This window comes from Dendrobates tinctorius, unplaced genomic scaffold (genome assembly GCF_039654945.1).
Source record: "Dendrobates tinctorius isolate UK_male_01 unplaced genomic scaffold, ASM3965494v1 ptg000083l, whole genome shotgun sequence".
Classification (NCBI taxonomy): domain Eukaryota; kingdom Metazoa; phylum Chordata; class Amphibia; order Anura; family Dendrobatidae; genus Dendrobates; species Dendrobates tinctorius.
The window spans coordinates 29,494,966-29,639,144 of NW_027361751.1; the positions used below are offsets into that span (position 1 = coordinate 29,494,966).

The window sequence follows — 144,179 nt, forward strand, 5'->3', positions numbered from 1 at the left end:
TTCCTGGAAGCCCAGAAGGCACAGCAGAAAGCTGAGATTCTGCAACTTGAACTACCTTGTGTTCTTGCTGAGAATGTATGTTTTTTGCAGTGGTGTAACTGGAGTCCGATGGGCCCCAGTGCGAAATTTGGACCTGCCCCCCCCCCCACACACACACACGTTGGTCAGATGTATGGGCCACTGTAGTGTTCTAAATTCTATAAAGACTTATGAATTGCCCCCTTCATTATGTAGTAAAATGTCCCCCATCCTGGTATATATGCCCATCATCCTGGTGAATATGTCCGCATTCTGGTATATATGGTCCCCATCCTGGTATGTATGGTCCACATGGTCTCCATCCTGGTATATATGCCCCCTTCCTGGTTTACATGGTCCCCAATCCTAGTGTATATGTCCCCGTTCTGCCCCTAAAGATAATTAAAAACAAAAACATTCTTCTCACCTTTCCTCTGCTCCCACGTCGCCCAGGGTCTTTTGTAGCTACTGTACAGCCCGGCAGCTGACATCGGAGTGTGCGCCATTGCCATGCGCCGCTCCCTGTGGCTTCTCCGACGTCAGCAACACGATGCATGTAATCTGGATCTGCATCTTCAGTGAGGACGGAGAACCAGCAGAAGCAGGCACCTGTACCCCTGTGCCTGGTCGTAGCCTTGTTTCCTGCGACCACAGTCGTTGCACCTCTGTGCTTTTTTCTGTTGGTGAACCAATAGTCTTACCAATGTGTGTTACCCGCACCCTGTGTTGTCTGAGTGGTGTTCTACCCATGGGGATCGAGTGTGGGCATTAAGTGGGATGAGCTCTGGTTCTTGCAGGCTCTCGAAAGACAGCCAGGCCAGCAGACAAAAGCCTCCACTGACCGGTGTGTCTCCTTAGTGATGTCACTGACCAACAGAGGACCCGGAAGCGCCGCTCTCCTATTCATTGGCAGTGAATCTGGCGCCTGCACTTCCTTCCCTGTCCACTTATGGCTACCAAGAGTAAGAGTGAACAGATCCTACGTAGTTATGTATCATACACTTATACTGCAGGTGTGGGCAGGCATAGGATGAAGGAAAATGCAGAATGGATTGGAATCAGGGTCTCTAGGCTCATACACACCACACTGAGCGTGGAATGACAACTCGTAAGAACAGAATCTGTCCTCTGGGACTAGGTATGAGTGACCCGAACCTGTAGAGCCCGGAGCAGTCAGCTGGGCCCAGAGACCTGTGGTGAAATCCAGTCTGCATCTTCTTTGCTGCCTGTGTTGTGCTGTATTGTATTTTAATGGAGCCCATTGAAGTCACCGGACTTTCCTTGTTGACATTATTTCACATGTTCCTTCCAGCACTCCCCCACCCCCCCAATTGTTTTAAATTGGCAATCCTGTGATTCCTTTTGGTACAACCCCAGTGAACAACGGCTTTCCTGTTGTGCCAGCCAATTGTATTTTGGTTAAAACATGTACCTTAATAGCTCTATCCCTATATTTTTTTTCAATAAAAGTGTATTTTGAGTTCATCTCAAGTATTCTATTTCTTCATGTAGTGCAAACAATGGAGTTTTCAAGACGCCAGAGGAACAACAAAGTTGTGATTTACTTGGGAGTTTGAAGATCTTGCGTTTCATACTATCAGCGCAGCGGTGACTTGGAAATGACGACTGCATCGCTCTTCAAAGGGCCATTCAGTTCTCAAAACAAAAGATGACAACGTAGTTCAAGAACCAACAGAACATTATCATGACTCCTGCCCTCAAAAAGCCTAAGCAAATGTGCTGCAGAGCATCTCTCCTAGAATTCTATACTATTCTCCTGTCCTGCAGAGCATCTCACCTATACCTGTATACTATCCCCCTGTCCTGCAGAGCATCTCACCTATACCTGCATACTATCCCCCTGTCCTGCAGAGCATCTCTCCTAGAATTCTATATTATTCTCCTGCCCTTCAGAGCATCTAACTTATAATTCTATATTTTTCTCCTGTCCTGCAGAGCATCTCACCTATACCTGTATGCTATCTCCCTGTCCTGCAGAGCATTTAACCTATAATTCTATACTATTCTCTGTCCTGCAGAGCATCTCATCTATAATTCTATACTATTCTCTGTCCTGCAGAGCATCTCACCTATAATTCTATACTATTCTCTGCCCTGCAGGGCATCTCACCTATAATTCTATACTATTCTCTGTCCTGCAGAGCATCTCACCTATACCTGCATACTATCCCCCTGTCCTGCAGAGCATCTCTCCTAGAATTCTATATTATTCTCCTGCCCTTCAGAGCATCTAACTTATAATTCTATATTTTTCTCCTGTCCTGCAGAGCATCTCACCTATACCTGTATGCTATCTCCCTGTCCTGCAGAGCATTTAACCTATAATTCTATACTATTCTCTGTCCTGCAGAGCATCTCATCTATAATTCTATACTATTCTCTGTCCTGCAGAGCATCTCACCTATAATTCTATACTATTCTCTGCCCTGCAGGGCATCTCACCTATAATTCTATACTATTCTCTGTCCTGCAGGGCATCTCACCTATAATTCTATACTATTCTCTGCCCTGCAGGGCATCTCACCTATAATTCTATACTATTCTCTGTCCTGCAGAGCATCTCACCTATAATTCTATACTATTCTCTGTCCTGCAGAGCATCTCACCTATAATTCTCTACTATTCTCTGTTCTGCAGAGCATCTCACCTATAATTCTATATTATTGTTCTGCCCTGGAGAGCATCCACGTATACTTGCATATTATCCCCCTGCCTGTCCTGCAGAGTATTTAACCTATAGATCTATGCTATTCTCTGTCCTGCAGAGCATTTAACCTATAATTGGATCACCCCCAGGGCTGTGGGATACTCGGTACCGGGCCGGTGTCTTAAAGGGATAGGTCGCGGTGGCAGTGACCAGGTCCGTGGCCCTTGGTGTCCATGTAAAATGGGTGAAATGTAGCTGAATAAAGTTTATAGGTAGATGATTCGTGACGCCACCTGTGGTGCTCGGTAAGGAAGATGTTAAGCCGACGCTGTGGTGCAGACCCTCTGGGACAGATGATGTGGCGCAGCAAAGATGTAATAGCTCCCCACAGGCAGAGCTGTAGTCCCAGGGCAGTAGTAATAGGTGTTGAGGTAGATGGTGTAGTGTTAGGCACAGAGATGTAGCAGTGCTGAGTGGGTTGCAGGAAGAATTCAAAGAACACAATAGAGTGTAGTTTCTTTTACCTTTACTGAAGGTACAGTCCAGGATTCAGATTACAGGTGGTACAGGAATTGGTCAGCCTGGAAGCAACTTGGGAATCTCTCTATGCAGATAGGTTGTGTAGTCTCCTTCCTAGTGCTAATCTGAAGTACTTGCAGTTCTGAATTACACTCAAGTTCCTCTTGCTTGCTGTTACTTGAACTCCACTCGCATGGCAGGCAGCTGTAGCCTTCTCTCTCTGGCTCACACACGTTGCTGCTGTGACTCCGAGTCTTAGGTGGGAACAGAGCATTTACAGCCTCTTGTTCCTCCGGTTTCTGCTGCAGGATCATTAGTATCCATACAGCCTCGGACACCGGGGTCCGGTCAATGCGCTTCAGCTGGGAGTGAGCTTAAAGGGGTTGTCTGGGCTTTTCACATAATCTCAGTACATATTTGGGCTGCAGAATTATGACAATAAGTAATTTACTTTCTGTCACTAGTTTGCACGGTTTTCTAGATATTCTGAACAGAACGTCCAAGGGGGGGGTGTTATGGCATTGAAATGAGAACTAGTCGTAACCTCCTACTCTACTCCAAACATGCCCTCTATAGCAACAACCCCACCCTCCATAGCTACAGGCCCTCCCCGTCCACATGAAGAAGCCCTCATCACACAGTAAGGAATAGTGATGGGAAGTTCAGCTCTTTTTAGTGATCCGGCTCATTCGGCTCCGCTCACCATAAAGAGCCGGCTCTTTTGGCTCTTTAAACGGCTCTTTTTTAAATAGAAATCCGTTTTCCACAGTCTTCGTTCTAGGTCTTTGCCTGTAAAGTGAGGGCCTCATTATACACCTGTATAAGGATCTAGTGACGCAGTGTAGACTGTTATTCAGCATTGCTGCTTCCTCAGATTGTCAGCTCTTGTGATCAGCCCCCGGCTGAGTGGGTTGCAGGAAGAATTCAAAGAACACAATAGAGTGTAGTTTTTTGTTAATGTCCTTTGTGAATTAGTAAGTGCTGTGATATGTGTTGGTGCACCTGATGCATCCTGATCCTGATGCAAACGCAGGTCCGTGCGTCCCTATGTTAAGTATAGGGATGTAATCTGGCTCAGGATGCATCAGGATTGCTACACATCACAGCGCACCGTACCACAACGCTAGTGTGAACGCAGACCCACTCGTACAGCCCCTAACCAGGTGCCCCCATGTCATATACATGCTCCCAATACATTATCATTACCACACTGTAACACAGGGCATAAGCCCTTCTAGTGAAACATCACTATATGACAGAGCAGCGTGCGGACATAGTCTATATTATGTCTGCATACTGGTCCCATACAGCACTTCCCTCGCTTCCGAGCATGCTCAGTGCCGCAAAACGGATCCCTGCACACGGAAGCACATGGATCCATGTTGTCCTGGATCCGTGCCCCATAGAGCTCCATGTTAATTCCAGACGTGTAGCCGCGGATCCGTGCGTCTCCCTGCGCCTGCGTGTTTTTCAGATGACACAAAACTGCAACAAGTTGTGTTTTTGTGCATCTTATAAAACATGCCGACACAGCGATCCGTGGGAAAACGGTGACATCTGGATGCACAGTCCCATCCTTCACCACTACAAGTCAATGGAGACAAAAACGGATCCGTGTGCATCCAAAATATGCAAGTGTGACACCAGCGTCACCCTATATAATGATTGGGGCTGGACCTGATCTCTCCACAGGTTTTGCCTAAAATCACTTTATATTCCTTCCCCTACCCTTAGGGCTCATACTCACTTGCGAGAGAGTCGCGTGATTCTCGTGCGAGTCTCTCGCATGGAAACCTGGCACTGCTGCCGGCACTGGGACTGGAGCGTGCGTCTGCATAGAAATACATGTAACCACACGCTCCGGTCCGAGTGCTGGTGGCAGTGCCAGGTTTCCATGCGAGAGACTCGCACGAGAATCACGTGTGTCTCTCACAAGTGAGTATAAGCCATTAGCAGAAACAACTGCCGCCGTCTATCCTCCTCCCTGTAGTGTTGTCCTGAATCCTCCTGGCCCTGCGTTCAACGGGATCCGTTACATAGCGGCACTAACGCTATGTAGCAGATGCGTTAACGCACCCTTTGGCCGCAATGATACTAACGCATCCAAAATCAGCATGATGTGTTACTTCATGACGCACCCTTGAACGCGGTCTGCAGCATTTGTGAGTGCGTCATGAAGTAACGCATCATGCTGATTTTGGCATCCGTTTGGATGCGTCAGTAGCAATATGGCCAATGGGGGCGTTAGCACATCCGTTATATAGCGTTAGTGCCGCTATGTAACGATCCCGTTGAACGCAGGGCCATTAACGCAATGTGAACCTGGCCTAATACTATGAGAAAATGATATACCAAACAATGTGCGGAGTCCCTCCTCCTACACATACCATGTACTGTATGTATAATGAAGTGTATATTTGGGACTAAAGGTAACACACAGGTCATTGCAGATGATAATGACAAACAATGTGCTGCGTCCCTCCTCTTACATATAGTCACATACCATATATGCCATGGAGAAACTGGCAGGATATATTTGGGACTGAAGGGTAAACTCACGTGCATTTATTCACATCTCCTCCTCTCCTGACTGCTCCTCCCCCCCAGATGAGTCACAGTCAGGCTTCACTAAGCTACCAGGCGCCAAAAAAAAAATATCGGCTCGTTCACCCTGCAGAGCCGACTCATTTCGTTCACAGCAGGGAGCCGGCTCTTTGTATCGGATCGTTCACGAACGACATATCACTAGAAATGAATTCTTCCCCTCCAGCAGCCTCAGTGCAGAGAGCAGAGAGCTGCTCCTCCCCCAGACACACACTGAACAGTTATCTATGGAAAGTGAAACTAGTGAGGAGGTAAAATCGTCCTGTATTCTGGGCCACTCCATGATTACCATACATAACTCATCAGTGATTCCTTCCCTCACTGTCCTAGGCTGCTGGCAGCAGTGAGAACAGACTATGTGATGGCCAGTGATGGGGGTCTGAAGCTTCTAATCTGCACAGGGGATGGCAGTCACTGATGTAATCTGTTGTGTGACAAAGCCTCTGCTGTGTGAATGAGACAGCTCTGTGTCACTGATGTCTTCACACAGCAGCAGATTTGGTGCAGTGTATGTGCGAAGCTCCACCAAACTCCCAAACTCCCAGCAAGCTCCAGTGACCAGCACCACCCACTGCCCACTCATTGGCTGGCAGTAAACTGCACCAGCACTCATCTTTATCATCATTCCAGCAATGGAAAGAACACAGCAGTGATCCTGTATTTGTGAAAGCAGCACAATACATACAGTGGGGCAAAAAAGTATTTAGTCAGTCAGCAATAGTGCAAGTTCCACCACTTAAAAAGATGAGAGGCGTCTGTAATTTACATCATAGGTAGACCTCAACTATGGGAGACAAACTGAGAAAAAAAAATCTAGAAAATCACATTGTCTGTTTTTTTTTTCATTTTATTTGCATATTATGGTGGAAAATAAGTATTTGGTCAGAAACAAAATTTCATCTCAATACTTTGTGATATATCCTTTGTTGGCAATGACAGAGGTCAAACGTTTTCTGTAAGTCTTCACAAGGTTGCCACACACTGTTGTTGGTATGTTGGCCCATTCCTCCATGCAGATCTCCTCTAGAGCAGTGATGTTTTTGGCTTTTCGCTTGGCAACACGGACTTTCAACTCCCTCCAAAGGTTTTCTATAGGGTTGAGATCTGGAGACTGGCTAGGCCACTCCAGGACCTTGAAATGCTTCTTACGAAGCCACTCCTTCGTTGCCCTGGCGGTGTGCTTTGGATCATTGTCATGTTGAAAGACCCAGCCACGTTTCATATTCAATGCCCTTGCTGATGGAAGGAGGATTGCACTCAAAATCTCACGATACATGGCCCCATTCATTCTTTCATGTACCCGGATCAGTCGTCCTGGCCCCTTTGCAGAGAAACAGCCCCAAAGCATGATGTTTCCACCACCATGCTTTACAGTAGGTATGGTGTTTGATGGATGCAACTCAGTATTCTTTTTCCTCCAAACACGACAAGTTGTGTTTCTACCAAACAGTTCCAGTTTGGTTTCATCAGACCATAGGACATTCTCCCAAAACTCCTCTGGATCATCCAAATGCTCTCTAGCAAACTTCAGACGGGCCCGGACATGTACAGGCTTAAGCAGTGGGACACGTCTGGCACTGCAGGATCTGAGTCCATGGTGGCGTAGTGTGTTACTTATGGTAGGCCTTGTTACATTGCTCCCAGCTCTCTGCAGTTCATTCACTAGGTCCCCCCGCGTGGTTCTGGGATTTTTGCTCACCGTTCTTGTGATCATTCTGACCCCACGGGGTGGGATTTTGCGTGGAGCACCAGATCGAGGGAGATTATCAGTGGTCTTGTATGTCTTCCATTTTCTAAATATTGCTCACACAGTTGATTTCTTCACTCCAAGCTGGTTGGCTATTGCAGATTCAGTCTTCCCAGCCTGGTGCAGGGCTACAATTTTGTTTCTGGTGTCCGTTGACAGCTCTTTGGTCTTCACCATACTGGAGTTTGGAGTCAGACTGTTTGAGGGTGTGCACAGGTGTCTTTTTATACTGATAACAAGTTTAAACAGGTGCCATTACTACAGGTAATGAGTGGAGGAAAGAGGAGACTCTTAAAGAAGAAGTTACAGGTCTGTGAGAGCCAGAAATCTTGATTGCTTGTTTCTGACCAAATACTTATTTTCCACCATAATATGCAAATAAAATGAAAAAAAAACAGACAATGTGATTTTCTGGATTTTTTTTTCTCAGTTTGTCTCCCATAGTTGAGGTCTACCTATGATGTAAATTACAGACGCCTCTCATCTTTTTAAGTGGTGGAACTTGCACTATTGCTGACTGACTAAATACTTTTTTGCCCCACTGTACATACACCCCCCAACACTTCACACTGTTACAGCTGCTGACTGGACAGGCTGCTCCCATCAGTATTTGTGTCATTAGAGACACAGTGCTCACACGTACACTGCACCAAATCTGCTGCTGTGTGAAGACATCAGTGACACAGAGCTGTCTCATTCACACAGCAGAGGCTTTGTCACAGAACAGATTACATCAGTGACTGCCATCCCCTGTGCAGATTAGAAGCTGCAGACCCCCATCACTGGCCATCTCACAGTCTGTTCTCACAGCTGCCAGCAGCCTGGGACAGTGAGGGAAGGAATTACTGATAATGAGTTATGTATTGTAATCATGGAGTGGCCCAGAATACAGGACGATTTTCCCTCCTCCTCACTAGTTTCACTTTCCATAGATCACTGTTCAGCTTGTATCTGGGGGAGGAGCAGCTGGGTGGTCTGCTCTCTGCACTGAGGCTGCTAGAGGGGGAGGATTTGTTACTGTGTGATGAGGGCTGCTTCATGTGGACGGGGAGGGCCTGTAGCTATGGAGGGTGGGGTTGTTGCTATAGAGGGCATGTTTGGAGTAGAGTAGGAGGTTACGACTAGTTCTCATTTCAATGCCAGAACACCCCCCCTTGGACGCTCTGTTCAGAATATCTAGAAAACCGTGCAAACTAGTGACAGAAAGTAAATTACTTATTGTCATAATTCTGCAGCCCAGATATGTACTGAGATTATGTGAAAAGCCCGGACAACCCCTTTAACTTCAGCTCAATCCTTCCTAGTTCGTCTCTCCACGTCCACACTCTTCCCCCTCGCTGCACAATCTTCTGACTAACTTCCCTTTCCGGGCCACAGAGAGCAGCTCCTCAACAGTTTGTTTGAGCTCCCCCTGCTGGCCTGGAGTGGAAACTGTGCTGTGTGCTGGAATTACCTGATAGAGATCCTTCATTGCTTCGAAGCATGACATCACACTCCCTAGGAGAGAGGTAATGCCACTGTGGCAACCGTACTCCTGAGGGCGCCACATAATTCTATACTATTCTCTGTCCTGCAGAGCATCTCACCAATAACTCGCTACTGTTTTCCTGTGGGTATTCATGTCTGTGGGCAATTTTCTGTGGGTATTTTTCACATATCATGTGAATATCCTCACTTTGCACCTCAAATATCATAGATCTGAAACTTTGTGATGCAGCAATTGGAAATTTTCTATGTGGGCAATTTTCTGGTCACCACGGTTTGGCAGTGGGTAATTGTGTGGGGAGGCATTTCTTTGGAGGGTCACACAGCCCTCCATGTGCTCGCCAGAGGTAGCCTGAATGCCATTAGGTACTGGGATGAGATCCTCAGACCCCTTGTGAGACCATATGCTGGTGCGGTTGGTCCTGGGTTCCTCCTAATGCAGAACACTGCCAGACCTCATGTTGCTGGAGTGTGTCAGCAGTTCCTGCAAGATGAAGGCATTGAAGCTTTGGACCGACCTGCCTGTTCCCCAGACCTGAATCCGATTGAGCACATCTGGGACACATTATTCCATCCACCAATGCCACATTGCACCACAGACTGTACAGGAGTTGACTGATGCTTTAATCCAGGTCTGGAAGGAGATTCCTCAGGAGCCCATCTGCCGCCTCATCATGACTATACTCAGACATTGTAGGGAGGTCATTCTGGCACGTGGAGGCCACTGTTACACGTAGTATATGGCTTCAGGGGTGTGGTTTGCAGAGCAAGAGGAACGGAGCTCTTAAATTTTAAATATTTAATCCGGAAAGGTAGGCAGTCTTTATAGGAAAAAAATACACAAAACTGATAAAAAAAAATGGGAACAAAACAATACTGTATATAGAATCACATAAAATAAAAGGGATAACAAAAGAAAAGTACTAAATTTGTGTCACGGAAATGGCTCAGTGCTTACCGGAGGCAGGTACTCCTTAGGAAACGGGCAGAACCCACAGCAAGCTGTACCTTCCAGAACTGACAAGACCAAAACCCAAACTCTGATTTTTATTAGATGAAGGGTATGCTCTCATACCTCCCCTTCGTAGGCTCATATAGGGGCTGGTTGTAGAATGTGCTAGGTCTTTTAGAATTTTACGAGATCCCCAAATTTCAGGATATCTTCATCCCAGGAGATACTGTCACATTTCCCATCACGATTTTACCTTTCTATAGAGATGAATCATCGCATGGATGGCACCATCTATCTGACCATTATTAAGTTGGATCTGTTCAGCCAGCCTTATGGTGATGTGAGTGAATGTGGTAGGTTTGTCCCTTCACTACGACACCAAAAATAGATCTCCCATAAATTTTGGATCAATGAAAACCCAATATTCATTACTGATCACTGGATCCAGGATGTCTAAATCCTTTGAATAGAGGCAGCTCTTATCTCAGAAATGTACTTCTGTGCCTCTGAAGTACACAAATCCAAGCCTCGGTGGCTGGTTCTCAAAGCAGATCACTGCTCTAATTACCTGCTCATGACAGCGAGCCCTACTCCAAAGGAGGTTGCAGCATTAGCTCTTTTTCATTTCCTCAGTCATAATTAATCCCATATGGGCAATATGAGGGTGATATGTCCCTTCTCCGGAGAGGGCTGTATTTTTTTTTTTCTCTGTGACAAACCCTGCATAATGTGCAGGATTTCTTCAAGACTATTTGAGGATCCTACAGAAAATGCTGCAGACTAACAAAACATCTGGCTTAGGCTACTTTCACATCAGCATTTTTTAGCGCAGCGCTTCATGCGGAATAGAAATGCATGCAAAAACCGCATCATGCGTTTTGCATGCGTTTGCGTTTTTTAGGCGCATTTTAACCAGTTTCAAGCAATGTTAACTCTTAAAACGCATGCGTTTTTTAATGCAGGCGTGCGCATGTCTATGGGAACGCAGGCGTGCGCATGGACTGTAACGCATTATTTTGTCGCAAGTGTGCGCATGCTTTTTTTTACGCCGTTGGACGGACTCAAAAATGCAACAGGTTGCGTATGGCGCGCCTAGGCGCACACCTTAAAAAACGCATGCGCACAAAAACGCATATGAACGCGTGCAAACGCTAGACCATGCGCACGCCATGTTAAACATAGGTGACGCATGGACGTGCACGATGCACTGCGCAAAAAACCGCTAATGTGAAACCAGCCTTAGTGTTGCTAGTGTATTTCTGAAATGGTGTTTGGGCAGACTTTAATCAACATGTAATGCGCAAACAGACTTTCATGCTAAAAGCTACCGTCGTAATTTTGAGCCGTACGTGTAATTAGTTCACTCATTTTGCGTCTAGTCCTCCATATGGCGCCGAGTCTGAAAGATGCACTGCCACACTTTGCTTCCATCCCTATCTGCCACCGACATAACTACGTGTAGCGCTGGCAAATCTTGCACATGCGAGGAGGCTACGTAGCGAGGCGCATGCGCTAGGTTTTTCTCATGGAAATGCCCACACTAGGTTACAGCACACACGCTGTCCTTCGACACTGTACACCCTGAAGTGATCGGTTGTACATCAATGAGCGACGTAGGTGCTGCACTGCTGAAGCGTGTCCTCACACCAGACACCTTATGGCGCAAAGTGAGCAAGTGTAAGATTTTCTGCCCAGCACCTAACGTAAGAAAGACAGCAGCTATCAATCAATAGAGAGGCTGTACCAAGCATGTACAAACTTAGAGAACACGCTCCTTGAAACACGCTTACTAACATATGGACTGCTCCGGGCAAACCGCGCCCCATCACATAATCGTGATATATGTTACCGTATGTGTCCTGTGGAATTGCTGGTACTTAGCAGTGTCAGTGAGAAACATTTTTGCGGTCTAGGACCCAAGTATGTAAATGACTTGGGACGAAGCACCTAATGCTTCATTTGCATATGCAATATAATTTATTTTTCAGGAATAAAGTCACAGAGAGCAAATAGAAAGATGTCAATGCATTAACCTTTAAGTTACTTATATGAGCATATAAACAGTTCAGAGGGGTTAAACTTGCTAAGATTCCCTTTAGAGACTGTCATCACAAAATGACTGTTCAAACTAAATTCATGAGCTTGGTGCACCCATGGTGCGGACAAACCTTTACGTGCACCTTCCGACCTACTTGTTTCCATCTATCTCTTCTTCTACAGAACCAGAGCCATCAAAGAAAAGAGCGTGGGTGGAGATAGAAGGAATATAAGTAGCTTGGGAGGAGTATTAATGGTTTGGCCACATCAAGGGTGCACCTAGATCCTGAGCTTGGTTTGAGCAGTCATTGCATGCTGACAGATTCCCTTTAACAACTCTGCGTAAATCCCACATATTTCATGAGATACGTTTTATCAGCATGATAAGAAAAAACCATTATCTTCTTCATATGCAGCCGAGACAGTAAGAAGACAGAGGACGCGCCATTCTTGCCAACATTGTTCTGTTTATTGTTAACTCGTGTGCGAAAGGCAGAAGTTAACAGAATGAACATAAGGCAGTGACTGTATACTTTATATGGTTCAATGGTCATCGGTAAGGACCTTCTGTATGATGCAATGTACAGATGAACAGCATGGACTAACCGCAGACATTGGTTTTGTTTCTTTCGGAATTTAGACAGTAAAACGTGGTGCAAAAGAGGGAATAGCGCCATCACTCTGTCAGTGAAGCAAATGCCGCACCTAAACTTCATTAATGGCCGTACTCCTTTCTAATATAAAAGTAAAAAAATGAAACTCTTAATTATACAGTAATTATCCATATGCACTGTACAAGCGGAAGATGGAGTCATGGGTGAGTATTTCACAGTAGATGCAGGCACCTTGGACGGCAGTAAGCAGCCAAGTCCGGTCTAGAGTGTACCTAAGAAACTATGGAAGGAGCAGCTGTATCACAGGAGGCGGGAATTCCTCTATATCTATGTGCAAACCGACAAACACCAAGGGCAGCTCCATATGTACAGCGCCCACATGGTGGCGAACTACAGGACCACAAGCGCTCTGTGCCAATGTGGAGGCTACATCTATCCGCACCGTATGATGGAGGCGCAATGCTCCTAGCGCACGTCTCTGGAATACGGCATCTGATGGAAAACGCCACAATTGCACTCAGAACTATGGCAGAAAATTTAATAAAAATCATTATAAAGTCAGAGGTGTACAGGAAAGGCACGGCCATGTTACACCGGCTGGCACGGAGGTGTGATACGGTCACGGGCATGACCCCCAAAAGTTTTGTGCTTCGTATTCATCTACACCAATTACGCGATCTGCTCTCATTATTGCACTTTTGCGGCATTTTTAATACATTTTCCCCTAGTTTTCTACGTTTTGATGCAGTATTTAATGCATTTGTTATTGCAAGGACACCGGGATTCTGCAGATAAGAATACAACTGCGCTATTTACATTCATTTTATTCAGGCTCCACGTAGAAAGGGAAAAATGTTTAAAAAAAAAAAAAAAAGCTCAGTGGGTACGAGTCTTCCTGAAATCACATCCGCTTTGCTTTAACTGTTACATGTTCAGCATTTGCTGCAGAAAGATCTGCTGAAAATAATGCAGTGTTAGCATTAGAAACACTGCGTAAAATAAGCCCGTTCCTTTTCTTTGGCTACAGTTTTGCATGTGCTTTCATTCCCTTCCCCATTCATTTTAATGGGTAAAAACCGCTGCGAGAATTTACATGAAACAGATATAACACTGCTTCAAATATGCATAGAAAAAAAAAAAAAAAATAGGCAACGGGTGCAGGAAATCTCATGCACTTTGCTGGTACGGGAAAATGCTGCATGAGAACATTGCTCCTGAACGCTGCAGATTTTCTGCTACCAAGAAATGTGTTTATGAAGCGGATAAAAACTGTTCCATATACAATCTATTCAATGCCCATATTCGAGAACGGCATTATTTATTGCATGACTACGAGTGATGAGTGAACGTGCTCCTATAATGTGTTATCTGAGCATGCTCTGCTGCTGACCAAGTGTCTTTGGCGTGCTCGAATAATATGCTCGAATCCCCGCGCCTGCATGCCTCGCCGCTGTTCGACACCCGCACCACATTCAGGGATTTCCTGTTTGTTTGACATCCACAACACAAGCAGGGATTGTCTAACAGCCGTGAGACATGGAGGCACCGGGGATTCGAGCACAAGGAAGACACTCGGTCAGCAACCGAGCACGTTCACTCATCACTAGAGTACATACAGCCATGTATACGGATAGAATGGAAAGGTGGATTGTCCTATTAGGCCTCAAATGCTCCACATTTGTGAACTGTATGGAAGTTTGCGCAACCACATATACCTCTGAAATTACAGAGAAGGCGGGGGAGGGGAAAAGGCTTTCCATCAGTTTGCCATATGACAGATAAATTGTTCCCTAAATGTACGCAGCCCCCTACACCGGTATCCGGCGGGTAGTGCGGCCATCTTTTGAGCGCATGAGAACCACACGCTTATGGGCATCTGATCATACAAGGATTCGGGTTTGACGGGCTTAATAATAGCTGGCAGCTGTACAATTTACATTATGTCAACTCAACGGAGAGTAGAGACTGAAGTTTAAAAAAAAATAAAATAAAACATTTGTAACTTCTTGGAGAAAAATTGGGAAATACCAAAAAGGAGAAAATTAAATAAAAGTATTTATATAATTTTTGTAAGTTTCCCCACTGACAAAGACATGAACAGCCTATAAATTTAAGGGTAGGTTAATTTTAACAGAGAGATAGAATATTAAAAATAAAATCCAGAAAATCACATTGTATAAATTATATAAATTTATTTGCATTTTGCGGTGAGAAATAAGTGTTTGATCCCCTACCAACCATTAAGAGTTCTGGCTCCTACAGACCAATTAGACGCTCCTAATCAACCCGTTACCTGCATTAAAGACAGCTGTCTTTGCATAGTCACCTTTATAAAAGATTCCTGTCCACACATTCAGTCAGACTCTAACCTATACAACATGGGCAAGACCAAAGAGCTTTCTAAGGATGTCAGGGACAAGATCATAGACCTGCATAAAGCTGGAATGGGCTACAAAACCATAAATAAGACAATAGTAAGAAAATGGAAGAAATACAAAATGTCTGTCAATCAACATCGATCTGGGGCACAGGTTCAAAATCTCACCTCGTGGGGTCTCCTTGATCATGACAAAGGTGAGAGATCAGCCTAAAACTACACGGGGGGGGAACTTGTTAATGATCTCAAGGCAGCTGGGACCACAGTCACAGAGAAAACCATTGGTAACACATTACGCAGTAAAGGTTTTAAGTCCTGCAGTGCCCACAAGGTCCCCCTGCTCAAGAAGGCACATGAACAGGCCCATCTTAAGTTTGCCAATGAACACCTGGATGATTCTATGAATGATTGGGAGAAGGTGCTGTGGTCAGATGAGACAAAAATTGAGCTCTTTGGCATTAACTCAACTCGCCGTGTTTGGAGGAAGAGAAATGCTGCCTATGATCCAAAGAACACCATCCCCACTGTCAAGCATGGAGGTGGAAACATTATGTTTTCGGGGTATTTCTCTGCTAAGGACACAGGACTACTTCACCGCATCAATGGGAGAATGGATGGAGCCATGTACCATAAAATCCTGAGTGACAACCTCCTTCCCTCCGCCAGGACATTAAAAATGGGTCGTGGCTAGGTCTTCCAGCAAGACAATGAACCAAAACATACAGCCAAGGCAACAAGGGAGTGGCTCAAAAAGACGTACATTAAGATAATGGAGTAGCCTAGCCAGTCGCCAGACCTTTATCCTATAGAAAACTTATGGAGGGAGTTGAAGCTCCGAGTTGCCAAGCGACAGCCTCAAAATCTTTATTATTTTGAGATGATCTGCAAAGAGTGGGCCAAAATTCCTCCTGACATGTGCACAAATCTCCATCAACTACAAAAAAAGTTTGACTGCTGTGCTTGCCAACAAGGGTTTTGCCACCCAGTATTAAGTCTTGTTAGTCAGAGGGATCAAATACTTATTTCTCACTGCAAAATGCAAATAAATTTATATAATTTATACAGTGTCATTTTCTGGATTCTATTTTCGATATTCTATTTCTCAATGTTAAAATTAACCTACCCTTAAAATTATAGACTGTTCATGTCTTTGTCAGTGGGCAAACTTACAAAATCAGCAAGGGATCAAATACTTATTTCCCTCACTGTGTGTGTGTGTGTGTGTGTGTGTGTGTGTGTGTGTGTGTGTGTGTGTGTGTGTGTGTGTGTATATATATATATATATATATATATATATATATATATATATTTTTTTTTTTTTTTTCTTTTCTTTTTCTTTAATAACGATCAGTCTCAAACCAACAGCGAAGAGTTGACTGATATGATTCTGCCCCTGGCCACCTGCTCTGTTCTGTATAACCTCTGTTCTTCCGTATGGCACATCCTGCAACAAATATAGATATATGATAAACTGTAGCTTTACACTGACAAAACGCTGGGGTTTTATTAAGGCTGTGCGTAACGAAAACATGTCGGGTCAGTAGCCTTCAGGAAGGCACATAGGAGCTGTGCACAGCGAGTCCATAATATCTGTACCTGTACAATCACCGATGAATTAGGCAAGCATGCAAGGAGCTTCCAACAGCAATATGAAATTTTGGATGACAAAAGAAAAAAAATAAAAAAAATTGGAGGATTACCTCCGGTACAAAGTTTTAAAGTTATTTATTAAAATAAAAAAAAAATGACAAAAAGAAAAAAAAAAAAAGACAAACGAGTGGAAAATGAGACACTGAATAAAGTATTTTGGACAAAGTGCCTTGTAGTCCCTACCGATAAGTTTGTGCCGTTCAGATCTGAAGGCGTCAGTGTAGTGGTTAGCCCAAAACAGTTATCCGTTCAAGAGAAAGAGAAAGGACATTTCCACTGACGTTATAAAAAGTTGACTTAACGGTTCAAGTAATGGGGTTTTACGGCCACAGTTTAATAATAATAATGCTATGTTACAGGAGAAAGTTCTTTATACTGTCGTCCTTCATTCAAGCCTTCCCTTAAAGGGCTCGTGGTCGCTTGGGGTTTATTTGCTTGCTGGCTTGTTCCTCCTCCTGTAAAGCAGCTCGGAACGATTTCACTTTATCTGAAAGAACAAATATTCCATTACTTGCCCCATCTCAGACATCGCATGTGCCATAAATATCGGACAGATCTATCTTAGGGCCCCTCCATGGATGGAGAGGTATTCAATAGCCCCGCACGTTATGCCGTAAATGTCTCAGGATATCCCTTTAACCACTTTAGGACCTGGCCATTTTTCCTTTGTGCGCTTTAGTTTTTACCCTGTCCTTTCTCCGAGAGCCAGAACTTCTTTTTTTATTTTTCCTTACTGACGCAGCCATATCAGGGCATGTTTATTTGGGGACGAGTTGAAGTTCTGAATGACTATCATATAAAGTACTCGACAAACGGGGGGGAAAAGATTCCAAGTAGCATGAAATCGAGAGAAGAAATGCAATTCCACCATTATATTTTGGGTGATCAATGGTAAAATGACCTGGTGTTCCAATTCTACAGGTCAGTACGATTGCACTGAGGTCAAACTTGCTCCAGAGAACATGCCCCCATATGCTGCTCCATAGATTATGCCCCCCATATGCTGCCCCATAGAATATGCCCCCATATGCTGCTCCACAGATTATGCTTCCATATGCTGCTCCATAGAATATGCCCCCATATTCTGCTCCATAGATTATGCCCCCATATGCTGCTCCATAGAATATGCCCCCATATGCTGCCCCACAGAATATGCCCCCATATGCTGCTCCATAGAACATGCCCCCATATGCTGCCCCACAGATTATGCCCCCATATGCTGCCCCACAGAATATGCCCCCATATGCTGCCCCATAGAATATGCCCCCATATGCTGCCCCATAGAATATGCCCCCATATGCTGCCCCATAGAATATGCCCCCATATGCTGCCCCATAGAATATGCCCCCATATGCTGCCCCATAGAATATGCCCCCATATGCTGCCCCATAGAATATGCCCCCATATGCTGCCCCATAGAATATGCCTTATAGAATATGCCCCCATATGCTGCCCCATAGAATATGCCCCCATATGCTGCTCCATAGATTATGCCCCCATAGAATATGCCCCCATATGCTGCCCCATAGATTATGCCCCCACATGCTGCTCCATAGATTATGCCCCCACATGCTGCTCCATAGATTATGCCCCCATATGCTGCTCCATAGATTATGCCCCCATATGCTGCTCCATAGATTATGCCCCCATATGCTGCTCCATAGATTATGCCCCCATATGCGGCTCCATAGATTATGCCCCCATATGCTGCCCCATAGATTATGCCCCCATATGCTGCCCCATAGATTATGCCCCCATATGCTGCCCCATAGATTATGCCCCCATATGCTGCCCCATAGATTATGCCCCCATATGCTGCCCCATAGAATATGCCCCCATATGCTGCCCCATAGAATATGCCCCCATATGCTGCCCCATAGATTATGCCCCCATATACTGCCCCATAGATTATGCCCCCATATGCTGCTCCACAGATTATGCCCCCATATGCTGCTCCATAGATTATGCCCCCATATGCTGCTCCATAGATTATGCCCCCATATGCTGCTCCATAGATTATGCCCCCATATGCTGCTCCATAGAATATGCCCCCATATGCTGCTCCATAGAATATGCCCCCATATGCTGCTCCATAGATTATGCCCCCATATAATATGCCCCCATGTGCTGCTCCATAGAATATGCCCCATAAAAAAAAACAAAAAAAACATGCCATACTCACCTCTCCTGGGTCCATCGCCGCTGTCTGCCGCTTCTTGTGTCAGTGACTGTTCAGCCAGCAGAGGGGCGGCGTGCACTAACCACGTCACCGCGCCCCCTGCGGCCTAAACGTCACTGACACAGGATGCAGCAGAGACAGCAGTGAGCAGCGATGGACCGGGGGACAGGTGGATATCGCTGTACTCACCCATCCAGCCGCGGTCTCTGCAGCCTCGCTTCTCCACTGTCTCTTTTCCTGTCTTCAGCGGTCACGTGGTACCGCTCATTACACTCATGAATATGCGCATATTCATGAGTGTAATGAGCAGTACCACGTGACCGCTGAAGACAGGAAGGGAGACAGTGGAGAAGCGAGGCTGCAGAGACCACAGCAGGACAGGTAAGTATGACCTGACACCTCCGCTCCCCCGCAGACCCCCAGGTATATGACCCGTGTATAAGCCGAGAGGGGGACTTTCAGCCCCAAAAAATGGGCTGAAAATCTCGGCTTATACACTAGTATATACGGTACTACATTTTTTTTTTTAGTTCCTTAAAAGACAAACCTGCGATCGTTTGTAAAAGTAGTATAAATTGTGGTCTATAAAGCTCAGCGTATGGTTGCTCTATACAGAAATTCCAAGTTGCACACATGGAGGCCTCCAGCAGGACCCTGGCTGCCATGATCACCAATCGGAGCTTTAACCCCTTCACAAATGGGCGATTTTCCGTTTTTCCCTGTACTTCTTCCAAGAACAATAACTTTTTTATTTTTCCAGCTACATAGCCGTATGATTGCTTGTTTTTTTGCAGGATGAGTTGTATTTCTGAATGACACCATTCATTCTGACAATTAATGTAGTGGAAAACAAAACAAAAATTCCAAGTCAGCTGGAATTGCAAAAAAAAAAAGTGAAAAAAAAAAAAAAAAGCTTTTTTTTATTTACCAAGTTGACTATATGATAAAACTGACCTAGCAAAATGATTCCCTAAGTCAGTACAAGTATGCAGTATAGAGACCACAGGTAACCCTGAAGGAGCTGCAGAATTCCCAAGCAGAGACTGGAGAATCTGTCCGTACGATCACAATAAGGCTAGTTTCACACTAGCATTACCAAGCGCAGCGCAGGGCCGCTGCTAAGCTCCGCCCTCGGCCGCACCCCCTCCGGTCAGCTCCTCCTATGATCGCATGACGCTGCATGCGATCAGCGTACCCTATATTTAACATTGGGTACGCTGGTCGTGCGCTGGTAAGATTTTGCTGGTGCGTGCGCCCTTTTGACGCTGCGCCCAGCACACAAAAATAGTGCGCTAGTGTGAAACTAGCCTAAGTCGTACACTCCAAAGAGGTGGCCTTTAATTACACACAAACATTGTAAGGCTCATTTTAAGTTTGCCAAAAGACAAGTGGCACACTCCCCAAATGTATGGAGAAATGTGCTGTTGTCAGAAAAGACCAAAATTGAACTTTTTGGCCACAGAAGTAAACGCTATGTCTGGCGCCAAACCGACACAGCTCATCACCGCAAAAGCACCATCCACACAGAGAAACATAGTGGTAGTGGCAGCTTCACGTTGTGGGGATGTTTTTCAGCAGCAGGGACAGGTAAAATAGTCCGACTCGAGGGGAAGATGGATAATGCAAAATACTTGAGCAAACAATTGACTGATTGAGGACCTTAAGACTCCATATATGAGAGTCTACTAATTAAACATATCACTGATATAGGTGGACTAACTTAATTAAATTTTAACTTTTATTATAAACTCTATAACATTATATTTCCGCCATACTAATTTAGCAGTGTTATCCGGTCTTACCAATTTGAATCAGATATGGATACTGAAAGTAATTTTGCATGAAGGGGTTGCAGAGGTTCTCTAGGACCCTAAAATCCAAATGTTAACCAAACCCCACATATTAGATAGCTGCCTGCTGAACGATGCTTCGGCCGATCATTCGCCTGACAAGCCATCTCGGCCGTCTCTTCTATACACCGAAGCTCATTCAGCCGAGGGATCCTGCAATCTTTAGGAGAAAACTGCCGACAGCATCTCTGCCGGTGGCCTATCTATGGGAGAATAAAGACAGCGTCCCCATACATATTAGACTGTTGGACAAACATACCGATATAGATATAAGTCCAATGTGTACACGGAGCGTTAGATCATTGATACCAAATGGTCCAATTATTGGCACCCCAATCGATCAACTGATTAAAAAAAAGTTGTAGCACTGAAATAAGCATCAAGTGCTAATTACTGTGTAACGGGAACAGCTCTAATTTTAAGAGTGGATCTGATTCAAAGGAAATAAGACTACACTGTAATACCAGGCGTAGACACTGCCAAAAGTATGCAGCAATACTAGCAAACTAGCAGTTCCTCCAATCAGTTGGGGGTATCCATAGCCCAATCCCACTAACTTGAGGGTGATGGCCTACACTAAGGATCCTGTGCTGGTAGTAGTCAACAGAACTGACGATTAGCCACGTACGTACCCCGTAATTCAGTGAGGATGTCAATCTTCTGCTCTAGGATTGCTTCTAGTTGTGTAGCATAGGAATCCACGTCATAGTCCACCTCCTCAGTCATTTCTAGCAGAGCCTTCTCATCTTCCAGCCATCGTATAGATTCCTACGCATGAAACAAAACCGCAACTCCTGAGATTATGCCGGGAAGTCACAAGTGTAAAAGCTGGGAAGGAGCAGCAGCAGTCATCAGACATGGGTTGGGAAGTGTAAGGGGCTATGAACTATGGTACAGGGTTCTCCTGAGTGTGCCAGGGACAAAAAGGGGCAATAGGGTAACATCGTCCTACAGGTTGTGACCAGAAATAAGCAGCTAATGTGGAGGCTGCAGACAGCAGCGAGAGATCTAAACCCAATCACCCACTGACTGGGTGACATCTAAACCCAATCAACCACTGACTGGGTGACATCTAAACCCAATCACCCACTGACTGGGTGACATCTAAACCCAAACACCCACTGACTGGGTGACATCTAAACCCAATCACCCACTGACTGGGTGACATCTAAACCCAATCACCCACTGACTGGGTGACATCTAAACCCAATCAACCAGTGACTGGGTGACATCTAAACCCAATCACCCACTGACTGGGTGACATCTAAACCCAATCACCCACTGACTGGGTGACATCTAAACCCAATCAACCACTGACTGGGTGACATCTAAACCCAATCAACCACTGACTAGGTGACATCTAAACCCAATCACCCACTGACTGGGTGAAAGGCTTCTTTTTCCATTGCAAGAACAATCCAGAAACATGATGCATCTGTCACACGACATTGGATCCGGATGAAGTATATGGAGGTTTCACGGTATATAGCCCAGCTAGTAAGCGTTGTGCTGACACCCACTTATAAAACTACAGGAGGTAGTGCATTTATAGACATCACTCATGCTCCACACAAGTAGTATGTATACGAAATGTGGGTCCCACCTGGAACACAGCTCTGTGATCTTCTACTACCTGTTCCTCCATCTCCACCATCTGAGACACTGCTTCGTGGAAGGTGAAGAGCTGCGGCGAAACCTCTTCCTCCTGAATATTATAGAAAAACGACAATACGCATTAAATAGTGAGAATTGATCTGGGCGACAAGATTAAAAAAAAGATAAAATTCTATGGCCCGTATTTACGGTATTAGGCCATTTACACAAGTTGTCGAAGTAAACTGAGCCCCAAAAGCTGTAAAAGAGGGCCGAGGTTTAGTGCGAGGAGGAGCGCAATTCCAATGCCAGAACATGACATGGCATGAAATATAAAATTCCTTTTCAAAATTTAGGACAGGCAAGAATACAATTTTTAATTGTTTATGATTTACTCTCAACAATAAGTTTCTTTTTTTTTTTTTTTTGGGGTGGGGGGGAGCCACTGACCCCCAAAGTACATCAATACCAAACCATTTAGATGTAGTGTGTCTCATTATTTCATTACAGACCTTAAATTAACACCCGGCTACAAAACAATCCATTACTAACAAAAAACATTTGGTGACAAGTAACGGAGCCGCCAGTGTGACGCGCGCAGACACCCACATTTTGTTCACATAAGAGCTTGAGGTCGTCCCTCTGGGGAGAACTGCCCACTCCCCACAGCGACTCCAGGTCATCCAGCTGATTCTGGGCATGATGTAACATGGGGCGGAGGTCTCCTGCAGTGCTCGGGTCCACAGTCAGTTCTTTCACCCTGTAACGAGCAGCAGATCATTAGTCCTGGCACAGGCTTTTTTTCTTTCTTGCCAGATGTTCAGTCATCAGAAAAAAAAAAATAATAGAATAAGCAATCACGAGGAGAACGATCAGAATGTATAATGTCAGCCGTGAGATCTCCTTGTTACAGAGCTAGGTCTTGTGAAGTACCAGCACTCTCATCATCTCCCCATAGAGGAACACGATCTAATGGCTGAGTACAACACTGCTCTGGGGAGGGAAATATACCGGATGCAATGAAAGAGCTCATTTTTTCCGGGCTGGAGATATCAAGCAAGGCTGAAACCCACAAGCCCTGCTAAGCATCAGAGGGCTCTGGCAAGTTTCAGTTTTCTCTGCAATTTTGCAAAATGTAATCCCATTCCCCTCCCCCCCCCCCAAAAAAAAAAAAAAACCATGACCGTACACCCTTAAAGAAAGTCTTTCACCCCCCAAATATCCTTGAGAAGCCTTTTTACCAATTACAAAAGGTCACAGAAGTGATAATCGGTGGTGGTATAAAAAAGTAATACCTATATACTAGATATTTCATGCTCTTCTCAGCTTCAGGAACCCCTCTTTAGTCACTTACAAGGGTTAATAGTTCTCGTGGGGATGTCCCATACTATTCTGTGGCTACAGGCGCCACAAGGATCCTAAAAACCCAGGCAATCCCTGCATGCGTTGCGGATGTTGAACAGCGACGAGACATGCAGCCACGGGGATTTAAACATTTTTCAACAATGCCAAAGACACTCGGTTAGCACACAAGCATGCTTCCATCAGCATGTGCGCTCATCACTAATCCTAGATTATTGGGGAGGTCTTTTAAAGAATTGTCCAAACAACCCCTGCCCATAATCACTATGGAGGCATATGTTCCTCACTGTGGCCCTTACGATATTCGTCAGAAACAAAAGCAGCCGTAAAGAACGGCTCCTGCTCTGTAGGACCCGATTGTCATAGGTGCCAGAGTCACCAAGCCTCAGGACTGGGGAAGAATCAGCAGCAGTAATCGGTGGCTACGAAAAGATGTCAGAAACTCACATGATCTATGCTGGAACAAGGAAATCTCTTCACGCTAACAGCAACAAAATACAAAAAACTCAATACAAAAAAATGACCAAAAGGAAAGGTGTGCTACCAACTTATGATGAAAAGAAACATGCAACACGACAGTGAACTGAAAAGGTGAGCGAAACAAAGGGACAGTGTCAACGGCTCAGGCCACAAGTATACAAGAGTGCACAGGAGAAGATCTGGAGACCTGGTGAGCGTAGGAGAGAAGTCGTCATACTCATAGGAAGGAGAGAGATCAGAGCGACTTCCGCTACCCTGAGAGAAGGGAATATCCGATGGACTAATCCCAAATTCCTTTACCCTGGAGCCCGAGACCCAGCAGGAACATGAAGCAAAGATTGATAAGCAGAGAAGACATTTTAGCATTGTCCATACAGAAGACAGGAGGAGCAGAAGAAACAGAAATATCCACAATATGCAGGATCTAGATATCATCTGTAATATGCAGCAATCTGAGCACCGACTCGGGAATATCATTCACTGGTCATCACCGATCTATCCATGAGCGTCAACTAGCACGATGGGCGAGAGCTGGGAATCACCCCGAGGAGGTCAGACTCTCCGGTAACCTGCAGCTCATGGACAGACTGGCACGTCGGACCAAAGCGCCAACAGTGATTATTACATACACGTTTGTGCACCCATAGTCAAAATTACTGTTATTGTCAACAATTAAGTTAAAAATTAAATGATCTCTAAAAGGCTTAAAGTTAAAAATGACACATTTCCTTTGTCTTTTAGGCAACAATATATTTATTTTATTTTTTTTACATTTTAGAAATTAAAAAAAAATGAAAATGGGCAGATACAAAAGTTTGGGCACCCTGCATGGTTAATACGCAGTAGCACCCCCTTTTGAAAGCATCACAGCTAGTAGCCGCTCTTTGTAGCCAGACAAGAATCTTTCAGTTCTTGTTTGAGGGATTTTCATTCATTCTTCCTTGGAAAATTCTTCCAGTTCTGTGAGATTCCTGGGTCGTCTTGCATGCACTGCTATTTTAAGGTCTAACCGCAGATTTTCAATGATGTTTAGATCAGGGGACTGTGAGGGCTATTGCAGCTGCTTAGAAGAACCCATGGCTGCTGTTTTTTGGCACAAGGTTAGGGTGTGTGCACACGCTGCGGATTCTGCTGCGGTGTACAGTACCATTAAAAGCAATGCAAAATGAAAACCGCTGTGCACATGATGCAGAATTTTCCGCATGGATTTGCTGCGGTTTTAGATCCGCAGCATGTCAATTCTTTGTGCGGATTCCGCTGCGGTTTGGCACCTGCTCCATGATCAGGTGTCAAAACGCAGGGGAAAACCACAGATAAACCGCAGGTCTTTTGACCTGCGGATTTAGAAAAATCCGAGCGGAAAATTCCGCAGCAGAATCCGCAACGTGTGCACACACCCTCAGAGGTGGCTGGGCTTTTATAAAGCTGGGAAATTTGCATCACCTGGCCTTTCCTAACAATGATAGTGAACAAGTCATAACCTTAACAGCCTAATTACGGTCTAAAATCTTAACTCAGCACAGAAATCTCCAAGGGTGCCCAAACTTTAGCATCGGCCTATTTTCTTTTTTGTAATTTCTGAAATGTAAAAAAAAAAAAATTACAATATATTTTTTGGGGCCTAAAATACAAAGGAAATGTGTCATCTTTAGGCCTTTTAGAGATCATTCCATCTTCAACTTGCTTAACTGTTCACAATAACAGTAATTTTAACCAGGGGTGCCCAAACTTTTATATGCCATGATAATTCGGAGCGATACAGATTAACGTATAAATCGGTGACTAATCGAGATAAAATATATTAATACTATGGTCAGATCGGATATTTAAGCAAAAAACACTGACGGTCAGCAATTCCTGCTTTCTACTGGCAGTGCCAACCAAATTGATGATCTGAGAACTTTGACGCCAACTATGTGCCATGTATTCAGCAAATAATCCCAGGATATTGTCCTACATAACCCCAATCCCTGTATACATGCAAGTATACAAAGTTACCAGTGGGAAGCCATCTCTATACATAGCAGACAAAAAGCCATAGTTCCCCAGAATAGGCCATGGCTCTGATGCTGTCCACCAGACCAGAAGTGGCGATGTCATGGCCACAACTGATCTGATCAATGAGGTCACCGATTGATGGTCAGGATGTTGTCACTTCAGCACCATCGGAGACCAACATGGCAGCGGAGCTAAAGTGGGGGAACAGATCCTGAAGGCAAGAATGGCTTTTTTCTAGGAATTGTTTTCCATAAGTCCGTATATCTGCTGAAGAATTACCTGTTTGCATATCTTAAGGTGTTTAAGGTGTTTTCACAAGATGCCATTCCAGGAGATATGGTAGCGATCTACAAGTAAATTCACAATTATTCATCGTCAAACCTGGAAATTGGTTTCCGATTCTATTAAAATAGAGCCTAGTTATTTGTCTAATGGGCAACTTTCCAATACACTTTGTTTCATCTTCAAAAGATATTTATTGGATTTTATAAGCAAAAGAAGCTAACAGCTGGCCAAAAAAGCCTTCGCAAGGGTAATACAAAAACTTAAAATCAGTGTATACAGATTTTTCCATATCAGATGTGTTCTGTACATTAATAGGATCAGATACGGACGTACACTAAGGTTTTTTCTATAGTACTCTTCAGGGATTTAAAAGGTTATTGGCGCAGGTACATCTATATGGAGTAATGTAGATTGGGTAGGTTTATGAAAAAAAGCCACATTCACTCAAAGTAACAGTTTTGTCTACGTTTAAATCCATCAACTAAGTGAACATTCAAGGAGCATTTACACTGCACGACTACAGTGAAAGAGCGCTACTAGGAACGCAGAGCGAAAAATAGATTGCTGATCACCTGCCGAATGAGCAAAACACTCCTTCATCGGGTGAAATAATTTTTTGTGTTACATTTAAAAAAACAATGTAAGGCTATGGGCCCACGTAGCGTTTTAAAACGCTCACTAAAAACCGGACTCCTTCCCAGAAATCGCGCGTTTTTTTCGGCGCGATTTCACCGCGATTTTGTCGCGATTTTCGCGGGCGATATTCAAGCACTTTCCAAGCGATTTGAAGCATCGCTTGGAAAGTGATTGACAGGTTGGTCACACTCGTCAAACATAGTGTTTGACAAGTGTGACCAGGTTTTTACTATTGAGGCTGCCTAAGCGGCATCAATAGTAAAAGATAGAATGTTAAAATGCTAAAAAAAATTAAAAAAAAAAAAATCGGGGTATATTTACCTTCCGGCATCCCGCGCTGCATTCCCGGGCCTCAGCGTTCCCAGTAATGCCTTGCGAGACCTGTGATGACGTAGTCTCGCGTTGCTATAGCGATCTCGCGAGACCGCTAGAGTCACGCGAGACTACGTCATTACAGGGCCTTGCCGCAAGGCATTACTGGGAACGCTTAGGCCGGGAATGCAGCACCGGACGGTAAATATACCCCGATTTTTTATTTTTTATTCTTTTTTTTACAGGGGTATAGTACCCAGGGCCTGGAGGACAGTTTCCTCTCCTCCACACCGTGGGTACCAACCGCACATGAGACGCTTAACTTCCCGCATGGTGGGCATAGCCACATGCGGGAAGTAAGCGATTCTCATGCATTCCTATGGGTGCGGAATCGCGGCAATTGTTTGCGATTCCGCACAAAAGAATGAGCATGCTGCGATTTTTTCCGCGATGCGATTCCGCCGCGGAAAAAAGCGCAGCATTAGCACAGCATGTGCGGAGTGCCATAGGAATGAATGGGGGGGGCGTTCTGTACACGATTTTTAAAAGTTTTTGCGCCGAAAATCGCGGCAAAAACGCTTAAAAATCGCTACGTGGGCAACACAGCCTTACAATGTGTAAACAATGGTAGTCTATGTGCACAGAATAAGTGCAGTCTAGCTGTACAAACAGGCTATTACATGACTGCCAATTTTTATTTCTGCTCTCTGATGCAGAGATATTATCTTGTAAAGTTTAGATTATAATTTATGATATAATTCAAAAGGAAGTTACCAGAGATTTGTCTCTGAGGGCGTGTACTTCTTCCCCTGCATCAGTTGACCATTCTTAGGCAGCAACATAAAGAGGGATTTTTGGTTCTTACCGTAAAATCTCTTTCTTGGAGCCTTCATTGGGGGACACAGATTACCATGGGTGTATGCTGCTGCTGCTAGGAGGCTGACACTATGCAAAATAAGAAAACTTAGCTCCTCCCCAGCAGTATACACCCACCGACAGGCAGGAAGTACCTCAGCTGGTGAAAAAGCAGGAGAATAATAACTCTTAACATGTACCAACCCAACAAGGGGCTCGTAGGCCCAACACGGTACCATTTAAACAGGGAGGGTGCTGTGTCCCCCAATGAAGGCTCCAAGAAAGTAATTTTACGGTAAGAACCAAAAATCCCTCTTTCTTTATCGCTTTATTGGGGGACACAGATTACTATGTGACGTCCCGAAGCAGTCCCAAGGGTGGGAAAAGCACTTAGGGAACGAGAAGGAAGGACTTAGGTCGGTCGGTGTGCTACTGCCGCCTGCAGAACCTTCCTACCCAAGCCCGCATCAGACGAGGCCTGGGTATGAACTTTGTAGAACCTCGCAAAAGTGTGCAAGGACGACCAGGTCGCGGCCTTGCTAAGTTGTAAAGCCGAAGCCTGGTGTCGGACAGCCCAAGAAGCCCCTACAGCTCCGGTGGAGTGAGCTCTTACTCCCGGATGGGGCAGTTTTTTCTGAACGCGGGAAACTTCCAGTATAGAACGAATCCAGCGAGCTATTGTGGATTTGGATGCCGGGAGCCCTTTCCGGCGACCTTCAAAGATGACAAGCAGGGAATCGGATTGACGAAAGGAAGAGGTCCTGGTAAGGTAGACACGCAAGGCTCTCACTACATCCAATTTGTGGAGCGACTTTTCCAGCGGGTGGACAGACGAAAGAGGGGAGGACGATGTCCTCATGGATGTGAAAGGAAGATACCACCGTGGGAAGGAAGGAGGGAACGGGCCTGAGAACGACCTCATCCTGATGAAGGATTAGGTATGGGGAACGACAGGATAAAGCCGCCAGCTCAGAAACTCTCCTAATGGATGTAATGGCAATCAGAAAAGTCACCTTCCATGAGAGAAGGGAAAGAGAAATGTCCTGGACAGGCTCGAAAAGCGCACTTTGGAGTGCGCCGAGAACGAGATTAAGATCCCACGGATCTATCGGAGAATGGTGAGGAGGGACAACGTGGGCAACTCCCTGGATAAAGGTCTTGACTTGAGGCAAGGGGGCCAGATCCTTCTGGAAAAGAATTGCCAGAGCTGAAACCTGGCCTTTGAGAGTACTGACGGACAGGCCTGCATCTAGGCCGGATTGAAGGAAACCAAGTATGGATGGAATAGAGAACGACATTGGAAAAACATTGTTGTCGTCGCACCAATGGAAAAAGGTCTTCCAGTACCTATGGTAAATGCGGGAGGATGCTGGTTTTCTAGCTCTAATCATGGTCTAAATGACCTGGTTGGAAAAACCTGATTGTCTAGAATCGTGGCCTCAAAAGCCATGCCGTTAAACTCAGAGACTGAGACCTCTGGTGATAAAGGGGGCCTTGTGAGAGAAGATCCGGACGGTCTGGAAGTCTCCAGGGGACGTCCGAAAACATGTTCACCAGCTCCGCATACCAAGGACGTCTTGGCCAGTCTGGGACTACCAGAATTACTGGGATGCCTTCTGAATTTATTTTCTTGACCACCCTTGGAATGAAGGCCAGTGGAGGAAACAAGTAACGGAGTCGGAACTGAGACCACGGGATTACCAGAGCATCGCAACCGACGGCCAGAGGGTCCCTGGACCTGGCTATGAAGCAGGGAACTTTGTGGTTCATTCGAGACTCCATGAGGTCGACGTCTGGAGTGCCCCAACGCTGGCATATCTGATTGAAGACCGTGGGGTGGAGAGACCATTCGCCTGATGCTAGGCCCTGGCGACTTAGAAAGACGGCTGCCCAATTTTCCACCCCTGGAATGTGAACGGCGGAGATAGCCGGAACGCAACGCTCTGCTCAATGTAGAGTCTTTGCTACTTCTGCCATTACTTGTTTGCTGTGAGTACCGCCCTGGTGGTTTATGTACGCCACAGGCGTGGCGTTGTCTGATTGGATTCGGACTGGTTTGTCCGCGAGAACAGGCTGCCAGCTGAGGAGAGCAAGGAAGATCGCTCTGATTTCCAGCAGGTTGATGGGGAGCAGAGACTCTTGGGCGTTCCAACGCCCTTGGGCGGTCTTCCGCTGGAAAACCGCTCCCCACCCGAGAAGACTGGCATCGGTGGTGATGACTTGCCACTGAAGAGGAAGAAAGGACCTCCCTTGCAGGACTGACGAAGGCATTGTCCACCAAGTTAGGGATTGCCTCACTCTGGGAGGCAGGAGTATGGGGGGGTATGTGGAGGTAGGCATATTGTATTTCTACAGTGCAGAGAAACTCCCCGGGCTCCATTGAGGCGATTACCGGGTGAAGGGACTCCATCTTGAAGTGGAGGATCCTCACGTGGCGATTGAGTAGTTTGAGGTCGAAGATTGTACGAAGCGAGCCGTCTTTTTTCGGGACTACGAAGAGATTTGAGCAGAACCCCGAAAACCATTTGTTTGGAGGAACAGGAACAATTACTCCGGTGGATAGGAGGGAAGAGACAGCCTGGAGGAACCCTGGGGTGAGGGACGGTTGTTTGGGAGGATGAGACAGAAAGAAGCGTCTCTTTGGGAGGGAAGAAAATTCGATTTTGTAGCCGGATGTGATGATTTCCCTGACCCATGCGTCGTTGACAACAGACAGCCACGCGTCTTTGACAGTAGAAAGCCTGCCTCCCACCCTGGAACAACTTCCAGGTGGGGGTGACCCGTCACTTGGAGGAAAACCTCCCGGAGCGGGATCCTGAGGGCTTGGAGGGTCGGCTCTTTGGTCTCCAGCAGGGTGCGGGTTTGTACGATGGTTTTCTCCGTTCCCCGGAGGTAGAGGGCCGGTCCTGCTGGGAGGAATTTTCCGAGGAAGGAAAGGGGCAAAAGGACCTAAACTGACGAGGAGCTTTTCTGTTGAAAAAACATCTAGGCCGAGACTGAGGAAGGGAGGTACTTTTACCTTGGGTGGCATCAGAAATTATCTGATCCAGCCTGGCGCCAAAGAGCCTAGAACCCTGAAAGGCTAGGTTAGTGAGTGACTTCTTAGAGGTGGAGTCCGCACTCCATGTCTTCAACCAAAGGATACGGCGTATGGCAACTATGTTGCTGCTAGCTCTTGCTGAACACCCGGCTGCATCCAAAGAGGTGGTCAAGAGGTATTTACCAGCATGATTAATTTGGTCAGCCAAGTCCGCTAGCTCGTCCTGAGGAGCTGACGCTAAAATGCCCTTGCGAAGAATTTTTGCCCAGGCCGAAATGGCTTTCGCTACCCATGCGGAGGCGAAACTGGGACAGAGAGAGGCGCCAGTTGCCTCAAAAATCGATTTGGCCAGCGATTCAATCTGCCTGTCTGTTGAATCCTTAAGTGATGCGCCGTCCGGAAGGGATAGAACCGTTTTTGAGGAAAGACAGGAGACTGGTGGGTCCACCTCGGGAGCTTTGGCCCATTTCGTGAGAAGGTTCACATTAAAGGGATATAGCACGTCTAGGTGCCTGCGTCCAGGGAACCACTTATCAGGATGCTCCCAGTGTTTGATCAACATGGTCTCGAACTCCTTGTGATTAGGAAGGGTTCGGGAGGGAGGTTTCGCTCGTTTGAAGGGGACAGAGCATTCTTGTGGGGGCGTCTTGTCCTCCTTTATTTTGAGCATTTGGGTAATCGCCGATATGAGACTATCTACCATGTCCTGTGTTTTGGACATGTGGTCTGAATCTGAGTCAGACCCCGATTGGGAGTCTCCGTTTGACCCAATGTCGTCCTCTGAAGAAGGGGACGGAGGCGAGGAGAGCAGCCTGGATGATGGAGGGGCCTTGTGAGCTGGAAGAAAAGCCAGACAGGGCCCGCTTCCTGGAACTCCTACCCAGTCTGTCCCTCTGTAGGTCGCGGTCAGGTGCGGATGACTCACCGTGAGAGGTGGTCGGAGCACAGGTGGCTGTAGATAGCTGAGGTAATCGTTCTAAGACCTAGACCAGGGACTGAGACACTTTAGTCAGGTCCGCGGCCGACTGAGATATTGCAACAGCCCACTCTGGGGGCGGGGGGGAGCTCTCATCCTGGGGTTCGGTGTGCTCCGGGGAGGCAGACATAGTAGAAGGACTGCAGGACGGGCAGAAAGTTGACGACTGACCAGATGTCCACTTCTTTTTACAGCACGCGCAGGCATAGTGAGTAGCGGTGGGCCTAGAATAGGGAGCCCTTGCAGGATCGGGCATATGTGGAGTCTGCGGCAGTATAGCAGAACGTATCTGGTGAAAGTACTGCAGGGAAGGGAGTGAGAACTGCCGAGGGGAGCCAATTAGAGCCCCAGGAAAAGCAGAGCCTACCGTAGCCTTATGCGCAGGAGAGCCGAGTAGATGTGTCCCCCAGCAGAGCTCCTTGTAAAGAGGAACATGAGATTCCAGCATAAGTGGGCAGAGCTTAGCAGGCGTGCAAGTGGGCGGAGCTTAGCGGCAAAGTGAAAGCAGTTCTGATAGGCTAGAAAGAAGCGCGAAAAGAGCGCGCGCAGAGCGGGGGGGCATGAGCCGATGACGCTGCCCGCCCGCAAACGAAAGTGAAAGTGCCAAACTGCCCGGAAACTGGCTTTCTGCCCCCGATGCCCGTGACGCCGCCGATAACAATAGGTACTGGCAGTAGCTGCGGGGGACCCTTGCTGAGCTCCCAGCTGCAGCCGGTGAACAAAGAACCTGGCGAGGAGCGGGCCTGGGAGAAGAAAGGGCACAAATTTTTTATTTATTTAGTTTTTTAAAAAAACGAGTGCGGGCATTGAGGGGTTAACAGCGGCGCCGATGGCTACTATGCGAAGGAGCAAGGGGCCGGTGGGGGCAGTCAGACCACTTACCTGACGCCCACTTCTTGAATGCGAAGAGGATGACGACAGGGGCCCCACGAATAGGGGAAAGGCCGCTGGGAAGGAAGATCCTCTATACCCACACTGCGTCCGAGCAGTGCAGAAGACGGCGTCAACCCCTTGCTAGAAGGGGGAAGGCCACCGCCGGTGACCACCGTCTTCCTCTCAGCCCTCTCCCGGGAGACGGGTGAGGAGGGGAATTGGCTAGGACCAGCCACCTGACATCAGCCATAGCACCCGAATGGTGATAGGGAAAGGGTCCTGCCTGCGGTACTGAGAGGTGCGATGTGGGCGACACCACATTGCTCGCTCAGCCGCCTGATATGGGAAGGCAGGGTGTGAAATTACATCCCGTTTCCCGACGCTGTATCTGGAAAACAAATGGAAAAGATTAATAACACAACTAAAACCTGTAAGGAAAAAAGGATAGTTAACTGCAGATCTGGGGAGATCCCGGTCCGCCTCCTAGAGACACTAAGCTCAAGCTGAGGTACTTCCTGCCTGTTGGTGGGTGTATACTGCCGGGGAGGAGCTAAGTTTTCTTATTTTGCATAGTGTCAGCCTCCTAGCAGCAGCAGCATACACCCATGGTAATCTGTGTCCCCCAATGAAGCGATAAAGAAAAAGAACACGCCCCCAGAATAGCTTAGAACTGGCTTTCTCCTATGTGAGACATGTAATGGCAGACAGTTTGATCCATGTGCTGAGCCGTACGTGATTACAACATGTTGGGAGCAGAGCAGAAATTACCAAAGCCTTCATCTTTCATCTCACAGCAGACACTGAGGGGGAAGAGGGGTACATGAGGGATGATAGCACTGTGAAAGGAGAACTGAAGCTGCAGAGGTATTTGTAATCAAAGCTCAGCTCTGGTGTACTGCCCCGTCCCCCACACTGGCTGCCATGACATGAAAGCTGAAATGTGTATGCTCAAGGAAGTTTGCAGTCACACATAGCTCTGAAGTTATATCAGTGAAAAGAAAAGACTGTTGATACATGTCTCACACAGGAGAAAGCCTGTTCAAAGCTATTGTGGAGGTGTGTTCTTTTTTTCCACTCTATATTACTGCCAACTTATGATTGGTCAACCTCATACAGGGAAAGTAGTAGACACCCATTGAGAAAAATCTTTGGTAATGCACAGCTTTGGCTTAACATAGATTATAGCCTAAACCAGGGGTGGGGATCCTTTTTTCTGCCAAGGGCCATTTGGAATTTCATAATAGCATTGGGGGCCGTTCAGGGGCCTGCAGTTGTGCCCGGTACAGCAGAGCTGTGTCTGTCCCCCTTACACTGTGACTACATGTAGGCCTGCCAGGTAGCCCGCCTGCTTTCTGCATGTTGTGATTACACTGCAGCCGCAAAGGAGGACGCAACACGCTCCGCTACCTCTGTGTGTGTACATGGGTGGTCTCCCCATCGCCGGGTGCTCAGCAGTGACAGGTACACCCCCATGTGGATGGAGTGGGGGCAGCTGTTCCGGTCATGGGTGGTTCCTGTGCAAGGAGTCCGGCGTCTCCCTGGTCCAGGCCCATCATCAGCACTACCTCCGCACCGCTCGTGTATAATACCCCCTTGTCTGTGACCCACTACCCACCCGGATTACAACTTGTCCCTCACCTGGAGCCACTCCGCAGGATTCTCCCCACTGAGCAGTGATGGAAAGAGCACGTCGGACATAATCCCCTGCTCATCGCTAAAGAATTAAAGGGCCGCGGTCAAAAAACGGGCAAAGAAACACTTTTCTCCATGAAAAAGATTAAGAACAGGTTGGTATAATGCAGGAAAGTAAAGTGATTGGACTGCAGATTTTTTCTGTTGAATCCCCCCTTCAGATTGTTCGGGAGATATGTAAGAAGGAATGTCAGGAAAAGAAAAGGTGAACACTACTGTGTCATGCTAACAGTAAGGCATCCAGAGACCATTCATGTGTGGGGCCATGTATCATCAAAAGGGAGTGAATTTAGCAATAAATAAGTTGTCCCAGATTAGAAAGCGATGAATAACAGCGCCACACCCTGTGCACAGGCCGTGTGTGGCATTACAGCTCAGCAACAGTCATGTCACTAGACCGGAGCTGTAGTAACAGACCCAACCTGTGGACAGGACTGGCGCTATGTGTTCCTTTATCTCCTAGAGACAGAGACAAACCCTTGACATGATCCAGAATAATACAGAACACAGGGACAGGCAGAAATAGCCAATATCTAAGTGTATAATGGCCACAGACCCAGGCTCAATGCCCTGTTTTGCTGTCAGTGAATGGAAACCTTGTTTCTATGCCAACTGCTGACAGGTGAGAGACGGGTACGTGTGCGGCTCCCTTTAATCCCCGGCGCCTGACCCGTCACTGACCATCGCTGCTATACAGGAGTCTGAGTCTCTATAGCGCACTAAACACATCCACTGTAAGCCAGTCTGTCCCCCGGGACTAGCACTGCCTGGCATTGAGGCTGCCCCCACAGGACTGGAATTTCCCTGACACAGTCACTGTCATGTCTCCCCAGTAATCAGCAGCCTCACCAGCCAACTTGCTCTGAGTCTGCAAACTTCTCCCTTCGCCGCAGCGCCAGCAGCCACTAGGACCTTGATGACATCACAGCCATATGACTAGTCACATGCGAGGGAGGAGTCAAGCTAGGGACTGTTGTTGTAGTAGGACCTGAATTAAAGGAGCCACGGCCAAAAAAACGAGCAAAGTGGCTGCGGGCCGCACCAGATGATATCCCGGCCCGAATTTTATTCAATTCTACAGCTACTATTCCCTGATTGGGGCTTGTTAATCTGGCCACAACTGGGGAAAAGTCCTGGTTAATAGTCTGTCAGATCGGTAAACCACAATTCTATACTCACAGAATAATTGCTAATACAGTAGTTCTGTGAGCATAGACTCCAAAAGACATACTGATAAGAAATCTAGGATTGCGAGTCCCAATGGGAACAGTGATTAAGTCAGCCAGTAAAATAGACTATCTTGCGCAAATAAACTTCCATGTTATCGGCAGCACATCCTTTGCTTACACAAGACAACGTGCTACTGAAAGTGATGATTTTTTTAGCCTACATTTTAATTATTTGCTAGAAGTGTTCTGGCCTGTTCAAAAAGGCAGATAGCCGTTTGTCAGAAAAAGGGAATTTCTAGGAAAGCTCATTCCACAATTAGAGGCCCGTCTAAATACGGCATAATATACTTTGTTTTAATTTATCAAATTCAGGATCTCAGTTTAAAGTCAGTGAAGGGGGGGTGACGTAGCGAAAGGGGGGTGTGACGTAGCGAAGGGGGGGGGGTGACGTAGCGAAGGGGGGGGTGACGTAGCGAAGGGGGAGTGTGACGTAGCGAAGGGGGAGTGTGACGTAGCGAAGGGGGAGTGTGACGTAGCGAAGGGGGAGTGTGACGTAGCGAAGGGGGGGTGTGACGTAGCGAAGGGGGGGTGTGACGTAGCGAAGGGGGGGTGTGACGTAGCGAAGGGGGGGTGTGACGTAGCGAAGGGGGGGTGTGACGTAGCGAAGGGGGGGTGTGACGTAGCGAAGGGGGGGGCGACGTAGCGAAGGGGGGGCGACGTAGCGAAGGGGGGGCGACGTAGCGAAGGGGGGGCGACGTAGCGAAGGGGGGGCGACGTAGCGAAGGGGGGGCGACGTAGCGAAGGGGGGGCGACGTAGCGAAGGGGGGCGACGTAGTGAAGGCATAGTCAAGGTATAATGTTATTCTGCAGATGTATGCTGCCTAGGAAAGGGTTAACTCAATCAGTACATACAGGCATCCTCTGCGGGCCACTCTGTAAAGAATGGTAGCAAACTCTCCTGTAAAAAGTATTAGGGTAATTGCACAGTTTCACAAGGCTGTTTCTTCAGTATAGATTTGTGTGCAGAAAATCCGCAACATAATACAAGCCCAGGAACATAAATGAGACATTTCATTTTCCGCATGTAAATTAACCTGTGATGTGAATTTTAATAATGCAGATTTTCATTGCAGATATCACCCTTTACAATGTTTTACCACGCAGCCTTAGCATGTAACGTGGATTTTAGTGGAGTTTTTGGTGCGAAAAATCCACAGCAAATAGTTTACATGCATATCTTTAGATGTGTATGGGGTGCAGGTAATTAAGTATATTCTCATTCACTGATAGCGAGCAGATCTTTATAATGGGAAGAAAATTAAAACAAAAAAAAATAAAAAATCTTGGAAAAATATGATTCATCCAGTGTTTTATTCCATTATAAAAAAAAGAACACAACTCCTGCCTCTGTTAGAGGTTCCTGCAATCAGAGCTGAGGCTTACCATGCAGGTACGAGAGTTTTCACCAATGAAGGAGTCCCGCAGAACTTGGGTCAGTTTACTAGCCCTGAATGGCGTATGAGGCTTGTTCCGACCCAAGGCTCGAATGCATTCCTGAAGACAAAGAAGAAGCAGATCATCTATGGAGAAACAAATCCAGCATTTTGGGGATAATTGATTACAAACACTTTTCAAGATGAAACAGTAATGCATCACTGTAATGTTAGACTTAATATATTAATTGCTAACTCCGTGGAGACACGGACATTTTTTGCTTCCTTGCTCTGTTTCTTTTCCTCCTCTTTTTTAAAAGCCACAAATAATAAAGTATCTTAACTACAACTTAAACCACACAAAACAACAAAAAAAAAATAAAAATAAGAGAGAAAAAAAAAGAAGGGAAATTTTGACATTTCACACAAAACCCCAAAGGTGGGCCGGACAAAATTGTTGGCACCTTTACAAAATTGTGGGTAAACAACTTTGTTTAAAGCAAGTGAAGCTTGTTCAAACTCACCTGTGGCAAGTAACTGGTGTGGGTAGTTTGAAAATCACACCTGAAACCAGATAAAATGGGGTTGACCTTGCGTGCCTGTGTGTGCCACACTAAGCATGGAAAACAAAAAGAGGAGATGAGAACTGTCTAGGGACTTGAAAGCCAAAATTGTTAAACAATAGCTACTATTTCAAGGTATAAGTCCACCTCCAGAGATCTTGATGCTCCTTTGTGCACGGTGCCAAACATAATCAAGAAATTTACAACCCATGGCACTATAGCTTATCTACCTGGAAAGCCGAGACAAATTAATGAAAGGTTTGCAACGCAGTATAGTCCGGATGGTGGATAAGCAGCCCCAATCAAGTTTCAAAGAAATTCAAGCTGTCCTGCAGGCTCAGGGTGCATCAGTGTCAATGCAAACTATGCAGGGACATCTGAATGAAATAAAACTCTATGGCAGGAGACCAAAGAGTACCCCACTGCTGACACAGACATAAAAACCTAGACTGCAGTTTGCCAAAATGTATATAAGCCAAAATCCTTCTGGGAAAGCGTCTTGTGGACAGATGAGACAAATATAGAGCTTTGTAGTAAAGCACATAATTCTACTGTTTATAAAAATGGAATGAGGCCTACAAAGAAAACAACAGTACCTACAGTCAAATATGGTGGAGGTTGAAAGATGTTTTAGGGCAGTTTTGCTGCTTCTGGCACTGGTTGTCTTGACTGTGTGCAAGGCATCATGAAATCTGAAGATTACCACTGGATTTTGGGTTGCAACGTAGTCCCTAGTGTAAGAAAGCTGGGTTTGCGTCCTAGGTCATGGGTCTTCCATCAGGACAATGAATCCAAACATACTTCAAGAACCATCCAGAAATGGATGGAAACAAAGCACTGGAGAGTTTTGACGTGGCCAGCAATGAGTCTGGAACTTAAATACCATTGAACACTTGTGGAGAGATCTTAATATTTCAGTTGAGAGAAGGCACCCTTCAAATATAAGAGACCTGAAGCAGTTTGCAAAAAAAGAGTGGTCCAAAATTCCAGTTGGCTTTTTGACGGCCAGAGGAAGAGGATCATTGTTCGGCTCATCTTTGGGGTTTTGTGTGAAATGATTTCAAGGGTGTCACTTTTGTCCATTTGCCCCATTTTTTTTTTATGGTGTCCACTGAAGGGATTAACTAGTTTGACAGGTTTTTTTTTTAGATCAGGTCGTTAAGGACGCGGCAATACCAAGTGTAAAAAGGTATTTACTATATAATCGTCTAATTCTGTCTGTCTGTAACGGAAATCCGGCGTCGCTGATTTGTCGCGGTTGGCCAGGCGCGACCAATCAGTGACAAGTGCTGTCCGGCCGCGAATTGGCTCGGAATTCGAACGACGCACGCCACTGCTACTGTCGGGAGATCTGCAGCGTCATCTCCTGCCGCACGGAGGTCAGCGGCGACGCAGCCGGGAGATGACCGGCACTAGCCGGTTACCCAGGGTCTGGAGAGGAGACTGTCCTCCAGGCCCTGGGTACCATAAACCTGTAAAAAATAAAATTAAAATAAAAAATAGTGATATACTCACCTTCCGACGGTCCCCGGACTCTTTCCCTCCTCTCACCAAACGCCCAGCATCTTCCGGTCCCAGTAATACTTTGCGCAAAAGACCGCTGATGACGTCGCGCTCTCGCGAGAGTGACATCATCTACGGTCCTTCGCGCTAAGCATTACTGGGACCGGAAGATGCCGGGAGCATGGAGAGGAGATCGGTGGCCGTCGGAAGGTGAGAATAACCTTTAATTTTTTTTCTAGAATACCCGGATGCGTTAGAATCGGGCCACCATCTAGTGTATAATGCGGGTATAATATATATATTATATACACACACATACACATTATATATATATATATATATATATATATATATATATATATATATATATATATATATTATTTATTTTATTTATTTTATTTTTTTAATATTTTTCAATTTTTACTCTCTTACTTAGTCCCTCTATGGGACTTTAACTTTTATTACTCTGACTTCTGGTATAATGCATTGCAATGCATTATACATGTCAGTATTACACTAACAGAAGCCTCTTAGACCATGCTTCTGGCATGGTCTAAGCAAGTCACCATCGCTGGCAGACCTGGAGGTCGACATGACAACCTCAGATTGCTATGATGTCCATTGGGCTCTCACGATTACGTTGCAGGGGCGCTGATGGGATGGGAGAGTGAGCATGCACTGCTCCTGGACAACCTTACCTGACCATGATAAAGGCACTTTATGGGTCAATTATTTTTTTTTATACATTTTCATAGATCAGACTTTTACAGACACTGATACTTTGTTTTTATCAGCTATTTATTTTTAAAAGGGGAGTAAAAGGGGCAATTCTAATTTTTTTTTTAAATGCTAAAAGATTATTTTCCTTTACTTTACACAGTATTTTCTTTAGTCCAAATATGGGACTTTATCCTAGCTGGCCGGGCTTCAAAAGAGAACCAAGATGGCAGAAGCTAGTTCCAATCATAGTAGGTTTTTTTGACACTACAATCTGCCTTTCAGCGCAAAAAACCCACCTTTAGTGCTAATAAACTCTTGTTAATCTCGGCCCCTTCGAGTCGTGTCTGTCTGTCTGCGCTCGACGTGTCGGCGCCTCTTTCATTTCCAGCCAAATCAATCAGAGAAAATTTACCATGGAGTTTCCCTTTCCGTCGCAGAATTATCTGGAACACAGCATGACTTCTAGAAGAGTGAGCGTTAGCCGAGGTCTGACCGGACGTCCTAAAGTAGGTGGAAAAAAACACAAAAAACTAGTCACTTCTGTTGTATGAGAATATGTCCGTCCTTATAATAGTAGGAAGTATGCCGCATCAAAAAACCAAATCTACATAGTAGTAAGGACTAATAAATGCATAAAGCAGTCTCATCGCGAATCATACCTGCAGCTGTTGCCGATCTCGATGAGTTTCAGAACATCTTCTACACATTTCACTTCTCTTTCTTGTAGGCCGACCACCTGAACTTGCTGCTTGCCATCTTCTAAGACCCTCAATTTGGTTTTCCGGTTGAGTAAGTCAAAAACCTTAAAACAAAGAACACATCCTCGATAATGTATCTCCTATTCCTGGGTCAGAGGACTGACCATAGATAGCCTCAAGTGATTGCGAGACACAAGAAAATGGGAAACATGGAACCAGCCAATTGAGGAAGTCTACTCCGCCATCTCTACGAGGAGAACTGGAGTCGCTGTGTCCTGGTGATCAGTGGCATCTTGGACCTACAATTTATTAATAGTGGGAAAGTGGCCTTTGCCTGCTACCCAAGGTCATGGATTCATCGCTTACCCCACTGCCAGTGAAATTATACTAAAAGGTCCATGTCGCCTCTCTTCTCTACCATCAGTAGTCAGGCTCCTCTGTCTTAGGTCGGAATTCAGACGTCCGTGTAACACAGTCATGAACATGAGGGGCTCATATATCCCTATGAGGCTGTCAGAGTTGGGGTCAGGAGAGGCGCGATGAGTCCGTGCATATCGGTCCATGCACAGGTTGTGTTACACAGATGTGCGGGTGAAGCTTTCATGTTTACATACATGGAAGATTATTTGTGTTGAAAAATGTGCCAAAGCGGAGAAGATAATCTATGCAGATATGGCAGGTGAACCCTCAGATTTATGCTGCAGGGTGGCAGGTTTCTGTGTCATGAATCGACAAGCAAAGTAAACCATGTATGGCTAGCTGACCCGCTTTGTGTGTATAATCCACATCAATAAGGGACAGGTCATTACATTTTTACTGCAGTGTATAATTTAGATCCCATGATGGCTGAATAGGAACCGTTCAGATCAATGGAAGGTGTCGAATAGCTGGACATTTCTGTGTGGGAACTATATAAACGTACTCTTAGAGGCCAATTCATCTTTTACTTTGTGCTTGTTTTCTGTAATAAAATGTGCATGATTTTTGGTTACATGGATTATTTTCTACCTTTTTTTTTTTTAAACATTTTTGTGCAGTTAAAAACTAACACAATATTTTAACCCCTTTCCGACATCAGGCGTATATTTACGCCTATGTCGGACTCCCTCCCTTTGATGTGGGCTCCGGTGCTGAGCCCACAGCTTTACCAGGACATACCAACTGTTTCGAGAAGCTGACATGTGCTTGCAACAGCTGGGAGTGGAATCGCGATTCACCCATGGCTATTACCTAGTTAAATGCCGCTGTCAAAACGCTGACAGTGACAATTAAATGGCGCTTCCGGCCATCGGGCCAGAAATACATACACCGGTGACCCGTGTCACGTGATCACGGGTCACCGGTGTGTCGGCATGACAACCCGAGGTCTCCTGGAGACCTCTATGGTTGTCAGTGCCGGATTGCCATGAGCGCTACCCAGTGGTCAGCGCTCATAGCAAGTCAGTAATTCTGCTACATAGAAGCTACATAGTGGCGATTTGACAATCGTCTCTATGTAGCAGAGCCGATCGGGTTATGGCAGCTTCTAGTCTCCTATGGAGCCTATTGCAGCTTGAAGCATGCCAAAAGTAAATAAAAAAAAAAAGTTTAAAAATATAAAAAAAATATGAAAGTTCAAATCACCCCCTTTTCGCCCCATTCAAAATAAAATAAAAATAAAAATCACACATATTAGGTATCGCAGTGTTCAGTATTACCCGATCAATAAAAAAAAAAGTATTAACCCGATCGCTAAACAGCGTGGCGAGAAAAAAGTCAAAACGCCAGAATTACTACTTTTGGTCGCCGCAACATTGCACTAAAATGCAATAACGGGCGAATAAAAGATCGTATCTGCACCAAAATTGTATCATTAAAATTGTCAGCTCGGCAAAAAATGAGCCCTCACCCAGCCCCTGAGCCAGAAAAATGGAGACGCTACGGGTATCGGAAAATGGCGCAATTTTTTTTTTTTTTTTTTTTTTTTTTTTTATAGCAAAGTTTGGAATTTTGTTTTCACCACTTAGATAAAAAAAGAACCTAGACATGTTTGGAGTCTATGAAATTGTAATGACCTGAAGAATCATAATGGCAGATCAGTTTTAGCATTTAGTGAACCTAGTAAAAAAAAAAAAAAAAAAAAAAAAAAAAAAAAAGCCTAAAATAAAACAAGTGTGGGATTGCACTTTTCTTGCAAGTTCACAGCAGCACTTGGAATTTTTTTTCCATTTTGTAGTACACAACATGGTAAAACCAATGGAGTCGTTCAAAAGTACAACTCGTCCAAAAAAAAATAAGCCTTCGCATGGCCATATTGACGGAAAAATAGGGATTTCTGTGTACTCACCGTAAAATCCTTTTCTCCGAACCATTCATTGGGGGACACAGACAGTGGGGTGTTATGCTGCTTTACACTAGGACGACACTAAGTAAATCAGAAAAAAAGTTAACTCCTCCCATGCACTATACACCCTCTCGCTGGATGAGATATCTCCAGTTCGGTGAAAAAAGCAGTAGGCACTTAAACAGTCAACAATAACCATAACTATGGGAAAACCTAAGAATGCTACAAATGTGCCAGTAGGCTAAACAGGGCGGGTGCTGTGTCCCCCAATGAATGGCTCGGAGAAAAGGATTACGGTAACACCACTACTCCCCGAGAGTGGAGAATGGCCATGACAGCCGCCATGACCTTGGTAAAGACCTTGGGGGTGGTGGCGAGTCCGAAGGGCAAGGCAACGAACTGGAAGTGTTCCTCGTGAATTGCAAGACGCAGGAACTGCTGGTGGGACAGACAGATCGGAATGTGAAGGTAAGCGTCCTTGATGTCAATGGATGCTAGGAACTCTCCTTTCTCCATGGAAGCGGCAACTGATCGGAGAGATTCCATTCGGAATCGCCGTACCCTGACAAACTGATTTAACAGTTTGAGATTCAGAATGGGTCGCATCGTCCCGCCCTTCTTTGGAACCACAAAAAGGTCTGAATAAAATCCTCTGAATCTTTCGTGATAAGGGACCGGAATGATGACTCCGTCCCTTAGGAGAGCCTGAACAGCCCGAAGGAAGGCTCTTGTCTCTTTCTTGGGGGGAGAAGAGGGGAAAAACCGAGTTGGAAGGGGAGAATAAAATTTTATCTTGTATCTGGAGGACACCAGCTCCCTGACCCACTTGTCCTGGACCACCGCGAGCCAGGTGTGGCTGAAGGAAAGTAGGCAACCGCCTACTTTGTCGGTGTCCACTGGATACCGTAACAAGTCATTGGGTAGATCTATGAGATCTGGCTCCCCTAGATCCAGAAGCCCTAGGCATGGGTTTCCAAGAACGGTTAGGTCCGTATGAGACCTGGGAGCCTCTGTCTCCCCGTGGGGACCGAACTGATCCGGAAGAGAAGGTAGAGGAGGACCAACCGGAGTTGTTGCGAAAAGATCGAAAACACGCCGGCTGTTGGTTGCGAAACGGCCGAACAGCCTTTTGTTGACAAAGGAATTTACTTTTTTCCCTCGGTAGCATCAGAAATGAGCTAGTCCAGTTTCTCTCCAAAAAGACGACCCGTTTGAAAGGGGAGAGAAGTCAACGATCTTTTAGATGTGGCATCCGCCCGCCAGTCGCGGAGCCATATGGATCTTCTAATGGAGATCGCATTAGCGGCAGTTTGAGCAGCGCAATTGGCATCAAAAGAGGCATCCACTACAAAGTCCGCTGCGTGAATTATCTGCCTGGCGACAGTGGTTGCCTCCGGAGGAAGATTGGTGCCCTGGAAGGAAGTAATCAAGACTTCTGCCCAAGCGGCCATTGCCTTAGTGACCCAAACTGCCGCGAAAGATGGAAAAAGCGCTGCTCCTTAAGCGTCAAAAACTGAACGGGCAAGGTAGTCAATCTGACGATCGGAGGGGTTTCTGATTGAGGAACCCTCAGAAACGGATAGGAGAGTTTTTGAAGCAAGACGCGATACAGGAGGGTCCACCGGAGGGGACTAACCAATCCTTCATTAGGTTTGGATCAAAAGGGTATTTAGCCTGAGTAGACTTTTGCCCTGTGAATTGCTTATGTGGACGATCCCTATGTTTCTGGACAATTTCCTTAAAGTCCGGATGGCTGGTAAATAACCTGCGCACACGCTTGGTTTTCTTAAGTGAGATAGGATGTGCTGGAGCGGGAACATTATCCTCATCCAACTTCAGAATCCTGTTGACTGATTCTATAAGAGAATCAAGCGACTCTTGATCAGTTGGGGGATTCTGAGGGGCTGACGTGTCAGATGTGAACCTCAGGAGAGGGAGAGCAAGAGACAGGAGTCGCCGATGCTGAGGCGCGACCGAGACTAGGGGACGTGTCATAGGTCCGTTTTCTAGAGACCTGACCATCGCTTGAACGAGTACGGCCCCTGCTGGTGGACGGTTCCCGGCCGACACCAGAGCCCTCCTCGGGAGGTAAGGACGCTTTCTGACTTCTAGAGTCCTCCCGGAGAATATAGCCTGTGTCAGGGACTCCACCGACCGTGACAGGGACACAGCCCACTCAGGGGTACTAAACGCAGAAGGCCTGACACCAGCGGCGGCGAGGGGCGTTTGAGCGCAGGTCGGGGCGCAGGCCGTGAATAACGGATTAGTCTGTGCACTGGGTAAAGCAGACTTGCAAGTGCTACACACGGTAAAAAACGCAGTGGGCTTCTTAGCAGCCCGTTTAGCCTCCTTAGATTGAGACATAGCGCTCCTGAAAGGGTTAACGGCAGAGTCTGTCTGCAGCTGCAGGGAATGTGCCGGGAAGGGGTTAAGCTTTAATCTGAGGGCAGATGCAGCTTACCCATGGTCCTGTGCTGTGTCCCCCGGGAGGAATAACAGTGGCTCTGTGCTGACACCCGGTATCCGGCAGCGTGCAGGCCTCACAGCTCGTATCCAGAGCAGGCTGAGGTGAAAGACATGGTCCCCGAGATTAGGATTGCGCGTCTCGTAAGTAATGAGAGGCGCCAAGAGGAGGGGGCGGCGACGTTAGCGTGGGCGGCGCTATTTAAATTGCGGCCTAGTAGGCCGGAAAAAGCTGGGGACTAAATTTTCGGCCTAGTGCTCGGCAGGCCATGCTGTCCAGGGCCATCCATGCAAGTCTTCTCATCCTCCTGGCTGATGAAGCAGAGCTGGAGGAGTTCGTAAAGGGGTATGCTTAATCGAACCTCCCTATGGCAGGGGGATGGAGAGCTATAGAGCTATGGTGCTGATTCAGAGCATTCATAAGCGCTGTTCCAGTCTTCTCCATTGCACTCCATGCGCTTGCCCTCGTATCCGTGGAATACCGGGCCCGTAAAGATCATCGCCATCATTGCCAGAGGAATCAGCCCCGTACGTTGCAGGAACGTGTACGGGGAGGTATACTCCGCGTGCTTGCCTGTTGTTGGTTCGGGGGAGAGCGGGCCATAGAAAGGAACCATCGCCCCCCTTCACTACATTAATTAAAAAATAAAAATTTACAGAAAATTCAAAAATAAAATAAAAACAGTGGGGTCTGAAACCAGACCCAAGTGCCTCCCTCCTACCTACACTAAGCAAAGAACTGGAGATAGCTCATCTAGCGAGAGGGTGTCCTCCTAGTGGCACTGTCTCTGTGTCCCCCAATGAGGCGTAGGAGAAATAAAAAAGAGTTATGGCTCTGGGAAGGAGGGGAGCGAAAAACGAAAATGCAAAACTGAAAAAAGCTTTGGGGGTTAAGGAGTTAAAGCTTATCAAAATGTTTGCATGTCTTTCATCACAATAACCACCCCACACACACAAACTAAAAAAAACACGCTCCCTAGTCTCTAAAAAGAAACATCCTAAAATTAAAGAACAAAAAAATAAAATAATAAAGTGTTCAAAACCATATAAATAATGAATTGGGGCCTTGATCTGTCAGTAGGTTTTTTCATGTAATCCAAGGGCAGCTTGATGTAGGGGCAGAGACCCCTATTCCAGCAATGTGTCACTTAGTTTACTGGGTGCAGCAGTAGTGATAAAATCTGTTTTCTCTGCTGCAAATCTAGCAGTGCTCTGAAAGCTGAGCTCTGTATAACCCCGCCCACACCACTGAGAGGCAGCTTTCAGTGCACACTGTGCAAAAATATTTCCTATCAGAACATATAAAAAGCAAATTAAAGGGTCGTTACATCCAAAGTGCTTTGCAATCATTAAACACTTACTTTACCACTGTAGATTTCAAAAAACGTAGCGTATACTTGAAGTTCCAGCTTCTTATAATTTGGTTTCTTTAGCATTTGAAATACATCTCTTGCTGCATGAGAAAAAAAAAAAAAAATCAGATTAAAAACCTCAGAAAATCCATTAACGATAAAGATATGGACTGGGATGAAAGATGGAAGGAGCATCACATAATGACACAGCTACACATACTAACGGTGACACCTGCTAATGCCGGCATACAGGGAAAAGTGAGCAGCAGAATGGAGATGTCCTTAAAGTCCTGCCCGAACCTCGATCACTATCAATCACATCCTGGATGCACAATGGCAGCAGAACACTGGGATGTTTCAGAGACCATAGGGATGGATGTGACTAGTCCGCTGCGGCAGGATTCTCCCTGCACTACAATTTTCAAACAATGTTTTCTCTGAAAAGCTTAAAAATTTTGGCCGAAAAAAAAAAAAACATGGCTGCAATCGTGCTGGCAGGCTCTGACTAGTGCTGCCCGTGATTTGGGCAACATGATTCACAGTGACAGATTCTCTTTAACGTGCATAATCCTGCATATATTATGAACCAATGGCTCTTTATACCAGGGAATCTTGTAGGAGAATTTACTATGAGGCCAATTCCATAAGTGACAGAAGTCTCCCCTTACTGCTTGTGAAGTCAGGGACTATTTTCACTAATGATGTTCACATGCAAGTGCAGTCAGATAGTAGATCTGTCTTTCCCCGGGACTCAACACTAACCCATTAAAGTCAAAAGGCTCATTCACTATTTTCTATATGGAATGTCAATGTGTTCGGAGAAAAATTGCAGATGGCACTAGTCTAATTCTTGGACAATATAACCCAAGGAAGGAGGGAAATATCCGCAAATAGGAGTTCAAAAACGAATGAGGAAATCGACAAGACGAGAACTCCTCCAAAAACGAAGTATAAACAACAAATCGCTCACATAAAACACAGAGATGCAATGCTGAGAATGAACAGGTGGTAACTTTACATGTAAAATCATTGGCACATTTATGTAGAATAATCATTCTCTAGCTGTAAATCTCTCCCTTTAGCTAATTATAAATGCAAATAAATACAAAATAAATTTAATATTTTCCACTGCTTGGATGCAGGAATCAGAAAATCCATATATGTTTAGAAAGGAAGCATTTCGGAGGAAGCCAAAAGGCGAAACGCGCGTCGGGGGACTGGTGGGAAATATTTTCTTAGTTTGATATGTTATCTTTACCCATTCTTGTTAGCCACATTAATTCTTTAACGCATGCAATTCATTTTTTGCAACAAGTGCAGCGATACATGAGCCTCCTCAATAGTACTTCCATTAGGTATTGTAAACCGTATATATGTTTTTGCATCTTCCACACTGGGCTATTTATTTATTTTCGCATGTTATATATCTAAGGCCTCTAGCATTTTATCTTACAATTAGTGCCTTATATATCATTGTCCAGCAGGTGGCGCTGCTGATTCATATAGCGATACCATCTTTGCTTGGTTTATACAATCACAATTACTTAATAAAGCCTTTCTGAACATACGGAATCTCTGTTTCTACATCCAAACAGTGGAAAATATTTATTAATTTTATTTTGTATATATTTGCATGTATAATTAGATGGAAATGTCTCCACTGAGCTAGAGGCTGATTATTCAATAATAAATGTGCCAATGATTTTCGCATGTAACCAAGATCCCACCTTATTCATTCTCGGCATTGCATCTCCTCCTTTAAATACTGTTGTGAGCATTCAATAAAGATCTGTTGTTTATACTTCGGTTTTGGAGGAGCGCTCTTCTTGTCGTTTTTCTAATTCTTGGACAAGTCTCCGCCATTCAGCCACAATGGGCTCAAATCGAAATGAAAATTGTCCATTGTGCACTAGTGAAATTAAAGGGTTTTACATGGTCCATCTATATACAGGGTGGGCCACGTATATGGATACACCTAAGTAAAATGGGAATGGTTGGTGATATCAACTTCCTGTTTGTGGCACATTAGTATATGGGAGGGGGAAACTTTTCAAGATGGGTGGTGACCATTTTGAAGTCGGCCATTTTGGATCCAACTTTATTTTTTCCAATGGGAAGAGGGTCATGCGACACATCAAACTTATTGAGATTTTTAACAAGAAAAACAATGGTGTGCTTGGTTTTAACGTAACTAAATTATTTCATGCGTTATTTGCAAGTTTATGACCACTTATAAAACGTGTTCAAAATGCTGCCCATTGTGTTGGATTGTCAATGCTACCCTCTTCACCCACTCTTGACACACTGATAGCAACACCGCAGAAGAAATACTAGTCTAAGGGGGTCAGATTCCTGGTAGGAATGCTCGGACCTGACACCCATAATGTGGTGGTGCACCATCTTGCTGGAAAAACTCAGGGAACGTGTCATCTTCAGTGTATAAAGAGGGAAACACATCATCATGTAGCAATTTCAGATATCCAGTGGCATTGAGGCTTCCATTGATGAAGAATGGCCCCACTATCTTTGTACCCCATATACCACACCATACCATCACTTACGGGTGTCAGGTCCGAGCATTCCTACATGAACAGTTTCCTCGCAAGTGGAATGGTCATTGTGGGCCAGTTGAATGGCCACCAAGGTCTCCCGATCTGACCCCTTAGACTTTTATCTTTGGGGTCATCTGAAGGCAATTGTCTATGCTGTGAAGATAATAGATGTGCAGCATCTGAAACAACACACTGGAAGCCTGTGCTAGTATTTCTTCTGCGGTGATGCTATCAGTGTGTCAAGACTGGGAGAAGAGGGTAGCATTGACAATCCAACACAATGGGCAGCACTTGGTGCGCATTTTATAAGTGGTCATAAACTTCTAAATAACTCATGAAAGAATAAAGTTACGTTAAAACCAAGCACACCATTGTTTTTCTTGTGAAATTCTCAATAAGTTTGATTTGTCACATGACCCTCTTCCCATTGAAAAAATAAAGCTGGATCCAAAATGGCCGCCTTCAGAATGGCCGCCATGGTCACCACCCATCTTGAAAAGTTCCCCCCCCCTCCCATATACTGATGTGCCACAAACAGGAAGTTGATATCACCAACCATTCCCATTTTATTTAGGTGTATCCATATAAATGGTTTAAGTGCTCCAGGATTACAACAGAAGACACTGAAGGAAACCATTACACAATGCTGCTGCCTATCTATATCCAAAGCAGAGAAAACGGGGATTTTTCTCAAAATTGCCCCAAGCAGTCCAGTAAGTACAGGCTCTCTGTCCCTACATCAGGCTGCTCGGAGATTCCATAGCGCATACCTGCTGACGGATTCCTTTAAGAACGCGCGCTTGTCATCTTTTGTGAAAATGAACTGTTCCATGATACCATAGCTCAGTAAGCATGGACAGATGAAAGATTTACCTGCAAGAGCATATATTCCTTTTGAACAGTCTTGGTTCTTTCCAGAAAAATCACCACCCATGGTCTGTAATGCAGATCAAAGAATAATATAATTTTCCATTCCAGCACACACAAAAATCCTGTATCTTTATCAAGAGCCAAGGAATGAAAACCCAATAAGATCCAATAACTTGTGTATGGCTGAAGATCACACTATGACAAAACGTAGATGCTCGGCAGGAAGACATTTCCCAATGGATCCGTCAGACAGATTCTCGGTTTTATCTCACGTTGTCCAATCTATAATAATAAATGCCCTAAGCAGCTTCCGGTTGTAACAACTTCCGTCCAGTTGTAACCGGTGACGTCACCACACACACGCACATGTTAACCCTCAACACACCACACCGCCTCAACACACACTCTCACCTTTCACCTCCACTCACGTCCACTCACTCTTTCACTCCACATACGTTCCTTTCTCTCACTCCGTTTCTCATACTCACACCGTCATCGTCGCTGCCCCGACATCTTCCTCCGCCGCCGCGATCCTGAATCCAGACGTTCTCCAGGCCGCCGACATGTTCTTGCGGCGACGCCATCTTGGATTTCGTGAAATCCCGCGAGATTCAAGATGGCGTCGCAGCAAGAACATGTCGCTGGCGTGGACGACTCGGGATCCAAAAAGATGGCGTCGGCGAAATCTCGCGAGATTACGCCGACGCCATTTTGGATCCCGATGTCGTCCACGCCGGCGACATGTTCTTGCGGCGACGCCATTTTGGATCGGCGAAATCCCGCGATAGTCAAGATGGCGTCGCCGCAAGAACATGTCGCCGGCGAGGACGACGTCGGGATCCAAAATGGCGTCGGCGAAAACTCGCGAGATTTCGCCGACGCCATTTTGGATCCCGACGTCGTCCACGCCGGCGACATGTTCTTCCGGCGACGCTATCTTGACTATCGCGGGATTTCACAATACTCAAGATGGCGTCGCCGCAAGAACATGTCGCCGGCGTGGACAACGTCTGGATCCAGGATGGCGCCGGCGGAAGATGATGTCGGGGATCGTGGAGCAGCGGCGATGACCGCGTGAGTATGAGAGACGGAGTGAGAGAAGGGGTCGTATGTGGAGTGAAAGAGTGAGTGGAGATGGTGAAAGGTGAGAGAAGTGTGTGTTGAGGAGTGTGTGTTGAGGGTTAACATGGCAAGAGGTGTGATGCTATCGCATCCTCCCGATGCGATAGCATCGGGCCATAATCTAGTGAAATAAGAAGTGTGAATAGACTTGAAAGAGCCATTAAATTTTTTTTTTTTATATATTTAGTCATCCTCCCGCCATTGCACAGTTATGAAATGTTGTGATGAGATTTATTTCCTTATTTTGCTTTCCTCCTGCCCAAACATCATGCTGCCGTAAGGTCTCATGCTTCTTTGGAAGAAGTGTGTCCGAGTCAAGAATGAGTCAAGAGGAGAGAGGCTCAGACAGGGAAAGTCCCCTAGTCTGAATGCTTGTAAATAGAGTACAGCTCTCGCGGAGCAGCAGATGAAAGCAGACTCTAAAGAGGCGTGAACTGGGCATTAGAGCAGCACACTGCTATAAAAGCAAGAAGAATGGGGTAACGAAGCATTTTACACAAATGCACAATTACGCAGTGTCCAGAGTATAATTAAATAAAAAAATATTCTTTAATGGTTTTAACTGGCAATATTGCCTTCCATGGTGAGTAGTTGAAGAAATGGTCTGTACCCTAAAGAGGGGAGATCTACAATCACAAGCCACAACCAGTGATGTTCCTTGTGTGAAGCTGCATGTTGGGGGGGGGGCTGCATGGGGAAGGATTTTTGCATTTTTATTTTTCAGAATACAAAAAGTTACACAAAGCCCTGATTGTTCAGTTTTGATGGAAAACGACTCTTCCCGTACATACACAAGTCTCAGCACCGCCATTCTGAAGAGTGTATGGAGCTTTGCAGAGAAGGGCGAGACCGCGACGTAGCGCAGCTGACAGTCATCATAATTTACAACTCAAAAATGGCATAAATTACAACACAAACTCACTTCAGTGACCTCGTACAATTCTGCCATAATTTACGTCACTTTTGCGATGTAAATTATGACTAGACTCCGCCCCTTCCCACAAAGCCCCGCCCCCTCATCAAATGGGTGGTGGCGCGGAGACTTGTGGACATACGGGATAAGTAATATTCTATCAAACTGGACAATCAGTGCTAAAAGCGATGAGAAAAATGCAAGCTTTTATTAAATCAGAAAAGATTGTGACACTGAGTTCTGCAGAATTTATCGGCACTCTAGAAATGCATAAAATAATGCAAAAATAAATACATACAATTTTTTTATGTTTACTCCATTAAAAACTTAATTAACACCCCCCAGAAAAACATTAAAAAGCCATGAAATCAATTCATTCATAAAGCTGGTTCTATAGGACTTGTTTTTTAATAAAAATTAACTACTGTAATATTTGTGCGATTCAAAATAACCCGGGCTCCGCACTGCAGGGACTCCATTCTAGCCAGTGCAGCGCCAGGAGTCGCCTCCATTCTGGTCCTGTCCATGCCTTCTAGATTGAAGCCCGGGTCACCTCAGCACTGAGCGGTCTAGAGAGGATGCTCCGGTGAGATCCGCACTACACCAGCTCCATTTTCGTCACCTCACCAGCGAGCCGCCTACAGTGGAGCTGCTGGATGGAGCCGCACAGGAGCCTCCAATCTAGACACCATTGTGACAGGAGGTGCCAGGATGCAGCGGTGATATTGTCGAGGAGCGATGTTAGTAGAATAAGCCCACACTGCTGATCACCGCTCTCTGCCGCCGTGTTCAGAGCACAGCAGAGTAATCAGAGCGGCTGTGCTCTGATCACTGACTCCACTCTCCTAGATCAGTACAAGTCCATGCAGGAGCCTTATACTGAGATAACAGGCCATGTATCCAATGCCCGTCATGCGTGATATGTCTCAGAGATGTGGATCTAATGCCCATCACGACTGCTCCCATTGAAGTGGACGAAGCGGGGGTCACACATTACACCACTGCTCCCATAGAAGTGGACGGAGCGGGGTCACACATTACACCACCGCTCCCATAGACGTGGACGGAGCGGGGTCACACATTACACCACCGCTCCCATACACGTGGACGGAGCGGGGTCACACATTACACCACTGCTCCCATAGACGTGGACGGAGCGGGGTCACACATTACACCACTGCTCCCATAGACGTGGACGGAGCGGGGTCACACATTACACCACCGCTCCCATAGACGTGGACGGAGTGGGGTCACACATTACACCACCGCTCCCATAGACGTGGACGGAGTGGGGTCACACATTACACCACTGCTCCCATAGAAGTGGACGGAGCGGGGGGGTGCTACACATTACACCACTGCTCCCATAGAAGTGGACGGAGCGGAGTCACACATTATACCACTGCTCCCACAGAAGTGGACAGAGCGGGGTCACACATCACACCACTGCTCCCTTAGAAGTGGACGGAGCGGAGTCACACATTATACCACTGCTCCCATAGAAGTGGAAGGAGCGGGGTCACACATTACACCACTGCTTCCATAGACATGGACGGAGCGGGGTCACACATTACACCACTGCTCCCATAGACGTGGACTAAGCAGGGGGGTCACATATTACACCACTGCTCCAATAGACGTGGACGGAGTGGGGTCACACATTACACCACTGCTCCCATAGACGTGGACTAAGCGGGGTCACACATTACACCACTGCTCCAATAGACGTGGACTAAGCGGGGGTCACACACTACACCACTGCTCCCATAGAAGTGGACGGAGTGGGGTCACACATTACACCACTGCTCCCACAGACATGGGCAGAGCGGGGTCACACATTACACCACTGCTCCCATAGAAGTGGACGGAGCGGGGTCACACATTACATCCTTGCACCCATAGACGTGGGCGGAGCGGGAGGGGTCACACATTACACCACTGCTCCCATAGAAGTGGATGGATCAGGGTCACACATTAGACGTGGACTACGTGGGGGTCACATATTACACCACTGCTCCCATAGAAGTGGACGGAGTGGGGTCACCCATTACACCACTGCTCTCACAGACATGGGCAGAGCAGGGTCACACATTACACCACTGCTCCCATAGAAGTGGACGGAGCGGGGTCACACATTACATCCCTGCTCCCATAGACATGGACGGAGCGGGGGGGGGGGGGGGGCACACATTACACCACTGCTCCCATAGAAGTGGATGGATCAGGGTCACACATTACACCACTGCTCCCATAGACGTGGACGGAGCTGGGTCACACATTACACCACTGCTCCCATAGAAGTGGAAGGAGCGGGGTCACACATTACACCACTACTCCCACACCAATCTGTCCACCTCTATAGGAGCAGTTCTGTAATGTGTCATTCCGCTCTGCCTACTTTTATTGCAGCAGTAATGTAGTGGACTGAGTGGGGTCACACATTACACCACTGCTCCCACAGAAGTGGACAAAGCGGGGTCACACATTACACCACTGCTCCGTCTCACTTCTATAGGAGCATAGCAATAGATAAAAAAAGACAGCGTCTCAGACAGTGGTGAAAAAAAGCCACAGGAGGCAGAATAAAATGTAAGGCTTTTTTTTCACCACTGTCTGAGGCGCTGTCTTTTTTATCTATTGCTATGGAACTTGCTCCAGGATGGACTCCCTGGTTTTGACGGGCGCCTTTACAAATCTGTCTTAAAGACTTTGACGCTTATAGGGTGTGGTTTAACTTTTTGTTTTTTGGTATCAGTGACTTCTATAGGAGCAGTCCTGTAACGTGTGACCACGTTCTGTCTACTTTTATTGCGGCAGTAATGGTCATGTAGTGGACTGAGTGAGGTCACACATTATACCACTGCTCCCATGGAAGTTGACGGAGCGGGGGGGTCCACACTACATCACTGGTCCCATAGAAATGGATGGAACGAGGTCACACATTACACCACTGCTCCCACACCGCGTATCTAATCTCATCCTGTGTGATACACTCCTCTGGGCTCAATATCTAATCCCATCATGTGATTAACTACACTTAGCCCTGTGTCTAAGCCTAACTCGGTGACAGTCTACTTGTCAGTATCACTTTGCAATCACCAGCAAAATGGCTCCTCACTGTGATCCTAAACTTCATCCTCCCAGAAGGGGAGGAGAGGAGTGATGTCACATGTGATCAGACCCCGCCCACATTTACTGCAGTCGTAAGGTGAGCTAGTTGTCCACTAGGTTCTCAAAGCAAATTTCAGCAGTTGCTCCCCCTAGTGTTTAACAGTGGAAATTTTTTGAAACTATTTTTCATATTTTACTTCAATAAAAACATTTTTTCCCATTAAAACAATACTTTACATTTTTTCAATTGTTGGAAAAACTTTTTTTCATGGCACCTTCCCATTAAGAACATGATGAGGCAGAATACATACATGGGTTTTCCCACTTCCAGTTTGTCCATATGCAAAGCAAGTGGCCATTCCCCTTTCAAAGATGGTTTCTACAAGAGGCCGAGCAGTGAACCTACGGGGGGGAAACAAAAAAATATTCTATTAACATTCAGAGACCAATCTGCTGGTGGATTAATACAGTGGGGTTTTGTATATTATGCTTTCTACCTTTTTATGAGCTTTTAAGATACCAATATCTGCAAATTTACATGCAAAACTATTGCAAATTCTTCCAAGCAGACAGGTTTAAGGTTTCATGAGCATACAACAAAACTGACAGCAAATGCTAAAGGGGACAGATTCCGGGCAGCTTTATTGGCCTGTTCTGCATTGCTGGGTCCTCAACGGGGGTCTCTCTTATGTATTAATTACATATTGTACCCTATAAATGTAAACAGACGACAGAGGAACTGTGATCTATCTGCAGCACTGCGATACAGACTGATGTAAAGGATGATAAGGAACAACCACAAAACAAGTTCTGAAATGTCATCGCCATGTTCTGCAGGGAAATCTATAAAACCAGCGTCATGGAAATTCCTTCAGTGAAACACACCTAGAATGAGGTCAGCCTGTAGAATCCTGCTCCGGGGAACGCTCCTCTCGCCGCCTTCACCAAAAATCTGGCCCTGCAGTGACTGATACAATTGTCAGAGGAGCGTCGTGCCCATAGCAGCACAGCTCAGCAGTGTAACCCTCACGTGCTCTGCCGGTGATATCTGCCAGCCCATTTGTGTTGTACTCGCTGTGAGAAGGGCGATTTACTCACATTTCTACAGACAATGCAGCGAGACCAGGACAACGCTCGGTTACCTACCTGTAGACCATTTCATTTGGCGCAGTCTCATCAAAGGCATAGTCAAAGCGAAACGTTTGGTTTTCTAAGAACCTCGTGAGGTCCACCTTCTGCTTGGGCTCGTGCACCATCACCACATCTTTGCTGGGAATTGTGATCACATCCAGATCCTTCACACTGTTCTCTGCAAAAAAGGAAAATGTGACAATCGAGCTTCAGAATGGCGATCTCACTTTCGCGGGGTCCCTCAGTCTCTTGCCAGGTATCGGTGGGTATCCTCCAAGCATCACTATCCAAATAGGACTGCAGCACAATATCTGGGCAGCACCAATGGATGCCACACAAGCCGATGTGGAAGTCACAGGCACTGGATAACCCCCTCAGACTAATTTAGTTGCTAACTTGCTACAGCTCATAAGTCATATGGCTATCGCCAGTAACCGATCCCTCGGCTGCGCTGTATACGTTGGTGTCTGCAGTACGATGGAGACAGAGGGAAAATAAATGGAGATGACCGCCCCACTGTATGTGCAGTGTATTGTGTTGAGTCCTAAAAGTATCCCTGCCATTGCGTCACATGCTTCATCAAGTCTGTGATATACTGTATCTGCCGCCAGCTATATCTGCCAGGTAGCACCATGTGACAAACTATTAAATGGCAAATTGCCGTCACCTCATTACTCAAAAAGTAGTATACAAAATGCAGCTGCCCGACGTTGTATTTGTGCCAGCAAGCAGCCATGCCATACACATCATCCATAGGCTGTAAGAGGAAACAGTGGCCATAGGCTGCCGCAATCCGCAAGCCCCATAAGTGGCGTGCTGTTTCACAACGTATCATCTACACATGGACGGGACAACCCACGCACAGTGAAAAGTCTGCAGTATTCGATTAAGTCATTCCATAAGATACATTGTGACCTGGTCAAGAAGGGGTGAAACGACTCTGACTTTCCTGCGATATAGATTTGCACTTGATGTAGACCTCATGTGTCTCCCTGCTTCCTGTGTCCCTGGGTGCCCTCACATCATGTCATTTTCAGTGCAGAGGAAGCACAATTAAGATAGCATTGTTCTTGAGATATGTCTGATGCTAAGGAGGTTGTATCAGGGCGCCTTACATAAGTCAGCAATATTCAGCCGCCTCACCCCCCCCCCTCCCCCAAGAGGGACATTTATAGATCAAGTGGAGCCCACCTTTTCATGCACTACGCTACCCTAATGTCCATAGGGATAGGTATGGTGCCCAATAATCAGCACAGCACTTACCAAAAAGCATCACACCCCACAGGGGGCATTCTCTGCCCATCACTAAAGTGCCACCAACTTCCATATTTAAAGGGGTTGACCGGTGAAAAGTCATCATTGATCTACTCTTGTTGGATCACTGGGGAACTGACGTCTGGAACTTGCTCAGATTAGCTGAATTTTATCCCCAATACTGAAGCAAGCAGTGGTGTGCATGCTCGACTGCAGCGCCATTCATTCCCTATAGGGCATTCACACTTTTGACAGCACTTTATAGAATGAACGGAGCGGCAGTCTGGCGTTCATCCCCCCACTCCATTTTGTACTGGGGATAAAAGCTACCTGTCGAAAACAATTGTACTCCATTCTGGCGATCGGTGCAGGTCCCATCAGTCAGACACCACCGATCAACAAGTTATCACCTACCATGTAAATAGGCGATTGTTTTCTTTTTTTTTAACCATAAACTTTTTACTAAATTTAAATAAAGTCATATTAACAATCATTTAGCCTCCAGTCATTGTATGTTGTTACATAAATTTCCTCAAAACATTAAATCGGCCAAATATAATAATTTAACATAGCTAAATATTATAGGAAAAAAGGGGGAAAGGGGATGGGTGATTAAGTACGGCATATCACACACATAGGCTTACACAACCCAGAGCAGACACAAATAATAAAACATGGCGGTAAGTATTAATGAGCCATGCGATTGTGACAGTTCAGAGTATACCTAGCAAATATCACCTGCTCAGCTCAAGCGTCGTACATGTTGGAAGATCACTGGTGGTTGGTGGGTGAACCAAGTAATGGAGGTCCCCTGACAAAGTCTTAGGCTAGTTTCACATTAGCGCATCTTACATGCAGCGCACGGAGCCACTAAGCCCCGCCCCCGCCAGCTCCATGCCCGCCCCATCCGGTAATCGCCTCCTATCATCGCACACGGCTGCATGCGATCTGCGCACCCTATCTTTAGCATAGGGTGCGCAGACCGTGCGCTAGTAGGATTTTGGCATGCGCTGCGCACTTCTGAAGGTGCGCCGGTGTGCGCCGAACGCACCATGTTGCATTTTGGCGCACCTTCAAAAGTGCGCAGCGCACGCCAAAATCCTACTAGCGCATGGTCTGCGCACCCTATGCTAAAGACAGGGTGCGCAGATCGCATGCAGCCGTGTGCGATAGTAGGAGGCGATGACCGGATGGGGCGGGCAGGGAGCCGGCAGGGGGCGGGGCTTAGCGGCGCCGTGCGCTGCATGTAAAATGTGCTAATGTGAAACTAGCCTTACCATGTCAGAGAAAAGTGGAGGCAGAGTTTACTCATATACATCTGTGCTTACCTTTCTTATTTAGCGGACGCTTTCTAACACACACACATATCCGATGCTCATCAATCTGTAGTGAAAGACAAGAAACATCATTAGTTATGACATCTGCAAATTATAGAAGTTGCGAACAAGCAGGAGAACTGGGGCTTTACACGGATTAATGTGGCCGCTTTCTAGCTTCGGCATAGTAGACCACAATGCCGGGACCTCCTGCAGTTCTCCTGAGCCATAGAAGACTCGACTGATATCAGATCAGTAACTGTAGGAGGTCCAGTCACTGCAATATCACAAGACTGACATCTAGAAGTGACCTACAAATGTAACAAACAACACATAACCAGAGTAATGAATACTGGAACTTACTGGATCTGAAGTAGTTAAGGGTCGATAATCCAAACTTCCTCGGAAATCTCTTATCATACACATAATTTCATAGTTTGGGTTGGTAGCGTCGACATCCTACAAATGTGAGAAGATGACCTATATTAGCACAGATTGTAAACGAATGACGTCATACAGGAGTGCCGCCATGCACGTGCCATTGGCTCCTGTGCTTTCCTGTAAGGACAGGGATAAGCTCTACTGCAGAAAGTCTCGGTGGAGTCCTAGCCTAATACTGCAAGAACACTGCTTGCACCGATGACATTGCAGGGAACAAAAAAAAAACAGCAGAACCACCAACTTGCTAAAAAGAGTCTGACATCCAATTAGTAATCAGAGTCTGGATGCCGATTGCAGCCATGTACGTATCACTCAGACTTTGCAGAATTTGAAGATCTGGCCGGGAGCAGTGTGTCTCGGCTGACTAATTTGAGGTAGGACCCTGGCAGCTGCTCGCCACCACACGCCCTTTGATAAGTCTTTCCTTATGTGTATATATAAGGAGAGACCTATCAGTCTAAATGAGCAGGGTGATGAGAACCCACCAGGGTCATACCAAAGACTAGTCAGCAGAGACACAGCCCCCAGCCAGATCTTCAAACTATGTGTAGTCTTATACGCTGAAACGTTTCACAGTACAACACTCATAGCTGCTAGACTCGGATTCATGCTGCTCATGGTTCAGGCAGCAAGAATCAGATGACAGTTTTCCTCTAAGAAGGGAAAAATCACAATCATTTACAGTGCCTGGTCAAGTAAAGACTGCAGGATCGCTGGGAGTCGGACAGCTGGGACCCGCCATGATCCAGAGAAGAGCGCTCTGCAGGACCACGTCTCAGTGCAGTACGAGACTGGCAGAGGTAGCAGACTAATGCACGCGCCAATTTCCGGCAGTCTCAGAGGATGAACGGAGCAGATGTGTGCAACCTCGATGCTTCATTTGTTTTTGGATTTGGTGGCGTTCCCAACTCTCAGACCCCAGTGATCAATAAGTTATCCCCTAACTCTATCCTACTGATATAGGATAACCTATATACTTGGTGCCACCACTTTAAAGACCTAAGATGCATCTACAAATGAAAGCAATTTACATAGAAATCGAATCAATAATGCTCTTATGCAGACATGTGTCTTCAGAGCGAGCACTGTCAACGGTACAAGGGTCATAGAAACCTGTACAGGTCGATTTACGCTTGAAGGAAAAAAAGTCTTGTGCATCATACTACATACGAGACTTCTACCCTCCGGTGGCCGATGCTCTGTACAGTAAAAACTAGTGATAAGAGGAAAACTTTGCTCTGCTGCCTGACCAAAAGCGTCACTAACCTCAGCCCCGCCGCTCATGTTCACCGGAGTGAGATAATATCAAAGGACAAACAGCAGAGATGAATGTATTATCATCTGCGGCTTTCCAGAGGACTGGAGGGAAACCTACTGCTGACAACCCTGCGTACTGGCAGTCGGGACAGAACATGTAACGAGGGTGAAGCAATGCTCCCAAACCACACTCATTAATCTGTGCCCATATTCTTGCAAACTAGCAGCTCCAAGTCAGTAGGAATTAGGCACTTATACAGTAACTGCAGGATCAGACTGCACAACGTATGTACCGTAGATCATTACACGTACAGGCCGTATAGGAGCTGGAGACACTAAACAGAGATGCAAGGAAACAATGACACATCAGGATGTGAAGATGGACCATCCTGTCATAGTGTTCCGGAGTGGGTAAGAGGGGCCATACAAATGTCTGCTCACCAGAGCTCTCTTCTCTCGCAGTTCTTGCTGCTGTAACCGTCTTTTCTCTCTCTTCTCTTGAAGTTTTTCTACTTCTTTCACACAATTAGATTTTCTCCTGGCTGGTAAAGAACAGAACAGTCACCACATTAGAGAGCAGCAATGCCACGCAAATGTTAGCTACAATGCCTAGAAGCTATATATAGATATATACACACACATACATATATACACACAATAAACCTGCAATTAATTCATCAAAGGAAAATACAGAACAGAGGTCTGCAAATCTGATGTGCTACAATGACAGAAAAATCCCAATGTCCTCGACACCTCGCTGGCGTCATCATGCACCCAGTCCATGACATCTCTGGCCATAACATAACCGAAAGTTTTACTACCAGAACTCTCTGACATATCGACGACACATAATAAAACTAGATCACCAGGGTCTGACCAATAGTCCTCCAAGTAATCCAGGTGGCCGCCATTTCTGTGCTGGTAGGAGGACCACGATGCACCTCGTTGGATTGGAGGGGGTCTTTGAGGTCAGACCCTTGATGGTTGGCAGCTATTTGGCTATAGTAGGTGCATCATGATGAATACTATGCACCGCTTGTCTATCCCCACAGATTTTCTAAGTAAGGACAGAAATAGGGATTCCCGCGATGAAAAAACCTCAGCGATTCAGTCATGGAGAACAGATCATTCTATCAGTGGAATAGCTTTCTTTCTACGACAGCCGTACGTACGTCCTATTACCGGTAGTATATTGTACCATGTATGCCATCAATGCCTACCTACTCTATAACCTGCCAAACACGACGCCCAGCATTTTCGGCACAGAAATATGACAATTTCATTGTCGGGTTACAGGACTGGTCTTGTATGGATGACCCTATTCGGCCCCAACCCCTGATGGTCTATTCCCCATAGTACAACACTTGAGTACCATGTTATTATCACTCTGTATATTGTGCTGCTCCTCTGTTATTATTCCTAAAAATGGATGTGTAAATTGACAATTGGGTGTTTGTCCCTACACAGTTTGACATTGGCCAATTAATGGACATGTGAAGAAAGCCATCAAATCCCCTTTAAGAAGACCCCAGCTGTAGTTTTTCATTCCTCCCTTCCTGATCCCTCTTTTCTCATTCTATCCTATAGTTACCGACGTCCTTGCCAAAACGATAGCATTCTCCCTATATTACTAAACCAGCCGCCAAAATTTGGCAATTACATATATTTCTTTAACAGGTGAATCGTGATCAGTGTTGACCATTGGTGAAGGATCTGCTCATTTCTAGTTATCGCTGCTGAATTGGCGTCTTGCACTCAGACACCGTCAGCTGCTGAGAAGCCGATTCAGAGGTGGCTGTCTCATCAAGGATTATGCTGCGGCGGCATACTACATAAACCACTACAGGCGGAGGCTTATTTTCTGGCAGTGAAACTCTGACACAAGTTATGCAGATAGTCAGCTTCGTGTAAACCTGCCAGATATAATTAGTGGTTAGCCAATTATGAAAACCTGCAGCTAAACCATGACGGAGAGACATTGAGCTGCACTGATCGCCGCACATGCTCATCGGGAGTACAGATGATGGTCAGGGAAATTAAAGTAGCGGCACCACTCCAGCGCTGAAATACAAAACGTTGGAGTGGTGCTATAAACAATACGCACCATCTTAAAATTACTACCGGGATAATACAGAGAGCAGTACTATACAGAAAGCAATATGAAGCATTGTCAGTAGCCATGGCTCCCTGCAGATGGTAATGTGCATGGTGCCAATAACAAGGATTATGAAAGCTCAAAGAAATTTTACATGCAAAAGAAAAAAAATGGAATATTTACATGCAAACAGGTGAGCTCATATGGGGATTCACGTAAAAAAAAAAAATATGATAAAAAGCGCTAGAGGTGCTCCTGTACGCATGGTCCCATGAGTCCGCCGTGTGCAATACTAACACTGAGAGCTTATGGCTTCTATGCAGCGTGTGGGAAAGTGCACATAGAATATGAAGCAATCCTAGACATATGTTACATACAAGGAGGGCCAAAGTCCTTTTTTCCAGGTTGATCTGGAGATATATCTGAAACACTACCATTCTGCTGTGCAGAGGCCGGCAGTTCTACAGGTTGGGTTGGCCGTGCCCGGGCTGAAACGACTGCTGAAAGGGAGAAGAAAAACAAGAATTAGACTCAGCGGAAAATTAGTGAATTACTCCATATGAAGACCTGCAGGGTTTTGCACTCAGATCGCCAGTAATTACTTATCCTAGAGTCAGGTGATAACTAGCTGATTGCTGGGAAGCCCACCATCATTCCAAAGAACGGAGCGGCGGCGCATGCGCGCACTACTGCTCTGCCATTATTTATGGGACTGCCCGAGATATCCAAGCGCTGCGAGCTGTCCCATAGGCAAGAAATAAAGTGGGGCAAATTCTCAATTCAGATGCAACATTGCAGAGCCACTTTCAGTGATCAGTGATGTCCCAGTGATCAGCAAGTATTCACTGATCCTTAAAGGGGTTGTCCGGTCTTTAGTTACACGTCTGCAGTCATTCTATGTGAATCCTCACATGTGGCGGGAGTGTGACTGCAAGTATGTGATTTGCATACATGCGGTCACATGCAGACTAGGCTGAGCAAGGCCAAAAACAGTCTAGTTGGACGTAGTGTAATTGAGGTCACAGAAGGGCTCACTGCAGGCACCGTAGAATTCTCACGACGAGCAAGATGTGAGGATTCACAAGTCTGCAGTGTCACAAACTGACTGCAGACTTATGACCTAAAGCCGGACAACCCTTTCAAGCCTCATTCAGACGTCAGTGATTTTATGCATACGTAAAAAACTGTCAGAGTACTATCAGTCATTTTCATCCGATTTTCATCAGGGTTTCATCAGTGATTTTCACATATGAATAAAATTGTAAAGTTTTTCCTACACATCACAATGCTAATCACGGACAGCGAAGAGATTACACACTGATCCCATCTCTTGCCTGTCCTGGATTTTCAGAGACCCAGACTTGCAATTTTGATCTGTGACATCAGTCAAAAACAGACGTGACAGATTTTTTTTGCAAGCACTCGGGTCTGCAAAAAACACAGACGTGTGAAAGGCACCATACATTATAATGGGAATGTGTTCTATTGGTGAAAATCAGATCGAAAACGTATGTGACTTACAGACATCAGTATGAGGCCATATCAAACATCAGCAAAGAAAGCAGCAGTTATGGAATAGTGCATCAAACCTACCTCTATTGTCCTTTGCAGGTGTTTCGTTCTTCGCTGGAGCCACCGTGCGCCGATTCTATCAAAGGGAAAAAAAATGTTGAAAAGAAACAAGGGTGGGTGGTTAATGCAACTATTGGGGCAAAATACACCATTTTTTCTGCTGTCTTTTTTGTCCCCAATAACATTCTGTGCCCTATCAGCACCTCACTTATATCTATTAGGAACTGCTGGTGGGACACAGACACAGTAAAGTTACCCAAACACGCCAATATCAGCAGGATGTGCAGCCATGGAACGGTAATGGGAGCCACATCTACTGACAGATGATGTTGGGAGAGAGAAGAATTGGGCAAGTTATATTCAAATGCCCAATCATTTTGTCCTCTTTGGAAATAAGCTGCAGTCATATGTGCCCGACATCGGCTCACTCGCCTCTCCGAACACAGAACACATGCATGCTCAGACGGAAGAGCAGCGCATAGATCTGTCAGGAGCTTGCATGGAATTCTTTAGCTTCAGCTATTGCCGGCATCAAGACAGAAGCAAGTGGTCACAACAAACCCTGGTGACACCAAAAAAATATGATTGGTCTCTTTATATTAGTAAAGCTTCAACAAAATTAAAAACCCTATAAAATAAGATTGATTCCATTTTATTGTTCAGTGCTGGATTCTGCTCACAGGTAAGACATAATCCAGAAAAGGGATGATGGACAGCGATTGGCTGAACATGCGACATGTGTCTCAGGGAATAGATCAGCGAGGATCACAGGGAATTTAATAATGGAGTACGGGCATTTGAAAAAAAATTTCATTAGTGAAACTGCTACAGTTTTTTTTTTAAATAAATAGCAGTAAAAATTTTTTAATAAAATTATTTCACAATAATGTGATAACTAGACAATTATTTTGTCTTAACCCTTAAAAGATTGCACCAAGAATTCAGCTGTCAACGTACGCCTGCAGGGAGTGAGGAGGGTAGTGAGGTGGGGAGGGTCCTCGTCGTCCACCGACAAGGAGTGGGGGTGGGTCTTCGGAGTCCGCCGACAGGGAGTGGTGGGCGGGTCCTCATCTTCCGCCGACAGGGAGTGGTGGGCGGGTCCTCATCTTCCGCCGACAGGGAGTGGGGGGGAGGTCCTCAGAATCGGCCGTCAGGGAGTGGGGGCGGGTCCTCTGAGTTCGCCCAACAAGAAGTGGGGGCGGGTCCTCAGAGTCCGCCGACAGGGAGTGGGGGGTAGGTCCTCATCCACCTACAGGGAGTGGGGGGCGGGTCCTATTCTATTCAAACTACATACATTCATAATAGAGATATAGGTATTTATCTCAGCAGGCAAGACAATGGCAGGAGGGAATGGAAGCTCCAGGACACATAGTTTTCTTTTAGTTAAGCAACTAACCTTCACAATTTTGTTAACTTTCGTTGTTGGTGTAGGGGGAGGAGGCATTTCGGGGCCGGGGTCAATTTCTTCATCGGGAGCCAGATCAGGATTGAGTGAGAATATGCTCTCCAGATCAATCTTTGAGAAAAGAAATGAATATATTATTAACCAATGCATTGCAGTGACTAAAATCAGACACCTAAAAAATGTACATTTCTTGTTACACACGCACACATCTATTCTAGAAATATACAAGTCTTCATGAGCTGGGTATTACGGCTACTCAATCCACAGGCGAACGAAAAGGCATTACAAGCATCAGCCAGCGACATATAGACGGCTATACAGAGATATCCAGCATACAAAATATATACGGTATGTGTGTGTATATACATCCTGCAAGATAATTTTTGACAGGTGTGTCATGGTTATTTTATTACTTTATTAGATTTGTCAACATGAGGTGGGTCATAAAATCCAGGACAAACTAGTTAGAGGATTAATTTATTTTCACTCGCCAGCGTAAAAATAACAAAACAAGCTTTAAATCACACACCACGGTCTATGTTGACAGGCGGCAGCGGTGACATCATGACTATAGTGCACATAACGGCTGCAGTTGTAGTGCCAATTACATAGGTATCACCACCGAGCCCAGTGATTGGCTGGAGTGGTCATGGGGTCTAGCTGGAACATCACCAGAGGCAGCGGGTAATTGGAGTTAATTTTGACACTGAGCAACCCACCCACCCAAAAAAATTTAAAAAAATACACTTTAAAAAAAGAACGCAATCACCCATAAGTAACCATAAGTACAGCAGCAAAAGAGACTGCACATAATAAATTATCATCGAATGACAGAATGTTAAAGCTGGAAGGGACCTCCAGGGTCATAGTGCCAACCCCTACTCCATGCAGAACAATTCACATAGGAAATGTATCAACTGATTTTTAATGAAGTATCACAGGGCGAAACAAATGAATTCTCCCCCAAAGCAGTCCCACAATAACCACACTCAGCTAATGGTAATTGCAAGCATGTCAAGTGTTTCACTGTTGCTTCATCTGGGGCTCCAGATAAAGCAGTCTCCATTTGGTGGGTTTGGGTCGGTGTACCTTTCATACAAGGTAGTCTCTTCAAAGTCTATAATGAAACATTGGATGGCCTAGAAACACAATGTTGGCCCAGTTTATTGGGGACAGTGGGGTTTTATCAAAATACAGCATGGGCAAAATGTCCAAAAAACGTACAACATGTCACAGTATTATAGTTTGAATAACCTGACTGGACAGACCTGATTCCTTCAGAATTGCGGTTGCAACGGCCATGCCGTCAAACTCAGAGACTGAGAATTCTCGTGGTAAAGGGGGCCTGGCGAGAGAAGGTCTGGACGGTCCGGAAGCCTCCAGGGAACGTCCGCGAGCATGTTGACCAGTTCCGCGTACCAAGGCCGTCTTGGCCAATCTGGAACGACTAGAATCACTGGTACGCCTTCCGATTTTATCTTTTTGACCACCCGAGGGATCAATGCCAGAGGCGGGAACAGATACGGAAGTTGAAACTGGGACCAAGGAGTCACCAGTGCGTCGCACGCGACGGCTAGAGGGTCCCTGGACCTGGCTACGAACTCCGGCACCTTGTGGTTCATCCGAGATGCCATGAGATCGACATCCGGGGTGCCCCAACGGTCGCATATCTGAGAGAAAACCGCGGGGTGCAGGGACCATTCGCCGGACGCTAGGCCCTGGCGACTCAGAAAAACGGCTGCCCAATTTTCCACCCCTGGAATATGGACGGCGGAGATTGTCGGAACGTAACGTTCTGCCCAGCGTAATATCTTGGCCACTTCTGACATTACTTGTTTGCTGCGCGTGCCCCCCTGATGGTTTATGTACGCCATGGCCGTGGCGTTGTCCGACTGAATACGGACCGGCTTGCCGGAGAGGAGGGGCTGCCAATGAAGAAGGGCCAGGAAAATTGCCCTGATCTCCAAAAGATTGATTGGGAGGAGAGACTCCTGTGGCTTCCAGCGGTCTTGGGCCGCTTTCTGATGGAACATGGCTCCCCATCCTAGAAGGCTCGCATCGGTGGTGATGACTTGCCACTGAGGCGGAAGGAAGGACCTCCCTTGGAGAACTGACGCTGGCCGTAGCCACCAAGTGAGAGACTGCCTCACTCTGAGAGGAAGCCGAATAGGACGGTCCAAGGACATCGTGGTCTTGTCCCAGGCTGAAAGCAGAGACAGCTGGTGGGGGCGAAGATGAAACTGCGCAAAGGGCACTGCTTCCATGGAGGCCACCATCTTCCCCAGGACCTTCATGCAGAACCGAATGGGAATGGGAGCAGGCCTCTTGAGAGTTCTGATGCCCTTGGACAGAGTTGTAAATTTTTCCTTTGGAAGAAAAACACGGGCTAGCTCCGTGTCGAATTCCATACCCAGAAAGGTCAGACGCTGGGTGGGGATCAGAATGGACTTCTCCTTGTTGACCAGCCAACCTAGGCGGCTGAGAGTGTCTAGGGTTATCTGAAGGCTCCGGAGACAGTCCTGGCGAGACGAACCCTTGATCAAAAGATCGTCCAGATAAGGGATGATGAGGATCCCTCTGGAGCGAAGGATGGCCATGACGGTCGCCATCACCTTCGTGAAAACCCGGGGCGCTGAAGCCAGGCCGAAAGGAAGAGCTGTGAACTGAAAGTGGTCTCCCTGAAACGCAAATCGAAGATACTTCTGATGTTGTACACAAATTGGAATGTGCAGATAGGCATCCCGAATGTCCACCGAGCAGAGAAATTCCCCGGGCTCCATGGAAGCAATCACCGAACGAAGAGACTCCATCCTGAAATGAAGAATCTTCACGTGGCGATTGAGCAATTTGAGGTCCAGAATAGGACGAAGAGAGAGGTCTTTCTTCGGGACTACAAAGAGATTGGAGTAGAACCCGGAAAACCGTTCGTCTGAGGGAACGGGAACAATGACTCCGGCGGAAAGAAGGGAGGAAATGGCCTGCAGAAAACCCGGAATCTGGGCCCGCTGTCGCGGAGGCCGAGACCGGAAAAACCGTCTGTTCGGGAGTGAAGCAAATTCGATTTTGTATCCGGATGCGACGAGTTCTCAGACCCAAGCGTCGTCGACAACGGACAGCCAAGCATCCGCGAAAAAGGAAAGTCTGCCTCCCACCCTGGAAGAAATTCCAGGTGGGGGTGACCCGTCACTTAGACGAAAATCTGCCGGAATTGGCTCCTGCAGATCTGGAATATTGTCCTCTAGATCACCAGCGAGGAGTGGGTTTGTAGGAAGGTTTCCTCTGATCCCGCTCCCTGGTGGCAGGCGGCCGATCCTGTTGAGTGGCTCTCTCCGTGGCAGAGAAGGGACGAAAGGGCCTGAATGGTCGAAACCCCCTTCTGTGGAAAGGACGTTTTGTCGAGACTGGGGAAGCGAAGTACTTTTACCTCCAGTGGCATCGGAAATTATCTGATCCAGCTTGGCCCGAAAGAGCCAAGAACCATGGAAGGGCAGACTGGTGAGCGACTTTTTAGAAGTGGTATGCGCATTCCATGACTTTCACCAAAGTCCTCGGCGTACAGCCACTATATTGCTGTTAGCCCTTGCTACGCCACCGGCCAAAAGGTATTTACCCGCATGCTTAATTTGGTCTGCCAGAACTTCCAACTCGTCCTGAGGGGCAGCCGACAGAATGCCCCTGCGAAGAATTTCTGCCCAAGTTGAAATGACATTTGCCACCCAGGCAGAAGCAAAAAAATAGGGCAGAAAGAGGCGCTAGATGCTTCAAAGAGGATAGACGAGGAACTGGTGGGCCCACTTCGGGAGCTTTCGTCCATTTTGTAAGAAGGTCCGCATCGAATGGATACAGGACGTCTAAGTACCTGCAGCCTGAGAAGTGCTTCTCAGGGGGCTCCCAGTGTTTGGATAAAATGGTCTCGAATTCCTTGTGATTAGGAAAGTTTCGGGAGGAAGGTTTTGCTCGTTTAAAGGGGACGGCGCCGTCCTGAAGAGGAGCTTTATCATCCTTTATTTCGAGCGATTTGAAAATGGCCGATAAGAGACTATCGACCATGTTCTGAGACTTGAACATGTTATCTGCGTCTGAGTCAGATCCCGTCGTTTTCTGACGAGGGATACGAGAAAAGCAGCCTGGGTAGAGCGGACGGACCTTGCGAGCTGGAAGACGAGCTAGAAATAACGCGCTTCCTAGCAATCCTATCCGGCCTGTCCCTGTGGAGGTTGCGGTCAGGTGCAGACGACTCACCGTGAGAGGCGGTCGGAGCACAGGTGGCTGCGTAAGACGTTCCAAGACCTGGACCAGGGACTGAGAGACATTGCAGCAGCCCACTCTGGAGGAGGAGGGGTGCGCTCATCCCGGGACTCGGGGTGCTCCGGTGGGGCAGACATCACGGAAGGACTGCCGGACGGCAGAAGGGAGACAACTGCCCTGACGCCCGCTTCTCTTTGCAGTGCGCGCAGGCGAAGTGGGTAGCGATGGATCTAGGGTAAGGAGCCCCTGCAGAGTAGGACATATGCAAGGACTGCAGAATTACTGCAGCCAGTATCTGAATAGGGAGTACTGCCGCGGGGGCTGAAATTAGGGGTTCAGAAAAAAATAAGAGCCTACCGTCGCCAGCACCGTTATCTGATGTGGAGCAGAACAGCAGAAGTGTCCCCCAAGCCGAGATCCCTGGCATGTGTCACACGAGGAATCAGGGAGGTGCAGGACCTTAGAGATGGGCGGTGCTGGGCGGCAGCGCTGCGCGAGTGGCTGAGACCTGCGGGGGGGGGGGGGGAGCGGGTCATAAGGAGACAGAACGCAGTCCCGTGACGGACTGAGGAATGGCGCCAACAAAGCGCGCGTTCTGCAGCGGGCACGCACCGGAGCAGACCGAAAGTGAAAGTAAAAAATCAGCGCCGCGCCGTTTTCTGCCCCCGCAGCCCTGATCCTGGCGCGATGAGCCCGTGACGCCGCGGTAGATGAGGGAGGTAAGGGAGAGAGGCCCCGCTGCCTGCTGCTTCAGGGAAGGGTACCCGGCGTGAGAGCTGGGAGGCGCGCGGCTGCAGAGAGGCGCGCGGCTGCATAGAATGGGCGGGAAATTCAAAGCAGACTCTGCTACCAGACTGTATGGTAGCGCTTACCTGACGTCCACATGCCTGAAGAGGATGACCACAGGGGCCCGCGATGAGTGGGTGCCGCTGGGAATGAATGTCCTCTGCCCCGCACTCTATCTGGATAGTGCTGAAGTCTGCACCAAACCCTTCTGCCTGCAAGGGATAGTCACCGCCGGTGACCGCCGTCTTCCTCTCAGCCCTTTCCCGGGAGAGGGGTGAGGAGGGGAATTGGCTAGGACCCGCCACCTGAAGCCAGCCCGTAGCACCCGAGGGTGATAGGGAAAGGGTCCTGCCTGCGGTCCTGAGAGTTGCGATGTGGGTAACACCACATTGCTCGCTCAGCCGCATGATATGGGAAAGCAGGGTGAACATTTACCCCGTTTCCCGGTGTAGAATCTGGAAAATAAATGGGAAAAGATTAATACACACACACAAAACATAAAAGAAAATGGTTAGATGCGGATCTGGGGAGATCCCGGTCCGCCTCCTACAGACACTAAGCACAAACTGAGGTGCTTGGTGCCTGTCGGTGGGTGTATACTGCCGGGGAGGAGCTAATTTTCTTGTTTTGCATAGTGTCAGCCTCCTAGCAGCAGCAGCAGCATACACCCATGGTATTCTGTGTCCCCCAATAAGGCGATAAAGAAAGACAACTCATTCAACCAAAAACTAGAAATTAGACTGGTCTTATGAATTTTTTTGCTCTAAAACAATATATTGCAATATAAATTTTGTGTTCTCATAATCATGACTTGCAAAGCATCATCCTATAAGCAACGTTGGCCATGTCGTAATACGAATCTATATTGCCTCCCCCATAAAATAAGAGTCCAAAGTACCGTATTTTCTGGACTATAAGATGCACTTTTTCCCAAAAATTTTTTGGGGAAAACAGGGGTGCGTCTTATAGTCGGAATGTACAGTACTTACACTTAGCGTAGAGGCAGCAGGAGTTGGGCGATTCTTCCTGCGGTCCTCGTCCGACGCTGCAGGGTGATGATGGTGGTGCAGCGGTGCTCAGTGGTGCCGGGGGGCTCCGTGACATTTTCTGAAAGCCCGGAGCCCCGCACTTCTATTGTCTTGATGCTGTGACTTCCGGGAAAATTGCCGCCGAAGGCGGCGCATGCACAGATTGAGATCTCGGCTCCGAGATCTCATCTCCCGAGATCTCGGGCAAACCTGCGACACCAGCCTGGGATGGGAGCAAGATCATTGCCCTGCAGCGTCGGACCACCGGAAGAATCGCCCGACTCCTGCTGCCACCAGCGCTGCCGTTCCCCCCCCCCCCCCCAGGTAAGCTGCAATTCATTTTTTTGTAGGGGGTAAATTTTGTATTAATTTACAAAATTAGTGACAACTCCTCTTTATTCTATAAAACACTCAGTGCGTCCCCTGCTCACTTGTGGTGGTGGTGCTGGACCAAATCTGCTGCTGTGTGAAGACATCAGTGACACAGAGCTGTCTCATTCACACAGCAGAGGCTTTGTCACAGAACAGATTACATCAGTGACTGCCATCCCCTGTGCAGATTAGAAGCTGCAGACCCCCATCACTGGCCATCACACAGTCTGTTCTCACTGCTGCCAACAGCTGAGCCCCATCACTGCCAGCCCAAGCCCCATCACTGCCAGCAGCCTGGGACAGTGAGGGAAGGAATCACTGATAATGAGCGACTTATGTATTGTAATCATGGAGTGGCCCAGAATACAGGACAATTTTCCCTCTTCACTAGAGTTTCACTTTCCATAGATAACTGTTCAGTGTGTGTCTTGGGGAGGAGCAGCTGGGTGGTCTGCTCTCTGCACTGAGGCTGCTAGAGGGGGAGGATTTGTTACTGTGTGAGGAGGGCTTGTTCATGTGGACGTGGAGGGCCTGTTGCTATGGTGGGTGGGGTTGTTGCTATAGAGGGCAGGTTTTTAGTAGAGTAGGAGGAAACGACCAGTTCTCATTTCAATGCCAGAACAACCCCCCCCTTGGACGTTCTGCTCAGAAGCAAGAGAGTGATATCTAGAAAACCCTGCAAACTGGTGACAGAAGGAAAATTACTTATTGTCACCATTCTGCAGCCCAGATATGTACTGAGATTATGTGAAAAGCCCAGACAACCCCTTTAACCTTCTGACTGAGCACTCCACCTGTTAGCCGCAGGCGTTTTTAATCACAGCAGGGCCACCACCCCTCCACAGAGATATACACTCACTGGCCACTTTATTAGGTACACCATGCTAGTAAGGGGTTGGACCCCCTTTTGCCTTCAGAACTGGCTCAATTCTTCGTGGCAGAGATTCAACAAGGTGCTGGAAGCATTCCTCAGAGATTTTGGACCATATTGACATGATGGCATCACACAGTTGGCGCAGATTTGTCGGCTGCACATCCCTGATGCGAATCTCCCGTTCCACCACATCCCAAAGATGCTCTATTGGATTGAGATCTGGTGACTGAGGAGGCCATTTGAGTACAGTAAACTCATTGTCATGTTCAAGAAACCAATCTGAGATGATTCGAGCTTTATGACATGGCGCATTATCCTGCTGAAAGTAGCCATCAGATGTTGGGTACATTGTGGTCATAAAGGGATGGACATGGTCAGCAACAATACTCAGGTAGGCTGTGGCGTTGCAACGATGCTCAATTGGTACCAAGGGGCCCAAAGAGTGCCCAGAAAAAATTCCCCACACCATGACACCACCACCACCAGCCTGAACCGTTGATACAAGGCAGGATGGATCCATGCTTTCATGTTGTTTACGCCAAATTCTGACCCTACCATCCGAATGTCGCAGCAGAAATCGAGACTCATCAGACCAGGCAACGTTTTTCCAATCTTCTACTGTCCAATTTCGATGAGCTTGTGCAAATTGTAGCCTCAGTTTCCTGTTCTTAGCTGAGAGGAGTGGTACCCAGTGTGGTCTTCTGCTGCTGTAGCCCATCTGCCTCAAAGTTCGACGCACTGTGCGTTCAGAGATGCTCTTCTGCCTACCTTGGTTGTAACGGGTGGCAATTTGAGTCACTGTTGCCTTTCTATCAGCTCGAACCAGTATGCCCATTCTCCTCTGACATCAACAAGGCATTTCCGGCCACAGAACTGCCGCTCACTGGATTTTTTTTCTTTTTCGGACCATTCTCTGTAAACCCTAGAGATGGTTGTGCGTGAAAATCCCAGTAGATCAGCAGTTTCTGAAATACTCAGACCAGACCTTCTGGCACCAACAATCATGCCACGTTCAAAGGCACTCAAATCACCTTTCTTCCCCATACTGATGCTCGGTTTGAACTGCAGGAGATTGTCTTGACCATGTCTACATGCCTAAATGCACTGAGTTGCCGCCATGTGATTGGCTGATTAGAAATTAAGTCTTAACACACAGTTGGACAGGTGTACCTAATAAAGTGGCCAGTGAGTGTAGATGTCAGTCTAAGGAGAGGATTTACATAGGTTCCCATTCAGATGAAGAATTTAGTCTAAGTGAGGATTGGCAAGTTTAGGGCCCTGGAAAATGAGAAACGCCTCACCGTGGCTTCCAGGTACACATAAGATTGGCCATTTTATGAGCTAAGCTTTCTCCTCTCACTTCCCCAATAGTCACACCTGGGCCCTCCTCTCACTTGCCCAGCAGTCACACCTGGGTCCCTCCTCTCATCTCCCCAGCAGGCACACCTGGCACCTGCTCTCACTTCCCCAGTAGTCACACCTGGGCCCCTCCTCTCACCTCCCAGTAGTCACATCTGGGCCCTTAATCATCAAATGATTTCCAAATCCACAGGGTTTCACCATGAAAGCAGAGGACTGTACCTTTATAGATTAATAGACACTATATAATACAAGTTGTAGGATACAATTGGACTAAAAGATGCAAAACACTAAAAAGTAGATGCCCAGCAAGACAAGGGAACATGCCCACAATCAGGAATTGCTGCGGTTTTGACGCTGTGTATTTATGCAGCGTCAAAACCGCAGCGGCCAGATGTTACAGCACAGTGGATGGGATTTCTAGGAATCTCATGCCCACTATGAGGGCATAGTCACCTGCAGACATTGACATGAGGCACGTCTTTGAGATCCGCAGAATGTCAATTTCTCTTGCAGAGATGCTAGTATCCACAACTAAAATTTCACCAATAGAATGTATTTGGTTGTGGTAAATCCACAGAGTTCAGTGATTACGTGCAGATTTATCTGCGTTCAATAGAACGCAGCGACAATACGCTGCATCCAAAACGCAGCTACTTCCGGATCATGGGCACATAGCCTCATGTTGCAAGAAAAAAGAAGCAAACTAGTAACTTGGCACATTGATCTAGTGAAACATAATTGCCCGAAAATGCCAGCGTTACCTCTTTTCCTTTAGTGTCCCCATTTTCAATCCACTCGACAGTGATGCTCTCGCTGTCTTCATTTAAAGACGTCACCATGGCTTGATGAATTCGACCTAAGAGAAGAAAAAGGAGATCATTTAATAGGGGGATGAGTCCATAATTAAGAGCTCCCTACTAGCAAAGCAGCGCTCCCACCAAAGGACCCAGCATGGCTGTGCACAAAGCTCAGTGCCATCAGCATTAAATGTCTACACTTAGGAGGAGATGGGGCTCGGGTTTACACAACAGAAGCAGAAGGATTGCTCTTTTCGGCCTCTAATGGAGCGGTGGCCACTGTTTATATATATTAGGAATGACCAGCACTGTGGGTCGCATGAGAAATTCATACTCACAGTGACACAGACTAACAATTGGATGTACACTATATGGGCAAACATATCAAACACGTCTTGCTGAATTCAGGTTTCTCATTCAACCTCATTGCCCCCGGTATATAACATCCCACCCCCTCACCATGCAGAACCAGACAGGATAAAAGCCAACAACGCTCTGCTGACTCCATAACTGCAGAGTCCACACCTTCTCTGGTATTGCCATCAGCACAGAAACTGTGCGCCGTAAGCGTCATGGCATCGTTTCCATGCCGTACACCACCAAGCATCGGGTGAAGTAGTGTAAAACCGCCACCACTTGACTCCGGAGCAGTGGCTGCCTCTATTGTGGAGTGATGAATCACACTTCTCTGGGTTTGGCAAGTGTCAGGAGAACGTTACCTGCCTGACTGCATTGTGACAACTGTAAGGTTTGGTGGAGGTGAAGTAATGCCCTGGGGTTGTTTCTTAGGCCTGTTTACACTTTAGCTTTCTGACGTCAGTCAAAATCCGTCACTTTTAGAAAAAAACGGATCTGACCCTTTTTTTGGCGGCTGTTTTTTCCCCCATAGACTTACATTAGCGGCGGATTTTGACTGATGGTCATCCGTTTTTTGACGGATCTCCTAAAATTTTAGCAGTTCCCGGGCTGAGCAGACGGACAATGAAACGTTTTTTTGACATTGGCGGACCGCTTTTTCTGACTGCGCCTGCCCAGGAGACTTTGTCATCAATGCATTTTAACACTAAATGCCGTTCTGGAATCGGCGAAAAATCTCTCTCTCTCTACCGCGGTTGCTTTAAATTTCACACTCTTGCCGGCTGCAGCGGATCCGTATATAAAACGGATCCAGTGGCATCAGTTTGGGCCATGACGGAAACGGATCCGTTTTTTAACCACCTGGCGGATTTGGACTGACCTTAAAAGGTGGAAATGTGAAACAGGCCTCAGGGATTCGGCTTTGGCCTCTTAGTTCCGGCGGGGAAGTCTCAATGATTCAGCAGGCCATATTGGACAATTTTGAAATGCAGGATTCTCCAGTCACATGGGAGCGCACAGGACACAGACGAAGAGATTAAAAAGATTCTTTGTTTATTGAAACCCACAACACGTTTCGATGGAACAGCTCCGTCTTCGTCAGGTGGCAGTATGCACTCCCATGTGACCGGAGTATCCTGCAATTCATTGTTTATTCCTCTCCTGAGGCACCCCACAGGAGCTGCATCGGACCTCTCTCAACTAACATCCCCCTGACTGCCAGCTTGGCGCTCCGATAGCCGTCTTCTCTGTACCTATCTGCAATATTGGACAATTTTGGCTTCCGTTATTTGGAACAGTTTAGGTAAGGCCATTTTCTGTTCCCACGGAACAAAGCAAGGTCCATACAGAAATGGTTGTGGGAGTTTGGTGTGATAGAACATGACCGGCCACACAGTGCCCTGACCTTAGACATCACAATCATGTAGTACTCTGCAACAAGCAGCCGCCCCCCCAAAATAAGAATCTGATGGATCGACAATGAGGACATGATTCACACTAGCAAGTGTGAGCAGCAAGTGTTGGGATACTTCAGTCCCATTATCAGACTATGCAGAACACATAAAGGAGGCAAAAAGTATGATGCAGGCTCACGAGGCAAAATGTGAACTGATCGTCTGTGCGCCTCAGTGATCCAACAGGTTCTCCCCTCGTTAATTAATATGCTGCACTATCACGCCCAGTCCCCACGCTCCACGTACAATGACTTCCCTGTTCTTTCTGATCAGTACTGTGGGAGGCGAGAATCTTTTTTTCTTCTTGTATTTATACAAGTAATCATGTTTAGCTTCATTGTCAGAGGTGACCGGATACAGAAAAAAAATCAGATAGGGATGTACTGATATAACCACCGCGAAACTGGGAGAAACTGATGGCGTACGATACTGGACAGAACCACCAGGCTTTATACCCACGATCAGTGATTGCAGACGATTTTTCAGCACCAGAGTGTAAGGCCACGTTCACGCAATCAGTATTCGGTCAGTATTTTACCTCAGTATTTGTAAGCCAAAACCAGGAGTGGGTGATAAATACAGAAGTGGTGACGGGTTTCTATTATACTTTTCCTCTGATTGTCCCACTCCTGGTTTTGTCTTACAAATACTGAGGTAAAATACTGACCGAATACTGAATGTGGGAACGTGGCCTTACAGGAGGAGTGAGGGTCCTGGTTTTGTCTTACAAATACTGAGGTAAAATACTGACCGAATACTGAATGTGGGAACGTGGCCTTACAGGAGGAGTGAGGGTCCTGGTTTTGAGCTACAAATATTAAGGTAAAATACTGAGTGTGTGAACGTGGCCCTCAGCCGTAAAACCTCCGCGTACAATAAATTTGCTCTTGACGTGTTTTTACGTACAACTTTGCTGTGTTTTTCTCCGTTCATTTGAATGAGTGAAAAGCGTTGTGTGGGGGAAAACACGAGTGAGAAGGGCTTGTCACACACAGTGACTGCAGACTGATCGGTTCTGACTGGACAACTTTAATGGCACTACAGACTGAGGCGTTTTTTTACCATTGAAAAACACAATGTGTGAACAGACCCTAAAGCCTCAGTCACAGCTGAAAATGAGGTTTCCAAACTGCACAGATATCTAGATGGAGAGGCACCAGTGGAGATAAAAAGCTAATTAGCAGGTCTTAATTGTGGACCTAAAAATAGGACGAAACTGCTACTTGTCAGCAGCTCGGAGAAGGCAGCTCCTCGTCTGGAGCCTCACACGTTCATCATTGCAGACGTGAGCCGGAATAACTAAATAACTGGTCAGATCAACGTCACTAATTACTACAGTGCGTACTATGGTGGTGCAGAAAATGGCTGTGATTTTCCCGGACCCCTGGACAAGTATGGGTGATTTTTATCGGTCACTGGGAACCAAAATGGCCGTCTCCATGGCTGTTTTTTGACACAAGGTCTGAAAAAAAAAAAAAAACACCCATCCATGGACAAGTGAGCAGCCCAACAGACTATACTGGCTTCGTGAAATGAGGTCAAAGGCTGTCAAAACTTTTTTTTTTCTTGCAAGATACTACTGTTATGTTCACACGTTGTTTTTCTGATGCGTTTTTTTCCGCAGCCAAAACCTGCTCTCTTGGCAGTAAAAAGTTATTTTCATTCTCCAAAAACACAGCAAAAATGTAAGGTTCGCTTTTTTTTTGCAATCTGATGATTTCTATGGTGAAAAAAAAAACTGCAAAAACGCTAAAAGAATTGACGCACGGATCTAAAAAAAAACAAAAAATTAGTTTCCAAATTCAGTCAGGAAAAAGAAATCCAGGAGATTTCGGACATTCAGCTTTTGCTGGTACTGGAAAAAGCAGCTTGTAATTTGCATAAAAGAAAAACTAAAAAAAATGCAGCACTGCCTCACTACTGAGCATGTACATAAAGCGCAGCACTGCCTCACTACTGAGCATGTACATAAAGCGCAGCACTGCCTCACTACTGAGCATGTACATAAAGCGCAGCACTGCCTCACTACTGAGCATGTACATAAAGCGCAGCACTGTCCCACTACTGAGCATGTACATAAAGTGCAGCACTGCCTCACTACTGAGCATGTACATAAAGCGCAGCACTGCCTCACTACTGAGCATGTACATAAAGCGCAGCACTGCCTCACTACTGAGCATGTACATAAAGCGCAGCACTGCCTCACTACTGAGCATGTACATAAAGCGCAGCACTGCCTCACTACTGAGCATGTACATAAAGCGCAGCACTGCCTCACTACTGAACATGTACATAAAGCGCAGCACTGGCTCACTACTGAGCATGTACATAAAGCGCAGCACTGGCTCACTACTGAGCATGTACATAAAGCGCAGCACTGGCTCACTACTGAGCATGTACATAAAGCGCAGCACTGCCTCACTACTGAGCATGTACATAAAGCGCAGCACTGGCTCACTACTGAACATGTACATAAAGCGCAGCACTGGCTCACTACTGAGCATGTACATAAAGCGCAGCACTGGCTCACTACTGAGCATGTACATAAAGCGCAGCACTGGCTCACTACTGAGCATGTACATAAAGTGCAGCAGATTCATCACAACTAAAAGTTTTGCTGGTACTGTAAACAGCTTTTAATATGCATTAAAAAAAAAAAAACACGCTGCATGTGAACATAGCCTTAGAGTCAGTCCAGGCAAACCAGCCATTTAACCGAGAATTGCAGAAGGCAGGGCTGCATCATTTGGCAGATGAACGAGGGTTCACACGCAAAACCATTAAAACAATTGTCATGTTTTTGAGCTACACAGAAATTAAAAATCTGCTGTAAAAGCTGCACGGGCTTCATAAAGATTTGTAGAGGAATTCACCTTATGCACAGCAAAGGGAAAATACCGGAAGTGGTTAAAACGTGAATTAAAAAAAAAAAAAAAAAACAGCACAGAATTACTGTAATTGAGAGAAGGGTACTATAAATGTGGCTCCATATGTTACAAAGTCCAGAGAAATAACAAAACAGCTCTGTTCTTGGACTTCTGAGCACAACCAGTGATGGTCAGAGGATTCAGCCTTTGGATTCAGCCTAGAGTCACAAACACCAAAGGGTCTGATGTCCCACATAAACATAGAATTAATGCAAAAACCAACAGTGCAGCTCATCAGTCGGGTGCACACTGCGGGCTGTCGGCTGCTAACTCCAATCACTGATATTTATCTATTTGGATGCTGCTGACCATCTCTGACAGCGACAGAAAGATGGTTCTGATCACTGTGTGCGCCCATACTCCAGATCCAGGGGTACCGAAGGCTCCCCGTACCACCACATTTCTTTTTGCCTCAGAGTCAGATATTTTTTACCATAACTGCAGCATAGCAGTATATAGAACAAGCAATTGTAGGTTTGAGTCTCATGAGGGGGGGTTAAGAAAAAAAAAAGTGCAATGTAATGAAAAAAATTAAATGTTAAAAAATTAATGAAAAAAAATAAAAATAGAAAAAGTTTTAATCAGCCTTTTCCCCATAACAAAAAAAAGTTAAAAAAATGTAAATATTTGGTATTGCTTCATTTGTAAAAATGTACCATAATATGTGAAAATCTAAAGTTATTTAACAGTAGATGCCGTATAGAAAAAGGAGAAAAAAAAAATCTGAATAAGGCTTTTTTTTGTATTCTGGCATCCCCCCCCCCCCCAAAAAAAATGGAATAAAAAGCAATCAAAACATTTGTATATACCCTAAGATGATAACTATAGCTCTCAATGCAAAAAAATAAGCCCTCAAACAGCTCTCTACAAATAAAAAAAAAAACACAGGTAGGTCTCAGAAAATGAAGAAAAAAATCCATAAGCAGCGCCATGTGACTTTGAAGCGCAAGTCGAACATCACAGCAATTTTTAACAATGCCCATAGAAGTGAATGGAGAGAAGTGCACACAAGCGCCTACAAGACCACGGCCATTCTTGTGATACAAGTCTATCTACACTTGTCCACAGTTTGTCAGGAGCGGCAGTCGTGCATGGGCTTGGATGCTCCATTCAAAATCTATGGAACTGGCAGCGGCAGCCGAGTACAGAACAAGCAAATCTAGAAACCTGTCCTCAGAGTAGAGGCGGCCAGATCACCACTCTTATTCTAGGGCTGGTACCAGAAGCTGCGATCCGGTGCTACAGGCATCTGTGACTGTTTAGAGACAAGAGCCGCAGTGAATGACGACTTCAAGAAGAGAAGAAACTGTATGCTTGGGATATGAAAGTTCACCCTATAGTCTGCAGTTTCCAGACTCCCTAAAGACATGCCACCAGGTCACAAGTGACAAGGTTCTGCTCTTTTCTTATTCCCGCTGCTCTCCTGGACTCTCCGTTTTCTGCTTTTTTTTTTTTTAAATCCACCTTAAGTTTTCGGAGATATGGGCTATTTATCACAATATTATCTTGGTCTTGATCGGCCACAGCAACAAGTCCCGACACTTGTACTGGCCCACATTTCCTATAATCCCACCAGCAGGTGGGGCTGCACACCTCGAGGAGAACCTTTGACCCCATTGCTGCCTGGATAGAAGGGGGACAGGGCTCTAGCTTCCGCTCTTGGTATTTTTGTTTCCGATGACCAGTATTCCATTGAAAAAAAAAAAAAAATCATTTTCAGTCATGTTTTCCACGGGCACACCATATTCTATGGGGCTATACACAAGGGCCACATGAAAAAAAAAATGGTGACATGTCCTCCTTTGGTTCAATTTGTGCACCAAAAGAATAGGTGCACAGAAACACAGACGACAAAAAGATGGCAGCCGGTCCATCTTTCACTTACTGATTGCTTAGAAATAATTGGGAAACCTCCTTTCATTTTTTGGTCTGGATAGAAGAAAGCTGATGACTATCAAAATGGTTGCAGCTTTCCCAATTCTGACCTAGTGAGTCTTCTATTTGGACAGAACTGTTAAGGCTGCAGCCAATCAGTGACCACTGATTGTCTGAGACAGTCACATGACATTGCAGCGCGAGAGCGACAAGCTGAGAGAGAACACCAGCCCGGCTCTAGATGCAGGTGTCTACCCCACTGAGCATTGAGTCCAGTTCTGTCAACACCTTTAAACCCCGTCCCAAGCATTTTCCGGTCATGGACAATGACGCGGATCTGGACACATTTTGGAGGGGATTTGACAAGTCCTGCAGACAGTACTAATTGCCCAATAACCAGTGGGCTCGATACTTAATCCCAGGGCTATGAGGCAAAGCTCTGGAGGTGTTTGCCGCTCTCCCTCTAGAACAATAAAGCGACTATGAGGCCATCAAACTGGCCCTGATAAGGAAATACTAGCTGACTCCAGAAGTGTACCGCAAAAGGTTCCAGATCCTCCAACGCAGATCTAACGACAGCTACGGTGATGTGGTGGACGGGCTTAGAACCAACTTCGAGCAGTGGCTCCAGGGTTATCAATTTCCACCTTCAATTGAAGAACCTGATGGTGAAAGACCAATTTCTGCATGTTGCCCTGTAGACGTGTGATATTTCACGATGGAGGCCGCCACAGCAGCACGGATTGCCGATACCTATACAGTCTACCGTACACCTGTGCGTCAGCGCTGTAGCCAATATTACTGGAAGCAATGGTGGAAACGAGGATGATAAAATAAGGCACTTTTATTTCCTGCTGCTCCTATCCTCTGGAATGCTCTACCCCAAGAAATTAGGACTATCCACAATTTGCATAGTTTCAGGCGCTCCCTCAAAACACATTTGTTCAGAGCGGCCTATCACGTTCACTAATCACCGTCATTCTATGTGTAAGTGTGCATGTGTAGCCCATTCACTATCTCCATCCATCCCTCACTCCCTCAAGATGGCTGGACCTTCATTGTAAATACATCATTGTAAATACACACCTGTACTTTGTATCTCCCCCACCCCCATTGTAGATAGTAAGCTATCACGAGCAGGGTCGTCTTATTTCGCTTTAATTATTGTATTGTTAACGCTGTTACTTATGACTTGTGTTTTGAAACTGTTAAACTGTAAAGCGCTGCGGAATATGTTGGCGCTATATAAATAAAGATTATTATTATTTTTTAAATACTAGGATTGACAGCTCCTTTAATGAAGGGTTGCCTAGTAGTTGAGTAGCTTGGTGGGAACATTAGTAGCCAGATCCGGCTTTCCAGATAGTGATTGACTCGACTCTGCGTCCAGTCCACCGTGTCGGGACGTGAAGGCTACGTAAATAAAAAGTCACATGTAGGAAAGCAGTTTCCATTATTACATCACCCGAGGATCAGCGCATTCCTGCACCGCATGGCTCGTGTGTCATCACTACTGCTGCATTTATTACTAGTTTTCTTCCTGAAACCAACGTCTGCATCGGCCGCCTGGAGACACAAGCCGGTGACAAGTATGAGGCGTGGAGGGGAATAATTCTATCCGGTTATATATAGATCATCAGGTATTTATCATACTGGAATACCCTGCCCAATTCTACTGTTTTAAAAGGGGACTCTCTCATCTTCTTAAGTGGGAAAACAATAAAAAGCAACTTTGTACTTTTCTTCTTATTAAAAATACTTCACGCTCTCAAGAACATAGGGATTTTTAATTCTATAGTTTACTGCTTGTTGCCTAGGTTACCAGCCACCTTGTCGATAAGAAGTGGCGGATTATGTAGGCAAACAGCAATGCTCTGGAGCTGGCGGATTTCTGGGCCCAGCTTTACTGCAATGGCAAAATAAGGGCCTAAAATGTGCAGCATAAATTTATAAGTTGGATAAAAAAAAGGATTTAGTTCAGCTCACCCCTCATTGATGCTGCAGCAAGGTCCGAGCAAGGACACGTCTCCACTTGGACGTCTTGGAATACTTCATAGAAAAAGGAAAGTCCAGCTCAAGGAGTAAAATCCAGAATTTTCTTTATTTCATTAAAATACAAGCATGGCTGCTATAGTCATCATTGCGGTTTTTACCCTGACGTGGGATAGCCGCACAGAGAGTGCCCAGGAGGTTCTGTAGACTCAGAATGAGTCTAAGTCTAAGAGCGTATACCGCTCGAAACGCGTACAGAACCTCCTGGGCACTCTCTGTGCGGCTATCCCATGTCAGGGTAAAAACCGCAATGATGATTATAGCAGCCATGCTTGTATTTTAATGAAATAAATAAAGAAAATTCTGGATTTTACTCCTTGAGCTGGACTTTCCTGTTTCTGTGAAATAAATTTATAAGATCTGGTTAAAAGAAAAAGGAAAACCTGCTTCTCTGCTCAATTTTGTGCACAGTGCGTGGATGACATACGGTAACATTTCAGCCATTATTTTCCTAGGATAGGTCAACGGTATAAAAGTAGCAGACAACCTCTTTAGAGGACAGAGTTTCAGCTCACTGCCTGATGAGAGTTACTTTAATGAAAATCTATGGAGAAGGAAAAGGAGGTACAGGAGTAACAGAGATACGGACACTAAAGATGAACCGATCGCCGTCTTGCCTTTTCCAGCACAGCTCCAGTCCGCTGCGGCGTCACAAACCTGCTTTTGTGACCTGCCAGATCACTGTGTTTGCTGTGTGGAGCAGAGGTTACTATCGCAATGTCCTTTGGTCTGAGTCTATACCCAAAATGTACAAAGCGACCTCTGCGGAGGCACAGTAGACGCGGTGTGATTCGGCGGGTCACAAATGCAGGCATGGGAGGACGAAGCGGGCCTGAATGCTGACACAGATGACTATTGGTAGGTAATGCAATACAACCTCTGGATACACATTACCATCTACTAATAGATGGGACAATAAAAAAAAAAAATCATGCGAGTGCTCCTTTATACCTTGCCCACACTCATATCGGGGAGTCACCAAGTGTAACATCTATATGAGCCCTAGTGATATCCGGGCCTATAGAGAAAAGGGTCAAACTACAGCAAGCAGCCCCTGACACTGTAGTTTCAGATATCCCTAGGGTTCGTACAGGCGTTCCACTTGGAAACTCCCCAATATAAGAGACCCACCATATCTGTGACTCTCCGATATCCAGAGTTATCCGACTTAACTCCTTTTTGTACTCAGGCAGCTTTTGCGGTTCTCTAATGCATTTCCAATAAACCTTATTTTTACTGATTAGTTTTCCGAGTTTTTCTTTTTTTTTTTTTTTTTTACAAATTGTTCACATGTCTAGTTAGTATTGGGATATCTTCTAGTGACTCTCACAGAAATAACCCTTTGAATCCAGAGCTGCGGTATCACAAGACGACTAAACATGTTATTGAAGTAGGACACCTTGGCCTTGGAGTCTTCAGAGTTTGCATCAGAACTCAGGAGTAAACTTGTTTTAGAAGTTGCAAAATTGTTGGGCAACATCTGGTTGCTCAACAATTTGCAAACTTTTTTTGAAGAGTGGGAGGAACTTAGTGGGGATGGGGCGTGGCCAAATTCAAATGTGCACTGCACGGGAACCATAGGCATGCACACAAAAAGGCATGCAGCACACAGAAAGTATGCGATCCCGTACACCGTTCATGCAAGAGTAGTGCGCATGTGATGAGTGCTTGAGCGATCAGTGGGGGTCTCAGGACCCCGACTACTACTTACCTACAGGTCCTCTCACACATTAAACTGTGTTCCAAATTATTATGCAAAAAGAGTTTAGGAGTGATAAGGTTAGACATTTTTTTGTTTGCCATTTAAACTCATTGATGTTGATGTGTGTCAGGGCTCTTTATATCACTGAAAGCAATTGCAGATACCTGTGCAAATTAGTTTGGCAGGTGTGTCCAAATAAAGGCAAGACTACTTAAGAAGGCTGTTCCACATTATTAAGCAGCCTACATTTTTTGCCAAAATGGGAAAGAAAAAGGATGTGTCGGCTGCTGATTCCCAGCACACACGTGTGCGTGCTAAAAAGGAAAAATTGAGGACTCTTTCCAACAGGCAATTGCATCAGGTTAAAAGAGCAGCTGCAAAAATGCCTTGTCATAGCAGCAGACAAGTTTTTGAAGCTGCTGGTGCCTCCAACATCCCCCGAACAACAAGATGCAGGGTCCTTCAGAGGTTTGCAGCTGTGCGTAAGCCATCCTGTCGACCACCTCTATCCACTGCACACAAGCAGAAACGGCTCCAGTGGGCCAAACGAGACATGAAGACTGACTTCCAAACTGTTTTGCTCACCGATGAGTGCCGTGCAACGCTCGACGGTCCAGATGGATGGAGTGGAGGATGGCTGGTTGATGGACACCCCATGAAAACACGGCTAGGGCGCCCACAAGGAGGAGGTGGAGTAATGTTTTGGGCTGGAATCATGGGGAGAGAGATTGTCAGCCCCTTTAGGATCCCTGAAGGGGTAAAGATGAACTCCATAATCTATGTGGAGTTTCTAAAACAGCACTTCCTGCCATGGTTCAAGAGGAAGAGCCGTGCTTTCCGCAGCAAGATCATTTTCATGCATGATAATGCACCGTCTCATGCTGCAAATAACACATCTGCATCTCTGGCTGCTATGGGCATAAAAGAGGACAAACTTATGGTGTGGCCACCATCTTCCCCTGACCTCAACCCCATTGAGAAGCTCTGGAGCATCATCAAAAGGAGTGTCTATGATGGCAGGAGGCAGTTCTCAAATCAACAGCTCTGAGAGGGTATTCTGTCCACATGCAAAACAATTGAAGCACAAACCATCCAAAAACTGACAAATTCAATGGACGAGAGAGTTCAGAAGCTTCTTTCCAACAAGGGGTCCTATGTGCAAATGTAACATCACCTAGAATAAAGTTTTGACTTGAAAACTGTTTGATTTCATTTTGTAATAGGCTGATAATGCTTATAATTTCACAATTGACCATTTTTTTGTTCAAAATAAAAATAAAAAGGTTGAAAACTCTGCTGTGCATAATAATTTGGAACATGCATTTTGAGTGTTTCTTATTTTAAAAAATATACTGTTTTCATAGGCAGTTTGTTCAAAAACATTGCAATTATACTAGAATATTAGATGACTGGAAAATAATGACTGCAATTCATATAGGTAATTTAGAGAAAATATGAGGAAATATTTTTTGCATAATTATTTGGAACACAGTGTAGATAGAAAGCACTAACAAAAGTGCAGGTGCCCTATGATGATTGAAGGGCCTACAGCAGTCAGCGAGTGCTGGTGCCACCTTTTTGCTCACCTCTTGCAGACCAGCATGTTGTCTGGTGGTTGGGCCGATATTAGAGATCAGATCCTTCACTTGACTAGGAGACCCACAGCTGCAAAATGCAAAGATCTCCTGGTGCGGCCCTTTCGAATACCTGATTTGTGGGGTGATTGGGATAAGTAAACCCAAGAATCGGATACGGATGGACGTCATAAAGAGTAAGAATAGATCATCAATATTAAAACCCTTAATTTATAGAGAGCATGTTGATCAACAGAGACTTAAAGTGGCATTTAAGTGGTTAAACCACAGCAATATGAGTTGGCTCCACTCGCTGCTGTGAGAGGCAGGTGCTGGCTGCAAAACAGAGTGGGCACATGGCCTATATCAGGGGTCTCCGTACACCTTGTACACGCACAGTTCCGCTCCGTACACCTCGCGCACACACGGCTCCGCTCTGTACAACCCACTCCATGCACTTCGTACACACACGGCTCTGCTCCGTCTACCTCTCACACACACGGCTCTGCTCCGTAAACTTCGTATATGCAAATTAAGTCCGTGGAGCCTCATTTAAGAGTCTCAAACACAGAACTAGCCAGATCTTCCTCGAGGGAAGGACCCAGCCAAGGAGTGGCTCCTTTCGGAAACCACCATTACCACCATATTAAGTGGCCCTTTAAGTCAATATCCAGCTCCTTACGAGTTTACAGGAGGAAGATCTGGCTAGTTCCGTGTTTGAGACTTAAATGAGGCTCCACGGACTTTATTTGCATATTCGTATTTCCCAGGGAGCAATGCACCTAGGATTTCACTGATTGAGCGCCTTTGCCGGCTGCCGCAGTGTTTTCTTTGACTGGTCTCCCTGAGGTCAGTGATTGTTCCATACACTTCGTACACACATGGCTGCGCTCCATACACTTCGTACACACACGGCTCTGCTCTGTCCACCTCGTACACACACGGCTCTGCTACATCCACCCTGTAAACCCCTCCTGACCCCACACAAACTTCCCCTCATCCAGCACCATGACAAACAGCACAGCCGCATCCTGCATACACTGAGGCCCCTGATCATGTGACCCCTGGACTCCTCCCCCTCCTGTGACCTCATCCCAGGTCCTGTGCACACAGAAAAGCCATCGTGCGCTCCTGAATGCGCGCCTTCCACCTGCCTCAGGGAGTGAGACATGTGGTGCACCGCGGGCCGCAAATGCCTGCCTCAGGGGCTGCATGCGGCCTGCGTGTTTGAGACCTCTGGCCTATATTTTGCGTGCTCAACTCCTGAGAACGCTCCACACACCACCACCAGACTTGTGAAATACATGTTAGGGATGGGACAAGTGTCATGTTATGGGATCTGCGCTTCCAGGGCATAATTTGCCCCCAGATGTAAATGGAGAGAGCTACTCAGCAGCAGCAACAAGAGGAGGACCGCCTTTGTAAGGACGCAGTCAGAGGGCTTTATAACTCGGACCCAGATCGGAACGCAACGCTCGGAGTGGCTGCGGTTCTCCAACTCTGAACATGGCAGCTGTATAGACATACATGAAGCTGTTACACTCTGGTCAGGAGAGCCGCTGCCCAGTCCATGCACCGAGTTGCGACCTCGGTCCAATTTAAATGGCAGTCTGCCTGCGCCTTAATAGTTTTCAGACAAATCAGACATTTGTCGCAAGCTTTTACAAACCCCATCATCACGAGCTCCATTTGAACATGCACAACTCCTCCAACAAAGCCTACGGGACAAGCAAATCTGTGAATCCGTCCTCAGCTATGACTGGAGCAGAACGAACAACTGATGAGATCACCGCTGTCAATCTAAGGCTGGCTCCAAAAGCTGCCATCTGGTGTTATGGGTATCTGTGATGGTTTATAGTCGGAGCCCGCACTGAATGACGACTTCTTGAAAAGATCAGAGAAGAAACTGTAAACTTATGCAATAAAAGTTCATCCTGTAGTCTGCGGAGCGCAGAGCTTCCTTAATAGGTTGTCCGTGCCGTGTACCATGCAAGGTATGTTACACCGGGAAGTAAGACAAGCAGGTGGCATCACATCGCCAGCCCTGAGCTTTGTGATGATGAATAGTAACAAGTAACCTGGGTCTCCGGAATGATCCTGGAGGATTCAGCTCAGGTGATGACATTATAAGAACCATGTGCCGCCATACAGTAGCAATAGTGTTCCATCCCACCAGCCTGGCCATAGCAACAAGTCCTGGCACTCGTACGCAGTGCCAGCGATAGGATGATAGGAAATGTGGACCAATCAGCAGGCAGGGCCGGGCACCCTGATGCAGTGCACCGCACACCTCGTGGAGGAGAATCTCAGCTACCGTCCCTTGCCTGGAGGAAGAAGAGGGAGTTCTCTGGGCACACAGGGGGGCTTTTGGTCCTTTTGGCATTTTATTTGTCCAAGACAAGGATGTCAACCTCAAAATCAAGCGAAACACAAAGGCCATGAGATTTCCTGCAGGTCATAAAGGGGTTAACGCACAGTTCTGCACCCACAAATCCTAGGCCCAGAAGATAAGGCTTACGCCTGCCAAACCCACCCGGCAGCCCTGCAACGTACACAGCGAGCGCCTGACAATTAAGTCATTCATCGTAGTGATCCCGGTTACTGTGGCAATGATCACCTAAAACATTCAGCGAGGAGGGGAGCGCGTCACCACAACGTGCTGCCACTGCAAATCCACCGCTCGCTCATGCAGCCGGGATTTCATCTACAGCACGATGGATTAAACCGGAGGGAGCATGGCACGGGGTGGTGGGCTGTAGACATACTGCAACACAGTGGGCCGCGCGGAGTTAATAGTCATTAGGATGCGGCTGTGCAGGGCAGGAGGCTGCTCGCTCGCTGCATGTGACCTGACTGCAAAACCACTGGCGCACTGAGCGAGGAGCAGGAAAAGATGAAGAATTACGTGCAAAAGACAAAGACGATGTATGACGGGGAGAAAGGTGTTAATGTAACCAGAGACTGCGCAGCCACACGCTGGTCTGTCCGCTCCGTCATTATGCAGCCTGTGCCGGTTGCTAGGTAAAGTGACACCACAACATACACCTAGCAGCGCACCCCACAGTGACCTGCCACTCACCCGACCCTGATTAATGCCACTCCGGGGTGTCACCTGTACACACTGATATGGGTGCACCTGGATCACATACCGGCCTCCATCTATCTCCAGATAATATACCAGACTCAGGTACCAGGGCAAGGACGGAAAGACCAAAAGATGCCCCCTCCGCGACCCGGCCCGTCCTACCCTGCGCCCCGGCCCGTCCTACGCCTTCGCCACCTCCGCGCCCCGGCCCGTCCTACGCCGTCGCCACCTCCGCGCCCCGGCCCGTCCTACGCCGTCGCCACCTCCGCGCCCCGGCCCGTCCTACGCCGTCGCCACCTCCGCGCCCCGGCCCGTCCTACGCCGTCGCCACCTCCGCGCCCCGGCCCGTCCTACGCAGTCAACACCTCCGCGCCCCGGCCCGTCCTACGCAGTCAACACCTCCGCGCCCCGGCCCGTCCTACGCAGTCGCCACCTCCGCGCCCCGGCCCGTCCTACGCAGTCGCCACCTCCGCGCCCCGGCCCGTCCTACGCAGTCGCCACCTCCGTGCCCCGGCCCGTCCTACGCAGTCGCCACCTCCCCGCCCCGGCCCGTCCTACGCAGTCGCCACCTCCCCGCCCCGGCCCGTCCTACGCCGTCGCCCACTCCGCGCCCCGGCCCGTCCTACGCAGTCGCCACCTCTGCGCCCCGGCCCGTCCTACGCAGTCGCCACCTCCGCGCCCATACCCGTCCTACGCAGTCGCCCCCTCCGCGCCCATACCCGTCCTACGCCGTCGCCCCCTCCGCGCCCCGGCCCGTCCTACGCCGTCGCCCCCTCCGCGCCCCGGCCCGTCCTACGCAGTCGCCACCTCCGCACCCATACCCGTCCTACGCAGTCGCCACCTCCGCGCCCCGGCCCGTCCTACGCAGTCGCCACCTCCGCGCCCATACCCGTCCTACGCCGTCGCCCACTCCGCGCCCCGGCCCGTCCTACGCAGTCGCCACCTCCGCGCCCCGGCCCGTCCTACGCAGTCGCCACCTCCGCGCCCATACCCGTCCTACGCAGTCGCCCCCTCCGCGCCCCGGCCCGTCCTACGCCGTCTCCCCCTCCGCGCCCCGGCCCGTCCTACGCCGTCGCCCCCTCCGCGCCCCGGCCCGTCCTACGCAGTCGCCACCTCCGCACCCATACCCGTCCTACGCAGTCGCCACCTCCGCGCCCCGGCCCATCCTACGCAGTCGCCACCTCCGCGCCCAGGCCCGTCCTACGCAGTCGCCACCTCCGCGCCCCGGCCCGTCCTACGCAGTCGCCACCTCCGCGCCCCGGCCCGTCCTACGCAGTCGCCACCTCCGCGCCCATACCCGTCCTACGCAGTCGCCCCCTCCGCGCCCCGGCCCGTCCTACGCCGTCTCCCCCTCCGCGCCCCGGCCCGTCCTACGCCGTCGCCCCCTCCGCGCCCCGGCCCGTCCTACGCAGTAGCCACCTCCGCACCCATACCCGTCCTACGCAGTCGCCACCTCCGCGCCCCGGCCCGTCCTACGCAGTCGCCACCTCCGCGCCCAGGCCCGTCCTACGCAGTCGCCACCTCCGCGCTCCGTCCTACGCAGTCGCCACCTCCGCGCCCCGGCCCGTCCTACGCAGTCGCCCCCACTGCACCGTACTCTGTCCCATCTTGGCCCCTTAGATCCCCGCTCTCCAGCCCTGCAGACATGCCATCTCCTGTCACCAGCACTTCCCATCAGATCGCACACCACATCGCCCGATGAGCACAGGACTCCCCAGCCCTCAGCAGCCACTTCCCCAGACAGCAGAGCCTGCAGCCGTCAGTCCCACTGTCACGGCCGCCCTGCCCTCCCCGGGAGACTCCGGCACAATGGCGGCTCCTGCACAGAATGAATGGACACCACACTCACCGTCGCTCCTCTTGATCTCCACATAGATCCCAATCTGGATCTTGCCGAAGCTGGAAGCCATGCCGCCTCCCCTCCTCCGTGCGCCGGTCCCTTCCGCTGCTGCCGGCCGCTCTCCCGCGCTCGGTGGGCACACACTGACTATTATTGTTTGAAAAACGAGGCCAAGCGATGCCGGGGAAACAGGAGGAGGAGGGAGGACGGGACGGGGCTCTGGAGGTGGGGTGCGGGCGATGAGGCGCCTCTGCCGGTCACATTCACAGCCACAGAAGGAGGAGACGTAACTGAAACTAGGAGGAACCGCAACACGCGTGCGCGGTGACGTCTCCCGAGCTGCTAGAAAACCGCGCATGCGTAGAAGGAAGTCTAGACTATGCCGGACCAACCGGCGCAGTGAAAGTACGCGGAATGCCGGGGACGCGCACTGAACTCACTGATAAAGCTCCATGCACACATTAGGTCTGGGATGCTTTCTGTGTCCTAGTACAATGCGAAAAAAACAAGTATTGTCGATAGCAACCAATCACAACTCACGTTTCATTTTCTAAGTTGCTGTTGAAAAATGAAAGCTGCTCTTTAATTGGTTGCTATGGGCAACAACCTGTGGACTAGTGCAATGACTGTTTCAAGCAAAAGTTTTATATCTTTTGTTTTGCAAACTCATTTTTTTCCCTTCTCTTCTTCCAAGATCCATAGCTTCTATTTTTGTGTCCCCATAGCTGAGTAAGAGCTTGTGATTGTAGTTTGGAATGACACCATTCAGTTCACCAAAAAATGCACTACAAAAACCAAAAAGAAAATTTAAGTGAGGTGAAATGGTGAAAGAAATGCAATTCCTTATGGCATTCATTGTGTGGTAAAAATGACCCGGAAACGTGAGCCTTCAGCTCGGTGCGATTACAACGCCATATAATGTGTTTCTTTTCCCATCGATGGGGCAGTGTGATGGCTTGTTTCTGCGTCCCAAGCTGTAGTTTTCAATGCTACTATTTTGGGATACATACAATGTTTAATTGCTTTTTATTGCATTTTTGGGAGGAAGTGCTGTGCTGAAATATGGCCTGTGACTGGGCTTCATAGGAGTACCAAGATGGCGGCTATCAGTGCTTCAGCAGGGTCACGTTAATTGTTGGAATAATGCATATTGATCTGTATGTATTGCAGCAACTACTACCGTACTGTTTTATATATTGTGCATATTGTGAGATTGTTAACAAAGTTCAGTGACAAAAAAAAAAAAAATAACAGACAGGATGCCCCCTCCTTCTCTTCCCTTCTTGTTGTTGTAAGGCTGAGTTCACACGTGGCGTTTTTTTCGCGTTTCCAACCGCGCGATTTTGCCGCGAAAAATAAGCATCCCATGCATTCCTATGGGATTCCGCAATGCTGTGCTAATGCTGCGGTTTTTACCGCTGCGGAATCGCTTCGTGGTAAAAACCGCAGCATGCTCATTAATTTGCGGAATCGCGGCGATCCCGCACCCATAGGAATGCATTGTTCCGCTTACTTCCCGCATGTGGCTGTGCACACCATGCGGAAAGTAAGCAGAACAATTGCGGATGGTACCCATGGTCCGGAGGAGAGGAGACTGTCCTCCGGGCTTTGGGTACCATATCCCTGTAAAAAATAGAATTTAAAAATAAAAAATATTGTTATTCTCACCCTCCGACGTCCCGCGCAGTCTTCCCGCTTCTCTTCACGCTCCCGTTCCCAGTAGTCCTTTGCGAAAATGCCCGCGATGGCGTCCCTTCTCGCGGGATCGCGACGTCTCGCGGTCATTCGCGCGCCGTCATCGCGAATAACCGCGAGACGTCGCGATCCCGCGAGAACTGACGTCATCGTGGGCATTTTCGCAAAGGATTACTGGGAACGGCTGCGCGGGACGTCGGAGGGTAAGAATAACACCATTTTTTTTTTTTTTTTTTACATTCTATCTTTTACTACTGATGCTGCATAGGCGGCCTCAGTAGTAAAAAGTTGGTCACACTCGTCAAACACTGTGTTTGACGAGTGTGACCAACCTGTCAATCAGTTCTCCAAGCGATGCTACAGATCGCTTGGAAAACGCTAGCATTTTGCAAGCTAAATACGCTTGCAAAATGCTAGTTTTTCCGCGGGAAAATCGCGGGAATTTAAAATGCGATTTTCCCGCGGACTGGAATTCCGGAATTCTTGCGGTAATTTCCGCGAGAGTTCCGGTACGTGTGCACTTAGCCTAATGCTTCCATGCTGCAAGACACAACAGATACCAGACTGATCACATTTCATGCTGTAAGCTGTTCAACCTGGATATGAATAAATCTACATTCTGTGTTGCTGACTCTGGATGTTATGCGGATTAATCCGCTGCTAACAGGTTATGGGCCCAGAGTCCTAGAGTCCCAGATCCCCAGAGCACAGAGAAAAGAAAAGAAAGGAAGACAGCAAAGATGGCCACCAGCAGCAGCAACTCCATGAAGTTTACAGTACCAAGTCTCACTAACCAGAATTATCAATCCTGGAAATTCAAAGTGAAAATGCTGCTGATAAGAGAAGGTACGTGGAAATACACACAGGAGCCTAAACCTGACCCAGAATCACAGGAGTGGATAGAGATGGATCAGAAAGCACAAAGTACCATATCACTCAGTATAGATGATGATCAGATTGTGCATGTGTGTAAAAGTGAAACTGCAAGAGAAATGTGGGAGCAACTGCAAAAGGTGCATGAGAGGATGAATTTAAGCAATAAACTTTATCTCATGAGAAAATTGTACCAGTCTATACTACAGAATGGCCAGGATATGCAGGACTACATAACAAGCATTCTAGAGATTGTAGAACACCTGAGAGGCATTGGGGAAGATTTGAAGGACTTTCATGTAGCCGCATTACTGCTTAGTGGTCTTCCAGAAAACTATGACACGCTTGTAACCGCACTAGATGCGCGCCCAGATGATGAGCTTACATTGGAGTATGTCAGAGGGAAGCTCCATAGGTGAATATAAGCGGAAAGCAGAAGGTGTAAACAGCAGGACATGCGATGCAGAATCTGCTTTACAGACACAAAATCTAACTGATAACAGAAAGCACCTAAAAGAAACACGTGAATGTTTTGTTTGCAAGAAATCAGGACATTTGAAAGCCAACTGCAGAGTCTGGAAAGCTAGAATGAATCAGCTGAAAAAGCAAAGCAGTCTTCAAAGGGTTAAAAGTGCTGAGTCTGCAGAAAATGATTCTGTGAATACTGAAACTGCATTTACTGTCAGTGTAAATACATCAAAGCATGCATGGTGTATAGACTCTGGAGCAACTAGTCACATGACTAATAACAGGGACTTCTTTTCTATTCTTAACCAAAGTAAGTCAGAGAAAGTGATTATGGCTAATGGTCAGTACATGACTTCACAAGGTGTAGGAGATGGTTATATTGATTGTCAAATCTCACCAACACAAAGCAAGAAGATCCCAGTAAAAGATGTGCTCTATGTGCCTAGTCTTGAGAGTAATTTACTATCTGTGAAGAAACTCACAAAACAAGGAAATGACGTTACATTTAAGCATGATAGCTGCATCATCTCAAAAGAGGGCCACACACTAGCAGAAGGAAAAATCACAAATGAACTTTACCAGCTTAAATGCAAAGAGTGTGTGTACACTGCTCAGGAAGAAAGGCACAATAACTGCATTCATGTATGGCATAGGCGCCTAGCACACAGAGACCCAGAAGCAATAAGGAAGTTAGTTCAAAAGCAACTAGCTGAGGACATTACAATTGATCTATGAAACCAGATAATGAAATGTACTAGCTGCATCAAAGGGAAAATGTCTAGAAAAGCTTTTCCTAAGAGATGTACTACAAGAACAGAACAGACACTAGATTTAATACATACAGATGTCTGTGGTCCAATGAGCACTCAGACTCCTGTGAAGAAGAGATATTTTCTCACATTTATTGATGATCATTCAAGATATACAGTTGTCCATCTGCTTCACAGCAAGAAAGAAGTTCCAGAGAAACTTGAAGTATATCTAGCTGAGGTATATAATAAATTTGGGTGAATGCCAAAGATTCTACGTGCAGATAATGGGACTGAATACACAACTAATGAGACACAGAGCATTTTAAAGAAAAATGGAATCCTATTTCAGACCACTGTACCGTACAATCCTGAGCAAAATGGTGTCGCGGAAAGAAGGAACCGAACACTCTGTGAAAGTGGAAGAAGTATGTTGTTTGATGCAAATCTGCCCACAGCATATTGGGGTGAAGCAATCATGACAGCTTGCTATCTTCAGAACAGACTACCAGGTAAAGCTACAGAGAAAACTCCGTTTGAGCAATGGAACAGCAGAAAGCCAAAACTACATCATATAAGAATATTCGGAAGCAAAGCGCTTGTACAAGTTCCCAAAGAAAGGCGAACTAAGTGGGAATCTCACGCTAAGGGATCCTGGTAGGCTACAGTGAAACCCAGAAAGGTTATAGGATTCTACGCCCAGAAACAAACAAGGTCACAATAAGTAGAGATGTAGTGATTGATGAGAACTTTGTGTCCCCCAAGTTTTGTGACATCACGCAAGTAGTCCAGCTGAAGTCACAATTACAAGACAATAACAAGGAGGATGTAGAGGTCTGGCTGGATTCTTCAACCACTGAAGGAACAACAAAAAAATCAGGTGAATCTGAAATCAGGAGATCTTCAAGGTCAAACAGAGGCGTACCAGCTAAACGTCTATTGTTGTGAGTTCATTTTCCCCTTCACCATTGAGGTCTGATGAACTCCCTCTTCTGGTGAAAGAAGGTAGTGAGGCTGATTACCAAGCACCTGAGCAGGATGATGATGACTGGGTGACTGGAATTGCTGACTGGATATAAGGCAGCCGACGCCCTTCTGCCTTGCTGGTGATTTCCCTGAGGGATTCTAGGAGACCAGTCTAATTCCTGCTCCTCAAAAGCTAAATTTTCTGCTCTGCTTTTTTCATTTGTGTTTTGGTTTTGTTTTGCCTTGTTTTTCTGGATTTCTGCCATTCCCTTCTGGGGTGAGCTGAATTCCTTTTTGCTCTGTCTTCAGAAAATACCTGAGTACTGATATAGTCTTTTTGAAGCCTAGCGTCTTCAGGGCCTTTTTCCCTATCAGTCGGTTGGCTCTTGTTTTGATAGGGTTTTGGCGGATTGCAGACAGCAGCTTTTCTATCCTGTCCTATTTAGTTAGCTTTGGCCCCATCATTTGCTCTGCCTATCTTTCTATCTGTGTGAGTGTTTTTTCATCTTGCTTCACCGTCATTATATGTTGGGGGCTGCCTATTGCTTTGGGGTCTGCTCTGGGGCAGTTTAGATTTCCCTTTCTGTCTTTAGGCTATTTAGTTCTCCAGCTGTGATCGAGGGGTCTAGGGCACCGTAGGAACCCCCCACGGCTACTGCTAGTTGTTGTTGATAGGTTCAGGGGTCTGCAATCCGATAGCTGCCAACTTCTCTGGTTTTCTGGACTCAGCTAGTATTTCTGTTTTTGCCTCCTACGGTGACTCATTCATAACAGAGGGCTGTTAATTGGGCGCCCAGGGCCACGGACCGGGTCACCGCTGCTGTGACACATCCCGCCGACGCCGGCCCGGTAGTACCCCACGGCCCTGGGAGGGCGACCCAGATTTTTAAAAAAGAGAATAAAGAAAAATACTAAGTGGAGCTGCATGAGTAAAGTTAGAGCAAAACCTCACCATTTTTGATCTGGTAACAAGTCCTCTTTAAAATGGTAACTGAGGACTTTAGAGTCTGAGCTGCAGCTCTTGTTTTTTTCAATCTCTCTAGACATTGCTTATAGTCTGGCCTTGGAGTGAATTTGCTGAAATGTCTACTTCTGGGAAGATTGTCAAATTTTACACTTGGGAATAATCTTTCTCACTGTAAAATGATGGACTTCAAATGTTTTTGAAGTGGCCTATAACCTTTGCACAGCAACAATCTAAGATCAATGCTAATGCCTTTCTTCTTTGGCATTGTGTTAACACGTGCTTGAATGCTCCAAGTCAGCAAATTGTCAAAACGTCTGCTTTAAGGCCGGGATCACACATGCGAGAAACACGGCCGAGTATTGAATGTTAATACACGGCACTGCTGCCGGCACTCCATGTATTGCAATGCGGCCGCACGCTGCCATCCGAGTGCCGGCAGTTTCTCGCATGTGTGATCCCGGCCTTACAGCGGTGGTCACACTTGTTGATAAACATTTTATCAAGAGCATTTGATTAGCTGCACATGGCTGCTATTTACCCTCTCAATTTCTATGGAATCAGTAAGGGTGTACTTAGTTTTTCCCACTCTGATTCTACTTTTTTGGCTAGTTTGTGTTAAATAAGTATTGAAATGGTGTAACTTGTCATATGATCATTTGAGGTTGTATTTACGTAATGTTCAGAACTTCTAAGGACCAGATTTATTTCATGTCCTGATACATAAACTATATAGTTCAAAGAGGGTGTACTTAGTTCTTCTCACAACTATACATGTATACAATACTGTGCAAAAGTTTTTGACAGGTGTGGGAAAAATGCTGCAAAGTAAGAACGCTTTCAAAAATAAAAGTGTTAGTTTTTTTTTTTTCAATTAAAGTAACAAAATTCATAGTGAAAAAAAAAAATTGTCATTGCCGTGGCCGACCGGTCTCTCCAGCCAGAAAGGAGCGTGGGAGACTTAAAAGGAGCGGAGTGCGAGAAGGAGGGGGACTTGGCGGGACGGCGACTACAGAGCAGGACGAAGGTTGACTCCCTCTCCTCAACTACCGCCAATGACGCCAGCCTTTTAGAAACTGTCCGACTCTTATACCCTTCAGTGAGTGCCCTTCCACGAATGAGACCCGTAACGGGTAGTGCAGGAGACGTACCGACCTTTCCTGAACGTTGTGGTTCTGTACGAGGCCTTGTCACCCCTGCGGCCTGTACAGCGTTGTTCTCCCGGTGTACCTTGTCACACTTTAGGAACCCACAGAAGGAACTGTATCCCCTCTCCAACGGACCCAAGATCAACAGACCCAAGACCAATGGATCTGGATACTTCGGCACGGTCAAGAGACAGTGCATCTCGTTTCTACACAGCAGAGCCAGAGACTTTGTTCACGGACTGCGACGCCGTCGGGAGCAGTTCCAATCACTCCCCAACAAGAACTCCAATCGATAAGTCATTACCTTCACTTTTCCCCTTCTTGTTGTGGTTATTGTATAGTTCATTATTTGCCTTAACACTTCCCTGCGCGGAGGTTTCCTTGAATTCATATTCAGTAATTGCTTAAGTAAACTCTTGTTAACCCCTTCTCTGCTTCCTGCTGTTTGCTGCATTCGACGAACCTTAAAACCAACTCTACTTGCTCCACGTCCTGGCTCCTCACCTTCCTCCTGCTCTCTGTCCCCTCAGTGTTACTTTAAGTTCCTATCTCTCCTACGAGCCTCCCCTTGGTACCGGCTGTTGTGGTATCGACCCCCTGGGCCTGCCCCTGACGCTCCCTGTATAGGGGGCAGCCTCACTAGGTCAGCTCACTCCCTGTATAGGGGGCAGCCTCACTAGGTCAGCTCACTCAGGGGCAGTTTGGTATCACAAATGATAAATCTAATTAAAATCGACATCTGATGTGACCACCTTTTGCCTTCAAAACTGCATGATTTCTTCTAGGTACACTTGCACACAATTCTTGAATGCACTCAGCAGGGAGGTTCCAAATATCCTGGATAAGTAACCACAGATATCACTTGTGCAAACTCTTCTGTCTCTTCATATAATCCAAGACAGACTTGAGGATGTTGAGATCAGGGATGTGTGGGGGCCATATCATCACTTCCAGCCTCCATGTTCTTTTTTATGCTGCAGATACTTCTTAATGGGTTTTTGTCCTGCTGCAGAATTAATTTATAGCCAATCAGACACCTCCCTAATGGTATGGCATGATGCCTAAGTAGCTGACTGTATTTCTCATTATTGAAGACACCATTATTCCTGATAAAATCCATAATGCTATTTGCTGAAATGTAACCTCAAAGTTGCAATGAACTTCCACCAATCTTTAATAGTACCTGAAGAAACTCATTATTGTATCACTCTCCAGCCCTTTAGTGAGCAAACTGCCTGGTATATCCAAATATTTCAAGATTTGACTCATCTGTTAAGAGCACCTGCAGCCATTTTTGTGCACCCCAGTTACTATGTTTTCATACATAGTGGAACTTGCTTCCATGTCAAAAATACAGCTTTTTGGTTGCAGTTGCTTGATGAAGACCACTTATGGCCAGACTTCTCTGAACAGCAGATGAGTGTAGCTGGGTTCCACCGTTTGCTGCTAGTTCTGAGTTGATGGCACTGCTGGATATCTTACAACTGGAAGTAAGCATGATGTGCCCTTCACCTGTTGCGCTAAGTTTCATTGGCTAACCGCTATGTCCACAGTCCTCAACTTTTCCCTTTTCTTGGAACTCTTTCAAAAGTGCTTGATCAGCAAATCTCTAAACACCAGTTTGCTTTCAAATCTATTACATAGGAGAGACTTTGCTGATGAAGTATATGTACTGTTATTTTTGGATTATAAGACGCACTTTTTTCCCCCAAATTTGGGGGGGAAATGGGGGTACATCTTATAATGCATATATACCTTACCGGTACCGTTGCTGCAGGCCGCAGTCTGGGATGAGGGGGTGTCCGGTGGTGCTGCGGTTGCCTGGCGGTGCTACGGGGGTGTCCGGCGGTGCTGCTGCGGGTGTCACCGCGGGTGTCACCGCGGGTGAAACCATGGAACTGCCGGGGCATGTTGCATTCCCATGCGGTCGGCGGACACGTCAAAACGACGCATGCGGGCACATACGCATACAACGCATGTCCCTGCGTACCCAATGCTAAAGATGGGTACACAGGACGCATGCAGAACTAGGGGGCGCTTAAGGGAAGATGTCCGGAAGTAGGCAGGGCTTAAGGGAGGAAGTACTCAGCTTTCCGCACTCTTGCCAAATGCAAGTGTGAACTTAGCCTTATTATTACACCAACTAAATATTGCAACAGCATCTTGAAAATGGGAATACACCGTTAACTGTGTGGTTTCGTGAACAATGAACGTGATGTCAAGGAATGAAGGAATGTGGGGACCACCAAAGTAATGCTGTTTTATTATTTTAACATATTTTTTTGCCCGTTTTTTGAAAAATCCTGGTCTACTCACTTAAATATGCACCTATAGTGTGCGTGGGACATTTTTTTTTTCAGAGTATTTTTTAAGCTGTGGACAAAAAAAAAAATCACATTTCTGTACAGAAAACAAGCCAGATTTGTCTTTGCAGCAGGAAAATCCATGTTATAAAACCTCTCAATATATAATAATGATCTTTATTGATTTAAATAATGCTCAGTAACTTTTTATCACAGCTGAGTGGATGAATACAAGGGTGCAGAACACATTGTTCTTATGCTAATGCTACTGAATTGGATAGTTTCATGTCTCAAACTCTGGCAGTGCCCTATAAAAACACTGAGCCATGATCCAACAACATTGTATGCGATGAATATTCCAAAACTGGTGACATCAGAAATTAGTCAAGTACCTTCTTTGAGCACTGGAACCATATTTGGCAGTCCACTATCATAATCATTGGGATGATCAAGCAACAGCAGGTTGATGACTAACCGCCCGCTGCCGATTGGTGGGATGAGTGCAATGAGCAGGAATGTGGCAGCGGTGAACATAACTCAGGATTTCCAAGGTTAAAGTTCTAAAACTTGTTATTGATTATCTGGAAACAGATGAAAAGCAACTAGTCTAACATTCCCTTTTTCATTAGGACTTCCCATCTCTGCCATGTTGGTAAGGAATTAGGATAGTGAATTGTAACACATCACACCATCTAAAGTGTTTATCAGACTGTTCCATCGGAAACGAATCATCTATAGGTGAAATGTTATCCAGCAAAGTTCATACACATATATAGGTATGCATTTTTGTAAATGATTCAAAACAGATTATACTGAATCTTGTCTCATAAAACCACTGTGTATATCAATCTGCTCAGTCCCCCCCTCCCGGACTATAACATTGTGCCTGCAGATAGGACTGCAATATCATGGTGATAGGTTCCCTTTAAAATTTACAGTAAAATATGAGACATTTTTTATAGGTGTTTTTTTTATGTAGAGTTGTAGACTAGAAAAATGCCCCAATGAGTGTCCAGTATTTATTCCTTTTCCTACTGATTCCTCCTTGAGTGCCAAGAAGAATAAATTGACTGTTCGTCCAGTCTTTATAACCCTTCCCTTCCTAGGTTAGAGCCTTGAGACCTCTGAGCCAATTTTGAAAAACAAATTTTTGGTGAATCCTTACGAAGACCAGGCTCTCTTAAAGGGATCTCCTGTTTGGAAGTTAGGGCAAATCCCTCAGTGCTCTGATTCTGACTCCAGGGTTTTATTAAAGGGATCATTGGTATGCAAGTCAGGGCAAATCCACTCAGCGCTCTGGTTCTGATCCCAGGCTTTCTTAAAGGGATCCCCGGTATGGAAGTTAGGGCAAATCCACTCAGCGCTCTGTTTCTGACCCAAGGCCCCTCTTAAAGGGATCCCCGGTATGAAAGTGAGGGCAAATCCAATCTGCACTTTGGTACTGACCCCAGTCCATCTCTGGTATGGAAGTCAGGGCAATTGCCTTCAAATGCTCTGGTACTGACCCCAGGCTCTCTTAAAGGGATCTCCTGTACAGTAGTTAGGGCAAATCCCTCAGTGCTCTGGTTCTGATCCCAGGCTTTCTTAAAGGGATCTCAGGTATGGAAGTTAGAGTAAATTCCTCAGCGCTCTGATTCTCACCCCAGGGTTCTATTAAAGGGATCATTGGTATGCAAGTCACGGCAAATCCACTCAGCGCTCTGGTTCTGACTCCAGGCCTCTCTTAAAGGGATCCCCGGTGTGGAAGTTATGACAGTTCCACTCAGCGCTCTGGTTCTGACCCCAGGCTGACGGGATGATGTGGGATATTAGGGGTAGTAGTCCGGTGGCTCTGGCTGACGGGATGATGTGGGATATTAGGAGTGGTAGTCCGGTGGCTCTGGCTGATGGGATGATGTGGGATATTAGGGGTAGTAGTCTGGCGGATGTGACGGGATGATGTGGGATATTAGTGGTAGTTGTCCGGTGGCTCTGGCTGACGGGATGATGTGGGATCTTAGGGGTAGTAGTCCGGTGGCTTTAACGGGATGATGTGGGATATTAGTAGTCCGGTGGCTCTGGCTGATGGGACGATGTGGGATATTAGGGATAGTAGTCCGGTAGCACTGGCTGACGGGATGATGTGGGATATTATAGTGAATGTGGCTATGTAGAGTGGGCGGGGCTCTACACTCAGCTTTATATATATATATATATATGTATATATGTATACTGTATATAAATCAAGGCTTGACAAAGACGGGTCACCGTTGAAACGTCGCCACTTGAGGATCAGTAAAGTATCCACTTTTTTCACATTTAATTTGAGTGCTGCCTATTTTATTCCATATATATATATATATATATATATATATACACATAAAATTAAAAAAGAGGCAGCACTCCAAATTAAATGTGAAAAAAGTGGATACTTTACTGATCCTCAAGTGGCGACGTTTCAACGGTGACCCGTCTTTATCAAGCTTGATAAAGACGGGTCACCGTTGAAACATCACCACCTGAGGATCAGTAAAGTATCCACTTTTTTCACATTTAATTTGGAGTGCTGCCTATTTTTTTTATTTTATTAACTCGGCTGTCTTGACATTGCTGAATAGGTTTTGCACCAATTGTATAATTTTAATTTTGGTAGTGCTGCCCTTTATATATATATATATATATATATATATATATACTGTATATATATATATATATATATATATATATATATATAATCATTATAATTTGTTATAACTAACCGTAGTTAGTTACTATGCCCGGGCAGCACCGGGCTCTTCAGCTAGTACACAATATAAAATTGTTATCATTTGTATTTTTCTGTTTAAGTGCACATCTCAGCTGTGTTCAGGTGCATAAAACTAAGTTGTGACTATGCTTTGACCATTTAGCTTTCTCCTTCTCGGCACCCTTCTTCTGGAGGCAATAGCCTAAAGTGAAAAGATAAAAGATTAATGTATAGCAGCCAACAGTCCTAGATTTCCCAGGACACCTGGGCCAAAATGTGGGATCGGGGGGGTTGTATAATGTGAACCTTGCCCAAAAGTTGGAGTTCCTGAGCGGACAAAGGAGGAATCCCAAAAGTGCGGGGGTGGGATTAGGTTTAACGCCCCCAGAAATTTTGGCAATTATGCTAATGTCCCCATTAAATTTTGGAGCATCAGATCATAGAAAAAGTTTATGACAACGTGTGTCACTAAAAAATGTACCTGATCTGCACCTGTTCCTGCTTTGGCCCCTGCTCTCTTCTCATATGGCCGCCTTCCTTTGCAGGGCTTCACCTCAGGTTTCACCGGTTGCCCAGTGAATGCGGAGGTCATCAGTTGTCCAGCTGACAGTCTTCTCTGCAAAATCCTGTGGTTTTTCTAGGACCTGCAGCTGTCCATTTGTTTGCTGGTTAACCCTTCGTCTGCTGTAAGTACATCAAACTCTCCTCTGGACTTATTCACATGAGGCTTCAGCAATTCCTGGACTGGCTGGTCTTCTCCAGTTGTTTGTCTACATAGCTGGTTCTGTGTTTTCTGGTGTGTACTGTTCAGATTGCCTGTCATCCAGCTTTCCCATGTGCCTTGCCCTGGCAGTTTCGGCATCTCCTGCCCTCTGTCCCTCTGCTTATGGTCTGTGTGCTCACCCAGACTTGTGGCATAGTGAGTCCACTTCACCAGGTGATTTCTAACAGCACCGCTACTTTATATAAAGCTTACCATCAGATTGAGCGGGCTTCAGTGTTTCCACCATCAGATTGAGTGGGCTTCAGTGTTTCCACCATCAGATTGAGCGGGCTTCAGTGTTTCCACTACACAAATTGGCAGAATGCTAAACTTTCATCTGGGAGAATCTGTAGGCTTGTATGGGTGCAGTAAAGGGGCCAAAACACTTTTATTATTTTCTCAATATGGACATGTATGAGCGGGAGCTCCAAATGTCAAATGCATATGACAAACATAAATTCAACACTAAGGCCTCTTTCACACATCAGGTTTTCGCCGTCAGGCGCGATCCGGCGCTTTTGACAAAAACCGGATCCGGCGAAATGCAATGCCGGATCCGGTTTCCCCCCCATTGACTTGCATTAGAGCCGGATCGAGCCGGATGGCCATGCGTTTCATCCGATTTTCGCCGGATCCGGCAATGTGACGCGATCCGGCGTCTGGAAAAAACGGCTACTGTAACGTTTTTTGTCTACGGCGAAAAAGCCGGACACGCCGGATGCGGCGTGTCCGGCTTTTTCATACAATGAAAGCCTATGAGCGCCGCAATGCGCCTGATCCGGTGACAGCCGGATCCGGTTTTTTTGGTCTGAGCATGCTCAGTAGCTCTGCCCACAAGACATATATAAAAGCAAGACAGTGTGACCCTCAGCCACACCCAACATGCCACCCAAGCCAAGAACCAGGAGCAGGAGAAGGCAGCAGACATCTGCAGCAGCAGCACCATCAGCACCAGCCCAAATGGAGCAGCATGCTGAACAACGGGAGGGGAGTCCAGCAGCAGATGAGAGACGGTAATTATCAAATCCCCCATTCCTCCAAACTAGGGCTATGGAATATCAAGATATTCATTGGCCCTTTGTTTCTCTTTATTCAACAGCCGCCCAATAGATCCAGCAGCAGCAGCAGCAGCAGCAATGGCAGCAGCAGGAACACCACCCACAGCCATGGAGTCTGGCCATGAGGAAGACAGCACATCTTCTTCTGGGAGCCCTCCCTCGCATCGTCAGCGTTTGACGGTAAGTTTTTATTTCCAAAATCCATCATCTCTGGAATATATGTCTATTCATTGCCTTTTATTTCAAAACAGGAATCACAAGATGAAGAGGAGCTCCCAGAAGAAGAAGGAAGGGGTGGACAGACACCTGGAGTGGGCTCACAATTGGTAAGTTTTTTGCATCAAACGCAGAAACACAACATCACACTACACACAACACATAGAAAACAATGTTCTGCAGACCACACACAGCAAACAAATGCCTACATCCAAAGACATAACATTTTTTGTTTTCTTCTCTAGTCTTCCCAATCTGGTGCTCGGCCAAGAGGTCCTCGCAGTGCCTCCCGGGGTCGTCGGCGACAGCAACGCGGCGGTCACCAGCGTGTAAGTATAAATATTTTTGCTTTGTTTTTTTTTGCACTTTTTATTTCATTTCTTTTGTGGAGGCTAATTATGTTATTTTTGTCTTTTTCTTTAACAGCCTTCACAGCGTGCTCCCGACTCTGACTGTGAGGATGGAGGGATTGATGTGGACCGCCTCATCGATCTCGTCAGAGAAAGGGAGCCGCTCTGGAATATGGCTGACCGCCGCCACGCTGACCTTATCATTACCCGACGACTCTGGGAGGAAATCTGTTCGCTCCTTGTGGACCGCTGGGAGGACCTCGAAGCTCGGGCCCAGATTAAAGAGCGTAAGTATATACAGTACCGGTTGCTTGATTTAAACCAGTGTTTCCCGAACTCCAGTCCTCGTGGTCCCCACGGATCATGTGTTCAGGATTTCTATTTACTTTGGAAATCCTGAAAACATGACCCCTTGGGACCATGAGGACTGGAGTTTGGGAAACACTGATGTTGTATACTAACCACTTTGTCCTTTCTCGTTTCAGGGGAGAGAATTGTGAAGCGGTGGCGGTCTGTGAGGGATCGTTTCAAGAAGGAGTTCAATAAAGAGATGCGGGCCCCGAGTGGATCTGGAGGACGCAGGAGCAAGTACAAGTACGCACGAGCCCTGTCGTTCCTCCGGGAGACAATGCTCACCAGAAGGTAAATATTACACACCACATGTGACAAAAAAATGTTTACATGTAACTTTTTTTTTTCAGCCAGGGCCATACCATGTCACTATTTTAATTGTTTTTTTTTCTCTTTATTCCACAGCACGGTGAGCAGCACTCGGGAGCCTGCACGATTGGACCCTTCTGAGGCGATCCCTGAGGAGACCGGCACCGAGGGACACTTCGACCGCCCTGGTACATCTGCACCTTCCCAGCCTTCCCACACATTCGACCCATCTGTCCCATCCACCAGCACCAGCACAGGAGCATCGTGGCCGTCTACATTACATGAAGCTGCTGGTGAGGAGATCGCTTTCCCTTTACCCCACCCTTCTGCCCCTGCCACCTCTAGTACACCTGCGGGTACTGGGCGGCAGCGGCAGAGGGGTCAGGAAAAGAGTTATGCGCCAGAGTTCTTGCATCTGAATGCATCTTTCCAGAACTGTCTAAAAGTCTTGTCAGAGCAAATCTCCGCAGGCTTTCAGCAGATCAACTCCAGCATTCTGGAGGTGAAGACACTTCTGCAAACCATGCATTCAGAAGCAAGATCTTCGCCAAACCACACCTTTTTCAGGTCTGTTGTGGAGCGCATGGCAACACTATCTCCTACCCAGCAGATGCATGTAATGCATTCGTGCCACGGTGCTCTACAGCAGGTTACCTCCCAACCTCCACCTCCCACCACTGTAGTTCCTCCACCTGCACCCCCTCCAGCCACTTTCCATCCTCCCCCTCCTATTACATCTGCACCCCCTCCAGCCACTTTCCATCCTCCCCCTCCTATTACATCTGCACCCCCTCCAGCCACTTTCCATCCTCCCCCTCCTATTACATCTGCACCCCCTCCAGCCACTTTCCATCCTCCCCCTCCTATTACATACCAGCAACCTCCCCAGTACCAGCAACCTCCCCAGTACCAGCCAACTACCCAGTACCAGACATCTCCCCACTTCCAGCAACCTGCCCCGTACCAAACTCCTTCCCCGTACCAAACTCCTTCCCCATACAACTTTCCATCAACATCATCTGCTCCTACAGTCCCTGCCCAACCCTCCACTCCACCGCCCACCACCTCTTCTGCCTCCCACATGTCCACCCATTCTGTAGCTTTTTCCACACCATCACCTCTAACTGTTCCTTCCCCACCACGATCCCAGTCCTCTCTCCACACTCCCAGTGTCGAAGTGTCCCGCAGCCCCTCCAGCAGTATTTCCACCCCACACTACACAGATTTATAATGTGTGTTTTTTAATAAAAATGGTCATTTGGTTTAAAACATTTATTAAAAAAGTTTTTTTCACATTAAAAACATTTTACAAAAAAAAAATATTTTAAATAAAAGTTAAATTATCGTTTTACACTGGTTGTCTGTCATTTCTTTCTGCGGAGAACTATGTTTAAAAAAAAGGTTAAATACAGGGTATTTCAAAGGTAAAAAGGTATTCAAAACCAGGTGTATAACTGTGGGTAAATTTTAGCTTTTTGCCACAGTTGTGTTCCTGGTTGTGTTTGAAGCAAAGTATTTCAACTAAAAAGTTGTGTTTATTGTTGGTGATTTCCTAACAATGTACACAACTTTTGTTAAAAGGTGAAATACTTTGCATAAAACACAACCAGGTACACACCTGTGGCCTAAAGCTAAAAATAGAGACCATGACAAGATAGCCAACTTTGGTTGGCAAAGGTATATACTGTTGGTACAGAAGGTACACAAGTTTGGTTGGGCACAAATCTTTCACACTCTGTCATCCTGCCAGTGTACTCTGCCTTGAGGTGACATAAAGTATAGTGCAAAATTGTCCCTCATTACTGAAACCGACACAGAACTTCTAGTGGTAATGTCATGGTAATCTTGCAAGGTGGTTTCTTCAGAGGTGTCCTCAATGGAAATGGGTTCCTTGCAGATAACAAAATTGTGGAGTACCATGCAAGCTTTGATCACCTCGTCAACAGTTTCTGTCTTGAGGTTGATCGCAGTCAATAGGACCCGCCATTTGGCTGTCAGAATACCAAAGGTACATTCAACCATTCTTCTTGCTCTTGTGAGGCGGTAATTAAAAATGCGTTTTGGTCTTGTCAATCCTCTGCTAGAGTACGGTTTCAAAAGGTGTTCTGACAGCTGGAAGGCTTCATCCCCTACACAGACAAATGGCATAGGTGGACCAGATGTTTGCGGCAGCGGTCTAGGTGGTGGGAACTGGAAGGTGTTTCCATACAGTTTACGCCCCATGGCAGACAGTTTGAAAACTTGAGAGTCATTGGAGCGGCCATAGGCCCCAATATCAACAGCAATAAATTTGTATTCCGCATCAGCGATGGCCATGAGGACAATTGAAAAATATTTCTTGTAATTGAAATATTCCGATCCCGATCCGGCTGGCTTTACAATGCGGATATGTTTCCCGTCCACAGCGCCCAAGCAGTTGGGAAACTGACATATCTGTTGAAACTTGTCAGCAATTTCAATCCACCTCTCTGTTGTGGGCTCTGGTAAAAACTCTTCAGCTAAGGAGTCCCACAGTGCACGGCATGTGTACTTCACTATTCCAGATATGGTGGAAATCCCGAGTCTGTACTGGAAATGCAGTGACGAAAGGGATTCTCCAGTTGCAAGAAATCTGTGGGGAATTAAAAAACAATAAATTAGTTTTAAATCACAGCATTACATACCAAAACTGACCTATAACACTTGGAGATACAAACTACCACCAACAAGATTGCAGTGAAAGTGTGCTCTGATGCGAGCATATCCAATAAATGTGGCTTACCTTAAAGTCACCATCAGACGCTCTGCGGGTGAAACAGAGAAGCGGCAATAGGTGTCCGCTTTTCTTATGAGGTGTGCAATGCGCTCCACCAAGTAATCAAAATTCTCCATTTCATCCGAACATATCCAAAAAATGTATCCGGGTTTCGTCGAAGGTCCATGCAGAGTGTAGAATAGACCCCACGCGTCATTCTCTTGGCTGTGATGGGGTGGATCCACAAACGTCGTCTACGATGCCTGATGCGCTGCTGTCTCGCTCTCTCCTTCTCCAGAACAATCACCCTCAAACGATTCGCCTCCGCTATAAAATCCGCCAAATTCTTCAAAATATTTCCAATCACAACATCCATCTTCGCCAGTAACTTGCTCTTCTCTCCAACCTGCACTTTCTCCTCTCCAACCTGTCAAAGAAGGGCTGTAGGAACACGCTATATATAGTTTTCCAGTAGCCAATCCCGTTCGGAAGGCCACAAGGGTCAATTTTAAAAACCGGATCCGGCGTAATCCGTCGAAAAACGGATAGAAAAACGGATGAACCGGATGAGACGGATCCGTTTTTTTCTGTCAAGAACAAGACGGATCAGGCAGAAAAACGGATCCGGCACATCAGGTTTTACAAAACATTTGCCGGATCCGGCGTTCCGACACGACGCCGGATCGCGCCTGACGCCGAAAACCTGATGTGTGAAAGTAGCCTAAAGAAAACATTTCAGTGACAGAAACCATTGCACTCCATGCAAAGGGAAGAAAAACATGCAATCCATTTATCTGTGTAAAATGTTTTACCAGCCCATGCACTTGACCAGGGTCAACTCCAGGTTTTCGTGGGCCCCTTTAACACATGCCACAATTCATGATGCACAGATATGGCTGAGAAATATAGGTATAGTACAATGCCAAAGATTTCACTTACTTCTTACATTACATGAGTGATATCTATTGTAAATTCTACTAGCTCAGAAACCGGCGAATCTTCGCAGTGCACAGACTGAATGCAGACTTTTCATTTTAGACCGTACAGTATACTCCTTCATACAGTATTATGGGCACCACATAGTCCTCCATCCAGTATATAATGGACCCATATAATGCTCCATACAGTATAATGAGCCCCATATATTGCTCCATACAGTATAATGGCCTCATATATTGCTCCATACAGTATAATGGCCCCATATATTGCTCCATACAGTATAAGGAGCCACATATATTGCTCCGTACTGTATAATAAGCCCCATATATTGCTTCATACAGTATAATGGCCCCATATATTGCTCCATACAGTATAATGGCCCCATATATTGCTCCATACAGTATAATGAGCCCCATACATTGCTTCATACAGTATATAATGGCCCCACATATTGTTCCATACAGTATAATGAGCCCCATATATTGCTTCATACAGTATATAATGGCCCCATATATTACTCCATACTATATAATGGCCCCATATATTCCATCCATACAGTATAATGAGCCCCATATATTCCATCCATACAGTATAATGAGCCCCATATATTGCTTCATACAGTATAATGGCCCCATATATTGCTCCATACAGTATAACAAGCCCCATATATTGCTCCATACAGTATAACGAGCCCCATATATTGCTTCATACAGTATATAATGGCCCCATATATTGCTCCATACAGTATAATGAGCCCCATATATTGCTTCGTACAGTATATAATGGCCCCATATATTGCCCCATACAGTCTAATGAGCCCCATATATTACTCCATACAGTATAATGACCCCATATATTCCATCCATACAGTATAATGAGCCCCATATATTGCTTCATACAGTATAATGAGCCCCATATATTGCTTCATACAGTATAATGGCCCCATATATTTCTCCTTATAGTATAATGACCCCATATATTGCAACATACAATATAATGGCCCCATATATTGCTACATATATAAGAAAATAAATAAATACCTGCCTCTCCTCGTTCCCCACTGCTGTGGTGTCCTCGGCATCTTCTGACTCTCTGCACTGCTCGGCAGATAGCAGGCTGTGAGTCAGAAGACGCTGAAGAGACCAGAGCATCGTTGAACAAGAAGAGGTGAGTATTTGAGAGGGGGTGGTGCCAGCACTGGCCCAGGGCTCCCCCCGATTCATGGGCCCCATAGTGTGCCAGTGTCCGCAACGGTAAGTGGGCCCTCCCATTTATCCAAGGATCCAGCACTCGCCAAGGTTCGCCGGGTGGTGACGCTGGCCCTGCACATGACCATATTACACTTTTTTATGCACAGCCACAGTTGTTACATACATCCCTGTTCATAAAGACATACAGAGTTTTTTTCTGTAAGATATAAATTTAGAGGCAGGTGTCAACGGTTGTAGATTCTCTTATTTGAGAGGATCAGAGAGAATCTGGACGATTATGCAAATGAGACCAAAAGGAAAAACCGCTGGCACCACTTCAACACCAAATTCAAAAGAAAGATGGGATCAAAGAAAAAAATATTCGGGTTATAATCACCATATCTTGCTGCGCTCAACTTAAAACATGTATTAAATCATGTGTTTCAGAGGAAAGTGAGACACGCAGCAATCACTGCTGGCAATTTCAATAAAAGGCACTGTATTTTGTTTTATTGGTGTGATCCAGAAGAAGCGTGTACTCATGCAAAACAGCTGTTGCACATTTCATTGATGTCTCTGTGTGCAACCCTATGACCGGAGTCACACTACAGCGAGATACAGCTGAGTCTCGCAGGTTAAAACCAAGCTCTGGCACCGGCACTCCGGAGCGCAGCGTGCAGCTCCATGTATTGCTGTGCGGCTGCACGCTCCGCTCCGGAGTGCCGGTGCCAGAGCTTGGTTTTAACCTGCGAGACTCGGCCGTATCTCGCTGTGTGTGATCCTGGCCTATGACTGAAATAAAGTGCCTTTTATAGAAATTGCCGGTGGTGAGCGCCGCTTCTCTTCCCTTTCTCTGAAACCCTGGATTATGAAAATAACACTCTGATCAAACTCTGATTAGACTTTGATCACTATGTGATCTGATTCTCTCGGATGAGGAGAAGATGTAGAAAAAGATTTCTCCATCTTCTCCATTGTTTCAGCATGCAGAAATTGGATTGCACTCAGATGACATCCGATTGCAGTCCGATGTTTTCCAAGAACTCATTGAAGTGTGATCGGAATATTAGATCAAACTCGGGCATGTAGCGATTTTTAAATTAAACATTTGCATGGCCCCATGGACTAACATTGGTCTGTGTGGGATTCGATGTTTTGTCGGCTCACACTCAGACCGAAAATACGCTTGTCTGCTGCACCTGCCATAGCAGTTATAAAATAAGAGTATGGGCAGCAGTCAAGATCTGCAAAATATTTAGTCCTTCCCCACATCCTCTCTTCATAGTGAGTATGAGAGACTGTGCTGTACAAATGCCAACATTGTGGTCATGGGGGAGCAGTGTCAGATGTTCAGCTGTTTCCTGAGTTGAAGTCCTCAGTGAGGTCATGTAAACTAAATGTGACTTTACATTTAGGAAGTTGGGAAATCTATTTTGAGCAAGAAGAATTTTCAGACCTAAATATGAAATAAACAAGAAATATATATTTTTTTTTTGCAGAAAAAAACTTTTTTTTAGAATTTTAGGTTGAAGAGTTAAAAAAAATAATTCAGGATGGAACTAGTCAAATAAATTATGAATAGCGATAAACACACAAGCACGTCACCGCTCACTAAACCATGAGTAAACATTTCAGGAGGATAAACATTGAAAGGGTTATTATCACCTGAAGACAAACCCCATCCATGTCACCTATAGGACTGTATAGACAACTTGGATTGGATCCTCCAGTGCAAGAATGGCTTCATATCTAACAGGCAATCCGCAGGCAGCCAGCCATTTGCATGGTGCATGTAATGCTACATCTCTACTTGTATGTCTAGAAACAGCATTCCTAGGGATAAATGACCTCATTTTTTATTAATACATATATTTTAATTTTTTTTGGCAAAGTTTCATTTTTATATATATTCATTTATTTCACAATCTGTATTTTAAAAAATGCAAATCTCACACTGACCACTGCAACTATTTTATTAGACATTTGTTCTTTGCAGAAAATGTTTCAAAAGTGTCATTATCATCACAGACAGAATTACAATGACAGGTAACACCTGTATAAGCATCAGATAGTGTAAGGGCCCCGTCACACACAGCGAGATCGCTAGCGAAATCGCTGCTTTTGTGACGCATCAGCAATCTCTCCAGCCATCTCGCTGTGTGTGACATCCATCAGCGACCGGCCCCACCGCCGGGTATCGCTGATCGTGCAGGATCGTCCTGGGCCATTTTTTGATCGTTGGTCTCCCCCTGGCTTGTGGCAGCGGGAGACCAACGATCAGCGACGCTGCACGCTGGTATCTAGGGTAAATCGCGGGTAACTAAGAGACCCGTTGTTTACCCTAGATACCAGCTTGCTCGCTGGTCCTGATCGCTGGGGAGTCTGTCTATGTGACAGGTCACCAGCGATCAGCCTAACTATGTCCCAGCTATCCCATCCATGTCAGATCGTTGGTGGGATCGCTGGGACATCGTTGTGTGTAACGGGGCCTTAACACTTGATCCACCACTTACAATACGGGATTTCACAGCTCTTTCTTATCCTTCTCACTTCACAATGATCTTTTCACACGCTCATTAGATGCTTCAATACAAAACACTGGGTCTGAGTCAGTATAACGCTGCTAATGTACATGAGGATTTCTTGAAAGAACAGAAAGTAGAATTCTAGAATTCCCCCAGCGGACAGTGTGACAATGACAAGATTTCCAAAATGTTCTTTTACTATACATTCTTTCAACAGTACTGAAGGAGATAGCAGAAGAAATTTTTGAACCCCTCTCCATAATATTTGAAAATTCATGGAGAACAGGAGAAGTCCCAGAAGACTGGAGAAGAGCAAATGTTGTTCCTATCTTCAAAAAGGGGAAGAAGGTGGATCTAGGGAACTATAGGCCGGTGAGTCTGACTTCTATACCAGGAAAGATCTTTGAACAAATTATTAAACAACATGTATGTCAGTACCTGGATAAGAATGAAGTGATTAACCAGAGTCAGCATCGGTTTGTAACTAATAAGTCATGTTAGACTAACTTAATTTCCTTCTATGACAGAATCACTGATTGGGTGGATCAGGGAAATGCTGTAGATATAGTATATCTTGACTTCAGCAAAGCATTTGACAAAGTATCTCACACAATCCTTATTGAAAAAATGGCTAAGTATGGAATGGACAAGGCAATTGTTAGGTGGATTCATAACTGGCTTAGTGATCGGACCCAAAGAGTGGTCGTAAATGTCTGCACATCCAGTTGGAAGAATGTCTCAAGTGGGGTACCACAGGGCTCTGTTCTGGGCCCTGTATTGTTCAACATCTTTATCAACGATTTAGATGAAGGAATTGAGGGTAAACTGATTAAATTTTCTGATGACACAAAGCTAGAAGGGATAGCTAATACTAGAGAAGAGAGAGAGAGGATTCAAAAAGATATAAATAAACTGGAGCAGTGGGCAGCAACTAACAGAATGGTTTTTAACAGGGAAAAATGCAAAGTACTACATCTGGGCTATAAAAATGAAAAAAAATATACAGAATGGGAGGAATAGGCCTAAGCAACAGCACATGTGAAAAAGACTAGGGTATACTAATAGATCACAGACTGAATATGAGTCAACAGTGTGATGCAGCAGCAAAAAAGGCAAATGCAATTCTAGGATGTATTAACAGAAGCATACAGTCTAGATCATGTGAAGTCATTATTTGCTGCGCGAAACGATCGTCGCTGCTATTTCCTTTTTGCACCCGTTCTCCCGCTGATATGCTTTTACAATAAAGCCTTGACTACACTACCCGGTGAGTGCCGTTCTTTTCTACTATTTTTAGCTATGTGGATTAGCTCATTTTCCATGAATGTGCACCTATGGGTATAACAGTTGTATTGCCGGCTGCGTCTCTTCCATACACGTATGATGGTTCGGATGTGTGGACTATTATGACGGTGCTCGCCTTCTATTTCTGGACTTTGCATTGCTGATTTTCTATTTGGGCTGGAGCACGCATTTTTTAGCCACTTTCCCGGCCAGATAAGAAAGATTGGATTTATAAGAGCGCAGTGTGTTCCGACTAATTCCTTATGGAGTCGGCGGCTTTCTCTGTGTCAAGTGGCCTCTTAGCAGGTCGGGAGAACGTGGATGCGTTTTTTAAGGAATGCGATCAACGAGATGAGGTTTTTTCTTTGAGTACCAAGAGTTTGGAACACAAATTTGGCATTTTACTGGAAAAGGAGATGAAGCTTTTTTGGACAACTCTCTCAGTTCTTATATAGATTGTGGCCGTGTGCCTCGGGGTTTAAGAATTTATAAGGACATATCACATTTTAAAGATACTGTAACTCTAATTTCAAGACTGAATGGGACAATACTTTTTTGGAGTGTTCCCAGAAACTTTTACAACTGGTCATAAAGTATAACGTGCAGTGCTATGAGGATCTGAATAAGGACACAACTAAAACCAAGGAGGAATTGAGGTCCCGTCTAACTGAACAACAGTGGTCGGTTTTAAATAAAAAAATGGACACCAAACTTATTCCAATTCAAGCAGATATTAAGCAGAAAAAAAGAGAAATTTGTCAGAGATAAAGCTGACTTTGAATCAGGACATATTTTCACTTGGAATAAAGTTAATCGTGGCAGAGATAAGATTGGCCCGCCGCGTTTCAGGGGGAATAGGCGCCCCAGGGAATATAAAAAAATCAGAGGGAATATCTAACTACTGATTCTGATTCCAGTTACTGTGACGACAACTCGGTGATGACCAATTTGAGAGATATTACATCGGTTTGTGAATCTGATACTGCGCATACTTCCGCAACACAGGTCCCTTTAGGTGGAGAACGAGACGAGGGGACAAGAGGAGGAGGCGTTATGCCCCAGTACAAGAGGAAAATGGTGACTTGGAACAGGAAGGAGAGATAACCCTTTCAGATGATATGGTGATTAATTTAACCGACCATCGTTTGTCACGGGCTCACCATTCTTTATTATCCAAAGGTTTGAATTTTTGCCTTCCCAGGAACGTAGATTTTGTGGACTTTAAGATTGACCTTTTTAAGGCAGTCAGAAAAATTCATTTGCACAAATCTTTTTTGAAAAAATCTGACCTTGCCGCACCTGACGTGGTTGGCCCGTGCACTGTGGCTCCATTGGGTTTTCTAGCGGACTCCAGTGCATTTGCAACCGTCAGGGAAGATGTGGCTTTATTAAACAGTTTATGTGAAGTGAATGCTTCCGCAGGAAACAATGATGTAGGGGTTTTTGAATCTGTTAAACCTTTTACGAGGGGTGTAAAATCCACATTTATGCCTCCGATTTCTCCAGGTAACGTGATTGATTTGTTTGAAATGCAGGTACTAAAGGATGTGAAGGCTTTGGTTAACAAGAGGGCTCCCTCTAATCTATCTCCTGAGGAAAAGCGAGCATTGTCAGAGATCATTAAGTGGTCTGATGTTGTGGTAAGAACCGCAGATAAAGGTGGCAACACGGTGTTGTTACCAAGGTCACTTTATTTGAATGAAGCCACCAGACAACTTTCAGATGTTAATACTTACATGAAACTTAAGAATGAGCCCACAGGGAAATTTAAAAATGATCTTCGTTCTTTTCTCAGGAGATATGTTGAATTAGGGGTTATCCCCAAGAAATTGGCAGAACGCTTCCTACCGGAGTTCCCCAAAAAACCCTATTGGTACTATATTCCTAAAATACATAAGTCTATGTCTTGCCCTCCCGGCCGACCCATTGTGTCTGGGATAGGGTCTTTTACTGAACCTCTCTCCCAGTACATGGATTGGCTGCTTCGTCCTCTTCTTGGCAACATCTCCTCATATATAAAGGACACCAAAGATTTCTTGAAAGTTGTCAATGATTTTGAATGGCAGCCTGGTTTTTCTCTTGTGTCCATTGATGTGGAAAGTCTTTATGCTAAGATTCCCCAGGATTTAGGGGTAGATGTGATAAGCGAAATTTTAGCCACAACAGACAAGGATGCTGCATTCATTGACTTTGTATGTGAGGGGATCCGTTTTGTTTTGAGGCACAATGCATTTAAATTTCACAACACTTGGTACTTACAACAGGTCGGGACCGCGATGGGGAATCCGGTGGCGTGCACTTTCGCCAATCCTTTTTTGGCCGTTTTTGAAAACAGGCATATCTATTCACTTTCTAACGTCTTTTTGAAACACATCAAGATGTATAATAGATATGTGGATGATGTATTCATTGTGTGGGACGGCCCCCCTGATACATTTGACAATTTTGTGGAGTATCTTAATAATTTGGGTGACATGAATATGTCATTTACTTGCAAATTTGGGGGCAGCTCAAATGAATTTTTGGACGTTCTCTTAGAGGTTAGAGAGGGTTCTCTCTTTACTTCAGATTTTCGTAAACCATCATCCACTAATGCCATGCTTCACTATGACAGTTATCATCCTTTTTACATGAAAAATTATTTACCGTATAGTCAGCTTCTTAGACTAAAATGGATAAATAACACCCAGAAAGGCTTTGCTGACCAATCGCGAGAATTATATAACAGATTTTTGAAGAGGGGTTACCCCAAAAACCTGTTAAAAAAACACAGACCAGGTTTAATCAGAATTCCAATGGTGAGACGAACAAAAGGGTTAATTGCAAGAAATATGAAAAGAGGTTTGTTTTTTCGTTTGATTTTGGTCCTATGGACGGGGCAGTCAGGTCTGCAATTCGTAAAAATTGGCACATTTTAAGTCACGATACTGATTTATCAGAAGTGGTGGAGAGAGGACCCCTTTTTGCTTGTAGGAAAAGTGTCAGTTTAAAGGATATTCTTGTACATAACCGTATGGAAGACCCACATAGTAATTGGCTCAATTCGATGCCCCCGAAAGGTAATTATCGATGTGGGCAGTGTCCGTTTTGTTCTCATCACATTCTTGACCGTTGTTTACGTATAGGTGCGGTAACTCATTATGTCACTGATTTTATTTCATGCAAAACCACTCATGTTGTTTATGTTTTATTTTGTCCTTGCAAGTTTTTTTTTATATAGGGAAAACTATACGTCCTCTTTATGTTACCGTAGGTTTAGGGAGCACTTTAATTCTATTTTGACAGGTAAAGGGGTCCCTAGACTTATTAACCATATGAGAGAAGCACACTGTGGCCATCCCGATGCATTATCATTTGCCGGCATAGAAAGGGTTACTCTACCCTCACGGGGAGGTGATTTGAATAGGTCTTTACTGAAACAAGAGGCCAGGTGGATTATGCAAACCCGTGCTTTAGAGCGCACGGGACTCAATGAGAGGATTGAAATGTCTGTCTTTTTGTGAAAAAGGAATTTTTTTGTGAAAAATCATTATTTTTCCTGCTTTTTTCTGGTCAGTTTTTTCTATTTTTCCTTTTTTTCCTTTTACTTATGGTACCATTGTATGCACTATGTATTTTTGTTTTCATTTATGTGAACTATGTAATTTTTTGTTGCATTGTTGATTGCTCAGCAGGTGAGCGGCACCGGTGGGAGGGGTCCTGACTTCTGGTTGTGGGTATTTCCTCCTTGGCCGGCTGCAGCTCACCATGTAACCTGTGGAAGCGCCTTTGCTGCGCGAAACGATCGTCGTTGCTATTTCCTTTTTGCACCCGTTCTCCCGCTGATATGCCTTGACTACACTACCCGGTGAGTGCCGTTCTTTTCTACTATTTTTGCTATGTCAATTCTAGGATGTATTAACAGAAGCATACAGTCTAGATCACGTGAAGTCATTATTTCCCTCTACTCCTCATTGGTCAGACCTCATCTGGAATATTGTGTCCAGTTTTGGGCGCCACATTTTAAAAAAGACATCAACAAACTGGAGCAAGTTCAGAAAAGAGCGACCAGAATGGTGACCGGTCTGCAAACCATGTCTTATGAGGAAAGGTTGCAGGATTTGGGATTGTTTAGTTTGCAAAAGAGAAGACTGAGAGGAGACTTAATAGCTGTCTACAAATATCTAAAGGGCTGTCACATTGTAGAAGGATCAACTTTATTCTCATTTGCACAAGGAAAGATTAGAAGCAATGGGATGAAACTGAATGGGAGGAGACAGATTAGATATTAGAAAAAACTTTTTGACAGTTAGAGTGATCAATGAGTGGAACAGGCTGCCATGAGAGGTGGTGAGTTCTCCTTCAGTAGAAGTCTTCAAATAGAGGCTGGACAGATACTGTATCTGTCTGCCATGATTTAGTGAATCCTGCTTTGAGCAGGGGGTTGGACCAGATGACCCAGGAGGTCCCTTCCAACTCTGCCATTCTATGATTCTATTCTAACACTGAAATTGCAACACCAAGAAGGAAAAGTCATGAAAAGATGGAAATCACAGAATCAATGCACATGTTAATGAGATGCAAATGATGAAAAAATGGAAACAACATTTTTTTAACCCTTTTACCCCCAAGGGTGGTTTGCATGTAAATGACCAGGCCAATTTTTACAATTCTGACCACTGTGTCTTTATGAGGTAATAACTCTGGAACGCTTCCATGGATCCTGGTGATTCTGATACAGTTTTCTTGTGACATATTGTACTTCATGATAGAGGTAAAATTTCTTTGATATGACTTGCGTTTATTTGTGAAAAAAATGGAAATTTGGCGAAAATGTTACAAATTTTGCAATTTGCCAACTTTGAATTTTCATGCCCTTAAAACAGAGAAATATGTTACAAAAATTATGTAACATTTCCCGCATGTTTACTTTACATCACCACAATTTTGGAACCAAAATTTTTTTGTTAGGAAATTATAAGGGTTAAAAGTTGACCAGCGATTTCTCATTTTTACAACACTTTTTTTTAGGGACCACATCACATTTGAAGTCACTTTGAGGGGTCGGTATGATAGAAAATACCCAAAATTGACACCATTCTAAAAACTGCACCCCTCAAGGTGCTCAAAACCACATTCAAGAAGTTTATTAACCCCTCAGGTGCTTCACAGGAATTTTTGGAATGTTTAAAAAAAATGAACATTTCACTTTTTTTCACAAAAAATTTACTTCAGATCCAATTTGTTTTATTTTACCAAGGGTAACAGGAGAAATTGGACCTCAAAAGTTGTTGCACAATTTGTCCTGAGTACGCTGATAACCCATATATGCAGGTAAACCACTGTTTGGGCGCATGGCAGAGCTCGAATGGGAAGGAGCGCCGTTTGACTTTTCAATCTAAAATTGGCTGGAATTGAGGTCGGACACCATGTCGTGTATGGCGAGCCCCTGATGTGCCTAAACAGTGGAACCCCCCAATTCTAACTCCAACCCTAACCCCAACACACCCATAACCCTAATCCCAACAGTAACCATAACCCTAACCACAAACCTGACCCTAACACACCCCTAACCCTAATACCAACCCTAACCCTAATCCCAACCCTAACACTAACCCTAATTTTAGCCCCAACCCTATCCCTAATTTTAGCCCCGACCCTAAACCTAACTTTAGACCCTAACCTATCTCTAATGGGAAAATCGAAATAAATACAGTTTTTTATTTTATTATTTTTCCCTAACTAAAGGGGTGATAAAGGGGGGTTTGATTTACTATTTTTAGCGGGTTTTTATAGCGAGTTTTTATAGCGGATTTTTATGTTTGGCAGCTGTCACACACTAAATGATGCTTTTTATTGCAAAAAATAGTTTTTGCATCACCACATTTTGAGAGCTGTAATTTTTCCATATTTTGGCCCATAGAGTCATGTGAGGTCTTGTTTTTGCAGGACGAGTTAACGTTTTTATTGGTACCATTTTCGGGCAGATAACATTTTTTGATCGCTTTTTATTATGATTTTTGGGAGGCAGAATGAACAAAACCCAGCAATTCATGAATTTCTTTTTGGGGGGAGGCGTTTATACCGTTCCACATGTGGTAAAATTGATAAAGCAGTTTTATTTTTCGGGTCAGTACAATGACAGCGATACCTCATTTATATCTTTTTTATGTTTTGGTGCTTTTATACAATAAAAACTATTTTATAGAAAAAATTATTTTTGCATCGCTTTATTCTGAGAGCTATAACTTTTTTATTTTTCTGGTGATAGACCTATATGGCGCCTAATTTTTTGCAGGACAAGATGACATTTTCAGCAGTACCACGCTTATTTATATCCGTCTTTTTGATCACGTGTTATTCCACTTTTTATATGGCGGTATGATGATAAAGCATTGTTTTTTTGCCTTGCTTTTTTTTTCCTAATGGTGTTCACTAAAGGGGTTAACTAGTGGGACAGCTTTATAGGTTGGGTCGTTAAAGACATGGCAATACTAAATATGTGTATTTTTATTGTTTAGATTTTTTTATTTCAAATATTGATTTAATGATAGAATAAATATTGATTTTTTTATTATTATTTTTTGTTATTTTTTTAATATTTTTACAATTATTTATACATTTTTTTATTTCATTCTTACTTTCACACTGTGTCCCACTATGGGACGCTCATTTTGTGCAGGCTGATCGATTATATGGCATGCAGATCTGATTGCCATATAAGCTGTCAGCGCTGCATGTAATTTCTCACTAACCTCAGAGACTTACTGACATGCACTGTGCATGACAGTAAGTCTCTGAGCTCTGGTAACCCGGATGTCGTCATGACGACATCAGGTTGACATGGGAGCGATCGGGACCCCGCGTCATGCTGCAGGGTCTCCGATCCAAAGGCAGAGGGGCTGTCAGAGCTGACAGCCCTTCTGCCTGCTCCCGAAACGCTGCAATCATGTTTGATCGCAGTGTGCTGGGGGCTAAAGTGCCAGGAGTGGTCCGTCACCGCTCCTGGCACTTAGTGCCAGGTGTCAGCTGTGAGAATCAGCTGACACCCGACGGCGATCAGCCGTGCTCCCCCCGGGAGCACGGCTGATCGTGTATGACATACCATTCCGTCCATGGGCATTAAGTCCCAGGGCACATGGACAGAATAGTACGTCCATTGTCACAAAGTGGTTAAAAATGGTAGCTCTTTTACAATTGTTGACCAATAATGTCCCAGATATGCTAGATGGGAAACTGGTGCGGAGATACTGTAGGCCAAGGTAGAACTTTTATGCCATGTATGTTACTCATATTAGCACGAGCAATACGCATCCTGGCGTTGTCTTGTTTAAAAAAATTCTCCTGGGACACTATGGATATATGGCCTAACACTGGTTCCATGACCAAATCACTGTAATGTTGAGCTGTCAGAGGGGTCTGGCCACCATTCATAATACCACCCCACACCAGAAACCCAGAAGTAGGATGGGTATGATGTCTCATGGTGAAGGTCTTTTCATGGTGTTGCTCAAGTGGACTCCAGATCAATTTCTAGTTATTATTGCATCCAAAAGAAAAGAGGGACTCATTCCTGAAGTACCTTCTCTAGCGATGAGTTGCATTTTTACTTTGGACCCAATGATAGCTGGAGATTGGTTTGGAGATAACTGCGCATGACAGGAAGTCTCTCAGCTCTGGAGACCCGGATGTCGTCATGACGACATCGGGTCTCCATGGCAGCGATTGGGACCCCGCGTCATGATGCGGGGTCTCCGATCCAAAGGCAGAGGGACTATCAGCCCCTCTGCCGCCCCGGAATGCTGCGATCATGTTTGATCGCAGTGTTCCGGGGGTTATAGTGCTCCCGTGACCGCTCCTGGCACTTAGTGCCGAGTGTCAGCTGTGAGAATCAGCTGACACCTGGCTGCTATCAGCCGCGCTCCCCCCGTGAGCGCGGCTGATTGCACATGATGTACTATCCCGTCCATGGCATTAAATCCCAGGGCACATGGACGGGATAGTGCATCAAATATCAGAAAGGGGTTAAATAGCGCTTCCGGCCATCGCACCGGAAACATGCCCACCAGTGACCCGTGTCACGTGATCGCAGGTCATCGATGTGTCGGCATGACAACCAGAGGTCTCCTGGAGACCTCTATGGTTGTCAGTGCTGGATTGCTGTGAGCGCCGACCACTAGCAAGTCAGCAATTCTACAACATAGAGGCGATCTGACCAAAAGTACAACTCATCCCACAAGAAATAAGCCCTTACATGGCCATATTGATGGAAAAATAAAAAAGTTATGGCTCTGGGAAGGAGGGGAGTGAAAAACAAAAATGCAAAACCGGAAAAAAGTGACTGAGTGACTTGCCCTAAGTGCTTGGTAAGATGATCCATATTTATTTATATGCAGGGCCGCCATCAGGGCATTACTGCCCTTACTACTGTATGGGGCCCCATGAACAGTAGCAAAAAGAGGGGCCCAGATACGCTGGCAGACCGGGCCCTCCTCTCTTAATACTGCTGTTTGGGCTACAGGCGCAATAGTTCATGGCCGCTACAAGCCAGATACATAACAACACTGCGGTGATTTAAAGATACACCTACAGTGTTGTTAGTGAATGCAGCGGACAGAAATCGGTGCTGTACCTTTAAAGCAGCAGCAGGACCAAGTGCATCATGGTCCTGACGCAGGTCATGTGACACACTGCGCGCTCTTCATACTCGAGCAGAGCAGCAACATGTAACGTTTCTGGGAGACAGAAGATGCTGAAGTCGGCAGAGGAGGCGGGCAGTGTGTGAGGACTTGCAGGAAGTTGCAGAGGGGAGTGAGGTGAGGAGATGGCAATCTGCTGAGGTGAGGAGATGGGAGGCTGCTGAGGAGATGGAGGCTGCTGAGGAGATGGGAGGCTGCTGAGGAGAGGAGATGGGAGGCTGCTGAGGAGAGGAGATGGGAGGCTGCTGAGGAGATGGAGGCTGCTGAGGAGAGGAGATGGGAGGCTGCTGAGGAGATGGAGGCTGCTGAGGAGATGGGAGGCTGCTGAGGAGAGGAGATGGGAGGCTGCTGAGGAGAGGAGATGGGAGGCTGCTGAGGAGAGGAGATGGGAGGCTGCTGAGGTGTGGAGATGGGAGGCTGCTGACGTGTGGAGATGGGAGGCTGCTGAGGTGTGGAGATGGGAGGCTGCTGAGGTGTGGAGATGGGAGGCTGCTGACGTGTGGAGATGGGAGGCTGCTGACGTGTGGAGATGGGAGGCTGCTGACGTGTGGAGATGGGAGGCTGCTGAGGTGTGGAGATGGGAGGCTACTGACGTGTGGAGATGGGAGGCTGCTGAAGAGAGGAGATGGGAGGCTGCTGACGTGTGGAGATGGGAGGCTGCTGACGTGTGGAGATGGGAGGCTGCTGAGGAGAGGAGATGGGAGGCTGCTGACGTGTGGAGATGGGAGGCTGCTGAGGAGAGGAGATGGGAGGCTGCTGAGGTGTGGAGATGGGAGGCTGCTGAGGTGTGGAGATGGGAGGCTGCTGAGGTGTGGAGATGGGAGGCTGCTGACGTGTGGAGATGGGAGGCTGCTGAGGAGAGGAGATGGGAAGCTGCTGAGGTGTGGAGGTGGGAGGCTGCTGACGTGTGGAGATGGGAGGCTGCTGACGTGTGGAGATGGGAGGCTGCTGACGTGTGGAGATGGGAGGCTGCTGAGGAGAGGAGATGGGAGGCTGCTGACGTGTGGAGATGGGAGGCTGCTGAGGAGAGGAGATGGGAGGCTGTTGACGTGTGGAGATGGGAGGCTGCTGACGTGTGGAGATGGGAGGCTGCTGAGGTGAGGAGATGGGAGGCTGCTGACGTGTGGAGATGGGAGGCTGCTGAAACGATCAAAAAAATTCTAGAATTCCACTTTTTTCAATTTCACCACACTTTGAATTTTGCTGAGTTCTAGTCAGGAGACCCGCGGCCCGTCCATGCACTGCGGTCCGAGCGCAGATCGATATCCACCGACAGCTTCATACATGTACAGAAACAGAATACAATAATCTGCAATCAGAAATACAGATTATAAAAAAAAGTCACAATCTGGTTTCAATTATTTTTAAAAAAAGTATGTGACTCATTTCCTTAAAGAAAAAGAAAAATATACCTAAACAGAGTATTGGGTATTTTAACAAATGATTAATAAGATACAGTAGAGTAGAGCTCATCCAAAAGAGTCTACCTTGTTGTGGTGGCGGCTTAAAATTCTTTTGGCCAGAACAAAAGCTGCTGGCCATATGTATGATCTGGGAAATGTTAATGTGTGATTGGTGAGGACGTGGTGCAGAAGTGGAGTTTTTCCAAGAGTGGGCAGTGGGACTCTGGAAGATTTGAGGGGTGGAGGCAGGACAGAGTCTCAAGGGGGCCCAAAAATTTTTACAGTATGGGGCCCTGAAATTCCTAATGGCAGCCCTGTTATATGTATAATGTTATGGCAACATGGTTTTGAATATCTGCTTTATCTCCCTAAAGATGTAACCATGTGATTAGGCCCATGTACTGTATACTATTGCGGTCCACATACACCTGAGACTTTTTGATTGATGGTTGACATACAATTAATGGCTCATGAGAGGCACTATTTCACATGGATTTGAGATATATAAGGTACATCTTACCACTATAATCAACTATGTATCCCAAATAAATAGTGATCATATATTCATGTACTTTGGGGCCTCACCACTGTGTGTCCTTAATTGCACCTTTTATATGTTATGTTGTCCTTCATGTAATTGTATTAATAAAATGTTGTACTTTTATAAAACATACACTCCTGTGTTCTCCTAGTCCTACATTTCTGTATCCATGTGCAGTGTCGGTGTGCTGCACACTTTTACAGATGCATTGAGTACAGGGCCGGCGTTAGGGGCAGGCAGACAAGGCAGCTGCCTAGGGTCCCCACTCCCCCAGGGGCCCCCAGCTAGCGGCACATCATGCAGCTGCTATGGGGCCTGTTATGATGAGTCACCGAAGGAGGAAAAAACAAAATACTAGCTAAGTCCAGAAAAACCAGAGAGGTTGGCAGCTATCGGATTGCAGACTCCTGAACCTATCCACAACAACTAGCAGTAGCCGTGGGGGGTTCCTACGGTGCCCTAGACCCCTCGATCACAGCCGGAGAACTACATAGCCTAAAGACAGAAAGGGGAAAAACTAAACTGCCCCAGAGCAGACCCCAAAGCAATAGGCAGCCCCCAACATATAATGACGGTGAAGCAAGATGAAAACACTAACACAGATAGAAATATAGGTTGAGCAAATGATGGGGCCCAAGCTAACTAAAATAGGACAGGATAGGAAAGCTGCTGTCTGCCATCCGCAAAAACCCTATAAAAAATGTGCCAACCGACTGATAGGAAAAACAGGCCCTGAAGTCGCTAGGCTTCAAAAGACTAAATCAGCACTCAGGTATATTCTGAAGACAGAGCAAAAGATCAGAGACAAAAATGGAATTCAGCTCACCCCCGGCCGGGGATGGCAGAACTCCCAAAAAACAAGGCAAAACAAAAACAAAACTGAAGTGTACAAAGCAGATCAGAAAAACTTAGCTTTGAGATGCAGGAATCAAACTGGTCTCCAAGAATCCAGCAGGATCACCAGCATACTTCGGGTGCGCGATGACGTCATTGCGCACGCACTGTGTGCCAGGCAGTGCAGCCGCTGAGACAGGAGCCAGCCGGGAGCAGCGCGGGGCATGAGGAGAGGTGAGGATTGTTTTTTTTTTAAAATATATCAGTGAGTACTGGACTCTAGGGCCATTCTGGGGGGGGGGGGATGTGATGTGGGCTGGGTTATATACTATGTGACTGTGTTATATACTATGTGACTGTGTTATACTATGTGGGCTGTGTTATATACTATGTGGCTGTGTTATATATTTTGTGGCTGTGATATATACTATGAGGGCTACATTATATTCTATGGGGGGGGCTACATTATATTCTTGTTAGGGACGGCGGAACGCACTAAATATTATTAAATAATAGAAAGTGCGCTCACCGCCCGGGGTTCACCATGCAGTAGTTGTTAAAACTGCTGCTAGACAATGGCAGACGCGCTATACGGCGGTATAGTGCGCACGGGTTCAACGTCACCCGATGTACGCAGAGCGGACTCTGTTAACTCACAGAGGCGCTGTAACATAAACATAAACACAGAGCCTGTTAGACTCACAGGTCTCAGCGAAATTGCACGCACGGTATTTGGTCACAGGACACGGGCGCAAGACAGGGGACGGTGTCTGTCTAGACCTACCGTGCGTGCGGCGTCGCTACTGCGGACGCCGGCAAGTACTGCTGAATGCAGCACGGTGGCAGACACAGCCGCTATGCGATAATGCCGTGAGAGACGTGACACTACCGGACGCTAGGGGCGGACGCGCTAACCAGGCACCTGTACACCTCCTGACCACCATTGCGGGTAATGATTAGTTTAGTATGGACGTTAATCTATACATTTAGCGGCTATTGCTGTAATGGCCATTATGGTGTGATGTGAGTTTTGGTATATAGCGGCTGTTGCTGGTGATAACTCTTATAGCATGTTTAGTGGCCACTTTAGCTGAGATAAGTGGCTACGTTTAGATACCACACCATATAAGATCTATTACTATAGTGATTACATCCATTATGTATAACGGTTAGTTTCTTGGTGGAGGAGGCATGATACAATAGTCACCGAATAAGAATTGTCTTAATCAGCTGTAGGATATGAGGACATAATAAATAATGTCCTCCTTGAGATTGATATACTATTTTTCAGCAAAAACTGTCAATTTTTTGATAGTCAGATAATTATAGGTGTATAGGTTACACCTTCTGGTGCTGGTTATGTGCGTCTTTTTAGATGTGTAATCACAATATACATATGTGTATGTTTACTTCCCCTTAATCCCCTAATTGGTGATATGTAATATTTTATCTATGGTTCTAAACAATAAAGTTGCTTTTTATATTAGTAATACAAGCCTTCTAATCATCGTTTTCTTTTGTGGGACATGTTATATTTGGTGATAGGCATAACCAATCCGAGTGGACTCATGGGGACTCAAATTAATTATATATGATGATTACTACCATGTGTCCTAGTCATACTTGGTATATTTATCTAGTGTAGAGGTGCGGAGTGCACAGTGGCCTAAGGTTTGCCACTGACTGGCGCTGACTCTTTCTATAGTTACCTATCCACATGCGTAATATCAGAGGGAGGGGAATCTTAATAAGTCAGTCACCAGAATCATACATCCATCACCATTCACACATCTAGCAAGAAGAGTCTATACTAGCGCGTGGCCAAGCGGCCATGCGGGCCTTTTATAGCCCGGAGCCCGGTGCGCTGCCGGGATCTTCCAGAACTCTGAGATGGACCAATCAGATCAGGACAAGGACCTGAGCACGTGACTCCCGATCTCCAATGGGAGATCGTCTCGTGAGCATGCCCAGTAGCGGGACAAGAGGACTTAGCCTCTGGAGTGGCTTGCTGCAGGACAGCCTGCGCTGCTATTGCTGACCCAGAGGTGGCAACAACAACTAGTCCTACAGAACTGGTCTGAGCAGAGTGTCTGGGACGCTGAGATTGCTGTGCAGGCTCCTGAGCGGTCGATGCAGAATGAGAGACCACCGGATGCAAGGCTCTGGATTCCCACTGTGCAGCTGCAGGAACCCGACGCCTAACAATATTCTATGGGGAGGTGGGCTGTATCATATTCTATGAGGGGATACATTATATTCTATGGGGGCTGTATTAGATTTTATGAGGGAGGATTGCATTATACTCTTTGATGGGGCTACATTATATTCTAGGGGGAGGTGGGCTGTCTTCTATTCTATTCAGGGCTACATTATACTCTATGGGGGGCTGTATTATTTTTATTATTCTATCAGGGGTGATTGCATCATACTCTATGATGGGGCTACATTATACTATATGAGGGGGCTACATTGTATTCTATGGAGGGCCACATTATAATTTATTGGGGGGCTAGATTATATTGTATGGGGGCTTCATTATACTTTATGAGGGGGCAAAATTATATTCTATGGGGGCTGCATTACACTATATGAGGAGGGCTACATTGTATTCTATGGAGGGGCAACATTATACTATATACGGGGGCTGCCTTATATTCTATGGGGGGCTGCATTATACTATATGAGCGGGGCTGCATTATATTCTATGGTGGGTTACATTATACTCTATGGGGTGGCTGCATTATGTTCTATGAGGTAGCTGCATTATACTGTATTGAGGACTATGGGGAATACATTATACTATATGAAGAACTATGGGGTGCATTATACTATTGGAAGTGAATTGTACTACATGGATGACTATGTCGGTGCATTATACTATATGGAGCACTTTGAGGAGTATATTATACTATATGGAGGACTGAGGAGTGCATTTTAATATATGGAGGACTATGAGGAGTGTATTATACTACATGGAGGACTGAGTGTATTTTAATATATGGAGGGCTCTGAGGAGTGTATTATATTATATGGAGGACTATAGGGAGTGTATTATACTATATGAAGGACTATGGGGAGTGTACTATACTATATGGAGGACTATGGGGCATATTATATTATATGGAGGACTATGGGGAGTGCATTTTACAATATGGAGGACTGTGGTGCACATTATAATATATGGAGGACTATGGGGTGTATTATACTAAACAAGCAAAATGCTGCATATTCATCGAGTGATTAGATTGTTTATGCTGGAACAAAAATCATTGTTCTCAGCAGCACATCGCTGATGTAAACTGTAAATATGCTGCTGATAACAAGATACTGTATGGTGATCTATTAGTGATCCATTAGTGATTGTTCTGTCCCATCATTCTTTCTCAGACGGTGGAAAGAGGCCGGGAAACAAGTGTTGAATGATTTCAATATTGTCGATCACACTCGTTTAGCGATCTGAACTCAGCATATGTAAATACAACCGAAATGCTTCTGTGTGATGTGCAATATATTAGCATTTGTGGCCTCATTTTAAACTTTGCCTAGGACCCCACTTTGCTTAAAACCGGCCCTGATTGAGTACATACTATTCTGATCCTCAAGATCGAAATCAAAACAGGACATTTGTGGCGCCCCTGAGGCTCCAGTCGCCACAGAGGTACTGCACCTTCTCCTAAGGTGTAGTGCCCCACCATCCAGGTAAGGTGGGAACTCCTGACCACGCTCCACACCTGCATTCTACACACAGGATAGTTCAGTGGGGCCACTTAACAGCTTCAGGCTGGGGGTTAGCAGAGCACCCCTCGTGGAACCCTGCTTCGTAACACAAGATGTGCTGGGAGGCGGGTGGAGTGAGATGATACAAAAGAGTGGGAAGAGTGAGAGTTAGTTGGTTAGTTGGAGAGAGGGAGAGAAGAGAGAAGATGGGTGTCTGAAGGACGTGCTGCAGCAGGTCCCAGTGATCTGGGCTGCTGGCACGAGAAAGACCAGAGAAAGAGACTGATAAGATTGATAACCTAACCTTCCATAAGAGAGATAGAACAGATCGGAACGAAGGAGAATAGAAGGATGGTGGGAAGCTGGTTGAAGAAAGATAGAGAACCCTTCCAGTCCACAGCGCAAAGGCCGGGGCCCGGTCCCCGAGGTTGATTGGATCTTTATGTCCGGCAACAGACACCGGAGGAGTAGTGAGCCGCTAACGCCTTGCTCACATCATAGACTTGGGACACAACAGCAACTGAATAGAGAGCCGGGACGCAGAGAGGAGTCCCCGAAGCAGGCTACAGCTGTCTGTCATACAAGTAGAGACTAGGAACACCTAGAGAGAGGCATTCCAGGGTAACTAAGTACTGGAGTGCTTCGCACCTAAAGGCGCATTGGAGGAGTCGTTCAGTGAAGGTACATATTGGCGGAGTGTGGAAGGGAGAATCCTATCTGCCTGGAGGTTGGCTGGAGCCCTGACCTGGAGAACACAGTACGGAGGCAGGCGTGTGTGTGAACTGCAAACAGTGAGTAAAGCTTTGGAACCGAATACTCTGGTGTCCTCCAGTTATTCCAGCACCGCTACATCTGGGTAACAACCTCTATACCATTCTGCACCTCTCCTCATCCATTGCACCTACACTGCCCTGGGACTACAGCTCCACCTGTGGGGAGCTACAGCATCTTTGCTGCACCACACCATGAGTCCCAGTGGATCTGCATGCAGCGTTGGCTCAACATCTTACTTGCCAAACACCACGGGTGGCATCACAAACTATTCTAATAAACTTTAACACCATCAACATCACCGCCATTGATATTGGGCGCCCAGGGCCACCGACCGAGTCACCCCTGCTGTGACACATTCCCGCCTTGACACCGGCCCGGTACCGAGTACCCAGCTGCCCTGAGTGTGTGAGGGCGACCCACATTCTCTGACCCTCATGGATCTCATTCTCAGATCTGTGATTTTCACAGGTGTGTGAATGGACCTATAAAACTCTACAAGTCCTTGTGCAGTCTGATAAAAAAACCTTGAAGCACACGGACATATCACATTAATGCGAGAATGTGGCCTAAGAGATTTTACAGATAACCTTATTACACAGAAGATACAGAAGCATATTTACATCCAGACACTCACCGCTGATGTTTTGTCTAATAAAAGCAGTTTTCTGCTGTTTCTTCTTGATCTGGTCAGACCTTCATGTCGATATTTCCCAGCCACGACTCATCTTGTCACAATGATGCCTTCTCCCCCCACTTCCAACATTGCCTTCTCCCCCACTTCCATTATTGCCCTCTCCACCACCCCCATCATTGCCCTCTCCACCACCTCCAGCATTGCCTTCTCCACCACCTCCATCATTGCCTTCTCCACCACTTCCATCATTGCTCTCCCCCACCACACCCATCATTGCTCTCCCCCACCACCTCCATCCTTGCTATCCCCCACCACCCCCATCATTGTCCTCCCCCACCTCCCCCCAATGTATTGTTAAAAAAAAAACATCCCTCATCTCTCCGCAAGTTCCCTGGCAGCGGCATCATCATCATCGCTCTAAGCTTTCTGTCGTCTTGCCCTTGTGAATATCCTCATTAATGATATGTGTATTCATTTGCAATTAACATAATTGTGATATTTGGTTATCTATTTTTGTGGGTATTAATGCCTCTGTAATATATGCTGGTTGTAGAGCTAGCCCCTATGAGGGTTAAAATATAAATATGAATTGAATATCTATTTTTCCATGTAACCTGTATGTTTTGTCTTTCTAAGAACCCTAATACTGCACAGCAATTTCAATTACTAGTCTAGCTCCATTTATATATAATATATAAAAAATATCTTTCGATTAGCGCTGGTTGACAGTACTGGCAACGGGCATGCGCTGTTGAGATTGGAGTCCTAGAAGGGTGGAAACCGGAAGTGGGGAAATGACTCTTGTATATGTGCGGACGATTCTCCATTGTACGTGAGCTATCTATTCATCTAATGCATTGCGGGTGCTGTGACGCGGCCCAGCGGCCCACATTTATATAGTGAGGGGTTGCCGGTCCGTAGTGTAGCAGTACTGGCTATGGACATGCGCCGTGGCGGTTTGAGTCCAATGAGGGTGGAAACCGGAAGTAGGGTTGCGGCCTCTGGGCATGCGTGGAATCATCCAAGGTATCGCGGGATCCAACACGGCATGTATGATCGGTCTACACTCACTTAGAGGGGCGTGGAAGCTTTGCGGGGGTGACATCATGGAACCGGAAGTAGGTATCTGAGACGCAATCAGCTGACACGCACGCCACGGCACCTGTTTGCTGTGCCATGTATTCTCTATAAGGGCGGGCAATGGCCACAGACTTCAAGCATCATACCATGAGAGGGGACTGTCCCGGACTGTCAGATCATATCCTGTATATCTTGTGCATAAGCTAAGTACTCCTTTCTTTTCCATCATACTCCTGATGAACCTCGGAAGAGGGGAAATGCGTCGAGTCTGCATTGGAGTTGTATTTATCTTTTTGTCTCTGGGTTCCTAATATTTTTGGAGTAAGAGGATATTTAACCCTTTCCATTAGGCTCATTGTATGATTATGTGGATTCACTAATTCACACTGTCCTTGAATGAGGGGTTATACTGGATCCTTGACTTATCAATCTTTCTATTATAATACTGACGGAGAGAGCATGTCTTGTTATGATTATGTGGCATGGTGTTATCCATGAATGGATCCTTGAATTTTCATATTGGACCCGTCTATGCTGTGCATTGTGCAATATTGTGTTTAATGTGGATATGTTTGTTCCCTTTCTTACCATGTCAACCAGGGACAATTGAATTATTGTCTATTATGATAATAAGCTGTTAAATTGGATTGACTAACTTTTGCGTATGGTGAATCCTTTGCATCTTATTTTTTACAGATGTGCATAAACTGCACCCCATCGATTTGTTTGTATTTTTGCGGATTTGTTTTGGTGTGCTGCATTTTTTTGGGGGGGAACTTGTTTTTTTTAATGTGACATGTTTTTGTCTAACTAGTGACTTGTGTATATGATATAATTAGCCGTGAGGAGACTATATTTATCAAGCTTTCTTGGGCCCAACAATTTGTGTAGTTGTCCAATAAATTGGGCTGAGGTTTTCTGGGGGTTTTTTCTTAACAACCATATTAGATCAGGTGTATATAAGATATCTGACGATAATATACCTCTAAGTTAACTATTGTAGGAAGATTTCTTATTGAGAAGATTATCTTTGAGGAAACCCAAGAAGAATATATCTGGAAACCCAAGAAGAATACATCTAGACACCTCTCCTCTTTCTCACCTACCTGTTCTACACTATATCACACCGCTGCCACCATAGGGCCCTATAGGGTTAGCAGGGAAAGCCGTCGAGGAGTGGGGGGGCCAATGCGCAGGTCCTAGGGCTGCAACCTCCGCGGACAGGTAGGGATGCACAGGTCAGTGTAGGGATAGGCACGACCCTATGGTGTTTCATCTCTATGTGTATGATGCATTACTAATTGTAGTATATGTAAAGGTATTTTTTGAAATAAAGGTTTTGGTATTTTAACAGTGATATTTGAGAGAACTGTGATTTTTGTTGACTTAATCTCATAGAAAAGAATCTTCAGTGTACTGTGAACCAGCTTTCTGTCTGCAGCTTTCTGCTGACATCATTCAGCCGTGTGACTGTGTCAGACAGGTAGAGTCAGAAGGAAGCACAGGACGGATCCCTGCAGCTCTGTTCCGCTGACATTTTCTCCTGTAGGCAGCAGAGCCCCCGATGCAATCAGTGTGCAATCCGTGATTTTCACAGACTCCTAGAAATGTATTGGTAACTTTGATCCATGATTCCAGGTACTGACATACATGTTGTTTAATAATTTGTTCAAAGATCTTTCCTGGTATAGAAGTCAGACTCACCGGCCTATAGTTGCCTGGGTCCACCTTCTTCCCCTTTTTGAAGATAGGAACATTTGCTCTTCTCCAGTCTTCTGGGACTTCTCCTTTTCTCCAAGAATTTTCAAAGATTATGGAGAGGGGTTCAAAAATTTTTTTCTGCTATCTCCTTCAGTACTCTGGGGTGTAATTCATCTGGACCTGGAGACTTGAATTCATTTAGGTTAGCTAAGTGTTTCCTCACTATCTTTCTGTTTATAGATATCCTGGATTCTTCTATTCCCTTAATAGGACAGTGAAGAACAGTTGATGTTACATTTCCTTTCTGAGAGAAAACAGATGCAAAATAGGAATTTAAAAGTTCGGCCTTCTCAACATCCTGTCTTACCATTTCATCATTTTCATCCTGTAAAAATCCTATAGCATCTTTGACTTTTCTTTTACTTTTGACATATCCCCAAAATCCTTTATTATTGCTTTTGACATCTCTTGCAAGCCTCAATTCATTGTCAGCTTTAGCTAATCTGATTTGTGCCCTGCAGGTTCTGCAGACAGCATTATATCCTTCTTTAGATATGCCTCCCTCTTTCCATTTTATAAACATTTTTTTCTTCCTTTTTAGCATGTGCTTAAGTTCTGTGTTCATCCATCCTGGTTTCCTTAAATGCTTCCTATTCTTCCCTCTTTTCGGAATTGTTAACAATTGTGCTTTGAGGATTTCATTTTTCAAGATTTCCCATCCTTCCTGGACATTTTTGTCTTGAGGATATCCAGCCATTGGATCGCTCCAATTCTCTTTCTGAATCCCTTAAAATCTGCCTTTCTGAAATCTAAAGGCATATTTCTGACATAATGACTACAACGAACTTAACTGCTGCAGCCAATCACTGAGTTCAGCAGCTCAGCTGATGTAAGCAGCACAAGCTACCGAACCCAGTGATTAGCTGCAGTGGTCACGTGCGCTGTAGTTATGATGTCACCGCTACAGCCTGTAAACAAAGACTGGGGCAGTGTCAGAGACCTGCATAGGATGAGTACCCCTGAGTAAGGAGCTGGGTTTTTTTTTTTTAGCTCTGCTAGCCTTTAATGAAGAAGAAAAAAATAAATATCCTGAACAACTCCTTTAAATAATATTAGTAAATAAATATATTGCATCTCTCATATGTCAATGTCTTATTATTAGTCAGGTACAATGTTTGTTAATTATTTCCTGTCACTAATAGACTACTAAGTCAAACTAAGACGCAATGTTAGCTCACACTTTAAATATTCTCTGTTTTTTTTCTGTAACTTTAAAAATGTAAAATATCTTAGTTATAAAGAAAAATAAAATAAAAATGGCTGATACAACCTCATGGCGGAGAGCTGAAGTTTTAACTTGAACCCGAGGTTTTGTTCTGCACCACTAGATGGCGATCTCCTTCCATGCTGCAAAACCCAATGTATTTATTAGACTGTATTTATGTATTATTTTTTTCATTGTACAGTAAATATAGCTAGAACACAATAAATATCATGAGGAAACAAATACATGAACTGGCTTCAATGTTAAAGGGGCAAATATAATTTCCTATACAGCATGTCTAGATTTTGTGGTTATAAAGAATATAGCCAAAAGTATGGGCATAATGCAAGCTTCTTGTTGATGCGGTGCCACTTCACGCATCCCTGGAGTAACTTACAAGGACTATGCAATATCCCTTCTACATTTAATGGTCATTTATTATGCACTGGCAATGCATGTAAATGTACCCAGCAGGCCACAACGCAAGCTAACGTAACGATAGTTTAGAATAATCCTCTTGGTACATTGCATCATCATTACACCTATTTCTTATGGCAGAAAATTGAAGAATTGGAGGATATCTGTAAAGTTATATTAAAGTTCCTGACTACAGAGGTCGCCGTGACTGGGCATTGGGCTGATTCACATTTGGATGTGAGGTCTATGTCTTTTTTTCCTGCAGTTGTGAAATCATTAAATTTTTATAATTTTTTCTCATATGGAAAAACCCTTTGAACTTAGTAAGGTTCCCACAGATTACAGCCTCGCTGACAGTATTATCTTACTATACTCTATTTACAGGGAATCTATCAGCAGAAGCCACCTTTCTAGATCATCTATATGGGCATGCAGGTCATAGGAAGCTGAATAAAATGATACCTGGATATCTGCGATCCGATGTTATATTCCAGAGAAAGCCATGTTTTTAATCTTAACATGACAAGTTGGAAGGGGATACGGGGGATACGGAAGCTGCGCTAGAAGCGGAACCAGGATTAGGTGGTTATAATTCATTTAATGTTTTTTATCATGTGGCCTGGGAGTTGAAGGAGGTAATGGAATAATATATTTTATGGGGGAATGTACTATGGGGTCATTGTAAGAGGAGGGCAGGACAGTAGTCGCAGCCGAGGACACCGGGGCTCTGGTGTCCTGACTTCCTCCCACAGAAATACCATCAGCTTCTACCGGCATACCTATTTGGGGTGCTGGTCCACAGACAGGGATTCCACTGCGGTGTGACCCAGCTTCACTACTGTAGGACCTCAGTACATAGGGGATCCCGCTCATCCGTTTTGCTCTGGACTTGCCAGCTTCAGCCCTATTGAGGATCTGCCACATTATGAACATTCTGCGCCCTACATGACCTTTGGACCACGTTTCCTTCTCTGTTCCTGCTGCTGACGTGAACTGTAACTTCCCCGGGTGCTCTGGTCTTATCAAGCTCCTGTCTTACTGTGCCCGTGCTTCTTCACTTAAACAACGTTGCGTAGCTGCTATGTTGTCCTGGGCTTAGAGCCCTTGTGGACACTGTGGGCGTGCTCGCCTTCTGACTAATTCCTACAACCTACACTTGCTTAACCCATAGCAGCTCCTCCTACAGTTAACCCCTATGTGAACTTCCTAACCAGCTACACCTATCAAGGACCCACTGGTATGCCCCATCTAGTGGCCCGTTCCAGTATTACACTTACCCATATCTATGAACTCTATACTATAAGTGCCCTCCTCTAATGTTCCCAAAGGGAGCACTATCTTACCCTAATCTGTGCAGAAGCACAATACAAAAGACATAATAAAGAATAATATCTTACAGTATGTACAGTATGGTAACACATAATGTGGCAATACCATTAAGACAGTCGGTAATACACAGCCGTGTAGCAGTACCGAAGCATAACAGTATATTTACATTAAAGCTCTTAAAGTGGAGGAGGCAATAAAGGGATGTTCTATCCCTATCCCCTACATCATCATACTGTGTAAAGGGGGCTATGGGCTATTATCCTGTGTATAGGGGGCTATGGCCCATCATTCTGTGTATAAGGGGTTGTGGGCAATCATACATTATACAGGGTTATGGGCCATCATAATAATAATAATAATAATAAATTTTATTTTTATAGCGCCGACATATTCCGCAGCACTTTACATTTCAGAGGGGATTTGTACAGACAATAGACATTACAGCATAACAATAATCACATACAGTAGATTATAACAAATAACAAGAGGAGTGAGGGCTCTGCTCGCAAGCTTACAGTCTATGAGGAAAGAGGTAGACACGAAAGGTGGGTGGTAACAGTTGCTCTGATTGTATGGACCAGCCATAATGTTAAGTGTGTAACAGTACAGACACAGAGGGCTAATGGATGCATAAAGCATGTGGGAGAATGATGCTGGGAACCTGGTTATGGTAAAACTTTTGTCTGTGCCACACAGGGATAGGTTAGGTTAATGTGTTGAGGCGATAGGCCAGTCTGAATAAATGCGTTTTCAGGACACGCTTAAAATTGTGGGGATTGGGGACTAATCGTATTGACCTGGGAAGTGCATTCCAAAGAATTGGCGCGGCACGTGTAAAGTCTTGGAGACGGGAGTGGGAGGTTCTGACTATTGAGGATACTAACCTCAGGTCATCAGCAGAACGGAGGGCGCGGGTAGGGTGGTATACTGAAACAAGGGAGGAGATGTAGGGTGGTGCTGAGCCATGGAGGGCTTTGTGGGTGAGGGTAATAAGTTTATACTGAATTCTGGAGTGGATGGGTAGCCAGTGTAATGACTGGCACAAGGTAGAGGCATCGGTGTAACGATTGGTGAGGAATATGATCCTGGCTGCAGCATTCAAGACAGATTGGAGAGGGGAGAGTTTTGTAAGAGGGAGACCGATTAGAAGAGAGTTACAATAGTCGAGACGAGAATGAATAAGAGAAACAGTATGAGTTTTTGCAGAGTCAAAAGTAAGAAAAGGTCGAATTCTAGAAATGTTTTTGAGGTGCAGATGACAAGAGCGAGCCAGTGATCGAATGTGGGGGGCAAAGGAAAGCTCGGAATCAAGTATGACCCCAAGACAGCGGGCATGTTCCTGGGGAGTAATAGTGGAACCACAGACGGAAATGGCAATGTCGGGTGTAGGTACATTAGTAGCGGGAGGAAACACAAGGAGTTCAGTCTTTGACAGGTTCAGTTTCAGATATAGTGAGGACATGATATTAGACACAGCGTTTAGACAATCGCCAGTGTTTTCTAGAAAGGCTGGCGTGATGTCAGGAGAAGAAGCGTATAATTGGGTGTCATCAGCATAGAGATGGTAATGGAAACCAAATCTACTGATTGTTTGACCAATAGGGGCAGTGTACAAGGAGAAGAGGAGGGGGCCTTCAGCTCGTCTGCATTGTTGGGTTTGGTGTCTCTCATCTTCCTCTTGACAATACCCCATAGATTTTCTATGGGGTTAAGGTCAGATGAGTTTTCTGGCCAATCAAGCACAGTGATACTGTTTTTAAACCAGGTATTGGTACTTTTGTCAGTGTGGACAGGAGCCAAGTCCTGCTGGAGAATGAAATTTCCATCTCCAAAAAGCTTGTCAGCAGAGGGAAGCATGAAGGGCTCTAAAATTTCCTGGTAGATGGCTGCGCTGACTTTGGTCTTGATAAAACACAGTGGGCCTACACCAGCAGATGACATGGCTCCCCAAACCATCACTGATTGTGGAAACTTCACACTAGACCTCAAGCAGCTTGGATTGTGGCCTCTCCACTCTTCCTCCAGACTCTGTGACCTTGATTTCCAAATGAAATGCAAAATTTCCTTTCATCTGAAAACAACGCCTTGGACCACTGAGCAACAGTCCACTTCTTTATCCTTTTAGCCCAGGTAAGACGCTTCTGGCGATGTCTATTGGTCATGAGTGGCTTGACACAAGGAATGCGACACTTGTAGCCCATGTCCTGGATACGTCTGTGTGTGGTGGCTCTTGAAACAATGACTCCAGCAGCAGTCCACTCCTGAATCTCCCCAAAATTTTTCAATGACCTTTTCTTAACAATCCTTTCAAGGCTGCGGTTATCCCGGTTGTTTGTGCACCTTTTTCTACCACACTTTTTCCTTCTCAAGTTTCCATTAATATGCTGGATACTGCACTCTGTGAATATCCAGCTTCTTTAGCAATGACCTTTTGTGGCTTACCCTCCTTGTGGAGTGTGTCAATGACTGCCTTCTGGACATCTGTCAATTCAGCAGTCTTCCGCATGATTGTGGAGCTACTGAAACAGACTAAGGGACCTTTTTAAACACTTAGGAAGTCTTTGCAGGTGTTTTTTTGTTAATTATCCTAATTTACTGAGTTAATGACTTTTGGGTTTTCATTGGCTGTAAGCCATAATCATCAACATTAACAGAAATAAACACTTGAAATAGATCACTCTGTTTGTAATGACTCTATATAATATATGGGTTTCACTTTTTGTATTGACGAACTGAAATAATATTTATTTTTTGATGATATTCTAATTTTGCGAGAAGCACCTGTATATTGTACATACACGAACTCAATTTTATTATACATATATCACACACTTTTCATCAATTACATCCATAACCATTAGCACAAACACATCATAATTCATGCACACAAGTTATCACAGATATATATGTAGTGCAGGCATGAGTCGGAAACAGTCAGGGATGATTATAGTTCTATTTCTATACAGTGATTTAAAGTAACTCTAAACAATTAGTGTTAGTAACTAGGTAGATCAACATTTAAGCAAAGATAACAATAAACTTGGAAAAGCATAAGAAGTCTTTATCTAACCTCAATGTTCTGTTTACAACGGTGGTGCGCCTAGTCATGGGAGTCACCACATAAGTTCTCTCCCAGCAATTCTGGCCCTAGCGGGGTCACTTGGTTTTGCCGCTAGGCTGCAAGCCTCTGTCTAAAGTATGTTATCAGAGTCCGTTGAGCCTCCCATGCACCAACTGGCCCCCAACCAACCTGAGACCCTAATTCTAGCTGACCCACGGTACCGTAGAGGATAGATGGGAGTGATGGCCCTGCTCACATGCACTGTCCTTCAGCAGTCGCAGGAGTGTCCCGCCTGTTGAAGTCTCTTCCCGGATCTTCTCGGATTGCTCGTAGATGGAACGCTCTCAGGATTGGATTGGAGAGGACTAAGCCTCGGCTCCTGATGGGCAATGTCTGGTCTCTTGAGCTTTACTGGCATGAGGCACGAATCCTGGTCCCGACTAGCGTAGGCAGAACTTGGAGTCCTCCTGTGCGGAATCCGGGCTGGCTGCAGTGACATTCCTGGAGCACTTCTCCGCTCTCCTTTCTCGTGCCATATACAGTACATTCAGAAAGACCTTCTTTGGGTCACCTGATCAGGTTCACCACACGAAGTTGCTGTCCCTGCAAATCTTCCAGCACAATTCGGTTCTGCCTGATTTCACCTGGCCAGCAGATGGCAGTCTCTCCTCATTAATCTGACATCCTGCAAGGGCTCTTTAGTGATATCACTGTTTCTTATTACATATATATAATTGCACACACACAATAACTAGACAGATCAACATACATCATATAGAATGTTCACCTATAATGAGTGAAGTGTAGTGAGCTGGTCCGTCCCAGAGGAACACAGGAAAACAGCAGGAGAGACATGCACAAACGGAGCCTCTTTAAAAGGTCTGCTCTCAGCCCTGCAGACTGCAGTGTGCCTGCAAACAATTTCTTCCTCCCTACTGAGCTTCCTGCATGATGGGAAAAACAGCAGGATATCTATGGCAGTGGATGAGCAGTGCTGTGTATTGTGTGCAGACCTCCAAGTGCTGCACATACAATAGATGGGGAAACAAGTGCTGATCTGATCAGCAGAGATTTAATTTTATTGATGGGGTCACCCTCCCTCATGGGTCCCTATGCAGCTGAACCGGCTGCACAGGCAGTATGTCTGCCCCTGATCCTGCCATTCTGTATATCGCAGGCTTAAAACGTGCTGCACATGCCAATATAGTTAAGGGTAGCGTAGCTCTTGGTGGGCCCCTATGAATGCTGGGCTCAGGGTGGCCGCACCCTCTGTGTTCCTGGCCATAAGATTGGGAAGCCAGCTGTCAGGCACAGCCAGACTCCCCACAGAGAAGGCAAACAGTTTGAATTGTTGATCTCTCTGACAGTGCTTCCTTCTCCAGACCCAGTGGTCATGTGATCCCTGATTATAGGGAGGGAGCAATAGCTGCTGGGTACTAGGAGTCCCAGTCAGTTCTTCTATACAGGCATGAAGCTGAAATTTCCTTGTAACTGGGACTGATATGCATGATCCAGTTACAGGGGAAATAAACAATGTAAAAGATTTATTAATATGTTAAAATGCCTTCCAAAGGTCTTTTAAGACCTCAAAGAGGGAACAGTGTGCAAAATACTGTAAATGAAAAGAATAAAACAAAAAGCATAACTAAATAAAACAAGAGACAGTGCCAGACTAAAATGCTGTTTCTAGCTTTACCCCCGTTGAAAAAAAATGTCAAACATATAAAAATCTCTATGGAAAGGGAAACACAATTTAAAATTATCTTATAAAAAAGGGGAACACAATTTATAGTTATCTTATAAAAAAGGGGAACACAATTTAAAGTTATCTTATAAAAAAGGGGAACACAATTTAAAGTTATCTTAGCAATCCTTTGTAGTCATAAAGGAATATTTACATTTCTCCTAATATCAGCAAAAAAAATAAAATAACAAAGGCATAACATTAAGTCCCATGTATCGCCAAAATGAGGCAAAAATGATATAAATATCATTTAAAGACATTTAAAATACGGTACGATAAAACCTGAAAATATACTTTGTCAGAAACAGGGGAAAATGGCCCCGTACTGAACAGGTTTAAAATTGGTGCCAGTGTGATTTTCTCCAAATATGTCAGTAGGGTGCAGCAAATAATCAGTGTAAGGTCGGGATCACACTACCGTGTGTGATGCGAAAAACTCGCACGAGTCTCTCGCATCAACACCCGGCACTGCTGCCGGCACTCAGGACCGGACCTGCGGCTGCATGTATTTCTATGCAACCGCAGCTCCGGTCCTGAGTGCCGGCTGCAGCGCCGGGTGTTGATGCAAGAGTCTCGTGCGAGTTTCACGCATCGCACACGGTAGTGTGATCCCGGCCTAAAGTGGGCGGTTGAGACGAGTACACTGAAGATGGCGCAATATACTCCATTTTTTTTCTGGACCCGACATACCATTTGACATTGCATCATCATGTCAGCAGATGGCGCTACGTTCCTAGTTTTTTTCTACTAACTGAACAATGAACCGCCACAACACAAAGAGCTCGGAGTGCCTGTGTAATCTGTTGTTCTGTGAAGCAATAAAGCTTATTTTCTTCAAAAGAAAAAAAAAGCACATAATCTAATTACTAGTAAATAAAGAGACAGATTGTCCTCACATGTGTTCATTATTTCCAGAGCAGCTGTACATTTCTTGTGCTGCTGAATATTCATATTCTGTAGGTGCCTTTGTAGGTACGGCTGTTACAGTAAAGCT

The 144,179-nt window shown here is 45.8% G+C and overlaps 1 protein-coding gene across 5 annotated transcripts; it reads right to left on the reverse strand.

The window, feature by feature from the left end:
• Positions 1-16,731: 16,731 nt before the first annotated feature.
• KIF2A (kinesin family member 2A) lies at positions 16,732-92,713 on the reverse strand. 5 transcript variants are annotated; one of them, XM_073584272.1, is made up of 21 exons: positions 92,408-92,713; positions 75,497-75,591; positions 66,057-66,176; positions 64,682-64,736; positions 63,466-63,588; positions 61,435-61,535; positions 59,659-59,754; positions 59,308-59,362; positions 56,741-56,903; positions 55,906-55,996; positions 50,452-50,515; positions 47,036-47,127; positions 40,850-40,992; positions 40,487-40,691; positions 37,415-37,525; positions 26,413-26,480; positions 24,323-24,436; positions 22,903-23,053; positions 22,304-22,405; positions 21,333-21,468; positions 16,732-17,158 (listed from the first exon to the last, which is right to left on the reverse strand). In XM_073584272.1, exons 1-21 carry the CDS (start codon positions 92,466-92,468, stop codon positions 17,073-17,075), a joined length of 2,232 nt encoding a protein of 743 aa, XP_073440373.1. In that variant the 5' UTR covers positions 92,469-92,713; the 3' UTR covers positions 16,732-17,072. The 5 variants fall into 5 exon arrangements, with proteins under 5 accessions (XP_073440373.1, XP_073440372.1, XP_073440370.1 ...); XM_073584271.1 differs by lacking the exon at positions 24,323-24,436 and having other exon boundaries at positions 63,523-63,585; XM_073584269.1 differs by lacking the exon at positions 24,323-24,436 and having other exon boundaries at positions 63,466-63,585.
• Between the last annotated feature and the right edge of the window lie 51,466 nt (positions 92,714-144,179).

Coding starts and splice junctions, on each gene's coding strand:
- KIF2A (XM_073584272.1), bottom strand. CDS start 92,468: ATGGCTTCCAGCTTCGGCAAGATCCAGATTGGGATCTATGTGGAGATC. Junction 64,737..66,056: donor AAGTTAACAAAATTGTGAAG/GTTAGTTGCTTA, acceptor TCCCTTTGATAG/AATCGGCGCACGGTGGCTCC. Junction 47,128..50,451: donor AGGAATATATGCTCTTGCAG/GTAAATCTTTCA, acceptor TTTCTCATGCAG/CAAGAGATGTATTTCAAATG.